The sequence below is a fragment of the Cardiocondyla obscurior genome, linkage group LG18, assembly GCF_019399895.1.
Source record: "Cardiocondyla obscurior isolate alpha-2009 linkage group LG18, Cobs3.1, whole genome shotgun sequence".
In the NCBI taxonomy this organism is placed as follows: Eukaryota; Metazoa; Arthropoda; class Insecta; order Hymenoptera; family Formicidae; genus Cardiocondyla; species Cardiocondyla obscurior.
This window is the reverse complement of record NC_091881.1, coordinates 5,028,263-5,172,441: the sequence shown is the minus strand read 5'-3', so window position 1 is coordinate 5,172,441 and position 144,179 is coordinate 5,028,263. Positions and strand designations below refer to the sequence as shown.

The 144,179-nt window shown below is 42.6% G+C and overlaps 5 protein-coding genes, 1 long non-coding RNA gene and 1 other non-coding gene across 22 annotated transcripts; 4 read left to right on the top strand and 3 right to left on the bottom strand.

Moving 5' to 3' along the window:
- The first annotated feature begins 9,738 nt into the window (after nt 1–9,738).
- Nucleotides 9,739–47,079, top strand: Lov (jim lovell). Of its 6 annotated transcripts, XM_070669279.1 has the most exons (4): nt 9,739–10,415; nt 17,033–17,290; nt 35,260–35,653; nt 36,688–47,079. In XM_070669279.1, exons 3-4 carry the CDS (start codon nt 35,463–35,465, stop codon nt 38,753–38,755), a joined length of 2,259 nt encoding a protein of 752 aa, XP_070525380.1. In that variant the 5' UTR covers nt 9,739–10,415; nt 17,033–17,290; nt 35,260–35,462; the 3' UTR covers nt 38,756–47,079. The 6 variants fall into 6 exon arrangements, with proteins under 6 accessions (XP_070525380.1, XP_070525378.1, XP_070525379.1 ...); XM_070669277.1 differs by lacking the exons at nt 9,739–10,415; nt 17,033–17,290 and adding an exon at nt 26,104–28,453; XM_070669278.1 differs by lacking the exons at nt 9,739–10,415; nt 17,033–17,290 and adding an exon at nt 28,471–30,011.
- Nucleotides 47,080–52,937: 5,858 nt separating this feature from the next.
- On the top strand, nt 52,938–58,939 carry Nord (neuron derived neurotrophic factor nord). Its single transcript, XM_070669152.1, has 7 exons — nt 52,938–53,263; nt 56,038–56,159; nt 56,593–56,887; nt 57,241–57,487; nt 57,751–57,984; nt 58,067–58,222; nt 58,495–58,939. The coding sequence occupies exons 1-7, from the start codon at nt 53,007–53,009 to the stop codon at nt 58,861–58,863; spliced, it is 1,680 nt and encodes a 559-aa protein (XP_070525253.1). The 5' UTR covers nt 52,938–53,006; the 3' UTR covers nt 58,864–58,939.
- Nucleotides 58,940–59,620: 681 nt separating this feature from the next.
- On the bottom strand, nt 59,621–61,978 carry Smyda-5 (SET and MYND domain containing, arthropod-specific, member 5). The gene is made up of 5 exons (XM_070669153.1): nt 61,673–61,978; nt 61,083–61,574; nt 60,546–60,923; nt 60,101–60,436; nt 59,621–60,028 (listed from the first exon to the last, which is right to left on the bottom strand). The coding sequence occupies exons 2-5, from the start codon at nt 61,499–61,501 to the stop codon at nt 59,722–59,724; spliced, it is 1,440 nt and encodes a 479-aa protein (XP_070525254.1). The 5' UTR covers nt 61,502–61,574; nt 61,673–61,978; the 3' UTR covers nt 59,621–59,721.
- A 98-nt stretch (nt 61,979–62,076) lies between these two features.
- LOC139109805 (calpain-D) lies at nt 62,077–72,705 on the bottom strand. Its single transcript, XM_070669138.1, has 11 exons — nt 72,264–72,705; nt 71,537–71,898; nt 70,064–71,427; nt 69,624–69,863; nt 69,135–69,527; nt 68,719–69,020; nt 68,576–68,612; nt 68,169–68,494; nt 67,754–68,096; nt 67,489–67,667; nt 62,077–67,400 (listed from the first exon to the last, which is right to left on the bottom strand). The coding sequence occupies exons 1-11, from the start codon at nt 72,626–72,628 to the stop codon at nt 67,220–67,222; spliced, it is 4,092 nt and encodes a 1,363-aa protein (XP_070525239.1). The 5' UTR covers nt 72,629–72,705; the 3' UTR covers nt 62,077–67,219.
- Nucleotides 72,706–73,926: 1,221 nt separating this feature from the next.
- Trnar-ucu (transfer RNA arginine (anticodon UCU)) lies at nt 73,927–73,999 on the top strand. The gene has a single exon. It is a non-coding gene; the product is annotated as a tRNA-Arg (tRNA).
- An 898-nt stretch (nt 74,000–74,897) lies between these two features.
- Nucleotides 74,898–99,753, bottom strand: LOC139109810 (uncharacterized). Its single transcript, XR_011546897.1, has 3 exons — nt 99,386–99,753; nt 95,780–95,852; nt 74,898–75,076 (listed from the first exon to the last, which is right to left on the bottom strand). It is a non-coding gene; the product is annotated as an uncharacterized lncRNA (long non-coding RNA).
- A 417-nt stretch (nt 99,754–100,170) lies between these two features.
- On the top strand, nt 100,171–124,983 carry Msn (serine/threonine-protein kinase msn). Of its 11 annotated transcripts, none has more exons than XM_070669139.1 (21): nt 100,171–100,890; nt 102,076–102,141; nt 105,684–105,740; nt 107,183–107,227; nt 107,333–107,615; nt 107,764–107,975; nt 108,074–108,302; nt 108,383–108,643; nt 108,717–108,886; nt 109,350–109,370; nt 110,447–110,632; nt 110,881–110,984; nt 111,617–111,708; nt 111,783–111,859; nt 112,729–113,520; nt 117,121–117,264; nt 120,369–120,582; nt 120,738–120,958; nt 121,055–121,372; nt 121,756–122,055; nt 122,606–124,983. In XM_070669139.1, the coding sequence occupies exons 1-21, from the start codon at nt 100,825–100,827 to the stop codon at nt 122,687–122,689; spliced, it is 3,942 nt and encodes a 1,313-aa protein (XP_070525240.1). In that variant the 5' UTR covers nt 100,171–100,824; the 3' UTR covers nt 122,690–124,983. The 11 variants fall into 11 exon arrangements, with proteins under 11 accessions (XP_070525240.1, XP_070525244.1, XP_070525242.1 ...); XM_070669143.1 differs by having other exon boundaries at nt 100,173–100,890; nt 110,495–110,632; XM_070669141.1 differs by having other exon boundaries at nt 100,173–100,890; nt 111,638–111,708.
- The last annotated feature ends 19,196 nt before the right edge of the window (nt 124,984–144,179 follow it).

The following is a 144,179-nucleotide window of genomic DNA, read 5'->3' as shown; positions in this document are numbered from 1 at the left end:
GTCGAAAGATATTAACACCAGAAGGCAGGTGAGAGGGATACTAGGACTGAGCGAGAGATAGAGCGAAACTCGGAGGGTAAAGACCACGTGCTCCGCCACGTGGTGACCGAGCCCCACCCTTCGGTACTCGGCGACCGCTCGCACTCTCTCCCAACCTCCACCTTCCAACCCCCTGTCCCCTCAGACTCACTTTCCACCACCCTCGTTCGGGATGGGGCTCGCACGGCTAAAGCCGCGCCGACGCCAGCTGACCAGCGCAGACCATGGACCATCCTTTACCGACACCAATAAAATCTCGCCGCTATTCACCCGCCACCACCCTCTCCCCCCCTATGCTGCGCCGTTGCATCGTCGCTGCGAGTAGTCGCTCTCGCTCTCTCGTCCTCCCTTTTCCTCTTACCGCCGCTTCCCTACTTTTTGCTTTGTTTTCGTGGCCGCCACGTGGCATAAGCTACCCGACGGACCGGCCGGCCGTCCGGTCACTGCCGGCACGTGACTACTGTCCGAATACGAGGAATCAGCTGACCGACCACCCCGTTCATGCTCCTTTTTCTTCCCTCTTCCCTCCGCTTGTTTTTACGCGCGCCCCAAACGTCGCCGTTCGACTCCTCCGCGCGCTTACGCTCCCCGATTTCTCTTTTTCTATTATTTCACCCTTGGGAAATCGTGCAGCTCCGATACGAGCTCGCGCGTACTCTCTCGTACTCGAGTTCGTAAAAAAAAAAAAAATCCCCCCGTGATTGACGATGATAAAAGATAAAGACGATTTTCTCGATCGAAATCAATCGGGGGCCGTTTTAGAAATGAGAAATCAACGGCCGTGATTAACGATACCGGATCACGGATAATCGGCGAAAAACGCTTCCTAGCTGGCGCAGATGATAAGTGTGCGAGCGTGCAAGTGTGCGGGGATGAGAGGAGTTTTAGTTTCAACGTTAGATCTCGCCGGGACGTTATTATGTGCCGAGAGACTAATTACGAGTTGAGATTTATGGCAACGGGTAACGACGATACACTCGCGTTTAATTATCTAAGCGTAATCTTGGTACTTATACTCAAATCCGGGATGATGCCATCTCAAACGTTCCAACATTCCGTGAACGTATCTTTTGACGCGGAACACGGACGCGTGGCTCCATATGGTAGAGGTTGATACACTTAGCGGAGGGTGAGCGCGAGAGTGCACGCACCTCCGGAGGTTCGCGAGAACTGCGCCGAGAAATTCTGACGCGCTTCAAATGAAAAAGGCACGGGATGCCAATTTAACGGATTAATTAACGGATGGGTGAGTTAATTAAGTACAATTAAGCGCCGAGTAATATTGTCCCAAAATTCATTTCTCATACTGTCACATCGGGCTCCGCGTTGAGGGATGGGTTTCTTCTGCCTCGCGAAAGAGAGAGGTAAGAAGACGTCTCGAAAATTCATATTCAAACTTTCGCCAATCGTGGTTAACGGCAGGATCATTGTGGAAAGTATCTCTACGTATGTATTTCTGTTGTCGCTGTGTAAGATGTGCCACCGTTACGCGAACGGTGCATCTGTATAGTTTGTAGAACGAGAGACGATGCAGAAACGCATCGCGAAGTTTTGACACGAACGTTAAATCTATCTCGCGTATTATATCCAACGTGCCCTCGCGCTTTTATCGATAAATTAATAGATGTTAACGTCGGTGCTTAACTTTACCCAGCGTAACCGTGCAACCGTATCAAGAGTATGTGTACCGCGACCAAGTTATTTTTCGATAAAATTAAAGTCTGTGAATGTACTTGCGATATAAATCTTTTTTTTCTTGTTTCTTTTTTTTTTTTTGAATAATTAAAATATATTTGTGCGTTAATTGAAATGCCATTGTTACGCGGAAAGTTAATTTTCTGCGATGATTCGAGAGAAATAAAAGATATATTTTTCGCAATGATTAAAACTTCGCTAATCAGTCGATCTCTCTTTCGAGCCTTTATCTCAGAGTACGATTTCCCGCCAACCACGTGCTCGTGATCTGCAACGACTTCCCCAAATTCCCGTATCTGAAACCTGACACAGAATCTCCCCGAGCGTGCCGATTCTCTCAGCGGTATTATCCGCCAACGTATTTTCGCAGTCTCTTTCGACGAGCTGAAGGCGTGTATATAAAGCCGCCCCCCTCGTGCGATCTCCTCCGCACGTCGAGGAGACGACAGGAGGCGCGGGGCGGTGGACGCATGGAGTTCACCGGCGGAAGACACATCGCCAAGTTTTAACTCGAGCGTGTGTCGGCCCATCATGCGAATTATAAGTAGAGGAACGACGACGCGGGCGACGACTATACGACGACGAGGACGAGAACGAGGACGGCGGGGAACGAGGATGGTGCACCGGGGTCGGGTGCACCTACAGAAAACACACGTGTATGCCCACAAACATACGTACATACGTTCGCGTGTGGTACTAAGGTCGTCTGCACAGGATGCCTATATGTAGATTGCAGAAGAACCACGCCCTCACCCGTCAGGGGGGTCCTTTCCCCGCTCTTTCGCCTCATCCATCCCCAACCCCTAATGACGCAAGCAAAGCAAAACAAAGAAAGGTTTATATACCGGAGGAGCGCACGCTCTCTCGTTTCTCTTTCTCTTTCCCTTCTTTCCACCCCTTTCTCTTTCTACCGTTCTCTCTTTCTCCTTTTCCTTCCGCGACGGGCCCCCGTCTCTTTCGCGCTATTTCTTTCGTCTTACTCGCACGCACCGACTCGTCCTTACGGTTTCCTTCGCTCGCTCGCGCCCGGCGTCGCCTCTTTATTCCACTTACGCCTTCTCATTGCCTCTGTCTGTCTTTCTATCCTACCTACCTCATCCCCCCCGTTTTTACTCTTTCTCTCTTTCCACGGCGCGGCTCGCTCGCTCGCTCGCTCACATGCGCGCAAATGAAATCGATTAAAATGCTGGGCGCAACTTCTAGGCAGAGCTGCTCTACCCCAACCCCCTGCTTCCCTTTCATCCCCCGCGTCCTCGCCGCCCGTCCTCCGCCTCAACCTCCGCCAAACTCCCACTCCCACGCTGTAAGAAACCGAGAAAACCCTTACGTACGTTCTCGCTACCTACCCACCCCGCGCCCGCACCTCAAATTTCTCAACCCCCGTGTACCATCGTCAGGAGACAGTGTGGGTAGGCTGCAAAGTTCGTACGCGTCAGTGTATATATGTACATATATATACGTATATATGAGTGTACCCAGCGTGCGTATGTATGCGCGTAAAGAGAACTCGTATGCGTGATTACCGCGTCTGCCGCCAGCGTATTACTTACGCACGCCTCGAATGCATTACGGCGGCGTATCGCACACGTTACCTCGCAGGTTACCTATGGCACCGTCATCGAAATAATTAGCCAGCGGCATCGACGCAATGCGGGACATCACCGAGGGTCCCGTGACCGACAGAATTTAATAAAAAAAAAAAAAATTGCACGTATTATTGATCGTTAATGTAATTGGCGCGCGTCTCGCTCGCAGCAGTCACGGAAGATATACAACAATTCAGGATGTCAGTTACGAATAACCGACGTGCGTTTGACTGGCAATTAGGTCACTGATAATAACGCGAGGGGGGGGGGGAATCGCACCCCGCGACAAACGTAATTCTCCTCGATACTGCACCTTCGCGTACGGCACGATAATGATTTATTAACGTCTACGACAGGGTTACCGGTATTTATTTTAACACCGCGAGAAGGAGAGGTCCTGGTCGCTAATATTTATTCTCTCTAGAAAGGGTTGTCAGTAACGTCGTGCAATTTAAATTTACGTTCGATCGCGCATATCTTTCGCACATTCTTATCGCCGCGTTTCGTTTTGTCTGTCTCTCATTTTTTTTTTTCCCTTTTCCAAGTACGCGACGCGCACACATGTAATTTCTCTAATACGGCGGACGTACGACGTGCGACGAGTTCGTCTATTCGGTCGCTGCTACGAGTACGCTCGAGCACCGCTCGCATGTACGACGCTCACGTATACGGGTGTGCACGAGGGGGATGCGTCCGTGTCTTGGTTTACCGAGAGTAAATGAGTACGCGGCAGTCGCAGGATGGTTGGTAAAAACAGTGGCCCTCCTTGCCTACCCTTTCCTTCTGCCTCCGCCGCCCTTTAGCCTCCCTCGCCCCTCTTGGTCCCTCTCTGGTCCTCCAGCTACCCTCTTACACGTCCCCCTCGCGACTCTCAAACCCCCGGCGACTCTCAACCGCCGTGTCCCCCCCTTTACCCCCCTCTTCTTCCGCCTCTTTCTCCCCCGTCTTTCCCCGTGCCCTTCCGCGCGTCGCTTCTTCCCTCGTTTTCCTTACCTTTCCGATATTCCACTCCCGGCAAGCACGCGCGTAGACGTAAGACTCATTCGTCTTAAATCCCGGAGAGAAGCGACGAATTATTACGCGAGCTAAAGCGAGGTCGCGCGAGCGGCAAAACGCGGCAATCCTATCGCGGCGGCGCTTTGTTTGCCGTGCCGTAAAGTGCAGCGGTAAAAATCGTCACCGCGATAGAGGGTAACATAGTCGACTAATTGAATAATTAACGTAATTAAAAGTGTCTTTGTAAAAACGATGCGACGGTAACGTGTTCGAAATAAAAAGAAAGAAATAAAAAAAAAAAAAAAGAAAGAGAAAGGAGAGAAAAAAAAACTTGTTAGTCTTTTCATACGGCGGTACGTATAACTGTTTTTCAACCTGCGCTCTTTGAACGGGACTAGAAATCCTGCATAATTAAGATCTCAGCTCACTTAATGCAGCAGTTTGTGTTAATTCAAGACACGTGTGGAAACGTTTAATTAAAGTTCTTGCATTTTCGCACACGTATATATATGTATATTACTTTGTACACTTCTGTTGAATATTGTACGTGGAATATAATATCGAAGCCTGCAATCGATCCTTTAGAATAATTGATTTTTAATTAACTAAGCTAATGAGATGAAAATCGACGTGTTTAAAATACGGCAACGACACGCGCACGTGTGACGTGACAGTCGATGCGCATTGTCCGCTCATCCATTAGGACTAGTCAAATTAGAGAAACGAAGGGTTACCGGACTGATAACACATGCCAGGCCAGATGTTCGCATATTCATGTAGAAGGATTAGCCGCGATGATAAAAGTCGCTTATCTGCATCTCTACTATGCTAATTAACGCTGATCACGTCACAGCGAACAGAAACATTTTTATTTAAAGCATTCGTTTCTTTATTAGCCTCTGTTTAATTTCGAGTTTTTATAATTGTCGTGATTAAATAAAGAGAAATTGATTAATGATATCTAAACGATATTTAACAATGAAACTTTGTTGTCCGTAACGATTCGCAAACTTTAGCGACGTTTTAAATAATTTTGCATCAATAAAGTTTCGTGACAAAAAATAAAAAGAAAGGAAAAAAAAAAAGATCCAATGCTTTAATCAAATGACGCAAAGCGTTGTTACCTCGTTGTCCTTCTAAACCTGCGCTTATTAATGAATCGTTCGCAAAGCACTGCGCCGGCTTTTAATCAGTCCGCTTTGCACTTGTAGATAAATCTTAATTGTATCTTTCGAGCTGTTTTGCAGCGAGACCTCTCCCTTCGGCTCTCAGTCGCTCGCACGCAAACTCCTTCGAGAGCCGCTGCCGTAAACAATACGTCCATTATAAAGTTCAATGAGGATCATCGGTAGGTCCTCGTGAAAGCCGACAAGTACGAGAATGTGTAAGCGGAGCGTAAAAGTGAAAATGATATTACCCGGCGCGTTATAAAGGATTGCATTACTTGTGATTTACGAAACTAAAAGAAGTGACTTCGAAAGTTAAATCGGTCTTAAGTGTATGTCTGTTGGCAGATAATAACAGCTAAGATGTGTCGACAAAGTCGATCCGCGCTTAGGCTTAGGGACCCCTCGATAGTCAATCTCGAAAAACAACTCTCGGTAACAAAACTCTCTGGTGAATATAAAGTTAGAAGTGACCCTTAAGAAGTGTCCACCTTCTCCTTTTACTCGGCGAGGACTACACTTCGTAAAAACTTTTCGATGAGCATATTCTTAAAAGTAATTTCCTAGCTGTAGCTCGCAGAATGCGCGATAAGTTTCGTATCGGTCGAGAAGGTCGAGCTATGTGTAATCAGCAAACGAGCTGTTTTGAGAATTTTTTTATCTACCGTGGAAATATTGAGATTGAAAATCTCAAATCGTGCTTTAGCGTCGCGGGTACATCGCCGGGGCTTTTAATTCAGCGTATGATGTACGGGAAGCGAGAATGACTATCCTCTTACCCGACCAAGTATAAACACATGAGAAAGCGCGCGCCAGGGTTAAGACGCACACATACAAAGTATTCCGCGGCAGTTCGGTGCCTAAGGAAACGGAGATCGCGTGTGAAGGTGTGAGGGAGAGATAACGGCGGAGTTGCGAAGGGACGAGAGCAAGAGAATTGGAGCACGTGGAAAGAGAGAACGAGCAGGCGAAAGAAAGAGGGAGAGAAAACGAGAAAGAAGGAACTTCACGATAGGGGCGCGGAGGGTGCGAGAAAGCAGAGAGGAGGATGGTGAACGAGGGTGGCACGAGAGTGGATAGGGTAGCTAAGACGACCGTCTCCCAAGTAATTATAAAATGCAATCAATACTTTACATATTTTTCACGCGAGGCGGAGGGTTGCTTTTCCATCCCTTTCTCCTGAATCCCGTACAAGTCTTCCCGCGATCCCTTTTCTTTTCCGATCTTTAAACATTGTCTAATGTGTGCGAGAAAATCACGGCAGCAGAATTTATTAAAGCGAACGAAGCGTCGTTAAGGAAAAAAAAAAAACCACACATTAAGTAATTATTAGCAGTTAGTGCTTGTTATTCAAATAATCATTTTTTTGTTTAAGTAGAACGAACCATGCGCACGCTTTGCGTGCGCTAATTTTTTAAAGGTCCCAATTTGTGTAATTATAATGCGCGTAATTATAATTGAATAATTTATGATCGACGACGTATTATCGGTTTAAGAGACTATTACAGACGATGAGAAAAAAGTCATGCGACTTACCAATCTGCATGAGCTTCAGCGGAGTTGTTGAGTTCTGCCGGTGGCTGTAACATAAAAAATAAAATATTAATTTAGACATGCCAGTTAATAAAACTAACAAAAAAAAAAAAGGTAAAAGTTTTTTTTTTTTTAATAAACATTTTCTAATAAAAGAAAAATTATATTTACCTATAAGTTGCTCCGCCGATGCAAGATGCCCGTCCCGGGCCTGCTCCTCCTCTCAGATGGGACGTGACGAGCCATCCTTCCGCGCACAAGTAACTCGCGAACGCGTCCGGGTGAAGTTACAATCGCGAAAATTACTTAAAAAATTTTTCGACACTCCCGCATTAAAAAGAATCGTAAGAAAACGCCCGGTAACTATCGGCAGCCCCGAACGACCGACGAACCGGCTGCTGTTCGTATAATTTCGAATTGGCGTGCGGCACTATTTTAATCCTGAGCGATGCGACGCAGCGGAGTTTCTCTTGAATCTGTAACAGAAAAGTTTAAAAATTAATTTGTAAATATTACATCTAATTGAATAAAATAATGAAAAAATATTATTAAAAATCTAAAGCATTTTGTACTGAAGAAAAATTTATAATTACCCTGGGGTTGCTCCGCCGGGGCAGGATACCCTTCCTGGGCCTCCTCCTCCTCTCAGGATGTCTGTGGGATGTTGGGTCGGTCCTCCTTCGATGGCAGAGTATTATCTGAAACAGTAAAAAGTGCAATGAATATTCTATTCTGTTCAATATCTTATTGAGCGTGTATTGTGTATAGTACCGCGTGCGTGTTTGGTTCTAGGTGACCGGACGCACATAACAGCGCCAGAACATCTAGTGCACAGCGTCCCCCCTACTCCCCGCGCTCCCTGCGCCTACACTCGTTGGGTCCCGGACCTTCGTAATGCGTATGAGGAACGAGCCGGCTGACTGCCGCTGGCGAGCACCCGTCCCCTTTCCCCGTGCTTCTCAAGGTTGCTCCGCCGACATGAGTTAGACGGGACGTGTCGAATCGTCCTTCCGCGCACGGGACACATGCATTAAATTTTCGATTCCGACGCGAGAAACCTTCTGAATATTTCGGCCGCGACGAAGAAGACGGGCGAGGACTGTGAGTACGCGAGATTATTATCACGGCGCGCGTGTTTGGTTCTAGGTGACCGGACGCACATAACAGCGCCAGAACATCTAGTGCACAGCGTCCCCCCTACTCCCCGCGCTCCCTGCGTCTACACTCGTTGAGTCCCGGATCTTCGTAATGCGTATGAGGAACGAGCCGACTGACTACCGCTGGCGAGCACCCGTCCCCTTTCCCCGTGCTTCTCAAGGTTGCTCCGCCGACATGAGTTAGACGGGACGATGTCGAATCGTCCTTCCGCGCACGGGACACACGCGTTAAATTTTCGATCTCGACACAAGAAACCGTCTGAAAATTTCGGCCGCGACGAAGAAGACGGGCGAGGACTGTGAGTACGCGAGATTATTATCATGGCGGAATAAAGAACGAGATTCACCTTCGTTTGCCCTGTCGAGTGTCGGTGAATAGACAACGACGGTATCTCGTGCGGTTCATAGGACTCTCGGGCGAGGTGAGACACAGGTACACGACGTGAGTCGTGACAGAGCACACGCAGATACCTAGAGATCGTCCTCTCGTACCCTCCAATGCTCCCCATGTGACTGTCATCTCCTAGTGCTCGCCGTGGAATGAATCACATAGGCTCGTCGCGAGCTCGCGATCAGGCGATCCGTGGAGCGCTGTGATTGGTCGGCGCGCTAGGGGCTTCTATCACCTGGAACGAGAGAACCAATCAGCGTCGGTGTTGCGCGGCAACTATAAAATCGATTTACAATTAATTCAGGTGTTACATTAATTTTTTAATTAGGATCATTATTTCCGTGTCGCATCACTCATTTAAGTCTTACGGCAATATAAAGTTGATGTTAACTAATCATTTAAAATAATTCTTTTGGAATCCTAAATGGTCTCTTTAACATTACTAACTCGCCTTGTGCTAAGTGAGAATAAACGTCAGCTATCGATGCTGCCGTGTCTAATTTTTTAAGAAATATACATTTTTACGAAACAGAAAAATATTCAGATTATTAGATTATTAGATTATTTTTGGGGCTGGCTCGCACAGGAGTTTCATACCGGCGACGATCCGGGAACTCGAAAGTGCGATAGATTTCGGAGTCGCAAAGAAACGCTTTATTTTATTTTCCTTTACAAGACACCTCGAGCTCGCCGAACGCATAAAAAAAACGTAAACAGATTTACTCGGCGTTGAGCTCAGCACTTCCGAGAATTCAGTCGAGCCCGAGCACTTCCAAGAACTCCGTGGGAGAAGAACAGCGATCGGACCTATTGCTGTCTCACTTTTTTAAAGCGGTCGTCTCTTTCTAACTTAGTGCCGAAATCTCTAGCGGTCAGTCTAGTTGCGGAGGCATCGCGCGCGGACGTGTCATTAATCGCTCCGCAACTTCGTGCATTTTCGATCGCGCATAGGAAGTTTTCGCACACGGACAAGTGTCGACTTTGTCGACTCGGGTACGGGCAATCATTTTCTGCACACCTGAGGTATCCCGCTCGTCGTTTTGTGCCCCGTTTCGAGCTCGGAAAAAGTGCTTCGGAACGCCAAGGTTATGTAGCAGGTGTCGCAGCGCAGCGCTGCCGTTCGACGAGCGTTACTCCGCGTATTATTCGGGCATTTCCGAGGCGGCTCCCATTAAAATTTGTCTTCGGCAAGCTCCGGCAACCGTCACCGCCAGAGTGCGGGATCTGCACCTCGCGCGTCTTCTTCGTCGCGGCCGAGAACTCTCATCCTGTTTGGAGCAAAGTGACTTTTACGGAACTCGAGGACGATAAAGTGCGCGGAGAACGTTTCTGTGTCGCGGCCGGTCTCATTCGCAGCGCAAGACCTCGGCGTCGTTTATTCCACCGACGAGGATCGACGGGTGAATCAAATTATGTCTTTCGAACCTCACTTTACATCGCAGGCAGTTCCTTATGTCGAGGACGGCACGAGTGAAGACCCGGATGGGAGTAAAGCACCGCCAGGAATATCGAGAGTGCAAACTTATACAACGAATGATCGCCCGTCGCGCTTCTTAATTTTAATCGTAGAAAATCGCCGCGATAATCCACCGTCGTTCTTTCGGTCGTTCGGCTCTCGAGTGATAGTGTTAGTGATTAGTGAGTGATTACAAAAAAAAAAAAAAAAAAAAGCAGAGCAGTGTAATACAGTGTGGACTCGACACTGTCGAGTGATGTGAAGTGCTACGACACGTCAGGATAATCCAGAAAACTGCCCCGGAAGAAAAGAAGGAAGGAAGGAAGGAAGGAAGGAAGGAAGGAAGGACTGAAAGATGGAAAATAACCTACTTCAACCTAACTGAAAGCTACAAATGTAAGTGAACCGGCAACACGCCGTACATTACTCAATTGTAATTATCATAAAGAAATTATAATTTTCCAACAATAATGACGAATTGGAATCTTTTAAAAAGCTGATATAAAAATTAACATATGCACACAAAACTAAATTAATGCATCTCATAAATTTTCCCTTATGTTCTTTTTATTTTTTATCCACAAAAGATTTTCGTTCTTTTATTTATATTCTGTATTTTTTTTATTTTCGCATATTATTCTTTGCGCATCAGACTTGTTTGTAATGTATAGATGTAGTTTAAAATTTTCTTACTGTGCACATGACATTATTAATTAAAAGTTTTGATGATGAAAATATATTCACTTGTATAATATGAGAAGAATTTATAACCGTGGGCGTTCATCCCTTATTGGCCCTTGGGGCTATGAGAACTAACATTGTTAAAATATATAGGGAGAATACGCGGTCTACACGAGATAAATCTATACCGGTCAATAATAATTGCGTATTGCAAAGCGAGCATTAAAGTTCTTGCGCTAATAATTTTTTTTTTTTTTTTTTTTTTAACGCAGACAAATAGAAAAGAATTATTTTAAAAATGATAAATATTTATTTCCACCCAAAAGTATTTAAATTCTATCTAATTGACTCTTGTTAATTATTTGTTAAAATATGCATAATTAAATATATTAATGCGTCCGTAATATTAAATTTTCAAGTCCTCCCGAAATTAGTTCGATTGCACGTGAATTGAATATGTGTGAGAAGGTTCGCTTTTAGGGGATACTTTTGGGTGGATCTGGCACCCAGCCCTATATATGCGCCTCGCGTCGCGACGCCGTTCGTTCTCGCGATAGAAGGGAGAGAGATAGAGAGACAGAGAGAGAGAGAGAGCCGACGGAGAATGAGAAACGTTGAATAAGTTAGAAGCTGAAAAGCGCGGCACTCGATCGCATCGCTAATTACACCTGCACAAATGCATTGCGATACGCAAGAAGAAGGACGAATTCGTGACTGAGAATGCAACGTTCAAAAATGAACGAACAATGAGGAACGGTTGGAGAAAATAATGCAAATCCCGCGGTGCCCGAAACAATAACCCTCGAGTGTCGGTCGAAAACTCTCTTGCAAGTTTCCACCCTTGCCTGACTCGTCCCGCCTTGTGATCGGGAATAGGATCGTGAAGAGGGAGAAAAAAAAAAAAAAAAAACCCGGTGACGCAATCGCTTTTAATCCTTGTTACCGAGTCCGTACATTAATAACGGAATAAGCTGATTGCGACGATTGCGCAACATATGGCACTGCAATGTGATACTTGATAACAACCCGAGTGGAAATATATCTAGCTGATTTGATTTCGCGGCGAGAAATAAAGTTGTCGTTTAAGAAGAAAAAAAATAGAAACGAAGTCTGTCCAGTATCGGTCATCTCGTCACTGTTCAGCGCAAACCGTGTATCTAAATAGATGCCTGAACGTTTTTTTTTTTTTTTTTTCGCCGGGTACTTGTTTACTGTTGTCGAGCTGACCTTACGCAAAGCTAGCTCGACTGCCGAATTCGCCGGACAAACTGGTTCTCGCCGTCCGCACCCCGCGCGTACTCCACCATGCGAAGTTCGAGCGCAAGGTGCCGGCCGATGTAAACACACGCACGTACTCACACCACCGCGCCGGTCGGCGGATCCGACGACCAGCAGATTCGGCAGTCGAGCGTGCGTTGCGTAAGATCAACAAACAACAGTAGACTAGTACGCGGCGAAAAAAGTTTCGATACTTACGTTGGCTTTTCTAGCTCGTTATTAGATCGTGATAATTATTTAGCGCCGAGTACGTTTCGAGTGTAACATTTCTGGCTCGGTGCTGGGCAGTATTGCTAGACAGTCACGAGATGAGCCACGAATTGGCCTAGTTAATTATTAGATAACAGTGGAAATCAATTTCCACTCGGGGACAACGTTAATACGTAATTAATTAGAACAATTAAAACGAGATTTGCTTGATATAAATCGAAGTCAAATAATTAAGGGTTGTATTAAAATTTTAATTTTGAAATTAATTTTAGAATTATTAAAAAGCGGGTTCGGGAAACTCGCGAAATCATATTGTGAGCAAAAACCGCGATATTTTGCAACATTAAAAGCTTAATTGGGAAATTTAATTAACATATAACAATATTTAATTAATAAGAAGTTAAACTGTGGGAAATAGGAGAACGAGGCAGGAATTATGTTTTAAATTAGATGTCAAATTTGATGGAATACATTTTTTTTTTTCTTTTTCCGAGATGTATGCTTTTGAAAAATTTATTTAAAGTATTAATAGAAAAAAAGGACAAGCAACTAAAAGAGAATAATTAAATTAAATTTTTAATTATTAATTGACAGTTTTAAATGTGTATTCAAAACATCCGCGCTTGTATTGTTTCTCTTTAATCATTAATACTCGATCAATGTAAATATTGCAGTGTTCTAGGTTGCATAAAGTGCTCCTAAACTTTTCAGAACTATCACAGCTGCTATCGATATCCCACGGCTGTTCCATCTTCGCGCAGTATTCCTCAATACCACTTACGCTTCAAAACTTTCACCTGAGTTTCAACGATAAGATTATTTATATGATACGATTGATATTGCAACGCAATATAGGCGCGACGTTATTAATTAATTAATTTCTTTTTTTTTTTTTTCGTTATATATTTATTTTATTAAAAATTTTATTCTTCGCAATTGCAGCGTGACGAAAATATAAATGATATTGTTCATCTTCAAATTAATACGTGGCGTGTGAACTTTCTTTTATAATTACGAATCAAATTGAGCTGATATTAATTACAGCGTGTAGCGTATTATTATAGAGGGATTAATTTAATATTAAAGTTGGGACGATAATCTCTAATAGATCGAGCCATCCAGTTACGAGGGTTTCCGCAAAAGAAACTGTCACATGAATCAGACGAGATTGATAACAAACTCTAATCAACGAAACGTGCCGGGGGTACTTTCGACGCGTTCATAGTACGCGCGCCCTACGACGCGAATGTATATACATTCATCCCTCTGATTAATAGTCGAACGTTACTTCTCGCGGATACCTACAGTGCCCCTTTGCCCTCTCACCCCGCTCCCCCGGGCTACTTCCTTGCAACCACCCGCGAAAGTAAGTAGTGAGTGAGCGGCATTCAAGGGTTAGTGACTGTAGGGATGCGGGGATGGAAAATGGGGGTGGAGGTGGGTGGTAGCTCCGACGGCAGGCAGAGAGTAAGAGTAGGAGGACTCGCGCGGCCGGGTGGCGGGTGATGGTGCCGGTGGGTGGCGAAAGGGTGGTAGGGTAGGTACACCGAGGGTACGGCCAGATTTTAACGATTCCTCTGCCACGGAGTCTTAAGAGAAAGAATGGCGGGGATGGGTGAAATGAGAGGGGAATATCGGGGGTAGAGACGAGGATGTTCGGAGGTATGGGTATATGGAGTGTGGGCAGGGGACGGCGCGGAAAGAAGAGAAGGGAGGCAGAGGGTGGTAAAGGAAAAGACGACGCGAGGCGGAGGGTGAGGAGGAGGAGGACGGAGCAGAAGGGGGGAGGGGAAGGGAAAGCCTCGCGGTGGCGGTCGGCAGGCGGGCGAGGGGCAGACGAAGGACGCGAAATGAAGAAATTCTATCTACATTTCCAACCTTTCATGCAGCGTCTTACCCCCTTCGCATCCCTTGGTCTTTCTCTCTCTCGATCCTCGCGCGTTGCAACTTCCTTGTTCTTCGTCTTCTTCTTTTCTCCTTCTTCGCTTCTTCTTCCACAGCCGTGCTTCGTTCCTTCAACCGCCAAGGCCCCTTTCCGCCCTCGCTACCTCTCATCCTCTGACATCCGCCATCCCCCCGACGATCTCCTTCTCTCCGCGCGATGTCCCCTCGATCCGCGCTCTCGCGGGCAACCACCCCGCTGAGACAATACGACCAGCTCGACCCTCTGCCACCCCCTTCGTCTGTCCGTCTTCTTCTTCTCCTTCTTCTTCTTCTTCTTCTCTTCTTCCGCTTCTTCCGTTTCCTTCCCGCAACTCTGTACTACTCCTCTCCCTACGTACCCATTCTCCTTCAAGTCACTCTAACCCCTTGAAAACCGGCATCGCCACCACCCGCCCACCACCATCACCATTGCGACTAACAGAGAGTATACGGTAGGGTTGCTTCGGTGCTTTCATTCTTTCCTTATCATCTACCCTCCCCCTCCCTCCCTCCCTCCCTCCCCCCAACCTTTCCTCCCATTTCCTCTCAACCCTCGGCGCCTCTGTCCCCCTCGCGTACGACTGCGCTCGGCACCACTTCTTTCCCTCTTCTTAAATACAAAAGCGAAAATTTTGCTTATTAGAATATTTCCAGGAGGCGCTCTCCCCCGCGGAGCCTGCTACGCCACCAACTCCACCCCCCAATTCCCACCCGTCTCTTAGTCTTTAGCGAGAGTTCGCGCACTCAAGTGTGACGGCACCGGGGGGCTGTGTCGGTGTTGTTGGATATCTCCTCTCGTTTCTGGCCGCGGCACGGCGGACGACCGGTTGGCGGCCATTACTATGATTGTACGCGCGCATAACTTTAATTATTATTACGCGACGGGACCCCTCTGCCCGAAGCGGCAGTCCGAGCCCGGCCGTATGACAATAAGGCGCACCGCTTCAGGTACTTTGTTCGGCCATGTGTGTAAGTAGATCTCCGAGCGCACATGCAAAGGGGATCCCCGCTAAGGTACACGCGCGCGGCGCATCTCCGTTCCGGCGCACAAAGCCGGATCGAGAATTTTTTCGCGCTCGTTGTCCACCGAGAAACACGTGGATGCCCCTTTTCCTACCACTTCGCCGCGGAGGGAGAATCGTCTCTTTATCCTCGTTCTTCTCGGAAGGCCAATCGGGCAATGCATTACGTAGGGACGACCGGGTTATAATAACAAGTGAGAGGAGCAATTAAAATATGCAATAAATTTTCCTATCGACTTATGTAATAAGTAATGTAATATCGTCGTCCGTGATTAATATTTCACGCCTTGCGTCACCTTTCTCGTGACATGATACAAGATCGCAGCGCGCTTTCTTATTTTTAGTGATAATAACTAGGGACTTCGCGCAACGAGCGCGTCAACATTTCTCTGATAATGACGCTATTCTTCCCCGACTGCCCGCGAGAAGACAACCACGGCAGTCGCATGACTTGCGAAATCTCGATGATGGATGTGACTTGCGAAGCGCATTGCATCCATGCGCAACTATAGCGGCGCAAAAACTTCACACACTAATTTATGGTCGCAGGAAACGCGAGGCGAAAACTCGTTCCTCGCGTTTCTTACCTTCAGTTATCTAACGCCTTCGGAAAACTAAGGAAGATCGTTCGTGATCGCCGACAGGACGCGTCATTTTACTCGCCGGAATTCTCCACGCTATAATATAAAGTAAAGTAATCGCCAAAATAATTCGCGATTAATCCGGAATTACAAATAAACCAGATTTTTTTTTTCCTTTTTTTTTTATAGCTCGTAAAATACGATGTACGTTATTAATCGTCACTTCTGATCGGCTTTCGGAAATTTTCCTGCAAATTTATGCACCGATGCGACGCACACGTGTGCACGCGCACGGACGCGCACATGTGTTTGTGTGGAGATGGTGGCAAAGTGGGAAGTCACTATCTTCGTTAGGATCCTAAAAGGAGTCGGTCGCGATTTCGCTAGGTAACCGAAGAAAAGCGGCATGACGGGGGGTCTCCCTCGCACTCGCGGGAGCGCAGAGCCGACGCTCCTTTCGAGTGGCGCAAAACCCTCGAAATAAAGCTGGGCGCGATGTAAGATACTGAACGACAGGGGTGGCTGCTGCCGTTGAAAGAGAGAGGGCGAGACTGCGACAAACAATGGAAAGGTAGTCTTCGCGGACAATAGCTCGTGTGGAACAAACACATCTTACCCGTTCGCCGTTTCTCACCCTCCACCTCTTCGCTTCCTTCCCCCTTTTCTCCTTCTCTCCTCGTTCGCTGACACGTAGAGCGTTCCACGGGCATCGGGGGAGGAAGGGGGTGCATTCTCCGCTCTCGCAATGCGGATGTCGCGTGCTTGCGTTTTAAGGCCTTAAAAGCTCTAATATTTCTATGCATTATGCGTGCGCGGACGAACAATGCGAACTGAAAATGAACGGCGCAATGACGATCGGCCATCGTTTTTCCGACCAGAATGCGGGAGTGCACTCGCGAGCGGTTCGTGATACGGACAGCATTGTATGGAATATTTCGATAAAAGATTGTTTTTTTTTTCTCTTTCTCTCTCTCTCTTTTTTTTTCTCTCTCTGAATTCGTGACGCACGCGGTTGCCTCGACTTTTCTGATGAGCGCGCTCGTGTCCGTCCACCGTTTTCACGGCCGTCGAGTCCGATAAACTTTTTCCCCTTTTACCGTGATTTTATCGATGTTGTTTTCCGCTTAAATGCCGCCTACTTAAAATAAGATACATGTACTTTTCACGGATTATTTTGAGGTCGTTAAACTTTTACCTGGCGTAGTAATTTATCTTAGGAACATCTTAGAAATACGTACTTCTTGCGTTAAACCGCGTGCATATTTGCGTTGAAAAATTAGCTGTGAATATTTGCGAAAATCTTTACTACTGTTCGCAGCTGCCACAAAAGACAAGAGAGCTCCCGCGAGGGAAGGGAGGAACGTGTTGGAAGAAAAAGGACTTTCGCGCACGTTCTAAGATTCGGAATCTCGTCTTTAACCCCCCCCGCAACTTCCACCCTCTTGGTATCCGATGTAATTCCACCACGTACCTACATAGCCTCGGGTGCCTTCGGCCGGCAGAGGTTGCGAAAGAGACTTGAAGCGCTACGATGGGAGAGAACGTCGCAGTAGGATGAAAGAAAAGGAGAGAAAAGGTACGTGCACGAAGTGGGTTGCGTAGAAAGGGAAAGGGTTACCTCGGTCTTAAGTGTAAAAGATTATCGAGAGGCAGCGCGGCTTTAGTATCGAAGGAACCGTAGACGACGACGACGACGACGACGACGACGACAGCCCGTCACTCTTTCCACGAACAGGAGGATAAGCGTGATGGGTGAGAGGAAGAGAAAAAGAAAGAGAGAGAGAGAAAGAGAGAGAAAGAGGTTGGTGGAGGCTCGTCGGTAAGAGAGTTGGGGGTACGGAGCACGAAATGAGGGTTTCTGAGTTTTTGCCAGACGATCAATAAAAGTCTCTGTGCTCTCCTCTTATACTTGTCGTATAACGAAGTAGGCTGGCTGCCTCTAAGGGGTTTGGGTGCGTGGCCCGGTGCGTGCATTAATTCCACCTCCGCCACCTCCGTCCGTCTTTCTCTCGCGCTCACCCTCACCCCGTCTCGCCCATCGGAAGGGCCAAGCCCGGCTCTTCGCTTCCTCCTGCGCGTCTTCTCCTTCTTTTCCTCGTGCCCTCCATTCTCCTCGGGCTCGTTCGGGTTTCCTCCACAGTGCCCACACTCTGCTTTTTCCTTCCCTTCATCTTCCCGCTTCGACTCATCAACGCTCGGTGCCTATGAGAGCACGCACCCGAATACGAAAAGTCTTCTTACGCTGCGAGGGGTGGCTCGTTTCACAAAAGATATGTTTCACGTTCCTCTTCGAATTCCGATTCGTCATATAATTTATTTCTATTTTCACCGTTTACTTTAGAGAACATATGTAATTATAAATACGCGCGTTCTGTAACTCGTGTAAGATTCATTTAACTTGTTACATTCTTTTATTTTATTATTTGCGCAATTCTGAGTTACTTTCGGCGAACATGAAAGCTGAACAATTTTCAAACAATCTCGTATTTCGTACACGTTACTTTATCATCTTCACGTGTGCGCGTACGTGTAACGTCGGCAAGCGCATCGCGATATCTATAATTATCACGGCGCCGCGACACCGCCGTTGCCGCCAACTTTCTTCTTGACGAGCCGCCCGGTCGAGCACGCAACTTCCGCGACGCCGCTCGTCTCGCTTCCCTCCGTCTTTCCTCACACGTAGTATAATAATGTATTCTAGTTACAGTTCGAGTATAGGTAACGTAGTAATTCAGTTCGCGGGATCGGTCGGCGCGATACCGCTCGCTCGGTATTCGAAGTTGCAAGTAAAAAAAACTTGCTGCGAATAAAATCGGACACGTAAATTCTTCGAGCGTTGGCGGCGCTCGATAATGAAATATTACCCGTGCCTAAGTAACCGTGTAATCAGGACATTCGCCGGTTTTTCCCCCCAAGAGAGACATGATTAAGAGATCGCGCTACGCTGGTTGCAGACCTCACTGCGAGAGTCCTCCGTAAACTGGACACTCGCCAAGGCACACGCTGCGTCGAATAGATACCGAAACGAGGGCCGAAAATCAGGAAGCTCGAGAGCCATTAATTTTGCTCATATAATTTAGTCAGATTACACGGCTAATGCAATTTTTAAAACTCACAAAAGGCGGAGGACAATCTTCACCGTGAAACTGTTATTGAAATTAACATCGTGAGTTTCGGAATTTCTTGTCGACAAATCCCGCCTCGTGAAGATTCATTTCGCAACTATTTCACATTAGTGAACATTTTGAAATCACCTCAATATTATTTAACAAAAATGGAATCATCGCGCGGATAAGAAAATATTACAGCGGCAGGTATAATCAGCAGGTGTGCGTTGCGTCTTTAAAAAAAAATTCAGGCCTCGGGTTTGTTTCGTTAACGTCTGATTCGCGTAAGAGAACGAGTTCAATCTGCAGAAAGTCACTTTCATTTTTCTAATTGATAACGATACCGGGAGGGAAGGAAGGGAGGTCCCGAATGAATCATTTAACCGCCTTAATTATGCACGGAAGAAGATACCAATTCCCGAGCAAAAGCGTTGCAGATGGAAAGTTTGTTCCCCGCAAAAATCCTACGCTGCGTGTGCCGTCAAGAACGGTCGCGAAATTTATGGCAGCCCCCGCGCCGTGCCGGAACTTCGCGCGAGCATAACGCGCCTCGAGATGTTCTCCGCGTAACCTCAACGGATGCCGCGATCCGATCTCGTTTCGCTTCTTCTTCTGCTTTTTCTCGCACCCCGACATCCGTGTCCTCCTCCATCTTCCCCGTCTTCAGCGTGTCCGGGCGCCGACACGCTCTCCGACTTACTATACCGCATCACGCTACCACCCCTCCCGTTCACCCTCCCTTAACCCTCGTTCTCAATCGTGAATTCTATCGCGCATCCGTAAAAGTAAGGACCATAAAACTGCGCGGCTCGTAAGTGCTGGTCGGTCAAATCAACGGCCAGTCTCCATCGATTCTCGATCGGTCTTCGTGGGAGATAAATGGCGCGCGTGTCTCTCGTGTCGCGACAAGATGATTTGTTCGACGATTCGTTCTCGTTCCTCGGCTGCTCGCGGACAATGTTTTTAGATCAACAAGACGTTTGAGTCGCCGGACCAACTTACGCAAAAAAAAAAAAAAAAAAATGCGCCGATATATATTTTATTCTATATATCAAAGGACGATTTCACTTCCAAAGATGACTCGCATAAATTTGGCGTACGAACAAAATGGAATAACTTTTCAGCCGAGCGCAACGAACGCGGCGCGAACACTTGTACGAGTTAACAGCGGGAAGGTCAACAAAATTACGATCCGAGCGATCCACTCTTTCCGGTCCGATCTCTTTTCTCATGCCTCGGACGCTGAGCATCGATCGGGATTTACTGGACCGTCGCGCATTGTCTGCTTTCACAGTGTTCTTAGGATACGCGGTCTTTGAAGCGTGCATCGCGGCATTGTCGCTCTGAAAGAGATTGGCCTACATATATTGTACGCCGACGGACGAAGTCCGTATGCTTCCTTCTTCAAGGACAAGACTTACACGCCTGCAAAAACTCGACCGTGTCCCCACATAAAATATTAAGTCTTCCTGTCATTAATACGCTTCGGTATGTGTCGACGGTTTACGATCGCGTTCTTCGATAATTATTAAATTACCCTGAAATAAACGTCCGTCGAAATCACTTGAAATATAACATGTGACACTAAACGGCACCGTGAAATACATGCCGTTTATATAGATTCCAGCTAATATTGTCAACTATTTCGCCTGGAAGCGCTTATTCCTCACTCTCTGTCCTTCTTTCGGCGCGCCTCTCCGGTCCTGTCGTCAGGAAATTATCAAATTAGATCCCCGCGAAAAAGAGCGAGAGATCCAATTTGCTACCGCGTCTCCGCGCTAAATAAAAGTGGTACCCTAATTCTCGCCATAATTGATACGATCGCTGGCGCGTAAGAAGAACCGTCCTCGTTTGGAGAACACACGTTCGGCCCGTCACGCTGTTCGAACGCGCGGGTTCGCGTCGACTTTCGCTCGGAAGAACGGAGCACCGTCGAAGTCGAGTATGCGGCGCGGCTCGGTGCTGCTCGCACCGATCGGATTATCGATAAGTATTTAAGCGCGGTGGAACGACAGACGGGCGCGGAGACCAGGGTGAGAATTAACGAAAACGTGACTCGGCGTTGACGCGATGCGCCCTGACGCTGCCCCCCGCGACGATTCTGGGTAATTAATTCACAATGGGGCGCCGGCTGGTCCCCGGCCACTTCTTCCCTTTCTTTTATTTCCTCTTTGTCACTCTCTCACCCGCCTTCTCCCTTTCTCTTCTCGCTCTCACATGGCGTACCTAACGCACGAATCTTCCTCACCCTTTCGATAATATCGATCGCGGGGTTTAGTTAACGGTTTTTCTCTCATCGTACGTACACACGCGGTCGCTCGCCACGAAGATCCAATCGATCGAGGATCGATTTCGTGCACGACCGTGCGGCCCTCTCCTTCCGCGGTTTCTTACCTCCGCGCGTACACGAGCGAGCCGCCGATAAACAGCGGATTTAAACGTTATCTAAACGACCGTAACACGTACTAATACGCCGGGCTCTCGCAATCGGAGGCGAGAGCGAGTTTTCATCGTCATCGGTGACCGACGGACAATCGCGGATAAATGGATTGGCGATCGCCGGGACGGAATTCAGGTAAAGATTATTTTATTATTCGAAATCGTTGCGATCACGTATGTGGTATACGGTTGTCCGAAGAGGCGCTTGATTACGCGACGAAAACTCCACTGTTGTAAGACCTTTTCCAGCAATCTTCGCAACTACCATCCATCTCGATTAATTTAAATGCAGGCAACGTTTATAATGTGAAAATGTAATTACGAGACGTTACCTTCGAATTGAATTTTTAATTTAATACGAGAAAAAAAATAAAATAAAATACTATATATGAAACGAAAGTTTCTATTTACGTGCTGGTTTTTTGTAATTAAATATGTATATTTCAAGCCGGCTTGTGTTTATTTTTACGTGTTCGCGATCACGTCACGGCGAATATTTAATTTTTAAATTTAATAAAGCGTAGCGGATAAATTTTTTACATAATTACTCTTATCTAAGTTCTCACGTAATTGAATTTAATGCGTTCAGCTTAACATAGTCAATTGCACACGATATTCAACCAGTGCCTGGCTGTTTAACGTCGTCACAGTGATCACCAGGGGTTGCAGAGCGTTTTAAAAATTAACGTCATTACATAAACAGCGTCCTCACAAATTTATATTTCGAGTCTTTCACTCCGAATCGAGAATTTATTCGTACGCTATGTTCATTCGATACGCCCGAAGGTGAAATCCAAGAATTCTCCCGTGAAAGTCAGGATTTCTCATAATAGCAACGCAAAAAGCCTAATTGTATCATTGAATCTGATATTCTTCGGTTTTTATATCATTTTGTAGTTGATGGAGTGCAACCAATTAACCATCAGATCGAATAGAAAAAAAAGAAAAAAAAAAGAAAAGAAAAAAAGGAAGGAAAACTTAACGGAAGTCAATCAGGGCATAGAGATTAAACGCGGGCGAATTATTTTCGAGAAAACGCGTACTAGATCGTCGGGTACGCTGCTCGCATTTCAATATCGGTCGATATTTTCCGCAGCCGCATGATTATTCGCGTTCACCATCGCCGATCGGCCATAGCTGCTTGATAATGGACGCGCTGGTAACGTCCTTCCGCGAAACCGTCAGTAACAAATAGCGGGCAAACCGTTCGAAAGCGTTCTCCGCGGACCATGATGCACGCGACAAACGTGTAACCGCAAGGGAAGGAAGGCTCGCGGAGAAAGAAAAAAAAAAAAGTTTCGGGAGAGCCAGAGGGAGGAGGAGGGGGGGGAGGGACAGACGAGGAAAGAGGGAACGAACGAGCGGAAATCAAGCGACGAGAAAAAAAAAGAAGAGAGAGTCCGCGACCGAGTGGGAGGGGGAGGGGGGAAGAGGGGGCGAAGTGCAGCGGAGAGAATCGAGAGAGGAAAAGAGGAAGAAGAAGAAGAATTGTCGGGGGGGAGGGACAGAAAAGGGGCAGGAGAAGGAGGAAAAGGTGGAGGATGGTGGAGAACGAGAAGCGAGCGGGCGGAGGTAGCGGGCGTCGCGGCGTTGTCCGCACACGTACCGGCGCTTTCTTAATCATCATCTGTCTATCTCTCGGCATTAGTAGAGAAGAAAGAGGGAAACCACGCGGCGAGCGGTGGCGGGTCTAGTGGGGGCGAGAGGGTACCGAGGAAGAAGCGAGCCGAGGATGGATGGAAAAAGAAGGAGCCGGCCTGCGGAGAAAGAAAGAAAGAGAGGTAGAGGGCCCCCCCCGAAAGAGTCGCAGAGAAGCGAGAGGAAAAGTACGCGAAAAAGAGACAAAGAGAATAGATGGGAGGGAGCGAGCAAGAGCGAGAGCGCGGTGGACAGTGGGGAAAGGGGAGAGTACGCTTCTTACTCCGCCCAGCATCCAAGATGGCGTTGGCAGCGGCTCCCCTCGTCATTAAAATCAATAATTAAAAAATACATCCGTGGGCACCTTCGCTTTTCTAGCGTCTCGTGACGCGCGCCCGCCGCCACCCGCCCTCGCGGATACGCGCGTACGCGCGCGCGCCACCGCGCACGTGTGACGCGGGTACGTCGCGCAGCATGAGAACCTCTGCGGGCCGCTTCCTCCTCGCGGGCGAGGAGAACGAAACGAGAGTGGGGTGCCCGTCGCGCGTGGAGCGCGTTAAGGGTAAGCGGGGGCGACCGGGAAACCAGAGGGAACCACAGGGAAGGGGGTGCACTAGTGGTACCAGGCTCTGCACCGGCGAAACCCTTAAACAGGGACACAAGGACGGGTGGATGGCTACGGGAAGTAGGTACTTCTCTGTGACCACCTTGTACCCCCGACGTCGTCTCACGCGTGCATCCCCCGCCCAACTTCTTCCCTCTGCTTTGTTCGCCCTACCTGCGCGCTGTTCAAAACTTACCGGCAAACTGGATTTTCGGAGTCTTTTAATTACCGCGGTTATTATCGCGCTATGGAATACTAATTAATTCCGGCTGGGCTCGAGTGTGAGGGGGCAACGAGCGCGAACGGACACGAGCCGAAGTTTCCCGCCGCGCGCGAAAAATTATAAGAGATCGGTTTTTCCACCCCGCCTGTAATTCCTCGTCATTAGGGCGTGCGAAGGTGCGCCGTCGGAGTTCCCGAGAAGGAACGCGAGACATTGTCGCCGCGGTCACGATGACTCGAAAAGAAATAGCGATATCGTTTTTTAACGGAAATTAAATCAAAACAATTTCTTAGTTTCAACTAATTGATTTTTAATCTTGTTAATTGGCCGAGGAATTAATGAGACGTTTAGAAACAGCGGAGCTCGATAGAGATCAGTATAAAATTAATGTCTTGGGCGTAGCGTTCATTTTTGCATTCAATATGGCAAGTGATTTCAAAGAATGGATAACACATGCGCTGAAAGTATGTGACATCAATCGATTAATTTAACGAAGAGTCATCAATATAAAAGTATCACGTGTAAAAATTTGTAATGTTAATAGAAAGAAAAAAAAAAAAAAAAAACCCGCGGTAGCAAAAATTTCTTTATACTGCGTTTCGTATTTCAGTTAAAAAGCGCTTTCGCGTCATTATGAACCATCCGGTAAAAGAGAATTTGTTAACAATACGAATCCCGCCTTTGCAATTGTTTGTGTAATAAGCGGCTTACGCGCGGACTCCGGAAGATATTACTGTGTGCGTGTATTTATAATTCTCGCTAATTTTCATCAACTCTTAATGTTCTTACCGGCATTACGTTCGCGCTAGAAAACACAGTGCATTGAAATCGTTACGAAGAAATATCGTTCCGGTGACTTTCTCCCGTGCTAAGTGACGTCATGCATTGTGAGCGATAAAAAGTGGGGATAATGCACAATCGGTTTTGAGGACAACTAAGGAGGTGCCACTTACAGCTGCTTGTACTATAGACAGCCGTGGGATTTGCACACATTCGTAAAACTTTATGCAGTGCTAACAGCGCGAGCGTAATCTATCTAAGTAATCGCCCTTTAAGAGGAATCGCGATATATCTTCGGCATTTACTTTTGTAATCAATATTTTTATTTTAATTTGTCTTTGCTGCCGACTATTAATATACCGAAGATCGAATGGCGAGAAGCGGCGATTTTACTAATTGCAAAAAAAAAAAATAATTATTCAAATAATCCATGGCTCCAGCGCGCGCGAAGCTTTTATAAATAAATCAGGATTAGTTTTCGTCATCTTTTGATAATTATAATAAGAGATCCATTTCGTTTTAACACTGTTGATGGAAAGGGAATTTTTATCTGCGCATCTAATAAGTGATTAATTAAACTGCCATTGCAAATGTCATTTAAGAGTAACGAGTGCTTAATAGATTAAGAGAAATGATCGAAGGGAAAAAAAGGTTAATCGTTTCCATTGTCGGAAGGACGCAAATGCGACACGTACGCGATATAATATTAATTCAGCTAGCAGAATGCGCGCTTCACAGCGCCCGTTTGTATTTTTCGCAAAAGTGATATACCTGTCGAATATTTAATTGCGACCCGGAGGATATTTTCACAAGAAATACTGCAATAAGAATCTTCATTCTGTGCGATTGAAAGTATCGGTAGTATCCCCCTATGATGTTTCCTAACATACTGAAAGACGTTTTTTCTTCCGAACCGATGGACTTCTTGGACTTATACGATTATCAGCATACAAGAGAGGGGTCCCGTGGATATATTGGAACAATCCTTTCTCGATTACCTGCTCACATATCTGAAACCCTTTTCCGCTCTGTTGGGCAGTTAACACCGGGGTCAATCTTGCCGCATTACACACACATGCGACGTCGTAACATAATATTCATATTTACGGCCTAATTCATATAGCAAAATTCAATCCTTGGGCTTTCAACGCTAAACCGACGAATAACTGAGAATAGATCGAGAATTTCTCCTGCCGATGCCAGCAAAAGGAACTTTTAGCATTTAGTTCTTTCTAAAATACAATCTATTCAGAAAAGCTATAATAATTTACGTTCAGGTGAAACAGAAATTTACATTTTACTTTCTAATTTTTGTGTTACTATTAAAATGTAGTAAAAAAAAAAAAAAAAGAGACGTGGAACATAAGCTAAAATGTTATATTTAAATTTATTAATTATTAATTTTCTTATTTATTATTTATTAATTAAATTTATTTAAATTTTAAAATATCTTTTATGGTGAATATAAATGGTTCCGAACAATTTTTATTTTTTATTTTTTTAATTTGATAATGTTCCGTCTAGGAAACAAATCTTTTTCTTTTATTTTCTTTTTTCTTTTTATTTTTACTTTTTTTTTTTCTTAAGAACTCAAAAAAAAAAAAAAAATTACAGCTTAAATCACTTAACTTTTTCTTTTGTCGATTAGCGCCGGTTTTAATCGCGCGTAAGAACTTATAAAAACGGAAGGGCACGAACGCGGGATATAAACGTAGCGCGAATAACCGGATGCGAACGTCCCTAAGATTCGTCTTAGCTTCTCGCTCGCTAAGCAACCTCCACTGTTAGACGAACTTAGTCCGAAAGTTTACCGTAGTCGTTTGCGGCGGTACGTTATCTGTCATGCAACCTTGGAGCAGCAGCTTAACGAGGGACTGATTATAGCCAGTCGTAACTTAAGGGCTCCCTATAACGGTCTCCCGATGCGAGGCACCAGCCTCTCGAGACACGGGGAGCATTATTCGAGGACAATCCGCGTGACACAGGTGTCCATTCAGTTGTACGTGTGTCGTGCCACCCTCGAAGATTTCATACGAAGTAAGAAAGAATCAGCCGAGCGAGGCCTGAACCGTGAACAAGGGTGCGTTCTGTCACGTATCGTTGAAAATTCCATAACGGATACCTGCCAGTGCATAGCTAATTGTTACGTGCGAGGTAAAAATGTGAGGGAGTGGAAAACTATTTTCTTACGACAAAGGAATAGAGTAGGATTGAAGGGATTGCAGAAGAGGGAGAGAAATAGAAAAGGGGGGCAGAAGAAGAGAACGAGAGCTCTTATCTCTTCACGGGTAGATAGAAGAAAGACGAGCGGAGGAAGATAAAAGAAAGACGAGCGGAGGAAGATAAAAGAAAAATAAGGGAGGGAAGGTAAGAGAAAAATGGAGGAAAAGGGAGAAAAATCGTGGGACAAAATAAAAGGAAAGAAAGCGAGAGAAACACATACATATTTTCGCACAGTGCGCTCAACCGGTTGTCCCCCCGCTGGAAAAAAATGCATAGTAGAACGCATAGTAGAACATTGGACAAACCAGAAAGATAAAGAGAGAGAGAGAGAGAGAGAGAGAGAGAGAGAGAAGGGGGGAAAGAAGAGTATGTGTGGGTGAATGAGTGAGAGATCGAGCCAGCGAGCGAAGGAGGGTCCAATGGGCTGGTACCCATCCGACTGGAGGTGGTACAAGGAGGTGGGACTCTTCGTCTCGTTCTCCACTTTCAGTGGAGCAGTCACAACTCGACTGCTTTGAGAGTCGGGTTGTCTGGTCACCGTTCTCATACTTTCCCGCCGCGTGCATAAACGTACGCACACACACGATCGGCACACGACTGCCACCTGCGGAATAACGTGCGCAGAATTCGGGGTGCACGCGTTCTCCAAATCGCGACCTGTGAAAAGTACTTGCTTCTCGCCAGTGAATCCGTTGGCACCACGTGCGAGATGGTGCGCGGCTGCTAGGAGTCCGTTGGATGACGTTGGAAGAAAAAAAAAAAAAACAGAAAAGAAAATGCGTCACCGCGCGATAACTCCGTAGGCGAAACGTCCCGCGGACGGGGTACCGACTGGCAATAAATTCAAGCACGTATGTGTGTTTCTTCGTGGTAATTGTGTCACGTGCGTTTGTGTGTTTTGGCCCCCGATAATTTCATCAGATTGCAATTTTATCGTCAAAGACCCTGCAGAAAATAATAATTGTTAGAAACTAAACAACCGTCACCGGCCGTGCGGGAGCAACCCAACGTCGAAAGACTCCATTTTGTTTCACACCTCAGTATGGCATTGGTGGCCATTCTTGTCATTAAAATCTTTAAAATTACTCTTTAAATCAGTGCTTCATCGTAAAACTATAAAAAAGAACTGCTGCAACTTTAATTGTGGGTGAAGCAATGAAAAACCGACGATATTAAAAAGCCGAAACGTTTTTAACGAATAAAATTAACATAAAGAAACTTGAAAAATGCAAGAACGAATAAAATAATAAACTTTTTACAGTGGTTATTTTAATAATTATTAAAAAAAAGTAAGTCTTAAAAAAAAATGTGTAATTTAATCTTTCTTTTAATTTTGCAAGCGAAACGTAGGAACTGTTTTGTTTAAAATTTGTGAAAATTGTATGGAAACGTTGTAATACTCGCGGAAATAATTATGTCACTGTCGTCGTATAAAAATATTTTATGGAACTCGGACGAAAGCTGGTATCAGCACGAACCCAGTTCGCCACCAATGGCATTGAATCAATCTTGTCGTCGGTCCCTTTATCGTGCATTCCACTGTTTCTTGGCATTTTAAGAGCTTCGTCTTCGGTTTATCTATAATCAGTGATGCAAAGTGTTAATTGGACATATAATCAGCACAAACTGACATGATCTACCTAGAAAGAAATCGCTGAAAGGAAAAATAGCCGGCAGCCTTAACCAACACAAACGGTCTGGGACTAGGATTTTTAGAACGTTCAGGTACTTTTTTTTTGTATAATGCTTTTGAAGCTATTATTCTGACTGAATAAAGTACGTGAGTCGAGGTCTTTTTGCATGTATAATTTGCAAATTATTCGAAGAGTTTTCTAAATGGTCGTGAAATTATTTAATATCGTTGCAATAAAAATTCGACAAAATGTTTGTCCTTTATATTTATTTCATTATCATTTAATATTTTATAGAGAATGTCTGATAAATAATATGCCACTTTTTATAGACGGATAAAACGGATTAATTGAATAGAAAAATTTTTTTAATTTTGTGAATTTCTTAATTGTTAATGAAAAGATTTATTAATAATTATTAACTTTCTTTAATGTCTCGCGATTTGTATATAAATTGTCACATGCAAAAGATTTCGATTCAAGCTAAATAAAGATGTGATACGGTAATTGCAAGTGGTCTGTAGAAATATTAATATATTCGTACATCTATTTAATGCAAACGTTTAAGCAAATGCATATTGAAGTTAAATGCGAACGTATAAAACATTAGAAAAATGATCATAGTCATTATATTTGATTAATATTGATCATATCATTGATCATATCACTCATTTATTAAAACAATATAATTTAGAAATAATCATTTGTGAATTATTTCCAAAAGAATTTAATAGAATAAAAAATAAAAGTATAGAGCGAATATATTAGTTAAATATTTTTATTTCTCCGTATAAGCTATTATTATTCTGCCAAAATCAAGAAACATTTAAATTTTATTTCTAAAAAATTCTGTTTTCGAATTGTTTCCCGAAACACATTGAGCGATATTTTCAAACTTCCAAATGAACCTAACTTCCTTGCGACATCGCGAGAATTAAGTGTTACAATAATATTGAAAAACTTCCGTGTATCCAATCATGGGTATTAATCCGCAAATATCGGTATAAAGGCATATTAAAAAGAGCACGAGTTGAGCAGCGTAGGCTTTGTTAAGATCTTAGCGATTTCGATGGATAATATATCGCAGCGGAAACCGGGAGTGCTGGTTAAAAGCATGAGGGTTGCACATTTTGCATCGGCCGGTTTTTCCCAAGGTAGAATGCGAGGAAAGGGTAGTTTTCGTGGTTCCAACGTTGGTTAGAGCGGCGCGGGACAAACGTCGGGGGGAGGGGAGTAAAAAGAAAGAGACCGAGAGGCAGAGGAACGAAAGACAGAGGGAGAGCAGAGAAGTTCGGTTTGTACGCGCGTGATGGACGGAGTTGTAGGAGGGATATCGGTGGAGGAACCGAGATAGAAGAGTGGGGAAAGGAAGGAGAGTTGGATTCGCACATGAGCATGAGAGCGAGAAAGAGAGGCCGAGCGTGAGGGAAGACAGGTTAACTGGCGAGCGAGGGAGCGAGCGAGCACCCCGCGAAGAAAGAGGCCCGCTAAACTTGGACGAAGAAGCAGGGTGGAGGGAAAGATGGGAGTATGTGTGGAGGCTTAAGAGAGGGGCGGGAATCTTAGGAGGGGCGCCTAACGTCACGGCGCATTCACTCACCGGCCGTCGCCGACGCCGCTCTGTGTGTCGCCCACGCAACCCGCACAACACGGTCAGTTCTCTCTCAACCACCCCCTCGTGCGCTGTGCCGCGCACACACGCGCTTTCCTCCTGCGTAGTGTCTGTCCTTCTCTCTCTCTCTTACCCTGCCGACCACGAGATACGCGTTAACCCCGCACGCGAATCCTTTATCCCCCTCTGTACCCCTCCGCGCGCGCCCGCTGCGGAATGAATTTCCCGGTGGTGTCTCTGAGCGACTTTGTGAAACTTGACAGCCTAGTGTGTTTACCTGCGTGTTTGCTCGGTGGTACACGCCGTGGCAGTTCACGCCGGGCTCTCCTGTAAGTGCTCGCAATTTACGTTTACCGGTTGTTCTGGTGCGGTGTACCCGGAAACGTGTCGCCCACGTGTGCGCGCCGAAAATACTTTTGGGTAAAACTCGCCACGTGAGCCAACGCGGACGCCGGCTCGTGGTTTTCTCGTACGCGCCTTTGTGATCCGCTCGGCCGGTGAATGACAGTGAGAATCAGCTGATCGTTTAAAGTCGCAGTGCTCGCTAGCTTCTCGTATTTCACTTCTATTTGCCCCGCGCTTTCCGCAATTTTGTATTACGCTTAGCGTTGCCGCAGCGTGCTTACATTCGCCGTTGTTATCGTACGCGTGCGGTTCGACATGTGAGAATATGATATTTGTAAATTAGATCTTCGCGAGCTTTATTTTTATCATCTCTTCGCGCGCTACGAAGGTCAGATCTGGATCTTTGCCGAATAAAAAACATTTATTTTTACTTATCACCGCGCACGTCGTTATCGCACGCGATGTTGCACGTGTCCCTTCTCCAACTCCTTGCCTTTAATTAACGAAATGTGTGCGTCGGGAAAAAGAAAATACCCTCTTCCCTTTACCTTGCTTTCAATTTTGCTCTAATGTGCGTGCAAGTGCACAATAGACGGGTTTCATTGTTCTTGGCGATACGGTCTGTCTTCCCGCGCAAAATTCCTGCATCACCGTTGTCAATCGGATTGTCCCTAGACCCTTGTAGCCCCGGCATTTTCAGAGAATGCACGCGTCTTCGACGATGATCTTTGCGGGTATTGTTCGCAGTGAGCAGTGTGCTTGGCAAAACCGATCCGAGAGTGTTGCTGCGGATTGTGACGCGAGTGCCCGATACCTGAACGCAGATTACAGTTAACTGTGCGCTGTCCTTCCGTACGTGCGTTTTTTTTTTTTCTTCTTTCTGACCTCGAGATCGCATTCTCTCCGAGCGATGAGGGAAATCGGCGAATGCGTGCGCTCGATCGTTCCGATCGTGGCCTCACGACGTCGTCTTCGGACGGGACTTTTCGCATTTTCTGTACCCCCTCATTGCCTCGGAGGATTCTAATTTGGAGCCGAGCGGGTCGCATTAACGAAGAGGATTTGTGCCCCACACGCCGGAGAATCGAACTCGTAAGATCCAATCGTGGAGATTTCTAAGAGTTCGATCGGATCAGTCATGCGAGACCGGTGCTAACCCTCAACTAGCGGCATCCATTGTTTGGATTTGTGTGATGCATCCGAGCTCCGTTGCATACCTGGTATTTATGATTGCGAGCCATGAGTCAATTTTAAACGAGCGTTTAAGATGCTATCGGTAAATTGCAAAGTAGCCTACGTAAATTTCCGGCTGTAACGTGTATGAGTTCCGACGAAAAAAGAGGAACAAGATAAAAAAAAAAAAAAGATTAATAATAATAAAAGGAAAAGAACAGGTTGTGCCTCAGCCGTTTTTGTCGCCTTCAATAATTCGTAGACGAACGTAGCCTTTTAGAGTGCTTTTGCACGTTTCGAAAAACCGCATGACAAATATAAAAATAATTAACATTGAGTTTTTAACGTAGATTTTTGTCAAGTTTAACGAAGTTAGCCTGCGATACGTTGAACGGTATTTTTTTATCGGCGATATGTTTCGGTCAGGTAGAAAATTTAAAGAAACATCTCTCTATGTTCGAAACAAAAGAATTCTTGGGGAAGAGTTAAGAACACGTGCAAGGAAAAAAAATTAAAAAATCTGGAGAATTTAAAGTGGATATATAAGTCGATGTTTTTTAGACTAGCTGCATAGTTTTCCCGACGTAGAGCTCGTTACTTCGCCCGTGTTTTGCCAAGTCTATAATAGATAATGATTCGCTGAAGTGCGTTAGTAATATTGGATGTAGCAATTAATTTTCTCACATATGTACTTCCTGGATACCGAAGTTACGACGCTGAGGGTGGGAATCCGATCTTCTCGGCTGGCTGCCGGATCTCGTCGTATTTATGCTCTGAAAATTTCGAAATTTCCGTACGCGCCACTGGCCGTCCCGCGATTCCCGCGAGTAAACGAGTCGCTCGACGTTAATTCCAGTTCTTTTTCGTATAAATCGTCGCTTCATCCGACGAAAAGTTTCGAATGTTATGCGCCGGTATGACTAATAGTTCGCAACGTACGACAACGCGGAACTCCTCGAGACGCGGAAATGAAAAAGGAAAATAAAGCGCGGGCGAACGGCGGAGAGACATGGGAGAGTAACTGGTTGACGTAAATCCGCGCTTTTTCCGAACACGTGCGAGTTTGACAACAAACTTGCGGGGGAGTTTTCGACGCCGTGTCCAGTGGCGTATCGCGGGGCCGAAGTTACCCCTAAAACCAACCACCGCGGCAAGAGAGAAATGTAATCTCTCTTCTCGGCGCGCGGCACGTCTCGTCGGAGCGAAACGATGACTTTTTCAGCACCACTTTCGCCAATTTTCACGCTCGCCGTCGCGAGCTGAAAAACACCCGGCAGGCGTTGAAGAACCATCGCGATTTGGCCCTGCTCCTGGACGCCTAGGATTCGCCGTTCGTTTCCACTACGTTGTTGTTTGTCATTAGTTTTGCTGCGCGCTCGCCGCTTCCAGAGTGGGACCGTGCCGCGATCGTCGCAAGGGTGCCGTCGGCTTGGCAATTAATTATCCGATGGCTGATAGGGATCTTATTAATTGCCCGCTTAGTGCCGACGCCGACAGCGGCAGCAGGTGATTGACAACGCGCGGTGTAAGTGAGACTTCGCCACTCTGCTCGATACCGCGATTCTATTTTCCGAGATTTTCTGAGGCCGCGCGACGCAACCCGGGGATATTCGTTTCACGTAGAAAGCTCTTTCGAACGCAAATTGAGCGGGAGGATTCTCCTATTTCACATGCGGTGCGCTCGCGTTTCCCCTCGCTCTTCTTCCCCCTTTTTTCCTCCCGTGGTTTTATTATTTTTATCGCATTGTTGTATTATCGCCGGCGTAATTGCGACCGGGGATTATTTATCGAGCGCGTATCTGCGGGTGGGTTTTTTTTTTTTCAACCGAATGCAATTTATAACCGATGCTGTCGCATATGTGCGTATGACGTTGAAGAGCTGCACGCTCGTTCCAGGTCACGTGGCGCGCCTACGCGCGTGTGCCGCCTTTTGAATTAATTACGTTTTAATTATAAAATAAACGCGCGGGCGCTACGTCATTCGTTTCAATTCCTGTCGCGCGCAGATAATTAGAGGAGCGTATAGAAAGTCGAGGGTCATCCATTCCGCCAGGATCGCGCACGCTTACTCGTATGTTAAATAGTGTATTCTATTGAAGTAGAAAGAAAGAAAAAGAGAAAGGGGAGAAAGGAGTCAGTGCGCGAGCCAATTAAAAATGAATTTGCAATTTCGTTAAGTACAGCTCACATTATGGTCATCCCGTCGACCTAATTTAAAGTCGTACGTTTACGTGGAATCGCGTTACGGATAAAGGGCATAAAACAAAAGCCCCGGCTCGCATTCTCTCCTGTATCACTGTAACGTACCTCCTCGACAAGTTTACGAATCGCTGCAATTTAACGGATGATTGATAGAGACGGGTTACGCCGGTGGATAGTGTCTTCCGCCAGCTCTCTACGAATCGGACGGACGTATTAGTCAGCTATCAGGCACAACGCACAAATTTACTTGATTAATCCTTCGAGGAGATTCGCTCGCAGCTCGCTCGTTGCCGGTCCTACCCTCGCGTTATTATTCTTTCATTCGAAAATCTCAGGCAGGTGATTTCGATGCGGCTATATATTAACCTATGGATCCACACGTCGCTCCCGCAATGTGCATACTTTCGCGGAAAACTTCGCGCGATGCAATGAATATTAGAGCGTCGCTACGGGAAGGATGCAAATCAACCCTGGCCGTTCTTTTTTTTTTTCTTTTTTTTTTCTTTATAAGCTATTATTTTTTATCATGCGCGAAATTATTTGTGACCCGACGCACGCGGAATCGTTAACGGAGTGACGAAGCTGCTAAATATCTGGGAGGGGATAAATCGCTCGAAGTGCGATTCCATAATTATCGCATATTCGGCCGGATAAATAATTAACGCATGCACCGTCCCGGGAACAGCACGTACATATCTGATCAGCGACGATAATGCCACAGCGTAACACAGCTCGCAATCTTTGCAAAATCGCATTCCCGATACGGCCCGTTAGCTCTTCTTGTCTGAGAGACGAGTGTCTGTCGGATTCTATACGAGACTTCGATTGAAACGATTTTCTGTAACGAATCGCTCCCGACGTTTTGTTCCGTCTTTACATTATATTGTATAATGTTTTTTGCGAGAGAGAGAGAGAGAGAAAAAAATGTCCGTACTTATGGAAATCGAAATAGTTGATTATGATTTGATTTATTTTTCGACTTCGATTTGTTAGGATAACTGTAAAATGTGTGATATAAAAAGTATTAAATAACCTCGTTGGAATAAAATTATGGTTAAATAAATAGCGCGTGCGTTATCATGTTGGCTTCAATGCCAACAATAATTGTAAAACGTATATAACGTTTCCTGCACTCTGAAAAAGAATTACCGTTGAATTAAATAATTAAATTATCGCTAATTCTGCATATCCGTTTTAATTTCTGCCGTGCAGAAGGCACAACTTGATTAGGCGCAAGGCTTAACGCTCGGATGCATTGAACGTTATTTTTTTCCCAGCTCAGAGAAAACTCCATACGCGTTTTACGAATTTCCGTATTTCGAGCATGTTATTAACTTATAATTGGCTGGTTTGATATCGGCGCGAGCCCACATCGTCCGTGGATTCTCCGGAACTTCGAACGTAACGGAAAAGTCGAAGACCGCGAAACTACCTTTCACGATCTTCCGATACCAGCCGCGTTTCCTTTTTCAACCTTTTCTCGCTCTCCTCCCGTTCAATTTTCTTTGTGTGACCGGGCTCCCGTGATCCTAGCTTTAACTGGCTCCCTCTCGCATTTTTGATTTTAGAGAAACGTTAAGATTTGCATCGAGCCGACAAAGGAGGAGGGGGAACAAAGGAAAAATTTCCATTGTGATACGTACGTGGTCACGTGCGTGCATGGAAGAGGTAAACTCACGCAGGATCGTACAGAGGCGCCAGAAAGAAGAAGGCGGGACAAGGTGGCGGCTTCGCTAAGTCACCAGCTTTCGGCGGCAACGGCGAAAGAAAAATGTCGAGCGTCGAGAACAGTCCTAACAGAATGGCTCTGCAATCGCACTATTCTTTACGGTGGCACAATCATCTCGCCCACATACAACGGGCATTCGAGGAGCTGCTGCTCGCGGAGACGCTGGTCGACGTGACCCTGATCTGCGCCGACAACAGCGTCAAGGCACACAAAGTCGTCCTCAGCGCCTGCAGGTAAGTCTTCAAGAATCGTATCTTTCCCTCGCCGAAATTTTTCCCGATACCGAATCTCGCTCGGACCTGTCGTTTCTCACATTTTCAACGCGAGCTGATATTATTTTCTGCAAACAAGCATACGAATATGAGAAGCCATTGATCTATACAGTTAGCGCTTGAAACAATAATTTTCGTGCTCACTGCAATTTTGTAGAATAAACGAGTAAAGTATAAAGAATTGCTTTTATGTTCGTAAATAAAAGAAAAGATATCTTTTTTAACTAAGAAAAGATTTATGATGCCAGTAGTGATATATTATACTTACACTATTGTAAGTAGACTGTTTCATCTCGTTATAAAAAAAAAAAAAATTATATATATATAGAATAAAAAAATACGGTATAAGAAATATTAGTTCGACGGTAAAGATTTAAAGCTTTCTAAACTCTCTGTCGTTGCTTGGGTATCTTGGCAGTAACTTCCTATATTACTTGCCTCTTTAGCGGTTCCTCGCCGCGATTGAAAATGATCAGTTTTATTGAGCGGCGGAAGTGTACAGCGTACCTTAAAGAAGCAACGCGCACCGAAACCGAGAGTGTTTCTTGCGTTCGGCGGGTCTCTCTTATCGAAGAAAAATTTCTTCGTGGTTTACCGGGCGGCTAAGTGCCGTCTACATGGTACCGCAACGCTCTTCTCACTTCGCGCGAGACGTGTGACGTAAAGTTGACAACGAGCGAAAGTCTTGTACCATCTGATTGATTCGCCGTCGCTCGATCGGAGAAGGAGCGCTAATCCTTGCGGTGACTTTTTGCCCCGCGGTTTCTGCCCGTCATTTTGTCTTGCTGATCGAGGACACGCAACGTTTCACGCCGAGACGCGTACAAACGCGGCGAATAGCGCAAAATTTTTCCGAAGCGAAAATGCCATAACATAGTTACCGTAAATAAAAAAAAAAAAAAAAAAAAAAGAAAAGAAAAATTGCACCTCCTTCGAAATGATCCGTAATTAAATGTAGAAAAGAGTCGTATAGAGTCGTCGTTCTTGTGTTACAGTCCTTTTTTCGAAAGGATATTCGCGGAAAATCCATGCAAGCACCCAGTGATCGTGCTGAAGGACTTCTCACATCACGAGTTGTCCACTTTGGTGCACTTCATATATCGCGGCGAAGTGCAAATCGCCCAGGAGGAGTTACCGGGATTGATGAAGGCCGCGGAGTGTCTGCAGGTGCGCGGGCTGTCGTCGTCGGAGCGAAGTTCGGTGTCGACAGAGCTCAGGCCGTCGTTGACGTCAACGCCGACGCGCGATCTTATTCTGGCGGAGCTACCAACGCCGGAAGTCGCGCAGCACGACACGCCCGAAGAGGACGAAAGCGCGCTCGAGAGCACGAGGGAGATGAAACCCATCCTGTTTCAACCAACGAGGGACCATCCGGCCAAGCCGCTCATTGGGCACATGAATTTCGGTATTCGCGAAAGCTGCGGGTCGCCGTCGATGCCACGCCGGAAGCAGGCGCGTCCGCGCCGACGATCCGGCGAGCTGCTGCCGCAAGATCTGAGCAGACGTTCGACACCCCCGGTCAGCTCGAGTCCGTTGACGAGCGTTCTTAATCTCAGCGGTGGTCAGCATCAGACGCAACAACAGCAGCTATTGCTGCAGCAATCACAGTATCATCAACAACAGTCGATTAACAGCGCACAGAACCAACAGCAGCAGCAGCAGCAGCAGCAGCAGCAGCAGGAGGACATGGCGGAGAATTTGTCGATGAAGAAACCGATGTCACCGATCGTCCTGGATCAGCATCACGTTAAAACGGAGGGCAGCGAGGCGACGAGCAGCCCTCGCGGCTCGCCGCTTACGGGAACCAGTCTGTTGCATCACCCGGACGGTCCAGTGCCAGACATCCCGGCGGCCGTGGCGGCGGCCGTGGCGACCGTAGCGTTATCGCTCCCAGCAATGCCGACGTTGTCGCTGTCGCAACCGCATCCTCCTCCCGAGTACCTGACAAGCCTCGGCCAGTTGACGAGCCAGTGGCTGCCCGGACATCCGCAGAGTCAACTGCCTCCGCCGCCGCCGTCGGCGCAAAGTCACCATCCGCGCGAGGACAGTCCGCACGGCTCCAACAGATCTCATCCGTATCAGCAGCAACAGCAGCAGGACCCGGCGCTGCCGCGACGAAGCGCCATGGCGATGTTCACGCCGACGTTAGACGGAGTGACCGCTCTGGGCGGCGGGCTCTTCTCGCACCACGCTGCTACGTATGACAGAAGTAATCTTCTCGCGGACTCGCTTCTCACGGAGAACTTCAAGACGGAGGCGCTGCAAAATCTCTTCGGTACCCCAAGCCTCGGTCCCCCGCCCACGAAGAAGACCAAGAAGCATCGGAGTGATAGTGACGCGCCACGCAGATGGACCGACCACAATACTCGGGCGCTCGCGGTAAACAGGCCCAAGGGCCAGCACAGCGCTCCGCGAGGAGGGCCGCCGAGGTCCTGGACGAACAACGAGCTCACCCTTGCTCTGCAACACGTATGGGAGAAAAAGCTCACGACGTCGCAGGCTAGTCGCATGTTTGGCATTCCGTACAACAGCCTGTTAATGTACGTACGCGGTAAATATGGAAAGAGCCTGAAGCTCGAGCAATTGCGTAGGAACTGTACCGGCGCCAGCACCCCGGAGATAATGAATAACAATAATATCAAGCCCGTTCAGTCCGCGCAAATGAGCCACGGGCTAACCGGAATGCCGCTGCAGCATCCGGGGGACAACGGCGGATATTCACATCGGAGCTTGCTCGGCGGTAACATGCCGCAGCCGCAGAGCTTTTATCCGGCCGATTACGCGGCGTCTTTCCCTCTGCCAGTGAATATGGTGCATATGATACCTCCGAGCGAGCAGAAGGCTTTTGAATCGTCCGCGAATCCAGACGGAGGCGGGGGTGGGTGCGTAGGAAGTGGGGGAGGGGACGGAAGCGGCAGCAGTGGCGGTGGTGGCGATATGACGAACTCGCAGACCAGCGAGACCCCATCTCCCATCGTTGACCATCATCATCACCAGGAGTCGATGCAGCCGCAGCCAACGCAATCGGCGCCCGCGTTGCTACAACAGAATGGTTCCGATTAGGATTAAAAGGAACTGTTTCACTAAAACGGTACGTTCTTGTATGTTGATGTTAAGCGACGATTGACGATTTGTTACCTTTGCCCACCGAGGGCTGGGCGGATGGTCGATTAATCCCTTGGCTGCGAATTCCGGGCATGTACGCACGCGAACGGTCATTACGTTCAAGTCCGTTGATTCGCGAATATGTTGCCGTCGATACGATATCTCTGTTAAATATCTTGAAAACGGCAGGAGATTTAAGATCGATTAAACTTTTTTATTTTTTAATTTTAATCAATACGGTTTAATTAAAAAATTAATATTAATAGTAATTATTAAAATTACTATTAATTAATAAAGTACTATTAATTGATTAAAGTAAAACTAATATTAATAATAAATCGCAGTGAAACGATCGAAATATGTCCATTTATCTCGGCTGCAGCAATACGTCTAGCTAGAATTGAATGATTCTTTTGTGATCTTTGGATATTTTCAGAACGCAGTTTTACATGCCGCAGCCAGCGGATTAATCGCGCGATAGTTAATTAAGCGACTCCCTCCGTGAGACTCCTCATCGCACGGGGCTATATAGATTTACACGCGCGCGACTCAACACAAGACACTATCCTTCACAAGACTGACTTTTACCAACCGACTCGCAGCTCTCCGCAGGGTACACTCTCGATGAACATTCGAGCTTTGCTCAATCCACGCTTAAGCGCCATTAACTGCTCTCCGCTCGTTTCTGTGCTTGCCACTTGGGTTTCGTTGTTGTGCCTTTTCTTCGTCGGTGGTTGGGCCGCGTGTAGCGAGATTTTTACCGCTACCAAGAACAATACTCGTGGGTTCTTTTGTACAGTTTTGATTCCCGGCTGAAAAACTATTTTAAACGTCTATTCGACAGATTTCTTATCTAAAAATCATTCGTTTAACTGAAGGCGAATAACTGGAGGCAAAACTTTCGTTTGTTTAAAATTAAATTTTGATAACAAAATTTCTTACACGTTTCGCCTTCTACGTGCGAACTCGCGCGACGATAGCGCAAATTCGTCGTTTTGTTTTAAAGTTTCTCAGTCATTGGTTTTCTTTTGAAAATTGCGAATTGAAGAACGCCGAATCTTTTCGCGATAATGAAATAGCACTGAAAATATTGCTCGACGTCGCGTGTAGCACTCGACGTTCCTGCAAGAAAATAGTTCCTGCTGCAAAGATCATGTACCAAATACTATTTGCTAACGATTGAACGAAGTACCATGTCTGTTACGATGGACTTACGATCGCCGGGGGAAGTTTGCTAGTCGTCAATGTAATGAACGGCTCGAATGAAAAATGACGATTACGTTTACGATAAGAAATTTGAGAATTAACGATAGTATATCGAGAACCTTGTTTCAAACCGTCTTTGACGTGAGAAAGAGAATAACGAATGGTAAAAAAGATAATAGTTTCAATGTAGAATTATAATGTTATTTATAAGATTTAAGAATAATTTTTATTTTTTTTATTTTTTAATAATTTTCTTTTAATTTGATAAATAAATGTATATAAATTATAATTAAAAATAATGTACATATTTTACACGTTAAATTTAGTTACATATGACTGTAGAATTAATAATTTGAAATTATTTATAAAACGAGCACGAATTGAACGAACATTAGTATAATATAATGTGATAAATTTTTATTCTCAATTTTATTTTTATTTCTGTTTTTGCTTGTAAATTAACTTCGGTTTATGAGTCGATAATTAAAGTTAAATTTTAGTTTAAAAACTATTTTTTATCGAAATTAAAATTCTTTTTAAACTAAAATATAAAACTAATTAAAAAAAAAATAAACTTATGAAAATAGAAATTGTTTCTGAAACTGAAATTTAAGTTGAAGAATTTTTACGCAATTATTAACACGGCTTTTGGACGAAGCTTCTCGATTGGAAACAAATTACGAGTGTTGTCGATGGCACTAAATTAAACGTCATTTTCGTGCGAGCTGTCCGCTTTTACGTCGTTTTTGATAAGACACAGTTCGGCCGAGTTGCGCGACGGACGTGGATAAGGCAATAACAACGACAACTTGCCAAGATTTCCTGTTTGCCAATCCCCCGAGAATCTTACCCGTTGTCAGAATGTTCCAATGTGCATAATTTTTAATTAGGATTAATTCGTTTACTCGGTAGCGACACGTTATGTTTTGTAAATAATATTTTTAATTGTTGACTGTTTTATTCTGCTCGCTTCTTTTCGTTCGAGTCTTTTGCGGTACCGTTTCGAAAAATCCGACAACACCGAGCAGAACAAAAAAAAAAAAAAACCGCGCGATCTGCCGAGACGCGAACGACTATCTCTGGTTTGACTCGTTGCGAATGGATGATTCGACGAGGAATAAGACAAGCACGCGCAATCGCCGATACGGCGGGTATCGGGAACGCGAAATGTTTTTCACGGGAAATCGAGGATCAGCGGTGTAATTCCGGAGAGTTCAATTCTCGATCACGCGAAAGAGATATGAAAAAAAAAAAAAAAAAAAAAAAAAGTAACGCGCGCTGGTGCGGTGCTCGCGGTACTGAAATTCACCGAAGTCATACTGATTCAAATGTCCGACGGCACGTGCGAAGAGAATAAGAAAGAATACGAATGCGGAACATACTTTTAATCGTAGACCACAATTTCACAACAATATTTCGACAACCAGACGGAAGCGCAGGGTAACTAACACATCAGGGATAGCCACAGACAAATCTACGATAGATAAAGAAAATGCTACATATTAAATTGTAAAGGTAATGGTAAATGATTACTTAGGTAATTATTAAAGTTATAATAACGATATGATTATTTCGTTAAAGAAATTAAGATGGCGAATAGGAGTGGGAGTGGAGGTAAAGGGAGAGAAAGAGAGACAAAAAAGTGAATGAATGACAGAAATAAGAATCATATGATAGAGAATCCGTTATGTCACATTCTTTACTACTCCTAGAGAGAAGCACGATAAGATATATTATGAGAAAATAATAATAAAATAACGAATAATAATAATAGCGATTTAAGTAGAGCGTAAAACGGCAGACAGAACGTATAGGTGCGACACGGGGTTTGAAGTGAATATTAGAGAGACCACAGGTTTTCGGACCCCACCCCCCCCCCAAAAAAAAAAACAACCTGTACAATACAAACTGATATTATTATTGATTAATAATACTATATATTATATATATTATATATACAGGGTGTTTTAAAAGAGTTTATAACTGCTCCAGCGGGCTGTACCGTCGGTTCGCGTCTCGTTTGACGCGTAAGCGCGCATATACACAAATATATAAATAATTAGACTAACGAGATGCTCATTAATGATCAAATTACTAAATAAATCACTTTACATCGAGGCATCAATTTGTCATCAATTAAAATGCATTTAATTAAATTGCCTAGAATATTTACGTGCACATATTTCCCGGAAAGGAAAAATTTGCATGAAAGAAAGAAATTAGTTACTATTTTTTTCTTTCTTTTTTTTTTTCCCCGATGCTTAAACTGAAATTATTTTGAGCAAAATACAAGAGCAGAATAATTATAAATATCTTGTTACCAGTGAAATGACTAATTTATCTCGTTTCAATCGAGCATCGTGAAATTACATTCGGACGTTCGAGATGGTACAGCCACACTGAAAATGGTTTTAACAATTTTTTATTCACTCTGTTGACAAGAGAGAGAAAGATGAGGTGAGCGAATGTGAGAAAAAGTGAAAATGAGAGCATCGGAAAGTGGATGTGTAACGGAAAAGTAGCATTATATCTTAACTGTATGCGACAAATCGCGCAGAGTTAAAATACAGTTAACAATGACTGTTCGTATGCATATAGGAATGCGTGCGAGAGCGTATACATAAAATATTATCTATTTGTGATAGGCACCGCATGTGCAGAATTCAGTATTATTTTACAGGCGATTGGAAAAAGAAACGGTCGATTTTCTTTTTCACTTTTTATTTTCTTTTTTCCTTTTATTCTTTTTTTTTTTTTTGTTCGTAGGCACCCCTTTAGCATGTTAAGCATTAAGAGAACTTTCTCCGATCGCGATGTTTATCGTCTCTCGCGAGAGGCGACGCGCAAAGCTTTAAAGGAGGGAGAAGATGAGCGAGTGCCCTAAGAGTGAAAGAGCGCGAGAAAGGGTGAGAAAGGGGGGAGAGATAGAGGTGGAGTGCATGTAAGTGAAATAGAAGACGGGGGGACATGTAGGCACACAAGCACGGAGAAAAAGGAGCATTATCATTGTCGCATAGGGTGTGGATAGAGAGACGCGTATCGATTGGTTACTTTATTAGTGAAAGGATAATACGTGTTAAGTACAAGTACATATTATTAATTGATTTTGAACTGTCGTGTTGTTTTATTTATTGCGGTGTCGCATTATGTCCGACACACACACACACAACTGAGGTGACTGAACAGCGAGTGTAAAATAATTTTTTCTTTTTTTATTTTTACGCAAATTGGATTTTGCTTTCGCTGTTTTTCTAGCAGGCGCAGTTACACTGCTCGACAAAATCGGCGGTCAATATCCGCGGTTGATTTAGGACTTTATTAATTTGTAATTAGCATTTGCAATGTTACATAGATTATTGTTGAAACGTAAAAGCAAATGAAAAAGGCACGTGTGTAAAAAAAAAAGTATATATGTTTAAAAAAAAAAAAATAAGAATAATAAGGGCTTGAGATTATTCATTTTTCATCGAACGCCGTGCCATTATTTTTATTTTTATATTAAAAAGCGAAGCAAATAGTTCGCTCGTAATTAGCATCTTTGACTTGATTTAATGATCGCGTGCTTTTTAAATTCCAGTCTATCTTCCGTCGTACGTTGAATTATAACTTTGCATCGCGTCGCGCGGGATATTTGTGAGTTCAACTTGTTTGTAAAAATTATAATCTTTTTGTATATAAAAAAAAGCTGTTTTGTGAAAGTGTGGTATTTTATATAAAAAGAATAATTAGGTTATTTATAAAGAAGCTACCGAATAGGCACCGATATTGACTGACGAATGAAAAACGTTTTATTTTTCTGGAACTTCGCCCAATGAAGTCACCATTTTAAGTTCCTACAATACAATACGACGATAACTAATACAACTTTCCAATAGCTAAAAAAAAAAAAAAGAACAGGAATAGTATTATCTTACTTATTGCATAAGAGAAAGTGATAAAGAGCGAAGAAAAAAAAAAGGAGATAGAGTGAACGCGAAGGAGAGAATGAGAGAAATTGTAGGAGAGAAAGAAATTTGTGAAAGACGGAAAGAGTGGGAAAAAAAAAAAAAAAAAAAAAGGGGATATGCGCCTCCGCAAAATATTATTTTTAATTTCGTGTAATCTATACAACTGTACATAAGATCAGAGATAAACGCGCTGTCGATTATTTATGCGTAATATATAGGTATACATACTTATATATATACATATTATACATATACGTATATTTATCGATAATTGTGCGTCGCGAGCGTTGTTCTTCGAATAAAATTCTTTGATCGAATGAGCATTGAGAGGCGAGAAACAAAAACACAAACGACGAAATATACGGCGAGCACATTATAAGAACGTGCGGTTTCTGCGTCGCGTAAAAATGCGAGATACGTAACGCCAGATATTCTTACGTAAATGACCATCGTTGCCCGTCAAGTGAGTCGACGATGGTCAAATTGTCACGCGCGAGCTTTATCTGAAAATTTGATTTGATCCAGATAGTCACGAATTTTTCCCGTCGAATACAAAATCGAATGGAAAGTGTATTGTGTTGTGTACGTTATCATTGGAAGATGGCGTTGGAACACCGCTCGCGGGAGGAATCCCTACGGTGCTTTCCGTCGAGAGGAGCTTTACCAACCGGCGGCATGTTCGAACAACTTAAAGTTATCCCGGGTTTACCGCTGATTCGTACGAGAACTTGTTTCCCATTCGTCGCTTTTCGCGGCCGCTTCGTAAACCGGAAAGATCCTTACCTTTCCTGGATGACTGTTTCTTCTTCTCTATCGCGTTCGTCATTTTCCATTCGATGAGTGTCGACGCGAGTTATCGACGTCGCTGACGCAGAAATCGCTCTTTCGAAATCTCATCAAGGACTCCATACTGTATAAAGAAACAGAAAATGAAAAAGAAAAAAAAAAAAATGAAACCGGAAATACGAGAACAGATGAAATAGTTACTTGCATCGGTTGTGCTGTCACGTAGTTCCTAAATCGCCCTAGCCTCGCCCCGAGCGCATGATAAAGTAACATAGGAATGAACGAGTGAATAAATGAACGTGTGAGATTTGCTGTTTCGAAGTACGGTATGCGAACGACACGCCACTCGGTTCTTTCATTTTTATATTACACGCTTATTAACTGTTCGTGATTGTTATAGACTTTTCTATTCTGCTTGAGAAACTTTAAGTCAAACTTTAATTAATCGAACTATCGTAGATATTTTTTAAGTATTGAACAATTCTTTAAGGAAGCGTAGAAAATTCGTAATAAGAAAAAAGAAAAAAAAAAAAAAAAGAACTTTACTACTTGATATTGATTAAAATTGGTAAAATAAGTATTTGTCACTGCACAATTTTATTGCAATTAGTGCCGCAGTTTCGATAATTGTACGTGCAAACGCGTTTAACGTCGTATTTGGCACGTTCGCGGGAATGAAAATGGAAGAACAAAGACTGGTATTCTTACCTCGCTTTTAGGCGCGATTTAAGTAAAAGCGTCTGTCATACGCGAATTAACGTGTCGAGAGGGACGCTTTTAGCTAAAGCCGTCTCCCCGAAAGCGTGGTATAACCGACGTAAAGAGCGACGCGCTTGCACACAACTATATATACCGTTTCTCGTAAGAAGCGGAATATGTAGATACCGGTGGATCGTATTTTACCGTACAACGAAAGAAGGAACGCAAAGTGAGACGAAGAGATCGAGAGTGCGTGAAAGAGAAGGTAAGAGGGAGTGAGTGAAAGAGAGGAAGAAAGAACGATGTATGATACGGGTGTAATGAAAAAGTGGATGCGGAGCGTGTGATAACTATAGTTCGATGTGTGTGACACGACGCGAATGAGAAATTGTAGAGAGAGAAAGAGAGAAAGAAAGAGAGAGAGCAAGATAAGAGAAACGGAAGGAGAGATCTCGATTACAGAAGCAGCACATCGCAGATTATAATATAACGATATATTTATGCTAATTACGATTGTACCATAACGATTATAATACTACTTATTATATTATACAGAGCCGCCGCCACCCAGTATATTTTTTACAGGTTTACATTGTATTACAGTTTATAAAGTTTGATATACAATAAAAGAAAAAAGAAAGAGGAACGATTACCTAAGCGCAGCGCGCGCCCGCGGTGGCAGCCGGCGCGTCCCGTCTATTTATAAGGTGGGAACCGCCGAACGATTAAGACGCCGCGGCGCGCACTGCGTCACGCTATAACTACAATACTTCCGAGTGTTGGAAGATCGATGCCACGAGAGAGAAACACGCGACGATAAATCGCGGCACGTTATCGCGATCGGAGGGGTGGGAGGGGAGGGGACGATATTCGGTCGACGTTATTGCCGGAGTTAAGACTTTACCTTCCGCAGAATACGCGTCAGTTAACGGCCACCGATTTGCAGAAAGCAGGAAATCATACGGTTCAGGAGGGGGGGATCACAGTTCGGGAAAATCGGGGGAAGAAATGAATCTGTTCTTATCAGCTGGCCTTTTTGGCGAACAAGCGGAGTTTCCTGCTTTCGCGAGGAGGAACTTGAAGAATGGCACACGTGGGCCTCGAAAACGAAACGTCAACGGGACACGCGCGCGATTTGGCCTCGAGCTTCCAACATCCGCCCCGATAATGGATAAATGAACGCTACATAACTTGTGATACGTTTACCGCTGGTTACTACAGAGACTTCCTAGCCGAGCCTACAACGGGCCCGGCACCACTAGTTCACTCACGCACACGACTCAACGTTTATATACGGATTTATTATTACAGATTTATTGATTAATATCGAATTATTGCGTATAACGGTAATTAAATTAGGTGAGATGTAACTTAAACGGGGAAAACTTACGATGCAAAGAGAAAAAAAAAAAAAAAAATATACCAGAAGACAGTTACAATGCGAATCAATTATATGGTGTGAATGCGCACACGAGGCTAGGACGAGGCTAGCTACCTAAACCCCACGTTCATTCTTCGGATTACATGTAACATGCGGATCGCATACACGCGCACACATGAACACACATATTCATACGCAGACACACAGACAGATCCAATCGTATTCACTCTAAACCCTAATAAAATCTGTACATACCATTGCAAGAGTCGTCGTACTTCTTTCCATCCCCATTGCTGCGGAAAATGTCATTTGTCAAATTTTATTTGCGCTCTCAACAGCTCGTGGCAATGCTGCTCTTTCCGCCCAGGCGACAATCGGAAAGTGATCAGGTGCCAGGTACACCGGAGGACAGATATGACGTTTTCTGCGGCGACAGCGGCTAGCGCACGTAATTCTAAGCGGCGGAGGCAGGGGATAAGAGAACGGGGAGAAATCAGTCTTCGGCAAACCGGCCGTCACGGTATATACATGCGGTACATGTGAAACTACTCGATGCACGCGACGCTGAAGTCACGTTCGCTAGCTGCCGTCGTCATATCTGTCTTTCGGCGTACTACTTGTCCCGATTTTACGTTACGCAATTTGATGCTGATTAATTGTCGAGATGGTATCGGTCAAGTCGTAACGGGATCGCCCTTAGAGCGTATGCGAAGTGTATAACGGAGGTAACGAAAATCGCCTTCCTGCTCACCTGCCGCCTTCCTTTCCTCCTTCCGTCCCGAGAAACGCAGCCGGTGGGTCGCTAAATGGTCGATACCTACGCATAGCCGCGGGTAACCGGTTGTCACTCAGATTGATGAGCAGTCGAAGCAGTTTCGGAGCAAATTATTGTTATTCTGATTACATAATAAGCTCAGGAACGCGGGCGAGGGGGTGAATGGGGGAGAGAGAAGATGGGGGAGGGGGAGGGGCCAGAAGGAGGATCGACGATGCGATAGAACGAGGTGGTAGCCCTTGGTCGCCCGAGAAGGGACAAGGGAGGGTGTATGAGTTTGAACAAGGACGAGAAGAAGGCACGGACCGCGAGGACAGGAGGAAAGAGAGAAGGCCAGAGAGAACGATGGAGAGAAAGATAGCGAAAAGGGGAGGATGAAAGGAGACGGGGATAGAGTGGAGCGAATTCGAAGGAGTGGAGGCATAATTCCGAGGGGGCTTGGGCCAGGAAGGCCGGTTCCGCGAATTCGCGTAATCGATTCCGTCATGTCGCGGACCACCCGGGCACGGTCCTAATAAATAAGTAATACGTCGGTTGTGAACCAGAAAGATCGGGATTCCGGGAGGAGGGCCGCGCGGGGTACCCCGGTATGCATTGTTTAACGTTGTGTTACGTGCATACGTGCGCGCGATATCTCTTTCTCTTTCGTTCTCGTTCGCTCATCTCGCCCCCGGTGTACCCACACACGTCCACGCACTCCTTCCCCGGGCCCACTTTTGAGTGATGCACCGCCCGAAACGAAACGTGCACTATGCGCCCTTACGGCAATGCCGATCCCATTGAAACGCGCCGGATTATGAAATTATATTATACGTCGTGGGCGCTGCTAAATTTAGAAGCCGGGGAAGGAAGTTTCACGTTACGCATTTATTTACTCGTGAAATAAATCTTAGGTAATTATTAAATTGTTTATATAAGCTGTTGAACGTGCAACGGGATACGTTTTCATTACAGTAGAATGAAGTAGGTTCGTTGATGTTCAAAAGTAATTAATTAAATCAATTTAAATAGCTAATAGCCGTATGATTCAAAATTATCCGGCGATCAGCGGAATTCTAATCGACGAAGGCGAAGACGAAAATTTATCCTGATACAGGAAAACGCGAGGATAACGTTTCGCGGAACAGCGAGCCGGGGGGAGGGAAGCGATGTGACATATCACGCGCGGGTGTACCCGCTTGAAATTTCCACGGTCTTTGCAACACTTTGCTCTCGAACTATTTTGAAGACACCTATAAATACGTGCATGCCGTGCGCAATATACGACAAGTGCTCGCGCGGACGTGGGAGCAAACATGCCGTATCTGGCCCGCCGCTTGAGCAGAATCGGTCGCAACGAGAAAATTATTAACCGCAGCTCATTGCGCGCACACGCATGCAGGCGCCCAAGGCCGTTCTCGCGGGACACGTCTATGCGCGAGGTTTAAATTAAATGTTTAATTACTCGAATAATATGCGCGCGTAGCGCGCCGCCGGGAAGTTTTTAAAACGTCCATTTGAAAACGCTCAGGAAGAAAAGCAAATTTATCGCGCGGGACATCGCGTTTTTATCTCCCCCGTTGCGAAATAAAATCTCTTAACGAATTTACGCGTGACTTTTTCTAGTCCAGAAATTCGCGTCCACGTTTGTTAATACTTATCCAATTATGTTATTTTATTTTATTTTATTTTATTTTTTATCATAAAAAACATTTTCGCACGCCGTTCTTAGCCGGGCAGATGAATTAGACGGATACATTTATTACTAACTGTCTTCTGAAAGCCGTTTCTCTAAAAGACTGACCGACTGACTGTATCTCGAAGCCACAAAAAACACAATAATTATCACGGTGCATAACGCAGACGTTGCTCTTAGCAGCTCAGTGCGCACGGTGATTGACAAAAAAGCGTAAAGCAAGTGTTGCGGGAATATTTATGGTAGAGAGCCGGCAGAAAAGTTCGGAGTTTCTTTTAAAAACATAATTTCTCTGACGCCTGATATTTTTTAAATATAATCTATTCTCGTCGTACGATGTATATTTTAACTCGTGCAAAAGTTAAAGTCTATTTAACCTTTCGTCGCGATCGAGGGAACGTTCCATTGTTTAAATTCTCGTACTCGTACGCTCGCTTGTGCTAGCCGCGCATACAGACTTATTCTAAATAAGATCTAAGATTGTCAGTGCGACACTCGACACCCTTGTACACGTGTAACACTTGGAAGGTGTCGGCGAGTACCTCCGTTAGAGTCAGTATTACGAGGTAGGGAGCACCTAAAGCGGGGTAGGTCTTCACGCTGCTGAGAGCAACGGGGGAGAACCGAGGAGGGAAACGAGCTATTCGAGCAAGTTGGGCTCGATAAACAGGTGGATCATCGAAGCCGGCATTCGAGGCTCTTCCAATCGAGCGATGAAGCGAATAATGCACACAAGCCTTGGACTAAGGGTAATCTTTCGTATAAATTACTTCCAACAAACGCATTTCTAATTCTTAAAATTCTTTTTATATATATATATTTTATTTTATTTACATATTTATTTAAAGGTATTAGTAAAGTACGAAACAGATTAATATATAATTTATATTTTGAAAAGAATTATACGCGAAACTATAATTTTGTATTTTATAATTTTTTTTTTTTAATGAAAAAGAAAAAGAAAAATTATAAGTCATTAAATTCGATTGATTAGTCAATAAACGCTGTGGTTTGGGAAACGCGTACGCGAGACGTTTCAGACGGTGTTAAATTTAGAAGTTTTGCACGACAGCATTAGCCACGGCAATCTTTGTTCTTCGTTTTGCGGTTAGAAGAGTCTCGCATTTCACCGTTTTCTGACCTGCGGATAGCTTTGATTTTCTCTAAGCTAAGTATTGAAAAATCCTTGCTCGTTCTGATTACTGATTACATAAAAGGCGAGTCATTGTCTCGAACTCTATTCTAAAAATTTATTACAGTACGAAGTTTCAGAGAAACTAATTACGACTTTGTAATTTTATAAGCAGTCATTATATGATTATTATGTTAATGTTACATACGCCGTGACACCATATGAGTGCCACCATGGCTCGTAATGTTAATAAATTAGGAGGCAACATTAATATCACGAGAAGGAATTTGTCAAACTTGCGTGCTAGAAGATACTATAATTTGGTATCACGTTCCACTTAACAATAACGTTCGTAAGAACCGTGTTTTTGGTGTAATGCCCGACATTTTTGCTCGTAAACGTATTTTTTATTTGACGCTGAATCGACTAGAGGGCCAGCGTAGGGCCGCACATTCAATGGAAATTTATGCGAGGACTCCGCCTCCTTTTTCTCGCAGAGGCCGAGAGAACTCGGTCGATGGATACGGGCGCCGGCTTCGCAGACTCTATCTGGGCCCTTTACGAGCCTCCAATTGCCTCCCTTTCATCCACGTCGAAAACGGTATACAAAAATCGTAGGTTGCCTGGGCGCATAGAAATCATCACCGGATCACCGTTCTTATAGACTCAAAACCGTTCTGGCCAAATTGCAAAGAAACAGATCGCCGGTTTATTAATAAAATTAGAATAATTTTTACTTTAAAATGTTGCAAATTTACTGAATCAATTAACAGCTGTTCGTTGGTTTCTATATTAATATAATAAATTAAATTAATAAAATATAGATGAAAGCCTCGAAAATAAAAAAGTGGATGAAAATTAAAGAACGTTAAAGATTATAATGAACATTAATAACCACACTGCCGCGGAAGACCACGTTGCAAATTAGCGTCGTATTCTAGATCGGTAATCACATGTTCGCGTAGACAATATCTCGTTAACTCGGGATAACGAGAGCTGTTATTAATTAATCCCGAGCTCTCTACGGGAAACGAAAGGGTATCTCTCGCTATCGTTCCGAAGTCAATGAGCAACGCCGTTTTTGGAAGTAAACCGTTTGGATACGAAACGTTCATCTCGTCGCCGCGCCTTTACGCCGCCGCGGCGAGGCGGCGTCCCGCGGTCCCGGGCCAGAGGCCCCGAGCAGCCGCGGGCTCACAAAAATGACTGCCAAAAAAGGCCGAACTTCATGAAGTCGGACCGTCACTCATCGCGGCGAATTGGCTTCCACGGCGCAACAATGTAGCATGATGTGTGCATAACGATGCCCGGCACGAACACAAACGTACGGCGCGTACGAGGGCGAGGGCTAGCACGTGGTGAACGCCTCGTGTACGTGAATACGCGGTACCAAGCTTGCCACACCGGCACACACCGCGCGACCGCAGGCTCTACCCCGCGGACAGGAGTAAAGGTTTTACCGATGGCGTACGCCTATACGCGCGTAGCATGTAGGCAGAGGTTCCCACACCGCGGGCCATGATTTATTGGCCTGCCACTCGCCAGACCTGCTGTCATCATCGTCCCATGGCTGGTCCATGATACAGCGTGCCGCGCCGTATATAACTTCCCTCTATGCACGATCTCTTCGCGTCATATCGGCTCCTTCTTTCCTCGCGCCCCGTTGATACAGGAAGGCCGTTCGGTGCGCCGCGCTGCGCCTCTCGCCCAGCCTCCCTTCTCTTCTAGGTCCATTCGCCTTGTTTTACCTTAACCAGGCCGATACCCGACGTGGTACGAAACGCCGAAAGATCACCGTCCTTCCCAATCTGGGCGGTGGGTGCAAATTTCGCAAGTTACGATCGCCACCGCGCGTTATAGTCCTGCGATTTACGATCGATCTTATTCCCCGGGAGGAGTATCCGCGGAGATTAAAAGTCACCCGTAAAATGAAATCAAACTGGGAAAGATTTCTCTAGGAGAAGTTACGCTCGCGAAGATTGAAAGACAAAGCGCAGAAAGGAAAGATCAAACCGTGAAGACGGAAGGCAATATTTACTCTCTTAAAGTTTGAAGTAATCGCGTCTAAAGAGAACTCGCGCACTGCAACGATTGCATTTGGGGACGGTTCGGCAAAATAATAATAATTTTAATTCTTGCACGTAATTTAAATTTAATAAAAAAAAAATATATATATATATATAAAATAAAAATTAAAAGCGTGACTAATTTCGTTCACACGAGCAGCAGCAAACGACGCATTGTTTGCGCTACCTAATGAAATTTGGGAACGTATTGGCGATCACTTTGGCCGCCGGAAGGGTGGGCAGACTCGCGTGAGGCCATCAGGTGGAACAAACGGACCAGGGGTAGGGAACGTAAAGGGTTTTCTATCAGAGCACGGGGGACAAACGCGGGAGTCGTCCGATTAGGCACCGAGAGGGGTTACTTCGTTTCGCCAGCCGCCGGCATGGTTTCTTAGACGGCGGCGGCGGCGGAGGTGGTGGCGGTGGCGGTGGCGGCAGTTCGCTCGCTCGTTCGGCACACAGTCGAACTCCTTCGCCACTGAACGACGGACGTCGTCGTCATCGTTCTCCACGAGAGATCGGGTACCACCGCGGGGAACATCATGTCGTGCATCGTGTTCGGCGTCCTGATGATACTCGCGTCGGCCGCGCGCGGGTGCAGCGGCTGCCCGTTTTGCGCCCGGCAGCAGCTGCAGCAATTGCAGCAACGCTCGCAGCCGCAGCAGCTTTACCGGACCATCGGCAGCCCGAGACCGTTCGGCGTCGACCGACCGACCCGCGTCCAGGAGTTCAACCGCACCGGCGTGCTGCATCCCGAGTACCAGATACCGGCGACCATCCGTCCTGGAAACGTGTCTCAGTGAGTATTAAGAGAGAAAAAAATTAAAAAATTGTCACGCTGTTGTCGAGATAATTTTTTATTTTAATTTTGATTTCCCGCGATCTTCTCTGTCTGACAGAGACTTGGATCCACGTATTAATCCCGATACCGCACTAAGTTACATTGGCCGTGGTATCCTCGCTTATCATTTAATTATCCGAAAAGAAACCCCTGGTGAGTCCGGATAATTAAAACAGCTTCGCTCCAGAGGCTTGGAGATGTCTTGTATTTTTTGAAATAGTTGAGTTTTAAAACCGTGAAAAGGAACTGCAGTTTGATATATTAATAAACCATTGTGTAAATGACTCAATATTTTATCGTACATTTTTATGTTATCTCGGGTTTTAATTAAAAATTCATTCCGTCAACATTCTGCCAATCGTTTGAAATTTAACTAAGTATCAAGTTTCTTTTTTTTTTTTTTTAATAAATCTCGACGCGTAAAATTAGCGCACGATCTTATAGCGAGTCGCCCGCATATGCCGCTAGCCAGCGGGAAATATTTAAGCAACTATTTTTGCGTGCGTAAATTGTTTGTTCGATACGCGCAACGACGGCAAACGTTTACACCAACGTCACGCACCCCGTGCCGCGTTTCATCAACCAACAGCGGATGCTCGTGCACGCAATTCGGTGCACATTTTGCGTACGAGTAGGTTCGAAACGTTCAACTCGCATCGGCGGCTCGCAGTCGGTGCTCTCGTTCTTCAATCGTGCCGAATACAGCGAAACGTTACATCGATGAGCGCGGGAAGAACTCTACGGAAGCCGGTTGCGTCATAAAAGTTACCCCGTTGATCGGTGCTTCCACCGATGATAATAAAATATTATTTTTATAAATTTATGTTATTTTTTTCTTTTTTTTTTCTGTAATAAATTCGCGTCTGCTAAACGATCGCGACAGCGTGCTTGGCAGTAACTACTTTAATTGACCAATGAATAAAATGGTCGATAAATGGAAAATTTATTGGAGCGTTACGAAGGGAGTAACTCGTTAGACTCGTTTGATGCGCTTTCATTCGTTTTAATTTATTACGGTTTATAATCTCGTACCGATGCGAGAAGGCACGGCCGCGTATTTGCTTATATCTGAGCGTCTGCTTCAAGTTTCACGGCGATCAGCGAAAACGGAGACTGCGCGCCGCCGACTGTTGCGCGGGCGATGGAGACGGGACGATAAAAATTCGGTCGCCCCCCTCCCCCCATTATTGTCCACGTGCTCCTTTACGCCCTCACAATGTGCACCCGGTGTCTAATGGCCCGATCCGTCGCGACGCCACGCGTCATAAAGTCCTTCTATCGGACGGTTTCCGCGAAACTCCGACTGAAGTCGAAGTACAGAATTACACGCCTTTCTCTCTCCTTCTCTCTTTCGGCTTCCCGGTTTTTGGTTTTGCCGAGAATAGACATTTTCCACGCTCGCTTCCTCCCGTCTTCCTTCGATCTTTGTTTCCAATCGCTAATCCGAAGGCAACGTTCGAGATCGCCGGCGTTTACCCCGAAGTTTCCGAAGTCGTTTTCGTCACTGGCTCATTTTCTTCGCGATGTAAAAACCGGGAACGTTAAGCGCATCGTCCTTTAAACGGTACCAGAGTCCGCTGGTCCTCGCGGCGCGTCCACCGCGGTCGCACCTTCCGCGGGGTCGCGCCTACTCGCGGATCGCGCGCCGGGACGAAGAGGACGAGCGATGCCACGCGCCGTGCAAAAGCACCCTACCAATCTCGGTCGCGACTTTCCACGAAACTCGCGGCGGACTCCGCGACAAAAGAGAGGGAGAGAACAGACCGTCTAACAGAATCAATTCGGTGCTCTCCCCCGTCTTCTTCCTCGCTCTCCTCTCTTTCTCTCTCTCTTCCGTCGTGTTCGGGATGACTTCACGGACGCCGGATTTAGACCGCGGGGGTCGTGGCTGCGCGACCCCAGACGCCGCGACGCCGGCATTGTGCCCCGACGCTAATTTTACAATAGCTGTCTCAGCGCCAGACGCAAACGAGAGGAGCACGTGTGGCGGCTGCAGCGACGGCGGGCGTCTCGACGTTTCTTGCAAACGACGACGACGACGATGACGACGGTGTCGGCGGTGACGCTCGGAAGTTAACGGATAGAGCCGGGCGCGTTGTCGACTTCCACGCAAAACGGAGAAAGAAAAAATAAAAAAGAAAAAAAGAGAAAAAAAAAAGAAAGAGTGCTCTCCGACGGCGCGAGGCAGGGCACGAAGAAGCGCGGGGGTGGATGAACAGCATCGCCGAGGCGTAAAGTTAACCAGTGTGATGTTCGGAAGGAAGAAAGGCACGGAGGGATGAGGAGGGAAACGATTAATTGTATCGAACCGATCGACGCTGTGATCTAAATTTAACAGACGTGGAATTCAGTGGATGCACGTATACGTTGTCCACGCGTGCGTAGCCCGCGTGTGCGTGTTGCGTGACTGCGAGATTGCGGCGAACTACCGGGTAATTATTTCGATTACGATTACAGCATCTGCCGCGCGGCGCGTAATAGATTAACTCTACCGGTTGTGATCGCGAGGCACTTAATTCTTTTGAATTAAGGTTGACGGGCCGATTATGAAGAGAGTTGACTTTGCCGAAACGAGATTACTCTCCGCGCGGATCAACGAAGATATTTAAAAGGATGCCCTTTGGCAATGCAGAAGACCGCGGCGCATCCCGTTGCGCGTTTTCGCTCGTTTGCGTACGTCTGACGTGCCGCGAACATCAATATCAAACTGGATACAGATGAAATTCTTGCAGGTTCTATTACCTGAGTCCACGGGAAGGCCCGCCTCTCACGTTACTCGTTAGCCCGTGCAGCGGCCCGATATCCTGGACGGTCAGTTACGTAGAGCCGCCCGAAAACGATCAAGAAGCTGAAGGTACGAAGCGCGAGAACCACTAAATCTTAACGCATGCAGTAAGACCATACGCTTTTGTCGGATTATCAATGTAAGCGATTTAATTTTTGTCATCTCACACGATCGTTTAATAAAACGCAATTAATTCATTTTTTATCTATTTATTTATATTTAATTATTACATATTTACATAATTTACATAAAAATATTACATAATTACATATTTAATTGTAACGCATAATTATCTAGCGGAGAAAAAGGTTGAAGGTCAACACAACTTGATCTTCAACAATTTCCATCGCGAAAATTGGCAGGGAGGAGGCGCGTCCGTGAATAAGAAACGTGATATACTTGAAAAAATAATATCCAGAATCACCTCGGGTGTGACGAAGGATAATCGGGGTAGTCTCCAGAGTTGTCGGGCTCGCTCGAATGAATTTCCGAATCAATTTAGCGCAAACGCGTTGGCCTGTGAAGACCCTGAAGCCGGGCTCGCCTCTCTTCACGTACAAGGGCGCGGAGGACCAAAACTTCACGATACCAAAGACACGCGCCGGGCTTTACTGGTTCGAGATCAAGTCCATGGAGCCAGCGGGACGGCCGCCCGGCACGGTGCTCCTGTACGCGACTTCCAGTGCTCTGGACCACGTCGCAGGCGTCTACGCAAACGGGAAAGAACATCGGCATCGCACGCTGAGATTTCAACAGCGACGAAGCAAACGACGGCTGACGATATCCTGGGGCAAAAGGTATCGCTGCGTTTATCGCATCTCGTGCTTTACTGTGAAAAAAAAAAAAATTATATTAGAAGATAAACTTGTACCTTTAATTTTTTTTTTTTTTTTTGCAAGCTTAAAGTCGAGCTTTTCTCGAGTACGCAATTGAACGAGACGAGTAACTGGCCCGCAAGGGAAACAAAATTTTTTATTGAAGCGATAATTCGAATTATTAGGAGAGAAATTCTATTTTTAGCGCGGTTGTTATTATTATAGACGCGATATTATGGTAATTCGTGCGATCGTAACGCGAAGCCCGGGTGTTAAGGAGGCGTCTGTGTCGGTTGAAATTACAGTTTCGTGATGGAATGCTTGCTTTTTTCCAGCCACGTGGACCCTCACCTCTCTAGCTACTGCTTAGCTGTTACTTCGGGTACGCAACCGCATCCGTCGACGCTCTGCGCCGCGCAGAACTTTCTGAAAGCTCATCCGCAGTTATCGTCGAAAACCGGCTCTTCCCCGAAGGAGCACCATCATCGGGGCGTTCCAGAAGGCCTCCACTGCGTCCGGCAAACCAAGCTGACTCTTCACAGGATGAGATACGACACTACCTACAACTTTACTCTATACGTGGTTGGTCTTTCATCGCGTCGTTAATCGAAACGATCGCGTGTAAAACTATACGGATCATACGCTCTTAAAAAAAAAAAAAAAACCATGATCGACAAATTTTATTTAGTTTTTGCGCCGCATTTGTCTTCACGTTTATTCTCAAATTGCGGTCTCTAAGGATTATTAATTTTATTCGCGAAGCCGTAGGACTAAAGCCGCGTTGTCGACAGCCTCGCGAATTTGATTGTTGCCGAGCTATCAAAAATGACGTGATGATTCGACAGGTAAACACTCGGAACAACGTTTCGAATCGAGTAGCCACCGATTCCGTCAGATTTAAGAAGACGCCAGAATTGACGCTGCACACCGGTCGCTACACTACGGCGAATCTGCGGAAGACTGACGGCTTCGTAAACTTCCGATATCGTCCACCGGACAACACCTCGACCACCTTTCATATACTTCCTTGCGGCGGAGGCATCGTTAAAGCGAAATTAAGCGGGCAAGGGATACTGCGGGTAAAAATGAGATACATGGAAATTTATTCTGTTAAAAATCAATGCTTTCACAATTGTAAAACGTGTCTCGTATGATCGGCAGGAAAAGGAGGTAGTCGGATACGCTTCATTGCGCGTACCATCCTTACCTTCCGGCAAGACGTACACTCTGCGCATCTCCACCACACCGCAGGAGCTAGTTCGAGTATCCACTATAAAAGTTCTGGCCACGCAGGAGTCGTCCACTATCTATCCGCAAGTACGTCGGACTTTGCCGATTAATATCTCCTTCACGTAACAACCGCGAAATATTCGATTACGCGATGTTCTCTCTTCCTCATGGTAACACGAAAAGATGACGATAAACTCGTTTAGTGGTACCATTATTAATCTTTAAAACCGCAAGGACGTCCGTAAAGTCATCAGCTTTTTATATCGACCATAATGAATCCTGATTGACCGAGACCCTTCCTCCTTCGAAAGGCAAATTAAACGTTGCGTTTTTTTTTTGTTTTTTTTTTTTCCACGTAGATACCGTCCAAGAGCCCGCCGCGGGAGTACCGATCTCTTAGGACGTGCCATGAAGTGACGATAGGCGTGGAACCAGCCGGGGCCGCAAAATATTGCATCCTGGTGAAGGAGCTGCGAAGTTCCTCGTCCTTGGCGAGTGTCACGACCGTGCCGGACCAGTGCGGGCTTCATCGGCGCAGACGGTCCGAATACACGTTTGAAGTCTGCGAAGAGAAGTGGAATCCACCGAAGGACCGGGCGCTACCGTTCACCCTCAGGAGGCTGCAGCCCGGCAAAGCGTATCTTCTGCAAATCACGGCGCAATTAAAAGGCCAATCCTTGTCTTACCCGTTACTGGGTGTTCGCACACGACGTTCCTGCGTTACGTAATCTGCATAATTCCCATTAAGCGAACTGTAAAGCCGACGCGGTGATTATTTGTAGAAGCACCGTTGATGATTTCTACACTCACCTTTTTTTTTTTGTCAAGTAATGTATAAAAAAGAATATCGAGGTTTCGAGGACCGAAGTGGGAAGATCGTTTATCAAAATAATGACGCAAGTTACAGAAATCTTGAAGTAGGTACACGACTGATGTTAATATTTCGTATAAACTTTCAACGTATTCTAAAATTTTGCTTCGGATAAGTGCACACGACGATCTGAATTAGATTTTGCTCTATAAGTGTGTCTTTTTTATCTCGCTATTAAATTAGATTTATTTGTTAATCGATCGTAACCGTAGATCGATGTGAGAACAATAAAGGCGTGCTACCGAATTTCGAAGATTTATGTTCAGTCACAGAGGCACAGTCATCTAGTCTAGATTTTATGAAATATACAATCATACAGGTACACACAGATACACGACATCCGCGGACAAACGTGGAGCGACGATAAGCATACACCAATTTATTATATTTTAATATCTGTAACATGTACGTACGTTTTTTTACATAGTTATAAGTTTTTTATACTTCTTTCTCCTAAGTAAGTAAAATACATTTCTTTTTGCCATTTTTTATGGCCACCTGTAGTTACAAATAGATTACATTTGACATCAGAAAAATAATGAATAATTAAAAATTTAAGTGCACAAACGGAATCAAATAATTATTGTTCCCACGAGCCTGTCGTTTACAGCTTCTTGATTCGTAAATAAAAACCGTGAGAATCCTTCCCTGCTTTAGATATCAAGTTGCATAATGGTAAAATATAATTATCGTTGGGCGTTACGGCGGGCTAGGATCAAAGTTCCACTTCGATGAGTCTGCGGAGCCTTTCACCGGGTGATTTCGGCGGTTCCGCCTTCAGCAGCTCAGCCGCTCGGATGAGATGCTCTCGATTATTCTCACCAGGACACGTAGCGAGCTCTCGCAGGGTAACCGCCGTGTAAAGCGGCAAACGGGCGCCGTACGGATCCAATCGATTTACCGTGTCCAGTACGCGCTTGCACAATTCCGGTTTCCGTGAATCAGCCGCCGACAGCAGCTGCATCAGCGAGTGGCTCACGGAAATGCAATGCTGATGTCCGGGATGCAGCAGCACTGTAAGCCTAATCGAACGGTTCATTAAGTTCTCAAGTAATAAATAAAATAGCGTTGAAAATATGAATGCATGTCTCTACCGTGAAAGAAGATCAGACAAAGTCTCCTCGTTCGCCTGCTTCATGACCTCCGCGACTTCATCCTCTAGTCTGTCCGTCAATTGCGCGATTTCCGCGGACGTCACTGTTCCCGGACACGTGTCGCAGAACCAATCGGTATTCAGATTCAAGGGATCTTTTGGCAGCATGAGACCGTTTTTGCAAGGGCAATTCAGGGTACCTAAGTGCGTGCCTAATTCCGTGGGATCGGCGCAACGTTTGCATCGGCAGGTGAAATATTTCGTGGCAAGTAGGTGCTCTCTTCTGGCTCTCGTGGACCAAAGCGCGTGCGTGTACATGGTGCTTAAATGTTCCCCTCTGGAAATATTAATTACAAAATGAGAATAATAAATCTCTCATAAGAATTAAAAAAAAAAAAAATTAAACGACTTTTTTTAAGGAAAGATAAATGAAACTACGTTCGTACTTTTTGATTGACGTGACGGCGTATACGGTGATCCGCGGTCTGCCTTTCTTGTCGACGCGAAAGCTGTGCCGGGTGTTCGCGATACAGGAATGCTCCAACAGAGACGCATTCTCGTAAATCGCCACCGAGCCTTCCGGCGGTGCGGTCTCCAACGCGTTCACGTCGATCAGGCCACAAATTGTCGGTAGAAAATCCCCGCACTCGGACGCCATCGATAAAAGTGTCCCGAGATGTTGCTTGACGCTCAGCACTTCGTCGTGAGCCTCCGTGCCGGGTCCTCGCAACTCCACGTGGCTTTGCAGTTTCGCCAGAGAAGCCCAACGTCGTGACTTTATTCGCCACAGTATCAACGTACGAATCACCAAAAGCACGTCACATCTACAACGTAATTAAAAATTAAGTAAATGCACTGTCCGCGTTTATTAAAAGTCTTACTTTCTTTCTTTTTCTTTTATTATTTTTATTTTTAAATTAATTCTCGCTGATTTAATCTCGAAATAAATATTTTTATTATTTAATTCGTACCGGCTCTGTTACCTGGGAATAATCCTAGCGCGTGCGAGAAGAGCGCACTCCAGTTGATGCCTCTTCTTGTCGAACAGCCCTTCGCAATCGGACCTGCACGCCGGCCAGCAACATCCGTTGCACCTCGCGTCGTCACATTGTTCGCCGCAGCCGACGCAGACCCGCTGGTTCGCGTGTGTCGAAGGTCCCCAGACCAAAGGCGTCTCCGAGAGGATCGCATCTCCTGGTGCCAAGTCTCTGGTTGCCAGTAAGTGCCGTCCGAGCACGGGATCGTGACTTATCTCCCAACCGCCGCAGCTATACTTGTGACGCGGCCAGTCTCGAGACTGATGCGACTTGTCGCAGTAAAACGCCCGTTTGCAGCTACTGCATTTCAACGTGGCTTTTTCGCCGCACACGGGACACACTCCGCAGTTAAGAACGCTCTCCATGATCAACCAAGTTCCAAAATCGTCAGCGTAATCGAGTTCAACTTAGAGAACCTCTAGCTGGCCATTAAATTATCTGCAAAGAGAAGCGCAAAATGAGAAAGCTGAAAGCACGTCGTAACTTGCTCGACATATTTCTATCGCGAGCTTTTTGTAGTTTCATTTCATACTCACAGCGAATCGGAAGTCGGAAAGTGATATCGGACGGGCAATCAACATATTATATTCGATTAAATTGATTGAATTTTCTTTCGGCGGTATCTAATTAGGTCAGACTATTGCGAGAACATCGTTCACTGCCCGCTAACTTGATCGCACTGAACAAACCGGCATTCGCCACCGCTGCGGCCACGTTTAATTATAGGTCGGTGGGCCGTGCTACTATTTTCGTTAAACGAACGGAATGAGAATTTTTAACTGACGCACGTGGATCACATTCGGTATATACATTTTTTTTTCTTTTTTTTTTAAGCCATTTATAAATCGAGGAAATTAAGTTATCTTACATACATAATTACTTTTAAATGGAAATCGATTGCCTTAACAGAAATTTATACGGAGTTAACGAAGGAACAATGTAGATAATATTTCGATTTATTATTAAACGTGCCTACATGATACAAATCAGGGAACAACACAATCTCGTTATCACTTTATGACGTAGTAAATATGTTTTGTCCTTTGAGTGTACGTGATGAGAGTCTAATAATTATTACACCTTATCTATAGGAAATGGGATTAATTTAACGATGTTCATCAGATTCGGTACACAGACTATCACAAAGTTGATTGCTGGTTCGGGTTCGTACATGGGTGTTTCTAAAATGATCACAGCCGCGAGCTGAACGACATAAAAAGTAACACGTCCGAAAGCATCATTTTCACCTTCACGTACACCGTCATTACGTCCCCGATCCCTTTACGATACCCTCCCTGCAATCGTATCTCTTTGGAAAATGCCGTCCAAAATCCACGATGCGCGATTTAAATTCGTCACGTTGCTTCTTTATTTTTTTTTTTATTTTCCTTTCTTTTTTTTCCCCCCATCCTCGAGATCGATTTTTAATTCCACTGCGAAGATCGATTCACCGGAACTATGAAAATCAATGCTACAGCGCTATTAGCTTGATATTAAAATATATCGGCTTGGGACGTGTCAACCGTGTATCAAAAATTTACATAGGACCGCCCGAAACAAGCTCCCCGACGATCCTAATTTAATCGAAGACATTTCGGTACTTGCGGGACTCGGTCGTTTGAGAATTCTCGACGTCGTTCTTCCTTTCGCTTCCCTTTTCATTATTTTCACCGAATCACAGAGCCACGGAGTCGACCGTTACCAATTCCATCACATCGAGATAAAAAATACGGATACGCAGTTAGCGCCGCGTTAACGCAATTTAGAATGCACCCTGTACGTGTAGCATCATTTAAAGTTACGAGTCGCTCAATGACCATGAGGATGACACCGTTCCTTTCTTTTTTTGTCCGTTTTTTTTTTCTTTCTTTCTCTCTTTCCTTCTTTTTTTTCCTCCCCTGCTCTCATTCTCGCTTTACATCTTATTATACAAATACAACGAGACACCGTGTAATTCTTATATCTTCTTCACATATTAAGAATATATTCCTAGGTACTCTGCGAGGACGTGCGACCGTCCGTAAAGCGATCCGTTGGCTCTCGCGGGGGTGGCGACGCGCGAACAGGCCGTGCTCGAAGCAAACTTAATTAAGTGATAATTGGCAAACGCGAAATTCCGCCAGAGACGGGGATCGTTTCACCTCTCGTTTCTCGGCGAGAATTCGCGCGCCTCCGACGCGCGGCATCACCCAAACGGACATTTACGCCTCGCACGTCACCGTCGTATCTCGATTTCGGTATATCACTCTCTAACTGCGCTATGTATATATTTATATATATATTTATATATATATAAATATATATAAATATTTATATATATTTTTTTTTATTAATTTATTTATATAGAATGCATTACGAGCTCACCGCGCGGCTCATGTGTGTGAGCCACGTGTGACAGAAACACCGAAGCACATGCAAAACAACGCAAATGTAACACAACAGTGCGCGATTTTTCGCTCCCGGCTCTTCACTTTTTTTTATTCATTTCCATCCTCTCTACGATAAATAGAATAAATTATTCCTCTTTATGTACAAATGGTACTTCCCTCTGGGTGTTTGTGCTTACATAGGCCTGCACTCTCGCCGCGCGTTTAGCGTTAAGAATTAATTACCCGAATAGCGAAATTAGAGTTCTACGCCTCGTCTTTCGGAGGTGCTGAGAAATTTCAATGAGCTCTTATTGAAACGTATAATGCAAAAGTCGATGGTATAACCAACTTTTAATGTGCGATTTTAATTAATAAAAAAAAAGAAAAAAGAAGTGAGAGATCAAACGAGAGAAAACGTGGCGCTAAACGTACGACGAGCTACTGTTCTTAATGTACAATTCGTCTTGTTCTCTTTTAGCTTGTGCAAATTTTTCGCGGCGATTGTTTGACAGAACGGCGATGATCGAACTTTGCTTCTTCCATTGTATCAAAATATATCAAAATCGCGAAACTAGAACGACCGACGGCGTTCCCGATTCTCACAAAGTTGCGGAGCAACGGCGGGGTCGTCGTAGTTTCAATGTACGGATGTTGTTTCGCACGACGATGAAAATCTGCGGGATGCGTTGAGATTTTCTCGAGTACATAGCTTACATGAATAAATCGATTTTCTTAAGAAACCCGCCACCAAAAACGAATTCAGGCTACAGTAAAGATATGGTGGAGTGCGCGAATACATTTCGAAAGGATCACCGCGGTGCCTCTCTTACATGTAACATCTCAAGAATACAACATTCGGTTTTCCCGAGCAAACATTTCGGCAAGATCCCGCGGATTTTCCTTCGTCGCCCGAATTTCCATCGATTTACTTTACGAGTGCGTATAGTAAAAATAAAGTATGCCTCCGACGCGCATCCGCTAATAAATTAATGCATTTATTCACTCACCGCTTTGACAAACAGCGCCGAAACACGCGGTTCTACAGCGCTGCAAAACGGGAACGCCCTGTAACGCTTTAAGCCTCAGTGATTATGCAATATGTAAAATAGATCATTTGTGTTTGCTTATTCCGCGGGGAGAAACGCTCTCGCAACGTCACATTGCGACATGCGAATGTACGGTCATCATCGGGAAACGCTCGCCGTCCGTTTACACGGGGTATATCACGCCATCATCGACGTCGTATGGCACTGGTTATCAGCCCGTAGCACTCACGTAAATGCATCTCGTGCTTGGTATAAAAAAAAAAAAAATTCCGAGGCTCTTCGGTCCTGTCTGTGCTCAAGAACGCGATCTCACAATGGGTGTCGTACGCTTCGAGGAGAGAAAGTCTCTCTCACTTTGTCGGCTGCTTTCTCTCACACTCACACTATTGTTCACGTTTAAAAAAAAAATTTCTTTCTTATAGCCGAATTCGCTAAAGCACACAGCTCTGACCGCGTCTTACACTTGTACGAAACTATTATCTTTTCTTGTAAACAAAGGCCACTCAAATGCAAGAATCTACTGCAAGTATACTAAGAATACACATAAAGAATAAATCCCTCGGATGACGTTTGAAGACAAAGATTAGCAAGTCTTGTCTTCTGTATTTGACTGATACAGTTTAAGCCGTCACGAGCCATCACGAGGGAATCGACACTCGATTATTAACGAACAGTTTATTGAATTCTTGTTTAGCGCGTCACTGTAAAGACTGATTATTTGGACGTATTCTCGTCAACGTGCGTCAATATGAAATTTTCAAACGGACATTTTTCCCGAAACTATGCTTTTCATTTAATTCTTAAAACTAGTTACTAACATTTAGGCCTCGCTAAGACAATTCGGCCTGTTGTTCTGAGATCGACGTTGGGGGAATGAATATCTCATTTGCGTTTTATCCCATTGACAGTCGTATGAGTTGAATCGTAATTTGCGATGTAAAAAGTAAAGCAAAAATAAAAAATAATACATGTATTAATGTATGAATGATTAATAATCGTTAAGACATTAACTCGACTAAAATTATACTTGTGACATTCAATTTATAGTTTATATTGAAAAAATATTAAAATAAAAAGTACGCAACTATAGCTCATTCATTTGAACAATTCAAACACATTTGAAGTGCATGGAAATTTTGTACTATTAATTAAATTACTTTTTTTTTCATTATATAATTTCAGTCAGTTAAATAAAAGATCTTAATCGAATTTTTTTCGGTTCGGATCGAAGCATCAATGACTGATCACAGCATCGCATATTGTCGCATCACCACATTCAATGTATATAGAGAGCGCCCGACAATTTTTTTTGATTCGATTTAATTGCATTGCAAATGTTGCGCGTGTCAATCGATCAATGTCTAAAAACATGAAATATGGCAGTTTGACATTAATAAAACGAAAAAATAATATCATGACTTCAATATCGATTGGACAAACGATAAAAAATACTTCGACAATTTCTTTTTGAGATTTAAAAGCGGAATCTATGATGTCTAACCCGCTGACTGCCACGCTTGCGCATGTATTTTGCAATATATTCATTGAAGCAAAAGAATGTAATCAGTGTACTAAAAATATCGACATTTTTCTAATTCTGTCTTCAACTAATAAAGCGATTTTACAGCAACAACAAAAATAGGCTTTATACATACATTGCATAGGATGGCAGTGAACGCGTCGAGAGACTTTAAAAGTTTCAAGAGAGACCTTTGGTTCTTTTTTTTTTTCTTTCTTTCCATAGCTACGCACTACATTCGTTTTAGTACAAGCTCTCCATTTAATTACGAGATAGAAACAACAAAGTCTAAATAAATACTCTATCCTACAGATGATACATATCCTCATGTGAGATTCCAGCCTCCTTTTTTTTCTTTTTACATCGTGCATACATTAAATGGAACTAAGAATCCAAATTCCCTTAAATGCGGGTTTCAAATACGGCCTTACAGCAATATAGGATCGGCATGTAAAGATCAGTTAAATTGGAAATGTCACGATCCGCGTAATCGTACTACACTCTAAGCAATTCCAAAAACAATGTGTACGGTGTTCCACACACATTCTTTTGTTCTTTTAAATGTCTCCTAATTGTTTCATTTTACATTATATTATTAAGTAATCTTTTAGGTTTTGTTACTTCTCTTACGATACTTAAATGTTAAGTTGAGAAAATAATTTTTTTTTGTTTATATAACAAGCAAAATGTTCAACTCGTTTCTTCATAAATATTCAATTTTTCATAAGTCTTCTTTATGGGGCTCAATGGTTCCAGCAAAAACACTTAATTTGCACGTTAGTTTTATATTACTTTTTTCTTTCTATTTTAGGTTAGTCTTTTCTCCCGAAGTGCATGAGATTCACTATTTATTCGAAAGAACGTATTTTTTCACTGGGTTCAGAACCATTGTACGTTAGTTATTTATTATATTACGTCCAATGCTGAGCATGTTGTAACGCTAAGAGCATCCGTGGTATCATCGGCTAGAAAGCACAAAGAATACTCTAATGTTCTTCAGAACGTTTTATAGTACGTTGAATTGTTTCTAGCTTGTTTGAATTTCTGTCCAGTTAATTTCTCGACGTCACGCGTACGGAAATCGTTACTGATTACAGTCGGCAACCTGTTTCTCCAGTAATGGTCTCTGTTCATTTTGCATTCCTTTCTTCACGTTATTAAGCGAGGACTGTGCAAACCTTCTACCTGAGTATCAATTTGAGGACAATGTTGCGTATCAGGCGGTCCCCAATCGTGCAAGTTTCCACTGTTAGCTAATCTGTGCGTAAGTCGATGTGCTATTGAAAAACCTCCACTACCTTCCAATTGCGTGAGAACTATGATGACTTGTCTGTAATTAAAATATTAATATTATGGAATTATAAAAAATATTAATGTAAAAATTAACCGTGTTGAGTCGAAGTTTAATTAAATCTTACCTATGAAGAGGAGGAACACTATCGGCAGTTCTGAGTTGTCCTCTCGTGGACACAACGTTATAGCTTTCATGGCAGTCGCATTTTACGTGAATCCACTTATTTACGTGACGATTTTCAACCATTACCACTAAACCGGCCCATCCTTTAGTTAAATAATAGGCAGTCATGCCTTCTCTGCCCTGTAAGGATTATATATTAATAAAAAATTTATTTTTAATAATTGTTTTTTGTTACGCATTATTCAAAATTAAATATAGCGGCTTACCTCATGCCGTTGTCCTTTAGCTAATGTTAAACTGATGATAGCATCAGCTAAGACAAAAGCAGGTGGTGATATTTGCTCGACGAGAAGTCTCTTTGAGCTGTGAATAGCAAGAACGTATTCTGGATAACTAGAAGTATCTTCCATTCCGGTATGCCAATGATTAAAAGCTAGGCATACGACGATATATAGATCTCTCTCCAACATCTTGTGACAGCCGACAAAACCTCGTACTTGCCGTTTACTGTGTTCCACTAATCTACCGACTTCTGGCGCGGCTGGAGATCTCGTGCGAAAAACTACTACGCATAAGTCTAATTGAGAACGTTGTGATTTTTCTGAATTTCTAAAAAATAAAAAAAAGTTTATTAGTATATAAAATAATATTCGCGTGCAAATCACTTTAATCATTTCTTACCTTTGGCCCTCTTGGAATAGTGTAAATTCCGTTTCGGTGGGTTCTAATACTGTTAAAAGGACGCACGACAAATGTCTGAGAGATGACAATGGAGGGAGAGTGCCGCGCAATCTCACTTCGCTCCATCCTACTCTCGTCTTGCAGATGTCAATGCAATCAAAGTACTTTAGAACGTCGTCAAAAGATATCCAAAAGACTCCATCCGAAGCACCATGCGGCATGAGCATCTCTCGTAATTGCGGAGTCCATATAGGGCTGTCGTCCGACCAATCCCCTTTCCAACTATAATGACCCCAAGGATTGCGTAGTCGTAATAACCGTATTCCCTGTGTAATAATCGCGTGACATATCGTTTTAAGTTAAGTGAAACAAAACGTCAAGCTAGATTTGTACATCTTAACACTTACCTGTACATCACGAACATCGAGGACAGAATATGCATGCCTAGAGAATAAATATTTTAATTAACAAATATTTAAAAAAAAAAAAAAAAAAAAAAAAAAAATTAACTTTAGATATAATATGAAATTATTCACATTTTCCAATTTACCTTGGCCTTAAACCTTTGCGCTGATATTCTTCCTCGTCAACCTTCATATTACCGCCTCCACAGCTAGCACCCATTAAAAACATAGCCTGCCTCGAGGACAAGAGTTGTGCCCATATTAGGTCCCTATCAAGTTCATCTTCGCTTGGCAATGCTGAAGGTTGTAAAGGCACGCTCTCACATGGGGCACCAGTTAACGTTGCTAAACCTTCTATAGCACGGCCAGATACTAAAGCTTCGTAACAGCCATGTATTTTAGCAACTGCTTTTTCAATTAATGGCACCCAAAGCTGTTTTCTTTTTGCCTTTAATATAAAATATACAAAAATAACTATGTGCCAAAGTGATAAGTTAAGTTATTAGATATATGTTTAATATATATTCGATATATGTTCAATATATAGCATATAGATATATACCTGAGAGTATACTAAGTGGCCTCTCTTATCACAGGGTAACAGATCGTCAACGAGCACTGTCGTCCATTTTCCATCTTTACACAATCTAACTTGGTAAGCACCTTCGGGACATGTCTCTTTCATAACCAAAACTCTTCTCACGAGTTCATCACTTTCGGCCAAAACAGCCAGAGCCGACAATAACCAACAATTTCCTAAGACACCTTGCGAGATATCAGAAGGTAGGGGTGTCCTAAAGACAGCCCAAGGCAGTTTAGAATCGACACTTGAGTCCACGTTAATTTGGTGCGGCCTTCTCCACTGGACGACATGATTATCTTTCGTATCCAAGGGATTATAGTACAGGGATTTTGGAGCAGGCGGAAACGAATCATCGACGAATGGCTCGTTTGTCTATAAAATAAGTGAGAAAAATGTGAAATGTCATTAATAATTTAATACTAACTCAAGTACTTATAATAATACAGTTTAAAATAATTATAACTATACCTCTTTGCAATATCGTACAATGCGTTCCCATTTCTCCAGCGCGTCTCTTTCCTCTAACTGTCTAAGATTTTCCATCACTACGCTTTCTTGCCGTTGTATTCTAAGAGTACTAGTGCCTGACTCGAGAAGCCTAGGAATTCCCCTATCTCCAGATACTTGGGACAACGACTTCGAGCTTTGGCACATCTCGCAGATAACAGTTGTACTCTTATTCTCGTACGTGCATAGTTTACATTGCCACTAAACACATAAAAAGAAAAAATGTTAGGCATAAGAATAATTTAATTTTCTTTAATTGATTATACAAATGCTAATATCGAGGTAAAAATATTTAAAAAAAATTAATAAATAATAAAAATGTAGGTAAGAGTGAATAAATTAAAAATTAAATTTGTACCAATAATTCTGAAAATTTTATTTAAAAAAAAAAAAATACTAACTTGAGTATGTGAAGGATCTCTGGTTCTTGAATGTCTTTTATCACCCGCCGACGAACCGTTTCTTCTGACGGAGTTTCTGTGCCTCGGAGTAACTGCTTTGGAATTCGTCGGGGTTGAACAAAGTCTTGGGCTTGGACTTCGCTGGCCAAGGGCCCTATTGTCTTTCGGAACCTCTAAAAAGTCCGCTAATGTTTTACAGGCGTTACAATTTTGCGCGGAAAGTGGATTTCTCAGCGTGCACGATGAGCAGACCCAACTTTCACCTTTTCGTAAAGTGGCATCTTCCAAATGCATAATGCTTTTCAATTTCGAACCGCAACAAGCTTCGCATGTCGTTCTCGACGCGGCATTCAAGAGAGTGCACTTTTTGCATGTCCACAATGGTGACGGTGGATCGATTTGATCGTCTAGATCGGATTCCGCTGTAGCCAGAGTAGCCACCTTCGGTATATATCTGACGCTGTCTCTCGATACGACGATCGGAGATTGTGCGTGCGTTGGATAACTGCTTGTGTCCTTCGTGACAGTTATCAAACTGGGCTGCGTCAACGACGGCGGTGATCTTGACGAACCGCAAATATCGCAGCCGCTGGACCACAGCGGATTATATGCGTAAGAACACTTTCTGCAGGTCCACATACGTTTCAACGGGCTCACATTTGATACCTCGCCTACCGGACTGGTCGCCTCACTGTGCGCCTTCGTTGGCACCAGACCTAACTTACTGCTCTGTTTCTTTGGCAATGGCGGTGGTATATCAGGATCCGAAATCCCGATGTAGGAATATTTTGGTCTCGAGTTAAAGCCAATAGAATGCGGCGGCACCGCGGGCGGTTCTTCGTCGTTCAAACTTCTACGATTAACAGTCTTCTTTTGCGTCACGTTCGCAACCGAATCGGCATCCGAGAAGGATCTTCTGTAAGACAAGGGGCCGGCGGACGATAACGCGCGTGGTACCCAGGCCGGCACGCTGATAACAACGCCGCTGCAAGGCGCGGGACTCCTAGGTGCGTCGCACGCCTCGCACTGCTCCAAACCGGGCGCATTGTCCAGCGTACAATTATCGCAACTCCACAAACCGTCATCTTGGCGCGCTTCTGATACCACCAAGCTCGTAGGTCGTTGTACCATATGTTCCGATAATTTTTGAACGACGGAACCGTTCGATAGCGAACGACTGACTTTAGACTTAACTCGCTCGTACATAGAAGGACTATGTCGTTTTGGAGACCGTTGAGAGTTATCGCTGTTATCAGTATATGGAAGCGTAGTTGAATCCATTGCTCCAATTGACGGCAAAATCCAGTCTTTATGGTGTCCTCTTCCTCTGTCACTGCGGCTTATACTCGTCAACTGTGCCATGCCTAAAAAATATTACAAACAAGAACTTTTAATAATCTCAAACGTTTGACAATTTTCAATGCTTTTGAATTATAATATTGCACGTCATTTAAATTATAATATTGCACTCACTTGTAATATTAATTTTAACATCATTACCAGACCTCCTCTTGTTAGCACCTCCATCTAAGACGTTGGCCAAAGGTCCAGATGTGGTTTTAACACGATTTTCCTTGTGCAAATTAATCTTTTTACTCTTACGTGCGCCAATTTGCTTACCGTCGTTTCGAGCTATCGACGCACTGGCAGCGCATGCCGTGCAAATCGGCGAGCTGCAATTATTGTCCAATAAACATCGAATACAAGTCCACTGTATGACTAAAGAGGGTAAGGACGAAAAACGCTTCAGCGATTTCTTGTCGGATGGATTACCACCCAACGAACCACAATAAGAAATCTTCCTCACGTCGGCTGCGGATAAGTGTCTCTCAAAACTGCAAGTTCATAGCAATACATACCATTAGAATATAAAAATTTATTTAGCATTTAAAAAGAAGCTTAATCAAGGTTTACTCTAAACTATAACACAATATATTAATAATAAGTTATCAATAAAATATTAATTTCTAAAAATCTCTTTTTGAATTTGAGATTTTTTTTTACTAAACGCAATAAAGTAATTTAAAGGTAAACCTTGCTGCGTACAGAGTACTAAAAACTGTTCCACTCGTTTCAAGCAATGTAAATACTTTATGAAATACATATAATATCTTTTGGATTATCTCTGAGGTATGTGCGAAGCAATATGATCATCTTGAAATAATTAGAAAAAAAAGAAAAACAAAGTGACGATTCTCACCCGTGAGAGGCAGTACATTGCGGCTGGTCGACGGATGCGGTCTCCGTCGAGTTACGCGCTAGTCTATCTGTCCTCGGCGGCGGTGTCGGCGGCGTCGATTCCCCAGAGGAGATTTCTCCCCGCGCGGGACACTCTCCGTCCTCGCGCTTCCTCGCCGAGCGTCGCGCGTGATCCTCCGCGTGCGTCGCTTCTCCACCTCCCTGTCGCGGGTTGTCGCTACGCTGGTCCTGTCCGCGCTCGAGGCTGACCCTCTCGTCGCTCCTGAGCCGCGTCAGCCCGCACCTGGCGCATCTCGCGCTCTCCGTCGGATTTATCAGGGCGCACTCCGAGCAATGCCACTGCAGCACCGACGCGATCGAGCCCATTCTCCACGCGTAGTCATGGCTCCCCCGCTGCGCCGCTCTATATCACCACTGGCCGCGACCACGAGCACGACGGCGTCGACGGCGCCGTCAACGGCGTCAACAGCGGCAGCGACGACGGCGACGGCGACGGGCGGCTGCGGCCGCTGCACACGTAGCCGGCAACGGAGCGTCACGGCGGGGGCGGCGACGCTCGTCAGTCCACGTCCACGGCTGAGAAGCGCGCTTCTCTTCTCCTCGTTGCTCACTCCTCCGTCGCCGCACGCTGCACGACGGGAGGGACGACGCCGCGGCGCGACGCGAGGCGACGCGACGTGATGTGACGCGCGACGCGACGCGACGCAACGTGACGTTGACGCAACGCAGGACGACGCGACGACGCGGCGTCGGCGGCCGGCGGTTCCCACGACGGCGATCAGCGGTGATGCCGCGGCACGCGTCCTCCTCGTCGTCGTCGTCGTCGCGAGGATGTCGCCGTCGTCGTCGTCGGTCGCGACAGAAGCCCGCCGTTCTTTGTCATATGTTTCGCGACGGCCATATTTCCCGTCGAATCTCCCACCATAGGGACCTCCATCCCCGTCCCCTCCCGGAGTGACCGATTGTCGCGACCTCACCGAAGCGCCACCAGCTAGCCCGTCGTCTCCTCGAGCATTTAGGTCGCGCAGTGCCAAACTTGTCTTTGGCAAACGTTGGCTCTGCTCGTGGATCAGCTGATCGATGTATGACTGCAATTGTAATCGCGCATCGTTCCTGACGTCATTTTGGCTTATTATTTCTTATCTAATTTAATGATTTAAAATTTAAATGACAAAACAGAACATTATCGATGATAAAAAATGATAACAGATAGCGTTAGAATTTTTATTAATCAGCACATATATTATTTATCATTGGAATACTGCGCGATCATCAAAACATGCATTCCACCTTTTTAAAAATTTTAATTTTAACCTCTTACGTAGTTTTTTAATTTTTATTCGCGAAAGAAGGTAAAATAAACGTCAATTAATTTTATTACATTAATGAAAACGAATGATTTTAACAAATAATCCTGTCGGTCCTACTTGGCCATCTCAACTTTTCTATTAACGCTTTTTAGTCTTTTTTTTTTCAAATGTCCTTGTATGCAAATATTTTCCGATGATTAAATTGCATTCTATGGAAAAAAAGGAAAAAAAAAAAAACAATCGTTCACATGTTCCTGCGAATTTTAATTGCCACGCGGACTAGTGACATCTGTGAAAGAGGAGATGAAAGACGTGCAATTCCTATTGTAGCAACCAAGGCAATGAGCTTACCAAGTCCCTGTGGCGCAGAGGATAGCGCGTTGGACTTCTAATCCAAAGGTCGTGGGTTCGATCCCCACCAGGGATGGCAGGCGAGCGGGATTTAAAAACCGTTTGTAACTTTTTTCTTTTTTTTTCGCACGTACTGTTCACGCGACTGATCGTATTACGAAGCCACTTTTCGCTGAGTGGCGAAAATGGTTTACGAATTTAAAATACACACTCGTGTGTACGCCGAGACAATGGAAAGGAATGCCTCTTTATTAAGAGAACTTATATATACGCGAGCCACAGATACGCGACGAGAGCATTGGCCTCTAGAGCCTGACGACTTTAGCTTATCTATCTGCCGGCGAGCGAACGTCTCTATTCCAAATTCTTATGTTCAAAACAACAAGTTGTTGAAAGAAAAACACGAACGTTCGAGTGTTCCTCGGGTAAACGCGAAAAGTACTCCGTTAGCTTCGGAAATATCGTTTAAAACGAGTCCGCAAATTAATTAATTCTATTATTAATTTTTACTTTCCGTGAAAACGTGCGTGGAGTATAAATCTCGTTAAGTGGTGGAATACAGGGGAAGATGTTATTTAAGGAATTCGGAGACGAAGCCGGACGACCAGATTTTAGCACGCGCATCGTATTTGACCGTCCCACAAATACTCTGCACCTCATTAAGGAATGACACACGAAACTCTCCGTTTTCTGGGTCCGTCCAGATTTGTTCCTCCGAGAACCTCACGGGCATCCCCCTTTCGGTCACCGAGAGAGTGAAAGAGAAAGAGAGAAAAAAGAGAGAAAGAAACGGCACCCCCCGTCAGTTTATTTACGGAAACGCCGCTTCTTTGCCTCTCACTGAGAGAGGCGTCTTACTTTGATTGCACGAGCTTCTAACAGTGTTTTAGTTTTGTTCGATTTCTCGAGGCGAAAATAATTCCGGAGCTAAAGGAGGCTTTTCGAGCGTAAAAAGCAGAGAGAGAAAGAGAGAGAGAGAGAGAGAGAGAGAGAAGTGAATAAGGAGATTAATTCGAAAGGGACATACTTTACTTCTCATTTCTGCAACTGCAAGCTTTTCGCACCTTTAAACGGCAAAACTATTATTTCATTTCTTCCACCGTTCCTTTGTTTCCGACCGAGCGTAGACTTTCAGCAATGTAACGAAGTAAAACTGCAAAAAGAAAAAGATAGATGAAACAAAACGTGTATTAATGTTATACCAAATTTATCGCCGAGACAAAAGAAAAAATACATTAAATAGAAATAGAGACAGAATTTGTTTGTGGCCCGGTAACAATAAAGTGTGATTTGTTGCACAAGAGACTTTCGTTGCGCGTCCACGAAAATTTCTTTTATTATTGATGTCTGAGGTGTACGTGACTCACGCGACACAACGTTATTAAACTAAAAACTTTAAGCAGCACGCTTATCTACGAAAAGTACGTCAAAGATATACCCGAGGTGACGTTTCTATTATTATTGAAGCGAATAGTCCTTGCCAAGTAACGATGACACGTTAGAATTTTCCGCCAACATTTCCACAGTCGTTCGCCAAGCGACGGCGACGTTTAAACTTTCCGTTTTGTCATTACGTTATATTATACCTGCGCCTTTGGCCAGGCGAGGCAGAAACAATCGTAGAGGGGATCGGTTTGAGCACCGATAGTGCGCTCTTGATTTCCTTCATCATCAGCGCGAAAACATTTTTCGGACTTTCGATACGCGCCGCGGTCACGATCGGCCTGGCGCATGTTCCGCTCTTTGGAATCGAGCCAGTGCGATTTACTGCCAGACAGCTAGTCGCCACGTCCGCGGCACCACCTCGTAATCATAGAACGGCCGCATAAATAATTGCGCCGTTCTTCCTCCCTCATTTGCGGCGTGCACGGGCACTTAATTAGCGGCGATTACTGCACGCGCGATGGAGCCGGGACTCGCCGGATCGTTCTTGCCACGGGTATCGAGTATCGTTATGTAAATCGCAATTTGTTGCCCGCGGCGGAAGCGCGTTTTTAATTACAAAGGGCTCGACGCGTAGATCTGAATTTATTCGCTGCGACGCGGCTACGCATTATGCAACACGCTGATATAAAATTATTCACCCGGGTTACGTAAGATCGAAATTTGGCCGGCCGTACGCTTCTCGCGGCACGTCCCGGGTCACTTTAAACGCGGAAGTATATTTAATTTCCATGCGTAAATAGGAATCGCGTAGTTTTAACAATGACACTGAGAATGATTCGAGCGAGACCTCCCTGCTGGTTGGAAAAGTCTTTGAATCTTCGCAATTGACTTCGGTCCACTCTGAATCAATTATCTATTTTAAATAAACGTGTGATGTTAAAACTCGTGAATGGAAAATTTCCTGCGAGACGATATCATGAATGAACGCGTTGCACCTTAAGTGTATTGTTTTCAGATTGCGCGCGTGGAGATTGCGTTAAGCGGCTGTTAATTTTCAAAAAAATAAAAAAAATAAAAAAATTAATGTACAAAGTAATACGCATTTGATATGTTCGATAAGACTTATCTAATCGGTTATGCAGATAATTATTTACGGACGTACATGTGCGCATTATTAGATAACATTACAAATAATCATTGTACAAAATGTAGACCTGAAAGTGCGATAATTATCATCGTAAAATTCTTAACGCGACGCGGTTCTGCGAATAAAGCTCTCCATTAAATTGCCGTCGAGAAAAAGTTTAATGTAGCTCACAAAAAAAAAAAAGGTTATACATCGCATGGAAATGCCACTCCTACCACTCTTACGTCATTTATTTTCTACAGCATCAACCGATGCGTGTCTAATAACAGTCAACTTTATGACGCGGCTTCTTCACGCGTCGAGAGATTTTTCTTCGCTTCACTTTGAACCGAGAGCGGCTCGCGAAGAAAATGACTTAATGCCGCGATTATTTATAAAGAACTTTCTTCCGTGATCGATAACGTAAATACACGCGAGGAAAGCATCCCTTACACGTGTTCTCACATTACGCGCCACATTCACCGAGTAAATTTTTTATATTCGATAAAAGGTACACGTACGACAATTTAGAACATTGAGCGATATTAATTAAGCTTCGCACCGGAGGCTGGGATTTTTTTTTAAAGAGTGCCCTAAACAAGATTGTTCTCGTAAAATTAAATTTAAAAAAAAAATAAAAAAAGATAGATAAATAAAAAAAAAAGCGCAGTAATAAGTCCATGTCTCGCCACGCTTTTACGTCATTCTGTTTTTATGAGCTTTACGAGTCGCCTCGATATCCGCCCGACATCTCCGCGGTCAATATTTGTTGCTATCGCGTCGCGCGATGCAAGCGCAAATGCGTTTTATCGGAGCGGCCGTTTCTCCGCCACGCATGCGAGTGCATGGAATGGACAAAAACACGCGAATTATCCGTTGACGCGACGGGTTATCGGTGCGGCCACCGCAGTTTTCGCGAGGCTATGATTACACGTAAATCGATATCGCGTACCTAGCGGTCAGTGGCATCGGGAATCCGGTTGGCGACAGATACGAAATTCGTGCGCGCCGCGATTATTCGCGACGTGCGAAATCGGAGGAAGATCTCGGACGAACCTTCCTGCTCGTTATTATCCACGTTATTGTCCACGGATTTGTAATTGAAATCTCTCAATCGCGGCACGCACGTAAAAATATCTCGCGCATGTATTTTGAGAACACGCAATTCCTCGCGTAACAATTTCCGTTTTCGGTGCATTGAATATTAAAGCAGCCTCCCGATTCTTCCCTCAGACGCGATGACTTTACGATAAGTAGTGCGAGCCTTATCGCGCGAGCGTAATTATTTGCATAATGATAATGCCGGCTTGCTTTGGCAGTAAATTATACACGTGAATCAGTGCGAGCTCGCTAGCAGTTCTCCAGAAATATTTATGCGGCGTCACGTATAATGCGATTCCTTTTTTATCAGCGAGAACGACGTATTTCCCGTCTATAGCGGAAATATTGCGGCTTAGGAAACTTAGCTCGTGATCTGTTTATTAGAAGAAAAAAAAGAAAGAAAAAAAAAAAAGAGTTTCCTGCAATTTAAATTATCTTTGTTTAATTCAAGGCGACATTTTAAATCATAATTTTACACAAATTGACTCGGTACTTAATTTTATTCGTTATCAAAAGTGCTAGTTTTGTTAATTATTTTATTTTATTGCATCGCGTTATGGATGCAACATCTCGCAATTATCGAGGACAATTTTTTTCGAGATTAATTGTAACAGTTCCCACAGCTGAAGAGATTTCGATCTGTCCTACATAAATTTTTGTAGTATCAATGCACGTGCTTCGTCGTGTGAACTAGCACGTCCCGAATAGTTCTCGACGCATCACATAATCGTTGCTACATAATTTCTGTTAAACACGGTTCGCGTGCTGAAAAAATGAATAAATAAGATATAAATCGTCAAACAACGTATGTTAAGTAACGCTGATTTATCGTCCTAAGTAAATGAAATATGTATGCACATAAATTTTTTTATTATAATTTTAGCATATCTTTAAAAGAAAAAAATTTGTTTTCTTTTTTTTAATCTAAAATTTATATTAGATGTAATTATAAAAATCATGTATCACGTTAAAGCGCTACGTCCGCCCAGACGATATTGAATAAAGAATAAAAATTATATTTCATAGCTTATATACGATGCGGAATATATCTTTTGAATTTGATATTGTCAGTTTTCAAGGAAGCGGCTTAGCGTTTCTCATAACATTTTATGTGCTTATGTAATGCAATATTAAATGCATACGCGTAGACTGCGCAACAACGAAATATTTAGTTTCCTATAAAACGCACGGTTCGAAATTACTGCGCGTTACATGGGTAAGAAGGATATCAATTTTATTCTCAGTCGTCCAACGTGACAAACTATGTTATTTCACGTGCCTGACTCAGTACGAGCTCATCGCAGTCGCATCATATCGCGTGTACTTTGTATTCAGGCGAGGATCAATGCAAATTATGATCAAATCAAGTATGAATCACCTCTCGATGTGCCTCGTCACGTTACGTTAAACGTGCGGGTTGGACCTTTTCTTTTTTTTTTTTTTTATCGCCACGTGCAAATGATAAAGTGTCTGTCTTCCTTTCACCGTGCGCTTTCAACGAATGCGTATTACCCGGCTGTACAACAGGTCAATCAAGTAATCGGGAGGTAGTTTTCCGGAAAGCCACGACATCTCGGGTACCGTTGCACACGTGGTCCACGCGGGGACGGGACGCTGAGAAAACACGCGGGTCCGCGGATCTATGTACTTACCGCGATAACAAACCGGTCGGGCAAACAATGTGCCCTAGCTTCGTTCCAATTAGCGGCACGATTACACCACGTTATTTACCTTGCTCTTCATTAAACGAAGGATCGAATCTGGCGCGCGGTTCCGGCGCGCAAGTTGCAATTCTAATATCGCGGAACATCCAAATAGCGAGCAAGAAGCGTCTGTCAATAATAATTGTCGCAAATAATAATTATAATTGCGTTCTGTTAAAAATGTGTTTTTTTTGTTTTATTCTTACGCTATTTCGTAATATTCCTATGAATTCTCCAAGCTAAGTAATAAACTATCGACATATTAGAAACCTACGTGCGCGCATCGCACGATTAAATATACACACGTGCACGTAGCGCGCGCTACTCGTTTCGAATCACGTGCTTCGAACGTGCTCGAAACATGCGTATGAATTTTACATAACTTTCGAGATATTGGTGAATTTTTATCATATACTTTTGCAAATTTGTTCCGTCAAAAATAACGTGTGGATAATAATAACAATAAGTCCCCCCCAAAAAAATAATAAAAAAAAAGTACAATAACCATGCGGTGAAAGGACAAGGTTCAAAGCTAAACGGAATCATAAGTGCGAAAATATTTGCGTGCCAAGAGTAAATTTCGATTACCTTTTTTTTTATGGTAATGGTACATTCGCGTATCCACGTTAAAATATTCCTCTTACGATTTAAAATCATCGTTTGCGCTTCACGTTATGAAGTCGGGCAATATTGCACTTTATGCATTTGACTTCGCTTATACCAAAAAAATATCTGCAATTGATTTTAATTAATTCCGATTAATCGTTATAATTTAATTGTAATTCGGTCCTACGATGACGCAAGGAGCTCGAATTCGCCGAAGATTAAAGCCGACGAGACCTGTCTTCCTGGACCCGAAAACTGGACTCAAGATCAATATACGCGCCTTGGTTTTCGCGCTGGACCACGTACGCAGCTTCGACCGTAATAGTTGCATCGCGTTTGCCTAAGAACTGGAATAGACGGCACCTGCGGCCGAGCCGTAAAATCCTATTTCGGTGTCGGGGATCCGCGGCATTTCGTGAGCTCATCCTCCGGTTGCGTCGCTCTGCATTTATGCGTCACGGCCGTTCCCTAAACGTTCGGCACGAACGCGAGAAGTAGCGACGTCGAAAGTGCAACAAGATTCACTTTCTAGTAGCGAGCTTATTCGGAGATCTCACGAGCGAAATGCGAACCGGAATCTCGCCCGACGGTGTCACTGTGCTTTTATCATCTCCATTCGTGCTCTCGCACCTCTTTGGAGTCCCCGGATCGTTCTGAGTAACCGAGCCGATCAGGTTGCCGAAATAAAAAATGAAGAAGCACGAGAAAGTTATAAATTAACGTGTCAATTTAAAAAAAAAAAAAAAGAGAAAGAAAAGATTAATTTACAGATTAAAATTCAGAAATTTACAAGAATTAAAGTCGATCGGTTTGGTTCCTGAAAAATGAAGATGTACGACTTCGGTATGCGCTCAAACAATAGTACACGTGTACCTTGCCACATATTGGAGATAATAAAAGCGATAAATATCCGTTTTAGGCACGGCAAGGCTATCCGTCGTGCAGAACTTGCCTTTCGCTCAGGTCATTCCGTTCGCTATTCACGTGAATGCTCCTGTCGTCTGCTCGTTCGAGAGGCAAACGTGCAACGGCAAACGCGTTATATAGTTTCAACAAAGCTGTGTATATTGAAAATATTTCCACTACAATATTAAATTCGTTTCGCACGCGCATACTCTTGGTTGAAATAAACGTTAGCGAGAAAAATGAAATTTCAATGTAAAATACACGTGGAAGGAAATATGATTAAGTTTTCGTCATCATTGCGATCAACGCCACTTAGCGAAAGGCTTCGTCGTCTTTCTCAGACTTTTAAATAATTATATTGTATATTCAAAAAGAAAATGCATGGCACGACGTGCGTTACGAATGCGCAACAAGTCAAGCCGAATGCTTGAATCGAGGTGCGATTCATGATAGTGCCGGGAAAGATGAGCCCAGCTGCATTTGTGTGCTCCCGAATCACGTTGCTCGATACCCGAGCTGGCGGATTACCGGACGGTGATGCAAGGCGTCTCCCTACATTACGGCATACGTGTATATATGCAGATAACCGCTTTGTTAAATCGAGTGGAAAGGGGAACGTAAAGGTCAGCACGGTGTCTCACCTCTCATCATCGGACGCAATTTACTACGACGCGAATGAAATCTCCTAAGGGGAGAAATGACCACGGCGAACGAACCTGTATCTTATAAACGTAACGAGTGGAAGACAATAAGTCCGCCAAGACGTCAGAAAATTCCAGAGCGTAATAAAGAAAAAGAAAAAGAAAAAATCTTATTTCAACCAATTATCGCGCGTATTGCGCTTATCGCACTAGAACTCGAGACTTTCAATGTTAACGCGCGTTATGTCAGACGAAAAATAGTTATCTAAACAATTTGCCTGTATGTGTACAGGACTATCAAGAAGAATTGCTTTGACAACGTTTTGCACGGAATAATGGATGCAGATTGACGTTAATTAAAGGCCTTCTGGTAAATAAAATTTTCTTTTTTTTTTCTCACTTTTCCTTCAGCTCGTCTTTTATTTGATGTCGAGTATTCGTTGATTACTGTATTAAGTTTCCGTCAACGTATCTATTTCTTATTTTTCACATTCGTAGACGCGATAATCTTGTTTTTAACTTTAACGTGATAATCTTATTTCCTTGTAACACAAGTGCAAGTTTGATTTAATTATTTATGACTTTCTACCACGCGTGACTATTTTTTGGTCGTTTAGGTTCGTAAATTTATTAATTTTACGACTAAAATTAACAATGTTAAATACAAGATGTAAAATCAATTTAACGCAAAGTTTTCAAAAATTTTTTTCATGACTACGACGTAGAAGAAGAAAAGACTGATGGTGTCGGTAGCTAAGCAGGTAAGACACCAGTTTACTATTCCAAAGAACCCGAGTTCAAGGCAGATCTCTTATATAAAAAAATGAAAGACGATTTCTTTCCTTCCCTTAGTTACCAGTCTCTAAGTGTTATCCGTGTGTATCTATCTTTCACACACGGACGTCAAATGAGACTAACATAAATGACCAATTTCCGAAAGCCAGTATTCTTCACCTCTCCATGGTACGAGTATTGGTACAATTGGTTACAATATATATTTTAGATCCGTCTTAAAAAATGGAAGAAGAGTTTGCAAGAAGAATTGAATAATTTTGCTCGCGAAGCTAAGATCTATAGTGCGGGAAATAAATCATTGATAAACGTTGCATAAAAAATTTTACGCGAAATGCGAAAGCGGCGATCGCCGGACAAATTGCGTCGTAACAATTTTGTCGTTCGAGTATATCGTTCCCTTAAACGAAACATGTTAGAATAGCCGCCCACGTACTCGGTTAATTCGATAATCGATCGTCGTCGTATGTCACGGTCATTATCGGAGCGATCGTGCAGCTAAAACTTGATTATCAAGGGGCAGGTCTGTTCTAAAGATAGAGGAAAGCGGTAGGGATGCTGTATAAAGATGCAAAAAAGAGCATACGAAGTAGCTTGCATGTTGAGATGTGATATCATGCCTTTCTATAAGTATAGTTCCTTGCGAGATTAAAAGTTTTGTAACAAATTATTTCTCGTTAACATCTAAACACTGAAGAATGTACGGAGACTATCGGATTTTAATCCTAAATCTAATAAATCAATAAATTACTTGAATCGTATAAAAATAATTACATGTAAACTATATATTTTTAAATCCTACATTGATATAGTAATTTAAAATATGTTTAAAAAATTATTTTCTAATTGTTAAATTGTGAAAATAATTCCTACATATCGCGTTTATATATTTTTTTATATGTGACATGCAAATCTTGTAGTCCACGCTAATCATTTTGTTGACTCGATGTAAATGTTCTAATGAATGTCACGTTCGCGTCAATGTACTCGATGCTCATGCAACCATGGAACCTTGCTAAGTTATTTAATGAGTAAATTAAGTACATGTAATAATTTCTTGTTTCTAATAAAAATGAGTCTTTTATTTTACGTATTTTACATATTTCCCATAATAAAATAAATTGCAAATTTATTATTATTTGCTTGAATTAACGTTATTCTCTATACTTCTGTTTTTTTATGTAATAAAAAAAGATTATTTCTTTACCCTTTACTCCGTGAAATTATATTAAATTTTACGATTATTTTATAAAGGTAAGGATCGTTCGCTCTTAAAAATTGTATGTATAATGTAAAAAAAAATGCACATTTGCGGTATGACGATTCTGCCGTATTAACTCGGGCTGTAATCCCGCATAGTAACGCAACACCGGAATCACGTGTGAGATGTGAGCAGTAGACCGTCCGGTGAATGACAGTTTCGTGCATGTGCGTGCGTCAGACTATGCCATCTCGTGCAATGTGCATACGCGAAGCACGCGCAACACGGGACTCATTAGCAACTGGACGTGTTAATAAATTAAGCCGAATAAGGCTAGTCTTTCGCGTTTACGTCACGAGTATTGCGTCACGAGTTGCGACGTTTCCTTGATAAAAGCCTTTGTCTTCTGCGACAAAGGTATAAACCACATAACTATCCAACATCTATTTCATCTCACGTCGCTCGAAACGACGGCATCTCCGTGTCATCGGGAGGGCTACGTCGTGTGTGTGGTTTTTTTTTTTTTTTTTTTTTTTTTTAATTCTTGTGCAATCGGTATTCACAACTTGAACGAAACGAATTTAAGGGACGATTAAATCTAAACGTACGCATAGACGAAATTCGTCAATTCGAGATCTTACGTAACGAGAAATGATTAAATACTTGAATTCCGGCCGGTCGAGATGTTATAAAACGCATTTCCATAGTAACAAAATAGGTGCTATTTGTCTCAATGTCGAACTCATAGCAGAAGAGTTGCGCGTATATACGAGGAGCATTTAGCCAATTAACCCCGCGTGGACTAAATGGACCCCCCTATGAGGAATGCTTATCGATACGCCGCATCGTAAAGCCAAGCGGACGCCGTCATTGAAATTGTACGGGATACAGAGTTTCGGTCAAGCGGCCGCGTGAGACTTACGTTTTCCCCTCGATAGTCAAAGATATTACGTCATTCAGCAAATATTACGCACACCGGACAGTGCCCAAGATATTACGCAGATTATCGTACGTTTAATCGTACGCGAGGCCCCAGCCTTTTAATTTGTCACGGGCAATCAGGACACTTTGTACATTCTGACTGATTAAATTAAGCACTTGTATTAGACACGTGTTCGATAATATCTCGGATATCTTAACGAGTTCCCTGGCTACCAATCTGAGTTTCCACGGCAGCAGTTAATTTTTATATCGTTGAAGTTTCAATCACTATTACGAAACGTAGGTTCATCATGGCGGTTTATTGCATTCGCGAGACAGCGTTGCGAGCTGACTTTCATAATAACGAATCCCATTATGTAAGAAGGGGGAGGGGGAAGGGGGCGAGATTCGCGACAAGCGAGACGATTAATCCGAAGCCACGGTTATGAGAAAACCTCTTGCAATTGTTCGGCTTACAAATATAATTATCTATTTACGAAAGTCAAGACAGGCGTTCGAAAGAGCGGATCAAGCTACGTTTATTATTACAGCATATTCAGAAGAGAGCCGCAGAAATGCGAAACAGTGTGGCCATTAATTTTTCACCGTCCGAGTTAATCCATCGCGTCACATGTAACACTTGTGCTTTTAATTGATTGATTAAACCCGGATCGTTCCGGCTACCACAAGTTCCCCGGCTCACACGTCATTTGCGGTGTCAAATTAATTAATCCTAACGCTCCGATCGCATCCCGTTTAATATCACGTTGACTCACCGCGATACTTTAAAAAGGGGATAATAAAGCTGTTTCTCGCAAAATGGGAGTCACGCGGCATCAATACAGGGAACGGATTACGATGAGAAAGGCCGTCCTAAGATCCGCCAATTGTGAAAATTTCATTTAAACCCAATACGCGTGCAACAACGTCTCAATTACTTGATATAAAAATCATATGCCTGGTATAAGAAAAAACAAAAAAAATATCCTAACTGAGTAAGACATCGATCGTGGTTAAACGTGATTAGATAAAAAATTAAACCCTACGGTTGCGATATTGATGATGATTGAAAAGATAAGAAGCTTTTAACACGACAAATTCGATTATTATCGTCGCAATCACTCAACGATAATATACATTTCGTAGAAATTGCCTTTAGAAATTTTCAGGCTCACGTTTTATCAGCATTCAGAGTTAAGATAATTTTTAATTAATAATTAGATATTAGAAAGAATATCAACGATAAATGTGCATGTTTTTGGAACTGAAACTGAAAGAGAGATATATGTGGCTTTTTATTTATAGTAATTGAGATATTGTTGTTGCAACATCTGTAAAGACAATTATTGCCCGTAAAGGGATTTCTACGTCTTGCTCTAAATTTTAATTACGTATCTTTAAGCGCCAAAACAATAATTGCATAATCAGTGTTATCTTCGTTCAGTCTGCCGATTTATTTGCCCGCTTTCGAAAACAAGTCCAATGTACATCTGCCCTTGCAAAATGTGTATTTTAAACGATACTGCCGCTCATCAGCGTCTTACAAGTTACGCCCGAAAGAAACACGCCTAATTGCTTCTCCTCGTCCTAACTACTCCGATAAATGAAGACGTTACTTCATTGATAATATGAGAATTTTAATTTACAAGTATTCACCTGCTAAATGAAAGAGATGATTAGTAATAAAGGAATTAAATGAATTAAAATGTGCCTATCTTCTTGTTGTTCTTATCGTTAATTTTTGTGTTAAAAAAAAAGAGTGTATTAATTTATCTTTGTTAATATAAAATGACACAGTTGCATTTTATTGCGAAATTAATTTACATTTCGTATCCTTCGTTAGAAGAAAATAGTTTTGTGCTCGTCGTAACGATAATGTGCAGTACGTGTTAGTATACGTGAGCGAATTGGGTCAAATGTCCAGGTTCTTGATCTTTCTTCGACGCGTAAAATCTGAAGAGATCAGTTGGGAATTAATTGAGATGGAGAGCCACGAAACTGTCGTCCCTTGATGGTCTCCTCGGGACCGTTGGCTCGTCGCTATGACGACCTGAAGGGTCTATGCTCTCTCGTGATCTTTTAAGGTCGGCAAAGACGCATACACGGAGCTATTTTAGGCGTTCATTCTAATATTGCTTGTAAATTAATTTGATTTCAGAATTTTGCTGATCCGCAAAATTCGCATTTATTCTTTTCGCATTTAATAACTCATAATATCCGACATAATATTTTGTTCCATACACGGTAAAAAATATCTTTTTCTTTTTTTTTTCTTTCTTTTTCTTTAAGTATTAATTTTCTATCAAAGCTGTCAGATCGATGTCTAAACAAAGTGAAATGTTATATAATTCATCGGTATAATAAGTTAATGATTGGCGGCTGTTATATCGGCGCAGTTATCATCATACATATGTGCGTAAATACGTATGATAATTTTTCGTATCGATACAGTTTCTTCCGCTATGCGCGGCGTTATTTTTCTGTTTGAGGGCCAGATGAAACGTCTATCTGTTACGTTTATACGAGGCTAACAGAATCGTGGAAATGTTCTCGCGATCGCTGTTATTCTTTCTTTAGTTTAGAAAGAGGATTCTGGCGCAAGCCTGGAAACTGGTGCAAAGAAACTCGGTCGTCGTGTTTGGCAAGAGACTGTTAGGCAATGGTTACCATTTTATCTTCGTTTCGAATGAATGGTTTTCATGGACCAGTCTCTCTGACTTGAAGCGCGATTGGTCGATAATTTCAGTCTATACGAAAACAAGTCGAACACGTAAAAGTGCAAGGATAGGATATGCATAAACCGGCGTGTAACTGTGAAATAATCGTTGAATCTGTGCTTCAGAACTTAACTTGGTACATAATTATGATTTTTTGGAGAAGCAAACCGTTAGAGAAGAGAGACTCGTTTGCAACCAAAGTGGAAAGAGGAAGTGGAGAACTTTTTTTTTTCTCTTTTTTTTTAAATATTACGACGGAAATGAAAGAAAAGAGGTCAAATTTTGAAATATAGCAAGAGCGTTGCGCAACGTGCTAGAAGGTTGGAATATCCCAGCGGACTATCCGCCCACTGATCGTCGTGACATCTCGGCATAAGTCTCCTGGAATGGAGTGGACTACTGAATACAACGTTTCGGAGAAAACTCGTTTTTAAATAGTGAGTCATGACTTCGTACCATTTCCATGGTAGTGCCACGGTAAGTCCGATGAAGAAAAAAAAAGAATAAAAAGTACGCTCAACACCGTTCGTGTCACTAAGCACCCAAAAATACATCGCGTACTTTTACGCTGATCTTATTGCATCGTTTGCTCGAAGAGTAACACGTGGCGGTCAGAATACATCACGAAGGGAGCACAAAAAGCTTTCATTAATATCTCGCGACATTCGTAAAAGCTCGTGACATTTTGAAATATTTGTAAAGTACTGTTTTACAAAAGTTACCTTGTTTTATACGTCTATATAAATAATATCGTCCGCTCTCATTGTGCCTTGTTCAACATCAAAGTGAATTAAATTGATCACGTGCGGCTATATATTCAATACCCAAGAGACTTCGCCTCAGAAACAGATAAAGTAGGTAAGAGAAGAAAAAAAGAAAGAAAAAAAAAGGAGATTCGTTGTTCAGCAGTGACGTGAAATGCAACGTCTAGACGTCTAGAGGGGAAAGAGATATTGTTTTTCTTACGAGAAAGGACGCTCCTCGGATAATAACGTATTCGCGGAATATTTGAGTTACTTGATACTTTTGCGAATGGAAATATATTTATATTCGAGATATTTAAGACGGTACGCTATTAAAAAGCCGGGAAAACCTAACGATATGGGTTTAACAACATGTTCTCTTCGTGAGAAAATTATTACTAAATCATATACGCTTTGTATTGACGAATCCGGGTTCTGGTTTGAGAATTTTAAGATAGTGCGCGCGAGTCGCAAGATTGATCGGCCTCTCATGGATTGACCCGGTCTATTGTTTTTCAAACCCCGTTGTTTTCCATTGTCCGATATATGCATGCGTTCTTATCTTATTTTTTTTTTTTCTTTTTTCAGACAAAGTGTCACGGATCCCCGACCTCTCAATTCATGCATACGAAAGCCGTGAGATCACAGCACACCTTTCTATAATATTATCTTAGTATCTCTGACGTGCGAGCAACGGATAAGATCGTTGCTCGCATAGTCAATATGTACGAAGTTTTCCAAACATAGAATGCAGGTAATCGACACGCCGACGTGAGAATATATCTATCTCCTCAATAAAATACAGACTCTGGTTATCTCTTGCATCGAGATACTGTTCATCGCGAATATATTAAATTATTCCGACCACCGATTTTGTCTATCTCAAATAAATAATATTAATTTTAAACTTATATAAGCAATTACCTACACTAAAAAAAAAATTTCTTTTATTGCTCATGAATATTTCGTATCGCGTATCTGCGTTAAAAGTTTCTTCCATTATCGCTTTTAGTCGACGAACCCTTTCATCGCTAATTTGCGTGCGCGAAAGAGCATTAACCACGCTTTTAGTAACAGCTGATAGAAAATAATGAAATTTAAAGAGTACGTGAAGGAAAAGCGAATTCGTGCACAACGGCGTTGCGCAAATGTATCGTTATATCGATTTCTATAAGTAAAAAGTAATTAATATAATATAGAATAATTTTTACATTCTTAAACAAAATTGTTAAGGCTACACGCAGAGAAAATTATTAATTGTCTTTCACTTTATATGAATTTATAGCTGTCTCGTTATGTAAGTTTTCGGAAATAATTTAATCGTGGAGGTATATATTCGTCAGAGACATATCATTTGTCTTTCTACTATAATATGTCTCTGAAGGTGAGGTATGAGCTTAATTATGCTGAGAATTACAGCGAGATTCATTAAACAAGACAAGTATATTTCATTTCATCATGAGAAATTGTTGCATAGTAATGGCTCCCGGAAGTGCGAATTGTCTTCGTCCTCTATAATCAGAAATTTTACGTAACTACTCCGTGCTACGTACTCGTATAAAGTCATTTTCCTAACTATAAACTACGGACTCCGTGTCGCGCAACTCTTCGAAGGTAAGACTGCTAGTGAAACTTTTTCAATTTTAGAAGCCGTTCGATAAATTGATGTACGCCGTGGTGATTTAATTTATCGAATGGCAAATGTTGGAAGCATAAATGGATGGAGCTGTCAATGCGAGCTTTCGTAATATGCAATGTCCCTTCCAGTAAAACTGTATAAAAGATATTTTTATTATTATATCTCGCGCACGTATCTTTTCCTCAACTTGAAATAATCCTTTACGAAAAGAAAAAGAAAAAGAAAAGTATATTTTACTTTTGAGAAAAATAAAAATCTTTCATAATTCCACTCAGGAATTTTTTCTTAGCCTTCACAAACTCATTGTACGTGATATAAAGTCCCATAATTATACAACTTTATCTTCGCACGAAACACTTTTCCAGATAGCTGAGAAATATATTCAGAGATCTCACTTCCTGCTCTTTCTCTGCCACATTAGACTACAAAGTATTAGTGGGTGTCACTTAATATTTAAATTTGAAAGTTTTCGAAATTAGAAAAATAATTTAATATTAAAGTGATTTGAATTATTCATGAACGTTGTCTGAGTGAATCCACGAAAAAGCTTGCAGGATCCTCCATCCAAAATGTGCCAGATCACGAAAATTTATGACCCTGCTATTACGTCGATCGGCCTATTAGTCAACCTACGACGCAGATTTCCTCATACAATAGATTTACGTCTTCGAAGGGTGCAAACGTTATATATTTCGTTGCGATGTGCACGAGATATAATAGCAGGCTCACCTTCCTGAGCCTAAACTAACGCAGATGCGCAGGAACCGTTGGCATCTTGCACAAAGGAAAGGTACTAGCCTTCGGAGATACGCAGAAATGAAATTCAGTAATTGTTTCTGCGATATAATATTTTTAACGATAATAAATCATGTTCGCGTATGCGTGATATGCGACGTGACCGCACGCGACTTCTGCGAACTTACTCAGAACCGAGAAATTAAATATCGATCAGCCGGGACAGTGTAATATTTATATATAACAGACACATTTATATCACGTATCATAGTAATCACGCGATGATTCGACTAGAACAAGCAAAATAGAAACGAAAATAATATTCAATAAATAAAAAATAAAAAATATAATATACCGCGGATAAAAAAAATTAGAAATAAATAATTTAAATATTCTTAATAGAGAGCATGATTTTAAAAAGAAGAATAAAGTTACTTTATAACTGCAAATATTCTAAGACAGTTTAATTGCAAATCTGTGTAATTATCGGGTGCCGTATGTTATATATGCATGTATAAGATGCTTCATAAATATTTATCGACTTAAAAATTTATTTTTGTTGCACGGATCGTGCATGGTTCGCGAATCGTTATTTATAGAAGCGGACTAGAACTCGTAAATAAGTGAAAAACATTTTCATTTATCGTACTTGCGAGTATTCCCTTATCCACCACGATAAGGTACCTCGAGTACTTCAAGACCGAGTAACATCGGGACTGTGATATCTTTTATTTTCCACGCTCGTAAAACCTGCTTAATGCAAGCCGGAAATGTAACGTTACCAAGCCGGTTCTAGAACAGGAATCGCACGGTGTGCACGGTAGCACAATGACCGAAAGGTTTCCTTTTACCTTTCATACGACGGTCACGATCGACTGGATACTGTCGGTTACAGTTCACATATGGCCTTAATAATGCCATTTAAATATTTTAATTCTATGAATTTAATAAAAAATATATATAAATTTTTATTTAAAGAAGAAATAAATTATTTATACTTGAAACAAAAGAAATATAAATATATGGAAAAATGTCTAAAAAGTAAGCTGCGGATTTGCAAAATTATACTAATTTAACAAAACAATTTGAAGACACATTGACTACATTTATTCTCGTAGTATATTTTATATACAGAATCGTAATCTCGTATATGTGTATACAATATATATGCGTATGTATGTGTACGTAAATTGTTTTGTTGCGTGTTTTACGCATATTATCTACCTTGGATCCTAATTAGGGAAGTCTGGCTAAACGGAAGAACAAGGAAGTAGCTCAATGGTCATGCTCTTATAAAAAGTTCAAAAGATTATCTAGAGTAGGCTACGGGTAAATCTAGTAGGAAATTATTAAGGAAATCAAGTATCTTCTATGTAACGCTCGCAATTTCGCAGTCACGCGCTCATCACCGTCCGGCTATTTACAGGGGCCGTGCGCGAAAATTTCACCGGGCTCTTCAAATGGCAATCGAGTCAATCTAGCGAGATTGCGTGGGACGTCGGGTGAAAACGTTGTCGTACCGATGCCGAATAAAAAGGTGTAAGAGAAAACGACGATGATGGGTGGTGATCTCCATACTCGGACTGCCACCTCTGACCTCCTCAGAGGTCCTCGTTGCGGTACACTTAAGTTCGGAGCATTACAAAGAAATCCCTGCGGTTTTGCGGATGGTTCGCTATTCTACTTTAATAAGATATCTGATGCCTATCGCAACGACAGTGTCATCGCCTACGTAATATCACAGACAATCATAGTTATCTCACCACGGCGGGCATTAGTGTGACGACAGAGGCTATATCGATTTTACAAACGGCTTACAAAACAGTTCCGCTAAGACGTCGTCCTTTTTCTTTCTTTCTCTCTTCGCGCTTAAATTCAAAAGTTACATAAGACGCACTTCCATCGCTCTTCAGATCCAAATGAGTTAAGCTCTCTGATTTTAATTGCTCGTGCAATATTAAACCCACGGCTCGTAATGAAAAATGCCGATGTATCAATCGCATTGTTTTAAACAAATAAATTCATCGATGGCCAGGAACATTGATCTCGTATTTGAACATATACATAATTAATACTAGCGTTCTTTTTTTTTTTTTTTTTGCAATTATAATAAATTCGAAAAGAAAGAAAAAAAGTGTTGAAGTATAATTATCGCTGCTTTTTAAAAGAAAGTCGATGATAACAAATGCTGTTTCCGTTCGGAAAAAACGCGCACGGAAAGGAAGCTCGTTAAATATTCAACGAGATCAAGTCTGAGCCTCCTCGATCCGGTTGCGGATAATAATTGGGTGTTCCGAGGCCTCGTCGTCAAGGCGCTCGGAGGAAGCGAAGCGCGAACGAAAGGAAACGATGCCGCTCCCTCCGCGGTCCCTGACACGGGAGACCGGTGTCTCGAGGCTTCGCGCGAAAGGTCGCATCCTGCTGGCCGGCCGGGTGCGGATCGAGAACATGGCGGTTGCCAGGTCGAAGTTAACGGTTGTTCCCCTGCGTGAAAAGGGCAGAGCGACGCCGCGGGGTCGTCGGCGCTGACGACCGTGACAACGACGCGTAGGTAGACCCGCAGATAAAAAAAAAAAGGAAAATTGCCGGTTGTGCTTGATCCTCTTATTCCTCCTCCGTCGTCCTTCTCCCTGTCATCTTTCTCGCTCCTCTTGCCCCTCTTCGTTCTCCTCCGTCTCCTCTTCCTCCACTTCTCTTCGTGGCGTTCCGGCTCCGGTTGGAACGTACGCCGCGATTGGTCACAGCTGGCTGCGATCGATGATGCTGGCTGCTGCTAGGGTTTAATGCCAACATGGCCTCGCGACATGACCGTGTCGCGCGAGTACGGCGACTACCTGATGACAATGACGATCAAAAGCCCGACCGGTCAATCGGGACGTCCTCTCGAACGAATCGGTTCTGGTCTGAACACCTGTCCTCGATCGACTCGACGAGCTGCAGATCTGATCGTTTCGTGCTCCTTCGATATTCTACCGGCTTTCGCGCCGGTTCCGGGCGCACTCGGGCAGTCTGGAAGCGTACGTTTTTGGAGAAAGAGAAGAATATGAGATCACTGGTGCATCTCCGTGCTTGGCAAGTCGGAACTCGCACGCGGTGATGTCTCCCGTCTCTCCCACGAGGTTCCTCGCAGGAAGACACTTGTGGAGACCTCGAGAAGTCCTCCGGGAAAAAAAAAAGACCGGTGGTGACCGATCCACTTTTTTTTTCGGACTCGCTCGGTCTGGCTTTCGGCCGTCCGTCATGCCAATCGGCTGACACGACACACAACTACGATACGGAGGTCCCTTAGATCTCCTCTTCCTCGACGATCGGCAGACTGCTGTGGTGCACCAGCGGGCTGGTCCTAGCGGTGAACGCGAGCATCCAGTAGTCCAGCTCGCTCTTCTTCTCCATGAGGAAAGTCAGGGCGATCGGCAGATCGCCACCCTTCTGCCTCACGAGGAAACCCTCGTCCTCGTAACGCTCGACCGTCGTGTTCCGCAGGTTCAACACACCCAGCGGCTGGCATATCTTCTTCTGCGGGTAGATGACGGCGAAGTGCTCCACGCTGGTGCGATAAACCTTCACCTGCACCCACTGCCGGTGGCCGTTCGGCCCGATCAAGGTCATGTAGCCGCTCATGTTCTCGGTGTTCCAGCAGGAGTCCACGTTCGAGTTCTTCAGGCTCGATTGGTTGTACCGTAGGAAGTTGGTGTGCGATATGTCGGCCGGCATCCTGGTTAACGCGCTACACCTTCGATCGCTTCTTATCTCTGCCGTCCTTTCTCCCTTGCTTCGCGCTTAGCCTTGGCGAGTACCTCGTCGGCGACCGGCGGAAGGTCGACCGCTGAAGTCGCTCCGCTTTCGCGGGAGGTGCACAAACGAGATTTCACGGCGCCGCAGCCTGAGCTCGGTGGAAATGAAAGGGAAGCCCTTTCGCGAGAACGTGCAAGTACTCGAACTCTCGCAACAACGAGCTCTACGAAAACCACCAATTGATCGCGCGCTGAGTACTGTCCGTGGAAACTTTCATCGCCGCTATTTATAGAGGCGCGCGAACGACGGCGCGCGTTTGCGCAGCTACTCGCTCGCCTGCTCCAAGAGGTATCGTTGCCACGCGCGGACCCCCTCTCGAGACGTTCCGTATAATACGCTATATGTCGTAAATCAAAGCCGAGGCAAGTGGCGCCGATCGAAAATGCACTCTCGCAAGCGTTTCCCTACGAATTTCTCGAAAACCGCTTCCGCGAAAAACCCGAAGCCTGCCTTTCCGGAGCGGGAAGCTGCAACGCTCTCGTCCGGTCCATTACTCCGTTTCTTTTTGTGTGTAATTACGTCTTGAATTATTTTTGAGTTTAACGCGAACGCGACTGGACAATTACATAAGTCTCCTGCTGCGTAATTCATAATTTAAAATTAAATGCGCTTGAATATCGAAAAATCTCCATGGATTCTGTGACGCAACTGAGAACAATGTGATAAAAATGAACGAGTTATTAAGAACTCTCGATAATAATGTTGACGTAAAGAAGTCAGTATATGACTGTTCGATATTTCAATTTCTTTTTCATTATTCGATAACTAAGATTTTTTTTTTAACAGGATTGAGAGACTACTCTATATATGTACATATATATTTAAATGTCGGCATATCGCGAGAGAAAGAAAGAAAAGGCTATGCATCGCATTGGCATGCATCGCGAACGCACGGAATGCGTTTTGTACGTAGCTCTCGCTACGTACAATGCCGGACCTTTGCGTCACATCATTGAAACGCAAGTAAAGCAACAATATCGCGTGGCAATAATCATTCATCCATTGTCGATAGAAAGATAAATGTGGCGTCGCAATTTGACACTCGCACTCATACCGTTGTACTTTGTAGAGTGCTATTTTTTTCCTCACCTCGTTTTTTTTTTTTTTTTTTTGTTATAATACAATAGCAAAGTAGATAGACCTTGTTCGTGTCTACTATACATAGCTTGCTGTGAGAACATTCGAATGTAACATTATTGTTCGTTTATGTAGAATATGCAATTAGTAATTTCCCTCCCATTATTATTTCTTATTTTTTTTTTTTTTTTTTTTTTTGCGACACGCAAATTAGTAATGTTATGCCTGTCTTACGGTTAATTAAAAGCGTTTACGTTGCGCTGCTTCTTTTGAAAGAATAAAATGAATGAAAGCGGAAAATGATGACGTATTTATAAGCCAGGGAAAATTATGACGTCATTTGCTTTATAAAAGCCTTTCGAAGCGTTACGTTAACCGATGATAGCAAATTCCTATGTGCACTTTTAGCGCAAAAATGAACGACGCAAACTTAATTGATAGAACACGAAGTACCGTTAAGAGCGAGTCCTGAACTCCTAAAAATAGTTTTTCATTCTACTCTTCCTCCCTCCCCTTCTTTTCTTTCCTTATCACGTAAGCGGATTATAAAGCAAAAATAAAATCAATAGAGGAATAATCTATTTTATGGCACTTTAAATTTAATAAGCTTTATATTAAAATGATACTTTACGCATCATTTAAAATTATTATATTATGTACGATTATTTTAAAATATCAAGAGTTAACAAGACATGTTATATAAAAGGAACATTTTAGATTGAAAATCCTGCGGCGCATTAATTAATATATTATCAATATACTCTTACCTTTACTGAAGGCATTGAAGAAGTTCACTGTTGTACACGTGGATGCACTGGCAACTCGTTTACTTCTGTATTTCTGCAAAAAAAAAAAAAACAACAATTTGTTAAAAATTATTTTATAATAATATTAGATTTTGTTTGTTGCATTTAATTAATAAACCTATTTTTTTCTCGTTTCTTCACTAAATACGCATTAAAAAAGATTCTATATATCGTAAAGAAAAAAGTTTTCTCAAAAGAGAGCACAAACTATCTTAATTATTCAGATAAATATATAAAAATAATACTTTTTGTCATTTTATAAATTATTTGTGCCTCGGGCTCGGATCTTATCTCGGCCATTGATTAATTAATTTGCCAATCTATTACTGTATTATTCAAGCGACAGCCGCAACTTTCTTATATTCTATATAAAGCACCTGTCTACTCGTGAAAATTTCAATTGACAATTAATTAGACCCTTCTGTGTAAAGGTGATAAAGACAATATCGAAGATACCTTCCGATCCGGCATTCAATTAGCGCGACAGGAGAAGCGATAAGATAATCGATCTTCCGCTACGATTAAAACCGGTTAATCGAGCTATCAGGTTCCAGTTTTTCCACCCATCCCGATGGCTATTCTGGGTGATACCAGCTACACCGCGATACCAACGGTTTCTACTCAACAATAAATCGGGCGCGATCGATGAATCTCTAACTGTGTCACGCACTTCGATCATCCCGCGTTGGGTGCGTTATTGAGAAAATTCGTACGTACGAAACGAAGCTGATCGGATTGAGCGCTCGGTTTTGGGATTCGTTCCTCGGAAATTGGGAATGGTATTGGCCGTACGTCGTTCGTATCGAGGTAGACGCGAATCGATAACTCTTTTTCGTCGCTTTACCGCTACTGTCGGGCTGTATATTAATCGTTATACTGGGTCGTTGCACCCGATGCGGTCCTTTCGAGTGCAAGGTTCGCGACGTCGACGCTATTTGTCACCAGTTTCCCTTCGCAGAAGAGTGCTTTTGGCGCACGGCCGAGCTTTTCCCTTAGCTACCGCCCGGTTTTCAGAACGGCACGAATTTTCGGAGCCCGCGCGTGATTCAGCCGAGGACTCGCGTGCGGCCTGGCTGCCAAATGATCTCTCGGCGGACTCATCGGTATTTATTGTCCGTCAGCTGTCCCCGTTCTTACGGATAAACGAATCGTTTCTCCGTAAAACACGTAATCCTTGATCTGGGTGTCCCAGAACTGTCGCCGTTAATTTCAACAACAAACGTTTAATGGAAAATGATAAAAATAATGTTGCTCTAATTTAGTACTACGAATTCAATAATTGAATTATATGTATAGGAAAATTAACACCTGCGCTGAGCATTAAAAATATCTAACGTTAATACAACGATTTTATTCGTGATATTTGGAATAAAATTAAATATTCTGTAAAGATTAATTAAAAAAAAAAAAAAAAAATAAATAAAAGAAAAACTCCCCCGAAAATAAAAGGTACAGATTTACGTGCACGGTTGTCCGTCGGTGTTACGTATGCTTCCAATATTACGACATCGATCGAAATGCTTAGTGCAGCCCGGCTCGCAAATCAAATTGAAGGATCGGAACGCGTTTGTCGCACGTGGTAAAATCAATGAACGCCGCTGCATGCGCGTTGCGAGCTTTGAATCGGCGGACAGACACGCTCACGGCAATTAATGAAAAGCGCGTGACGGCGGCGATCCGTAAACGTGTTATCTCGATGCGAGGCTCGTATTTTACGATCGCGGCTGGCCTTTCGCGGATCGCGCCCGTATTCGTTCGCGCAAGCGACGCTCCACGCACGGAGAGATCGACGCGGGTTGAAAAGAAGATCCTTTTTCGTTACGCGAGCCACGATCGGCGGGAGCGGCTGATGACGCGCGCGCGACAAATGGAACTTCGTATAATCGCCGGACGAGAACGATTCCACGAACGATCTTCCGTGCCTCGGGATCTAAATCTTCCGCTGGGATCAAAGTCAATAACAAATTGTTTGCGCGAAGCCGTGGCCAAGGAAAATTTCGCGTTCCGTGTCAATAGATCCGAAATTCACGTGACGATTGCATCAAATGCCTGCGTCTTTATTCGCCGGCTCGTCGTTGATTGACCACCGTGTGCCCGCTCAATGCTAAACGTGAGCGCACGCATGTGTGCCAAAACATCGCTGGCGGATTTCCTTTACGCGAAATTGCCGCGCTAATGAACAATTATTTGGAACAATGCGGGAGAGAATCGTAATTGCGTTTAGAGTCCATTTCGTCTTTGCACGCAGCGTGCGGCACTACGAGGCCACGTAAGGCCACGTGCGGCGAGACGGCGTATTTCATTATTGCATTGTAATTTGCTCTATCTATCGAAATTACGTTGCAGCACGATGGTACGTGCAAAACGAGAGATGCGACGCGACACACGTGATACACGTGGCTATCACATGAAAATTCTTGATAAACCATGTGACGTTAAGTCGTTACTGTAATATCGCTCGCGTCATTATTATACAAACTTATTTCCATTTTTTGTTTTTTTGCTTTTTTACATTCTTAGGTTTTACATTTTCGCAATTACTTTAACATTTTTGCTTAAAACGTAGACGTCAAAGTTTACGTTTCAATATCGATAGCTGTTAATTTTGTTTGCGACGTATATTGATTTTTTAAAAACTGTCGAAAGTTAATGCGCTGATAACATTGCCTATTAAAAACCTGTAATATTGCTGTTTCGCGTATCGCTCGCGTAATACAGTCGTCCGTTCTTGTTAAAGTTTCGCAACGGAAATGTATTTCACAATGACTTCCGAGTCGTTAAGCTTTCGTGACTCTGGTCGTCGCCCTTTTTTGTATCGCCAAACGTCGCGACGTTTTCTATCGGGGTTAAACGCTTAACCTTTCTAAAAATCGATGGAAAACTTCGCCAGCGAAGCGATAAAAGCTTCCACTCGGACGAAAATTGCGGAAAAGTGCTGCGTGCTACTGCATTATTTTTAGAAACGGTCTGGATCACCTTTAAGTTTCAGCACTCCTAAGCTACGAATGTTACTTTGATATAAATATTAATTACACCTAAATTAAATTTTCAATTAACATATACGCAACAATTTTTGAATGTAAAAATATTCATAGAGTACTTTAAAAAATTGTTATTAAATTTCGCAATGTTGGAATGTGATAAGAATTATCAGTAAAGTATTTGAAATTAATAATCTTATAAAATTATTAAAGTTTTGTACAATTATGCGTCATTACGATTCAGTAACAAATATTATTATAAAATTACGTCTGTTTCTCTCTTTTTTTTTTTTTTTTTCCTACAGTTATCACTCTATGAATATTCAGAAAATGATTTTTCGATAATTCGTCGCATCTGTGATAAATGTTTTTCAACGTTTGGCACATGGAGGCGCCAGTGGACGGATTCCATTTCAAACGTACGCGTTATCAGATTTTACGGTTACATCGTACGTGTTCGCGGGGAAACGGCGCAATAATATTTCTGACAAACTAGCTGTGCCCATAAATTAGAGATTTTTAGCCGATGTAGTAATCGCGTAATCGATTGATATTTCGCTCGCTGCCATGAAATACGTATACGTACCTCAGCCTCAAATCTGACGTTCCGTATTGCAGCAGTAACAGTCCACATCCGTTTAACGAAGATGATTTTATGTATATTACCGGGAATTAATTAATCCGAGGTTAAAGCAAATGTACACTAATTAAATAAGCACTAGGGTATTCGGCGGAGCTGCGAAGACGAGGTATCTCAATAGCGCCATTTTTGAAGCAGTGACGCAAGCATCGTGAAGCATGCCGCAATAATGCGACCGCGCGTCGACCGATGTCGCCACAGTGCGCGTTATTCGTCGAGCTTACCAACCGTTCGCGCGCGTACGAGCGTATGCGAGTGTAGGAGACACACTCTTAATAAGGGCGGCGGCATAGCATATATATATGTATGCAAAGTAACGCAACACGTAGCACGTATTAGTTAGTCGTTCGCACGTACGTCTCGAGTGTATCGCGGTGCCCCATCGCCATTTTGGCTGAAAATCTAGCGATTAACGGAAACGGGGATTAGCGGTGTGCGGTCGCGCGACGAGGACGGAAAGACCGAGGGCACGAGAGAAAGAGAGAGAGAAAGAGACAAGGCGATTCGCGACGGTGCATGGCGATGCACGGCGGAGTCGTTGACGAACGTGAAAGACGACTCGACTTGGCTCGGCGAGCTTCGACTATTCTGATTCGAGACGTTCGAGCTTACCCACATCCGCAATTGCGATATCGGTGAACCAGCATCAGCATCAGCGGCGCTAGGCGCTCTCCGCGCGGTTTTCTCGGGCATAAAAGGCGAGGGAGAGAGAAAGAGAAAGGAAGAGAGCGCGATATATCGAACCTCGGCGCACCCTTCGCGTCGCGTGTGCGAGAAAAAAAGCCGCGGGAGGGAAGGGAGTGCAGAGGGAAGAGAGAGGGAAGCGCGATGGAGGCGCGACGCTGTCCGGTTTGACCGCTAGACGGCCTCCTCCGCTCCGGCGTATCCTCCGCTCTCCTCGGCGGCTTCGGAGCCGCGCCGTGACAGGCTCTGTTTCGGTTCTCAGTGTGTTTCGTGCGCGCCATGTGCCGTACCGCGTCTCCTTGCAGATTGTCATCGTCGCGCGTGCCGCCGCGGTTCGATAAGTCGCTCGCGTACTTGGCCCGCTTCGCGTAGCTCGGTCTCGGCCGGAATCTCCTCGACTATGCGCTGCGCCCGTAAGTGCTCCACGAAGGTACGCGGGTCCCCGTAGTGTCGGTAGTGCGACAAGTGAACTTACTCACCTTTTTCCGCGACTTGTATCATCGCTCGGCTCACGTGCGGCCGAGCCGTGGGAGAAGATACCCGCGAGGGAGAAAAGCAGAAGATCAAGGAGTACCGCGGTCGGAGGAAGAGAGCTGGACGGCGGATTCGCTCGAGCAACGGTGTTCACGGAGTAGTCGGCGAGCTCCAGCGAGCGGGCGACGGGAAGAGAGAGACAACGAGAGCGCGAGCGGCGTATCAAGATGGCGCATAATTTGGCACCGAGCGTCAACTGCTCGCTCGACGACATTGACCTGAACGCTCTGAAGGTAAGCACAGACGAGAGAATCCCTCGCCGCGAGTTCATTTCCCTCCTTTCCCCTCCCACTGATTCGCTGACCGGCCATTTCCCCGAACCCGCCCGCCGCGGGTGAGCCTCGCCGCTGATTAACCTAGCGAGAACCGACGACGAGGAGAAAAGGAGGCTCGACGACGTTCGCCTTGCGATCCTTCTCTCTCCTTCGCCTGTCACCGCCACGAATTCCCGAGACGTCGTCGAGAGGAGCCGCGCACGCATCGTTGACAGTCGGACGTCGCCGACCTTCCTCCCTCCACCCGAACCCCGCCAAAGGTACCGACTTGCAGGCACGCGAGCCTACGTTCTCTGGATTTTTCACGCGAGAGGAACTGCCGCTGGAAACCGCGAGCACGCGTCCAAAACCGATCCGTCGACCGTGTTCCCACTCCGGCAACACGTCCGACGGACGTCACGCGAGATTGAATCTCGCCTTTTTCCTTCTCCCTTTTTTTTTCTTTTTTTTTTGCATCTCCTTCTCCTGTTTCAGCGTCTTAAAAAAAAGATTGAACACGGAAAGGAATCGATTTGGAAAAATACGCGTTGTCGCTAAGGACACGAGCGAAGGAATGAAAAAGGAAAAAAAAAAAAAAGAGAACACGCTCCACTCGGAAAGAGAGAGGACGAACGGTCAGATGTTTACACTGAGAGTCCGTCGTTGCAGCTTACGTGTCAAACACCGAAATGCATTCTCGTCTACGGCTCGCAATTGCGCCGCGCTCTGTTTCCCTGTATTTTTTTCTTTTTTTTTTCTCCCTAACATTGCACGATTTAACGTCACGATCGGCTGTTAAAATGGCTGACCGTGTTTTCCTATCACATTTTCGCCGGCGAAGCAGACACGTCTCGTTCCACGTCAGATTTCTCGCGCGACAAAGAAGTCTTTTATCTGGGAGCACCTTTCGTTTGAGACAGATCAAGTTGTATCATATTATTGAGGAGAGTACGTGGCTCACATGAGAATAAGTTTATCTCCAAGGCTATGCAGCTATCTTTATGTATCTTTTTCTTTTTTTATTTTTTTTTCTTTTTTCTTACTTCTCTGCCAAATAATCGCACGGCCGACACTACAAGGCTTTCCTTTTTTAATCCAGTTTTTTGTACATCTGCAGGGAGACCTTTTTATTCTCGGAAGTTAATCGGTCGCTTATATTTTCAGGAACCCGCTGGAATCTTCGAGCTGATAGAAGTCGTCGGCAATGGAACGTATGGCCAAGTTTACAAAGTGAGTATACTGACGAATTCATATCAATCTCGTTAAAACATCTGCGTGATTTTTCAATATTATTTCTTACGCATTTAATTTTATAACGTGAATTATTGTGATTTTCTATTAAGCCATAACCGTTGCAAATGTTTATCGGTTCGACTAGCTGAGCACGTCAATTATCGATTTCACGGTGGCATGACGACCTTTACTGTGATATTTTAAATTAACGCGTACACGTCAAAACGACGGAAGATAAAGAAAACGTCACCACATGCATCGTTACCGCGAGGAAAAAAAAAATGCCACATAGCTGAAACTTTTGTAATCGAGACTTATTCTCAATTACAGCTGTGAAGTTCGTTGAATTGATTCTCTGACAATATTCTCTAATAATTAAATATGTTCTACTTGTTTTACGACGATGACAACATTGGTGACTAATTTTCAATAATCTTTCAACTTCCTAGTTATCGAACGAGCGCGAAAGAAATGAAAATGTACGACAACCAGAATTGGTATCGAAGATAACGATTATATGTCCGAAAGCGAAGTGAAGTAATGTATTTTTTATCGTTATCGTTTCGGTGGATGGATAACTCTATTGATCTCTTCTTTATTTAGCTAGGTCTCCTGGATTCTTCGGATTGCGTTTTCGGTTTACATTTTAAGATCACCGTACAGAAATAGACAGATCATACTCGCACGAAGTACCAGTTTGATATCATTGATCGTTCAATGCCGAGACTGTGCGCGTTTCGCGCAAAGGGTCTAATTTTCGTATCTTTAGCTTAGTTCGTGCTCTCCGTCAGTATAATCCGTAACTTTTATCTGCCAGAACTTGCGCTGTACATTTACAGCGCAACGTCTGCGTTTCCCGTTTAAGCGCATTATCACAAACCTCATATCAGAGTCCCGCGTTCCGTCTCGCTCCGTCCCGTGGAAATCTAAGCCCGCGCTTGTGTTACACACGTGGGAAACTTTCGTGTTTTAAGGCGATACGCAACCCGGTGTTGCATTCTCGCGATATATCCCCGCGCCTCTTGTCGTTTCACGCCTCTGCGGAGCCGCGAGCTGAAGCCCGAGCGGTTCCTCGCCCTAAGAGAGGCCTCCGACCGAACGTTTCTCTTGTTACTGCGTAAGGAAAGAAAGATAATAATTTCCCCTTTGTATCGACAGACGGACCCGCGGCTGAATTGGTCAGTTCAGAAGCATCGTGAGTCACATGGCAAGAATGCTTGTAGGAAATAAAGAAATCGCCTTTCTCCGTTTAATGCAAGTTGTTCCCGCACTTGTCGGATCGAATGCACCGCATCGCGCCATATGGGAATATTGAGGGAGACTGATGCTGTAAAACGTTCCCTGTCCACGGCAGATGCCATTCCAAATTCGGAATCTCTTATTCTAACCGCTGCCGAGTAATGCAAGAGGGATTACGAAGATGATTACAGACGTTTTTGCGAATTATACACGATGTTGAATGACAGAGAATGCATCATTCTTTCTGCTGAGGTGTGTGGAAAGATAAACGCACGGTGCTCGAGCCGGGCATAGAGAAGGGGGACCTCTTTCCTCACCTGTGACAGAGAAAGAAACGGTGATTCACTTTGGAAAAATTCTCCTTGGCGAGGCCGTCCTTGGGAGAATGTTCCGAGGTAAAAAGCGTGAGAAAGAGAGAGAAAAGAGAGGTCGAGAGTGCTACGACCGGAAGAACGCGAAGATCGCGTAACGTACATCATTAACGTGACTGGAACAAAATAAGTTTGTACTCTAATGAAATTGACAGGCATAATAATAGAAAATCGCAGCTACTAAATTTGAAAGGATTATTTTTAATTATTTAAATTTTAATTAATATTAACTATTATTACAAAAAAAAAATAATAATAAAAATGTAATATGTGGAATAATTTGACTAGCACTGGAACAAAGATCATTGATTTTGCTGGGGTATTTTTATACGCGCAACTACATTTTAATTGGATATTTATATGATTAAGTATTGAAGAGAATGAGCATTGTCTCTTGGCATCTTGTCAACAAGTATTATGGATTCACCCGCGTGAGCTCTCCGCCTCCTCTAGATCGTTAATTAATTTGGATAAACGACGACCGAGAAATAATTTTCATTCCGTCGTAGAGAGACGATAAATGGTAAAAGAGATGTTATCAAAAGCAGAATGGGATTCTCTCACGTGAGCTCTCCCCCCGGAGCATAATTATTAAAATGAAAGTTGTTTTATGTGGCACAATTTAATTTTTGCATTGTCCGCGCCCAGACGATGCGGCTGCACGTTTAACATGCTCGTTCGCGCCTCCGTCGTAACGATCGGCCCACTTACTCGCAATGAATGGATCGCGAGAGAGATTCCTATGTACCCGAGCTGCGCACGGACCGGACGGCCGGAAGACACTCGCACGCACGAATTTCGCGTGCTTTCATCGATGGGAGCACGCATTTCTATCTTGCGTGCTCTCCTCCACCTTGTGTGTGCGTGGCAGCGTGGCACTCGTTCTCTTTAAACGCTTTACTTTCGTGCTACGCGGAGCCGATGGAGGACGAGGGGCAGGCGGGCAGGAAAAGGACGATGACCCGCTGCCGATGACGGCACAGAATCAGCCGGCGTGCACGCGTGTGCGTGAAAACTTGGACGCCACGACGAGCGTGCGCTATCTCGCCGAATCGTATTGTCCAACCAACGTTTATCAGAATCGACGATAAGACCTGTCGTGTTCAAGAGAAATGTGACTCGATCTATCTCCTTTTGTTGCCGCAGTTGCATATCTACTTTGAGAAGAGAGATAGAGAAGAATTGAATCATCCACGTTTCTAATCATAGCGTGAGATTCGAGATTTCCGAATTTGAAATCGCATCGCTTACTTCACAAGGCTTCGGAATATTAAACTTGTTAGTTTATGCAAAAATAACTTCGAACGTATATCTTTTCTTAAGAATTATTGTTCAACGAATCTTAATATTTATGACTTAGTGCCGACTTAATCGACGAGGTAGAATCACTCAACGATCGAAGAAACGGTCCCTCCATATGAGTGACTCGATTGAGCGCTTTTTATAATTCATGCGTCATTTCCGGGCAATCGATTCTAGTCGTTTAATAAAGTGGCTCCAGGTGGGTCTTCGATTTCATTTGCTGACGCAATGATAATTGAAGAAACTTTATTTTCTCTTATCGACAATGCTTTTCAATCTTGATATATCTTGATGACAAAGGAAAAATACCATTTTTTTTCTTCCAACAAAACGCGAGGCGCTTAGTGCCGACATTACAGTAGCTAACATGTATTTACGTCATTACCTTTTAATAATCTGTTTAATATGTCGTCAGTGGAAGTTGAAACAAGGGTTTTAAAGGGTAAACGACGAGAGTGAGTAGCGGGTCGATTTACACGAGGGACGTACATTGTAAAACAATAAATTTAAAGCCGATAATCGAAGGATAGCGTTTGGCAAAATAATAATTCTGTCATCTTTTCAAAGCCTTAGATATTGATGCATTTAATGGAGCGATGTAATGACAACGCGGTTTTCTGTTTACAGGGTCGGCACACCAAGACTGGTCAGCTGGCGGCCATCAAGGTCATGGACGTGACGGAGGCAAGTATTCGGTTGCAGTGGTGATATTGTGGTTTAATTACCTCCTCTCTTTGCTTCAAGTTCAACGATACGTGCACAGTTAGTTTTACCTCGCCACAAATTGTAATGCTCTGGGAAGGGCGAAGGGTTTTTTAAGATAACGCTCTATTTGTACAGATTTGTTTTACATAAAAAGATACTTGTGTCCATCGGGGAAAAAAAAAAAGAAAAAAGATTTCCTTTAGAATGCGAAAAAAAGAATAGACGTAACGCATGCCGACACGTTTCGCAACCGCAGGGGGATAGATAAGTTTTTATCAGCGAGAGAATGCGACGTACAAAGCGATTTTAAATTCATTACCGCGTATCGTCAACGTCGACCAAAGACAAAGACGACTTCTATGAATTCGTAATCAACACTGTTTGACATTACGGTTTCCAGAATCTAGAATGAGTAAAGTAATAAATTCACAAAATAGATAAATATATAATTTAATTTATTAAATGATTGCAAAAGTGTGATTCGACTTTTAATTAACGTTTTTGATTACTGTTACTTCTATTTCTCGGACTAAAAATATATTTAAATTATTGTGAGATAACTACCGAAAGTAAATTATTCGCACGTGTGCGCAATACTGATTTTCCTTTGTATCGTCATCGTTACATTTAGCTCACAAAGAGACGATTTTACAGTTATACAGATATAAATCGTTTCAAAACGATATTTATCTAATGGAATATTTCCGGTAAACAGATTCTTTTCACATTTAATTCTCTATATTTAAAGTAGAAATCGTTGCATTAATATTACCGTTACATTGCATTTTTAACCATATATTTTATGTAAATTAAGTTGGTGAAAGATTTGTCGGAATTCAGTAATATGATTATGATTGCGCCCATTTCTCTATCTCTTTTTCTCTAAGTCTTCGGTTTTTTTTTTCTTTTTTTTTCTCTCTATTTATATTGTTTCTTGCGAATGCCCTCTTTTTCTCTCTTTCTCGCGTAACGCGCGAGTAAAGACTCGATTCTACTTACCTACTTAATGTTTGCTAGTCTTCTTTTCTAAACAAAAAGGAATTTTCACATTTTACTCATAACAAAATGCTCGATCTATGTTTATCTCAACGATTGTATTAATTTTCGCACAATTACCGCATTTATAATTTGAGTTTATCTTCTTAATCATCGCATCAATGCAAATAAAAAAAGGCTAATTAAAACACTACTTTCTGACAATGACCTACTTATTTTTTTTTAAATCTATCTAAAACTTAAGAATTTTATAATATAAAGATACATACCGAACCCTATTTTATTATCACACAATATTACAAATATGTAATATTATTTTACGTGAATAATAATTGTTTTCTTAATTTGAGAAAAATACTATGTCAGAAATTTAAAAAAATATCAAATAAATTATGACTTTTAACAAATTGTTCGTCTAATTGCAGGATGAGGAGGAAGAAATAAAGTTGGAAATAAATGTGCTGAAGCGGGTGAGTAATTAAATTACTTTCTTACTTTTAACAGATATTTTTAAGCGCTGAGTTATTGCAGAGTGTATTAATGCAGATGAATTGTCTTTTTTTTTTCTTCTGTAGTACTCGAATCATAGGAATATAGCTACTTATTACGGTGCCTTCGTAAAGAAGTCATCACCCGGCAAAGACGATCAATTATGGCTGGTTATGGAGTATTGCGGAGCTGGCTCCGTTACGGATCTCGTAAAGTCAACAAAGGGCCAGAGTTTGAAGGAGGAGTGGATAGCTTATATATCACGGGAAATATTGAGGGGACTTAGTTATCTTCATAGCAATAAAGTTATCCATAGGGATATCAAGGGACAAAATGTTTTGCTGACTGACAACGCGGAAGTTAAGCTTGGTAAGTTTGTGTAGACATTAGATTGAAGTAAAACATCTTTTAAATAAATTAGAAATATAGTGGTTTAAAAATAATTTTGAATCTAACGCATATCAATTATATCGACATGTTTCATTTTTATATATTAATTATTTTTTGGTATTTTCAGTGGATTTTGGCGTTAGCGCACAATTGGATAGGACGATAGGTAGAAGAAACACATTCATCGGTACACCTTATTGGATGGCTCCAGAAGTTATTGCATGTGACGAGAACCCAGACGCTACTTACGACAATAGAAGTGACCTTTGGTCGCTCGGAATTACCGCACTAGAAATGGCTGAATCACAACCTCCGCTCTGCGATCTACATCCTATGAGAGTAAGTTTTCCTCTGCAATTTTTACGCTTAATATATATTTTTTAACGTTTCAATACTCTTACGTTTAAACTTAATAATTGTATTATTTTATCGAACAGGCTTTGTTTTTGATTCCTCGTAATCCACCGCCACGACTCAAATCGAAAAAGTGGGCCAAAAAGTTTCACGGATTTATCGAAACAGTTCTTGTGAAGGATTACCATCAAAGACCTTATACGGAACAGCTTCTTAAGCATCCGTTTATACGGGACCAACCTACAGAAAGACAAGTCAGAATACAACTCAAAGATCATATTGATCGCTGTAAAAAGCGTAAACAAGAAAAAGGTATGAAGAGAATAATAAAAAATTTCCTATCCACTTATTTTGTCTATTACATTCTAATATATATGTATTATTCATTACAGAAAGAGACGATTACCGATATAGCGGTAGTGAAAACGAGGAAGACGAACCGGCATTGGCAGGCGAACCATCATCCATAGTTCAAGCACCCGGAGGTGATACATTGCGTCGTAACTTCCAACAAATTCAGGAAGGTAGGACTTTAACGCAAGACGTGCCTCCACAAGCACCCGCTGCTAAAGAAAAGCCAGGAAATAGATCTCAAAGAGAAATACCCGAACCTGGACCACCCGCGAGACCCGCTATACCGCATAGACTTATAGGTAAATTTGATAATTTATAAAGTATTTATATTTTATCAATAATTTTACTACTGATATCGATATCTGTAAATAGTGGTGCCCGATCCGCAACCTCCGTCTCGTCCATTACCTCCGACACCTAGAGATGATCCTCGACAACCGCATAAAGTATCTACGCCGCCTTCAAATCATCAAACACCTGCTGGGGGAGCAGGATCTGGCGGGCAAGCCGTACCTCAGAGGAACAGTGTCTTTAAACCTATGGTGAGTTTTTGCTAAGTCTTACACTTTTCATATCCTTCCAATCTTTTCCGATTGCCCAAACCAAATATTCCTTGTCTTTTTACATTCATTATGCTAATAACAATTATGACAATTATAAATAGACAGAAAAATATAGATGACCAGATCTGTAGTAAGGCGTATACGCTGTCGTTCCCTTTTCTTTGCAGTTCTGCCTTAAACTTTTGTATTTATCGATCCAAGTATCATCTATTTAACGCATAGTGTACTTTGTATATTTTCTCTTTCTCTATATACTTGCAATATATTATACATATACATATATATTTTTATCATGTCCATTGCACGCGTTTTACGTCGCTATTGCGTCATTGACGTACACGCTGATGCGTTCTACTACATATACACGTACGCAGAAGCTCCTAGCACTCGAACTTGGAATGTATTCGGTTTTTGTTTCTTTTCTATGTTCACACCTACGTAGCTGCCGCCGAAGAAGCCAGAGGTAAGATGACACGCACACTTTATTCGTCTCTCGTTCTCTTATAATCATATATATAGCTTTTAATCAAACGCTTGCATAATACAGATGATTTAATAATGGCAATCAGTACCGAAGTAACATTGATTTATTTATACGACAATATGTTTCAGCATTTTAGTAAAATAAATTTTATAAGGAAGATAATATAAAATTATCATAATTTCTATCATAATAAGCGTATTTTTACTGTAAATTTTGCAAAGTAAAAATTAGAAAAATTAAACTTAAATAAATTGTATTAATAGCAAAAGTTGCATGTAACATGTGATAATTGCGAACTATTATAATATTAATATAACTTTTTCTATAATTCTAATTTATTTAAATGTATGTACTGATGCATTGTTAAATTAGTCTGTTTTATAATAACAATTACATGTTTTTTTTATTCCTTTGCTTGAGCACTTGTCTTGATCCATATAAGGTTTTATTTTAATCGTCTAGATAAATTTTCTTGGTACATGTCTGAATCTACATACACAACATGTTTGTTAGTGTTTCGAGATATAACGCCATTAATTATATTATCGCGTTGTTAAAATTAAATAGTTATACATATTACAAAATTAATTTTACGAAAACTAAAACCGTCAATTCAATGTCGTGCCTAATTGCAACTTTTACTAAATTTTATGTGACATATCTCGCCAAATGTTTCATTAAGCGCGCTTGTACGCTTGACTCGGTATAAAGTTTAATTTCTAAATTTGAATTAAAAGCTAGAAGCATAGATTCATTATTTTAAAGATAAAAAGAGTCACGTAAGCATAATTCGTAATGTTTTTCCTTAAGTCATAAATATAAATTTGTTTTCTTGCGATAAAGTCGGCATATCTTACAACCTCATGAAAATTTCATTTAAACGTTAGTAGTTTTGCTTAATTGCACAACATTACGTTCCTCTCAACGTTTCTCCTTGCCTTTCTGCCTTGTATGGCTGTCTTGTTGGCTATCCGATGGTGGCTTCTAGCAAAAGATTCTCAGAGGTCTCGGAACAGTGACTAACGGGGTTGTGCGTGTATGCGTGTGGGTGGTAGGACATGGAGATACTGGCTGCTCAACTCATCGAGCTTGGTGTGTCACAGGGCCCCGAGGCCCCGCCAAGGCCAAACAGGCAACATAAGAGCCCTGCGGTTTCGTCTACCTCGAATTCCGTGCAGCCCGCAGGTGGTAACGATCAGAACAACAAACAGATGCCGCAATCCTCCAGTATACTTGATCAAGTAAGCGATTGGAGCCGCGTGCGATCGCGATTGATATTTCAGCAGCAAAATTTACTTATGCCAGCATACTCCCTGTTCCCTTGTCGTTACATTATCCCTTTTGTTTTCGTCTTATTACGTGAGACACATAAACACCGCCTTGCGTCTAGTTCGAGGTAAAAAAAAAAGAGTACACGTCACGCAATAAAAATAAATGTCACGTGAAATAAGATTTACTCTAATGACGATATATTTTCTTGTCGTTCTAGGCCCTATCGATTGAGAGCGACAGCGACGATGATCTAGAGGATGCTGGAGGGAACAATTTGAGGAACGACGGTACTTTGTTAGCTAGTGATCCACCCAAGCCACTGTAAGTACAGAACTTTACCGTTTTACAAAGTATTTCAACGTTAAGAGTATTCTGTTTAATAATACTAAAATGCTTGGTAAGGTTCCATTATTCGTTTCCATAAAAACATGTGTATTATTAACTGACATTAACGCATATGATAATTTAACAGTACCGATAAAATATATTATAGCTGCACAATTAATTTACGCAATAGGATTTTTTTTTTTACCATTTTACATTTACCAAACTCCGAATGTTATTAAATCAGAATAATCTAAAAGAAAGCAGTTATAATATATTTTATCCTCATCAGTTTTAATACGTGTGAACCATCAAATAATATTTATTAAAAAAATAAATAATATTTGTAATAATATTATTATACAGGGTGTTCGTTTACTATGAGATATCCTGTATATAGAATCATTTTTTAATGCTTTCGCAACAATATTAAATATAGTAAGAATTAGCCGTACTTGTATTAATAATTACTAATGTCATTTCATCTTCCATTATGCCTATCCCACGCTTCGACATTTCGCGTCATGTGGTCGTCTTGGTCGCCTTACCTCGCAACATCGACAACGCATTACGTGCGCTTCATCCACCGTCACGTCGTTCCGCTGCAATCTTTATTTCCACCGCTGCAGTCCCGAATTTTCTCCTTTCAGACCGTCGTCAGACTCGTCATCATCGTCTTTGCATAATGCTCAAAACTCTCATCACGAGGATAAACCGAAAGGTATGAAGACTACTTTTCTATCTCATTATTAATAACGCTATGCGCCGTGATTTAACGTTATGACTAATTTTTAGGAGGAGCACCGAATCGTCCGCTTCCACCAACCCCAGATGAAGAAGAATCGGGAGATCGTACGCTAGTCATGAAACGAGTGAGTACTTCTGTTCCCAAGATTGCAATGCAAGCTGAAATATACATTTGTAGATCTTTTCTTTTCCGTTTACATATATTTCATTTCGGTACGACTTGAAAGTTTCATATATCGTTGGTATGTAACGTAAAAATCTTATGTGATTATGTTTTAGTAGTTCTCGCAAAAATCTATGTGTTTTCTTCCCTATTTTATTTATTTCATCGTTTATAAAAGTTAGTACATGAAAAGTTAAATAATTTATCAACTGGGAAATTTTTGCTGATGTAAAAATAAATTGATAAACGAAAAGGGAAGGAAACGCGAACGATTGTGACGCATATTTATCTTTCTTTTTACATATTTTTTTTTTTTTTTGTAAATATGTACGTATATTAACTGATAATCGGGACTAAATCAGTAATATTGTCCGCTCCCTTCATTGTTTCGCTCCATGTACTCGTCAAGACTGAATTTTGTATATTCCAAGCGAGCACCATGACGCACTGCCTTGTGTCTGTACTTTTGCCGCTGTCGTACGACACACTATGCACATTCATATACGAACGACGATCATATACGTTGCTATAGACTATATTGCTGCGGCACTACAGATTGTCATGCGTCATTTACATTTTCTTTTTCAACTTTTGTTGCAATCTTGTATTTGATGTTGAAATTAATCTCGACATATTAATTATTTCCAATTTAATAATAGCTTTATTACCACCGTAAAGATAGTCATTCCCCATTACATTGTATCATCACACTACATCGCCATATCATTATCGACAATCATCGTTTTCACATTGTTATCGCACGTGTTTCTTTTTCTTGTTTTTTTTTTCTGTCACCGTACCATTACCTTCGCCATCGTACGCACACTCTAGAAAATTAGTCAGATGTCAGACGATCGTGCAGCGGCAAATCGGCGTTCAGAGATAGATGAACAGCTCCTCCTGAAGGAGTGGGATTTTACCCGCTTCTTTCAGGGTTTTAACGAAAAGTTGGATAAAATGAAACAGAAGCATCAACAAGAAGCGGCTGGTCAAGGGAGCAAATCTGGATCGAACGATGACCGCTCTTCTTCGTCCAGCGAAAGAACACTCAAGAGACAGGAGCAGTTAGCCCGAAGGAAACAGGAGCAGCAACATCATCAAAAGCAACAGCAATTGAAACCGATTCACAGGCGACAGGAAAGCGATTCGAAGCTGGGCAATGCGTCGAGCGCCTTTGCGCGTGCTTTTCGTCGCGAGAATTCCGACTTCTTCCCATCTGCAAGACACTCGGCGTATCTGCAGAAGTCATCAGACTCGTCGAGATCTAGTATATTCGCTAGCGGTAATCGACGCGGAAGCGAGATAAGCGTTGCCGGTATTGTGGGTAAGAAAGGCAGTGCCCTCAACTCTGGAGAACCGGTTCTAACTGATTTTTCGTTGTGCCGCGAAGGGCCCCAGAGGCCCAGAAGAGAAAAGACCGAGAGCGAAATCGTTTTCGGTAGTAGACATGAGGCGAGGAGGTACGATTTCGGACGCGATAAAGACGAGAACGCAAGAAGACGCAGTTGTAGACCTTCGGATGCTACGGCATCTGCCCTAATCGACGATGCGGGAACGATTAAGTCCACGGCCAGTACGACGGCCAGTACGACGGCCAGCGAGTACAGCCCCGTTGTCACCCAGGTCAGTTAGTCCCCTAACTCGCAGGCGATTCGCCGGTTCGAGTTACGAGAAATTTTCGCGAGCCCTTCGCGAGTCCTGCCTGTGTGCTTGCCTGAAGGAGACCCTTCTTACTACCTTGTATTACAAGTTTTTTGCCTGATATCTTCCCCGATCCTTTCCCCTGTTCCCGTATCTTCGAAGTGTCCGTCGAGTTATTTCATTTATTCATGTATATTATACCAATTTCTATAATTCATTTGTAAATATTAATCATGAATATCTCGTTAACTAATCAACACGATCACATCCCGTGACACTCGTGGACGCTTCGATTTGTTACACTTCCTTTTGAAACGATCGTGACTAAGTTTTCGACATCCAGCGGCATAACGATCACATAGAAAGCTAGACAGCTACGCTCGACTTTTCATTTTAATTAGGCGCATTTTCTTTCTTTATTATTTACTTTCACGATTTATAAAATAAGTAGCAGCGATACATTATTAATTACTAGCTATATCAGTACTATATTAGCAGTATTAATATCATCCCCGATGTAATTTTGGATTAGATTCTTTTTGTTACTTTCATGCGAAAACGACATGAGATTTCTTAAGCGTTAAAATATCGTTAACACGTCGTAATTTTTTTATTATTAATTTCGCTTTTACTAACATTTTTATTGTCACATTACTCCTATTATGTTTCCTTTTACTACGACTAATATTACTACTGCTACTACTGTTAGTACACTAATCCTAGACTCTATTTGTTACTAAACACATGGGAGATTCTCGCTAGGAGGTGCTGCTGAGATATAATATTTTTATTCACTCTTCCCTTCGCTCTTCAACAGGCTTTATGCAAATGTGTTTGCTGAGTAGCGTTAATGCGCAAGATTTTTTACGGCAATCTATTCGAGTCACAGTGATCGTCACACGTGGCATCTCTGTATGTAAATCACTTCTGATGCTTACTTTGAATTGTGTTACCTGATATGTTACGGTTGTGGGATTTTTTCCGTGAGTACACTCGCTAATAAGGGTACGGCCAACACGAACAAGATGTCGAATTATTAATTGCTACTCGGTAATTGATACTCCTCTGTTTTCCATTTCATCGCTGTGTCCCTGTCCCTGACAAACGTGCCTCGTCCTCTACTATCTGAGTGATGCGTGATGCTAGACTACGTCGGAAAGCGCCAGATGCCTACTTCTACGGCGACGAGAATACGAAATCTAGGACTGAGCTGAAGATTAACCGCATGGAATTTCTTCGGGATACTCGACAATCGTCGTTACCACCGACGCAACGACACGCCGCGGGACTCGGAAATAAAAAAATTTTTTTTTTTTTTACTCGGCTGAAAACTCGTGATAACGAATCACGAAAACATTTCTCCGATTAATGTGTCTCAATGTGATCTCTCGTAACCGGTCTACTCGATGCTTTGATTTCTTGTTAACAAATCTACGGAAAGAGTACGAAAGTGCGATGCTTAAATGAGAACCTCGCCGATAAAATTATTTATTGAGGTAGTTTAATTAGAATTTTGTTTTTTTTCCTTTGAGAAGAATTTTAGTGGCGTCGATGCGTACAGTCAATGAGAGACTTTTAATTAATCTTATATAATCGAGGATCCTTAATTAAAAAATTTTTTTTCCACTAATCTTTCTGTTGAAGTGCGATTTTTACTAACTGAGTTTGTAACTGTAACTAAAATAGTTGTATTAACTGCAAAACCAATTTCTTTGAAATATGATATTAATTTTTCATACTCACATGTCATATGTGAGTTACTAAATATTACTAAACATATTAACATCGCAACAGTAATCTCCACTGTGTTTAAATGTCAGTACATCGGAAATCCTGTTAATCGAACTAAATATTTGTATCTTGGGAAAAGGAAAAAAGTACGAAAGAGAAAAAAAAAGAAAAAAAAAAGATAAATTAGGAGAAAAAAAAGAAAGAACAGTGAAGTAATAATGAACCAGCGATTCGACTTGGGCGTGTAAACATTTTATGTTAATACGATGTCTAATGCATGATCTTGTGTAACAAGAAAATTGAGAAAGCAAGGAAAGAGAATTGAGAAAGAAAGACAACGAGATTACGGAGATTGTGGAATACTAGGAGAAGAGGAAGTCAACGTTAAGGCAAAGATCGATCTCAGAAGTCGAGGAACAGGAAATCTGTAGACGATGAATTGTTCTGTAAACGTCATACAAGTGTGCCTGTTATCACGAGCATCGTCTTGCATGGCGCTTGCGACATATACGAATGTTGTGCCGCTTCGTCTAGATCTGCGCATTTAAAACAGCGACCGTATCTCGTGCCTTCGTGTGTTGCAGTACTTGCTAAGCATGCTTCATTTTGCCTATGTGTTTTTCCGGCATGATGCGTGTAGCGATTTTGTGTCTGTTCCAATCATCGAAATTTCATCGAGGCTAACGTACGTCGAAGATGAAAAAAAAAAAAAAAAGAGAGAGAAAGACTGCTGCGATTCGCGAATCCATTTTTAGATAGCTTTTTGTTAACCGAGAACGCTAAAAAGTGTGATTGTTACTATTAATGTCGCACGGTATCAGAAATGAAAGTGATGATTGCACTCAGTTTAGTAGCTTAATTAGCGTAAGCCTAGTTTACTATGAGAAGAAGCACAGCAACCGAGAACGTTACTCGTTGTTTATCATTAACTTATTGCATTTTTTGTTGTGCTTATTATTATGCAGGTTTTTTTTTATATTAACGATTGTGACTCGTACATTCTGTTTAGAGAGATTGTGCATCTATATTTCTAAATTAGCATTCATAATGATGAAGAGTAAAGTCTTTTGTAAGTCGTCATGAAAGAAATTGTAAAATATTCGGTGAATGACGTTAAATTAGTTAACGCATAACGTTACACTTAATAAGTTTAAGAAACAATTATATAAGATTGACATTATTTAATTGGCAATTTGCATGATTGCGTTTTTTTTTCTTTTTTTTTTACTATACGTATTCCGCACTATACTTGTTGGTCAATAATATCTAAGTTGCTCAACTTGCGTATGAATTCGTGAAAAGAAATCAATAACTCATAATCTTTTTCTAGATGCATCAACAATATAAGTTATTCATGTTATTTTAATATATATTATTTTTCTTTATCTATTCTTTCATAGCTTTCCTTGCATTCTCTCTGCAGACTTCGTTCTCTTTCTGTACTTCCGCTTTTTACTTCTCCTCTGCTTCTTTTCTCGCTTTTCCGTGATATAATCTGCGTATTTTATTGTTCTTTATATATTCGTTGGTTTTTTTTAATTAATTATCAAATCCTAATTCCTGTCTTTCGATATTAACACTTGATGTAATTGTTCTATCTCTCTATCTAATTAATATAATTTGCTCCTTATCTTATGTCTGTACTGTAATATTGAAATCTGAATTCATAAGAATTTATTGATGAAACAAAATAAAAGCTCAGAATTGAGGGAAAAAAAAAGAAAAAGAAAATAGAAAAAAATAAATCGTCAATATAAGAATTCAGATTTCGATTAAGTCTTTCTTCTACTTTCGCTATTTTATCGATTGTTTCGGTTGGCCATTTTTCTAACAAAATTTACTGATTTGCAGAATCGCGAGGGTGACCGTTCGAGAAGCGGAGGCGGAGATTTCCAGAGGTCGGATTCGTCTCCAGGTTCCCGGCCCAGTTCCGTCTTACCAGATCTCCTAACTTCTTCACCGGGTCAACGGCAAGACAAGTCAACTAGCGAGGAGGTCAGATTTATCCGTCCGTCTATGTACCTGTCTACTTCCTGTCTTCTACATCAGTCTTCTATGCGTGCACTCGCATATCCTTCATCTCTCTCGACAAAAATGTTAACGATACTTATAACGCGAATTGCAGAGTGAAAGGAGTAAAATTATTATGTGAAAATTGTACGTAGAATTAATTTGAAGTAATATGTTTGACGAGAGACATGCTCGTGCGAATTTAAAGGTGAATCCAAGCTGGCGAGGATGAATCGCGAGCAAATATTTGCAAACGAACGTTAACGAATGTAGCAATCGCCCTCGATGCACCAACGACGGATAGTATACTTAATGTAAATTTAGGCCATCGTCGTTATCGAGGCAAATTTGTTGCTCCTTGCTCGGCCTGGATTCAATTTTAACGCACGATTGGAGCTGAGCAAGTGCGCGCATGCATCACTCTCCGCAGCTCTATTTTCACTTTCTATGTGAAATACGTTATATACATATATATGTTTCGTCGAAAGGCGTGAGTCTTGTGAGCGACGTACAACATCGTATACTGATCGATCGAGATCTTGAGAATGATTATCATTTCGTTCAGTAGCAAATGAGAATGCTTTCTTTTCTCCGTGTTATATCGGATTATCCGAGGAGTAATGCTTTTTTTGTGATTGGGATCGAAACGTTTCTATACAATGTGTACAAATTATCTTCGATTATTCTAAGCGTACGTCGCAAAATAGGTACGTAGCGCGTATGGTACTGTGTTTACCCGCAAACATGTGATTCAATTTATATTCTTTATACATTGCCAGACTTGGAAACAGACTAGTGGCAACGATAGTAACTACATGGTATGAGTTCGCTCGACTTCTATACTTTCAGATTATGCCAAATCAATTAAACCACGCGAAACTTACACACGTACACATACACATATATACATATATATACACATACATGTTTCAGTTTGAGGGTTTGCACAGGGGGCGGCTTATGCTTTGTGTCAATGTCTTGTTAATTGTCCGTGATAGTCAAAAAGTGCATTTTGTTAACTATATACGTATTGATCTTGTTGTTCCGTTTCTTTAGGTTGCATTCTCTTTTCGTTATGAACTTTAGCAATTGGTAAATAGATTTTGATATTTATTTATTTTTTTATTTTTTTATTATTTTTTTTTATTTTTTCTCTGTTTCCTCTTTATGTGCACAGACAAAATTATTGTGTACGAAAGTCGTGCTAAAAAATTACCTTGCATTTATTGCATTATCGTAAGCAAAAACTGGAAGGAGTACCGAGTTTGTACCTTAGCAGAAATTTTAGTCCTTAGAGGGGACCATTTCAATTTGATTTGAAGTCGTCGTATTTTCTGTACTTTGGTAAAAGAGACTTGAAAGGAAAGAGAGAGAGAGAAAGAGAGAAAGAGAGAGAGAAAGTTACCACTAGTCTAGTAACGGTCCGGAAATATCGCTCTCCAAGTCACGCTCTATCTCTTTACTCGCATTTTCCGTGAAACGTAGGTCGGAAGCGATATCAAAGGAATTTTTTGATTCAACGACTCACGTTGACTACGTAGAATATGCGTAGGTTACATCCAGTTTATTACTGTGAAAAACTGTAGACAGCAGCCTCTGATTCCCTTAAACGTACCTTTGTACTTCTCTTACAGTTTTTACGACACGTGTTTCCTGAACGAATTGCGTACAGTTCTTCTCCGTTTTTCCCTGATTTTACACGCGTTTTTCGAATACCGACCACGTTACGGAATGCAAAGTGTTCCGAGTTACGGATTGTTATATGCAAAAGCGCTCATTACCCATCTCCCATCCACGTGCAAGAAGAGACGTGACAATCGCGAAAATAACGTAGTAGAGTTCAGATCAATTTGTATGTTAAATTGCAAGAAAAAAAAATATATAACTTATATGGTCGCGCTTTACGATACGATCAATAGAATCGTAGGATGTATCACGCAATGTCTCTGTTTCACGTGTGATCTCTATTAAACGTCAATTATACGGTTGTCAGCGTGACTAATTCAGGATTATGTTGTGTGTTGTGGGACACGCGGGAGCTCTAACTCAAAGGGCAGGGCCCTCTGCAATTCCAATCCCAATACTAATTACAATGTAAGTATCTATTCATTTAAAAAAAAAAAAAAAAAAAAAAAAAATTTTTAACTACTGTCCCTTCTCTGCCTCTTCCTTCTCCTCGCTTTCTCGCGCGAGGGGTTGGAACTGAGGGGAACGGGGACATGTGTTACTTTACTCTAAAACGTTGACCTTTTTTCATTATGCACCGCGAGAATGAATGTCAGTTTTGTGTAAACGCGCAGGCCGTTTTTATCTTATCCTCCTTTTTTTATTGGTTTCTGTGGGACAATCTATACTTGACTCCTATAATGTCATCACGGTAAAACAATAATTTTTAACATGGTCACCGTTGCTTTTTGTTCTCACATCTCTCTCTTCCTTCTTCTGTCCTTTCTCTGGGTTTTGTTTCTCACCTGTGAAACGCGCGACAACGCGCGCTGAATAAATCACGTTGTTTCACGACGCGGATGTTTTAATCCTGTACTATTGAGTATCATTTAAGAATAACACGAAAACATATTTAACAATAAGCTAATAGTGGTAATTGTGGATGCCGTTGGAGCAGAGTTTGGCTAGTTACGAATACGCTTGATCCCTACCGAACACATCATTTATCCGATACACATAGACTACATGCGAATGTAAATCCTTTCTAATTTCTCAGCTACCCTGTTAAAAGTAAATGCTTTAATTTGCGATCGAGGTGATATTTGTTTGTTTGTAAGAATGCTATGTAGATAATCGCATTTTTGACCAGGCTGATTTGTTCTCTTAATTTCTTTATATCTTCGCTCAATCCTTTGCATGTTACTTTACTTTACTTTAAAGAGAAAAAAAGGGAAACTTGCGCGTTTTTTTTTTTTTTAGATTTGTATCCTTCTGTTCTGATAGTGTTTGCAATATTACGGTTTACGACAAACAAACTCTCCTAACCCAGCATTTATTTGCGTGCAACGTAGAGTTTTGCCTGACATTTTAATGCATTTTTTTTAGTGGAGTTCTCTTAAACGGCAAAGTCATCTTTGTTGCAGTATCGACAAGCGGTGAAATCACCTCCTCCATTTGCGCTTCAACAGAAACAGCGGTCTTTTCTGACTTTTGGATTCGGAGCTGGCCCAGCCAGGAGAGAATCTCACGTGAACGTTAACGTAACTCCAACCAGCCACGATTTAGCTTCGGACACACCGGAAATACGTAAATATAAGAAACGTTTCAACAGCGAGATTCTCTGTGCTGCATTATGGGGTAAGTGTATAGAATGTCTGATAATTTGTTATACCACAATTATTACATCTGTTATCGAGAGATGTTAAAGATATTAAAAAATATAATCTTTTATCGTGTAATAGTCCCTGAATTTGTACGCTTAAATTTGGATAGTAATCGATATTTTTTTGCAGGTGTAAATCTATTAATTGGAACCGAGAACGGATTGATGTTGTTAGACAGAAGTGGACAGGGTAAGGTTTATCAATTAATCAGTAGAAGACGTTTCCAACAAATGGAAGTTCTCGAAGGCCAAAATATCCTGGTTACAATCAGCGGTAAGAAAAATAGAGTGCGCGTCTATTACCTTTCTTGGCTGAAGAGCAAAATTCTACGGACGGATGGTCACAGTGATGTAAGTTTTCTTTTTGTATATACAAAAAAAAAAAAAAAATTTTTAATGTATATATTCTGTATTTTAATATTGCTTTTTTTTTTTATTTATTTGCAGCAAGTCGAACGACGTAACGGTTGGATCAACGTGGGCGATCTGCAGGGCGCAGTGCATTTCAAAATAGTGAAATACGAAAGAATAAAGTTCCTTGTAATCGCGTTAAAAGATTCCATAGAAATCTACGCTTGGGCGCCAAAGCCGTATCATAAATTCATGGCCTTCAAATCTTTCGGCGAGCTCGCGCACAGACCTTTATTAGTTGATCTTACAGTTGAAGAGGGGACAAGATTAAAAGTTATCTATGGTAGCGCCGACGGATTTCACGCGGTCGATTTGGATTCCGCTACAGTTTACGATATATATCTACCGAAACACGTAAGAGAAATCTGATTCTTATCTAGATTTATTAAATTTTTTAATGTTAAGATTATAAATCAACCGATGAATGATACTAGAATGCATGTACACCGAAGAACAGATACGGCGTTTTCTGCGGTGACAGCGGCTAGCGTACGTAACCCTAGGCGACAGAGACAAGGGATGAGAGAACGGAAGGAAAATCAGTCTTCGGCAATCCGGCCGGCGCGGTATATAATATATGCGGCACATGTGAATCTCGACGTGCACGACGCTAAAGTCGCGTTCGCTAGCTGCCGTCGCCGCAGCAAACGCCATATCTACTTTTCAGTGTACATCTATATTATTTTTAATGCTGTGATATGTAAGTTACATAGTTATTTGTTCTTTTTTATTTGCAGACTCAAGGTCCCATTTGTCCACATTGTATAGTGGCACTGCCAAACAGTAACGGTATGCAATTGCTACTCTGCTACGATAACGAGGGCGTATACGTTAATACTTATGGCAGAGTATCGAAGACGATGGTTCTTCAATGGGGTGAGATGCCAACGAGCGTCGCCTACATTGGTACGGGACAAATTATGGGTTGGGGCAACAAGGCAATTGAGATTAGGAGTGTAGAAAGCGGTCATCTCGACGGTGTTTTCATGCATAAAAAAGCTCAACGGCTCAAGTTCCTTTGTGAACGTAACGATAAGGTATGACTTCAAGTACGCATTTCTATGGTCCTTAATTGGAACGTTTCTCGCCTGAGCCAAGACTCCAAAAACACTCGTGAAATAACAGGAGTGCGATGCACTCTGTGCATAGTAAGCAAGGTATTTGAAGTCGGGGCATCGCTCCCACCGCCAGCGTCATCTTTGATCAATAGCGAGAGGCTCGAGTTGCATCTTACTCGACGGTAATAGAAATGGGAAATGAAATTCTTTCATCGAGGGATATACAATTCGAGTTTTCTGCTGACAATCATGGATGATGCTGGCGGTGCCGGGAGCGGCGCCCTAAATTCGACCACGTTCTTACTCGTCACAAACTCTTGTTACTTCTTGAATGTTTTCGGAACTTAGCCACCGAGAAACCTCAGGATTAACATAAATCTATGATTTTATATACTTTGATTTTTTCAATCACTTATGTAAATGCGAGCTTAAATCATTGTTTTAATCAATCTACATCGCGAGAAAACTAGTAATTAATTTGATTCGATCTAACACGACTTTTTAAAGATAATTATTTTATGCTTTTTAGGTATTCTTCTCGTCGGCAAAGGGCGGTAGTTCGTGCCAGATCTATTTCATGACTCTAAACAAACCAGGCATGGCCAACTGGTGATCCCGAATGAGGCCGAATCTGGCCCCGAGATTGTTATCCTCGCGATTACCCCCGTCACATAATCCTCCGCGCGTATCGGGATATTCAGCATCGGTACGTACTCTCGCTCGCCCTTCACTGCCAGGACATAGCGCCTTGGAAACCAGAAAATGCGTACATCGTACCCAACATCTTTATCAACATCAACAAGTACAGCATTATCAACGTCAACGTCATCTTTACCAATATCCACGTAATCTTTCGTACAATTATAATTATGACTACGAAGAAGATGAAGAATATGACGACAGGTTTCGATGCACCCGATTACCATTGCGAAGCACACCGGGGACATTAACGTTTGTGAACTTACTCGTCAAAAGAGTTCTCTGTTTTCTCACTTGTTCGCCCTGCGGAATGCGCAGTGCAGCCTAACATGTGACCGACACGCAGAGCGATTTCTCTATCCCTTCCAGAAAATAAGAGTGCACGGTGTATTGTTGCACGTTGATAAATCGTATTCAATAATATTTTATGTATCTCTTTTTTTTTTTTAATACAAATTTATCACCTTAATTACTACGATAAGCCTGTACTTGTTTCGCGTTGGCATGTATACGTAAACCTTAATTCTCAAGGAACCTTAAATATTACAAACAAGACAAAGTGTGTTTTACTGTGTCGGAATAGTTAATAATCAAGAGTGTTTTATACGGAAAATGATTTAGAATAACGTAATAGAGTATGAACTTGATTTGTGCTGATCAATCTAAAAATTGTGAGTAGATAGTTGTAAAAGCAGTGTTTACGAATTACTAGTTCGCATTGCCGATCAATCGTGTCGTGCAATTGTTTTCAGAGTAAAGAAACTCGTGCAATATCGATAGATTGGTCTGTACGAAAAAAGATATTAGCCTAAGAGACTTTTTACTTAAAAGAAGGGTATACTTCGTTAATCAAATTAGGACCGACATTTGAAAAAATTAAATTGACACTGTAAGCCGACTTAAATCGGTCAAAAATAATCGTTAGTAATTACTCTCGCTTAATTATAAATTTGTCATGCTATCGTGTCGTACGTAACGATGTTATCTCCATTATTCATAGCGTCAGCCTGTCGTGACACGTTTGCTGTTACTAGAACTTTATTACACATTTTGTTAGAACTGCACCAGACCGTTCACTAAAAAACCAACAAATTTAGATAAGAAAAAAATTCGAAAAATGTATAAGTGTCTCTTTTCTGTCCGTTTTTTTTCCTTTTATTCTTCAATTTCCGACTTTTTATATGACAGTCAACTTGATTATCGAAATATATCCCTAATTTAAGTAAGAAATCTCTTAGAATAGGATTTCTTTATTTTTTTTTTCTTTTTTTTTTGTATGAACCAATCCCTGACATAGGAACGAGCGCGGCAAGAATATTAAGATGTTAAAGACCGATAGTATCCGGCCAGATTCATCATTATTCCATGCGACTGCGAGGACCGGTGTTCGAATGAGAACGAGGCAATTGTGTATTTATGTGTGCGACGTAGTAGCGAGAGTAGTGGATATTGCGATAAGCAATGTTTTCTATGACATTTTCTCTTCGTCAAGCGCGATCAGGCTTACATATCTTTGCTCGTCACGCCTTTCGAAGAGCGCGACTAATGTGATTGATCTTGTCGCCGACGATTAGAGTAGACTTTTTTTTTTTTTAAGCAAAGCGTAACAAACGATGTAATACGACGCGCGTATTGCACGGTGCTCTGGTTAAAAAGATATCGATTCCGATCGTTGACAAGGTCCATCGAATTAGTGACGTACCCCATACGATATACACGGAAAGAGATATTCTACTTGGGTTGATTGGCAATTCCTCGGATACCGTCGTCGCGCGAACGTCTTGCGGGTCGTCGAAGCTCTCAGTTGAAAACTTATAATAATCTCGCTCGTGGCGAAACATTTTTTATACCGTTTAACGAGGAGGCACAGAAAGGGGTGGAGCTCCGCATAGTGCTACGAAAGACTGCTTTTTAAATGGAGGAAGCTTTTTATCGCGTGAGGACAGAGAACGAGTGAGATACATTGAACGAAAGAGGAAAAGGAAGAAAAACAGAGAGGGTGGAAGAGGAAGGAGAAGAGAATGTAAAGAGACGACGAGAAAAAGAAAAAAGAAAAAAAAAAAAAAAAACGAGTGAATGCACAAGCGTGAAAGAGAGAACGAAGAGTGACTTTTTAGCAAATAATGCATTTTCGAACGGTTATTTACGATTGGTAGAAATTTGGATATAATATTATAATAATAGTATTATTAATTACCTTAAACTGAACCCTCAGACTAATTTTGTACGAAAGAACTCCCCCTTTTTCTTTGCGACTTGTTTCTCCTTTATTATTATTATTTTCTTTTTTTTTTTTTAATCTCAACTTTTCCACTTTTTAATCTTAAGTTTCCCGGCATTCGCTACCTTACCCCTTTTCTCTTGCGCATTGTCTCCCAAAGATGGTAGTGAATTTTTTTTTTTACAGCATAGTAATTATTACCGCAATTTATCGAATGTATTATTACGATTACTACTTTTAGATTCTTATGAGTGAAAACGTCACGATCATTAGACGCGATATACTGATTATATGACGCGATTATTATTATTTTTATTACTATTCACACTAAGCTAAGGTCAAATATACGGACATTCGTAATTTCAAATGCATTTTACTCTTTTATCCTATCGCGACACTTCACGTCTTCGGCATGATCGACGATTCGCCTTCCGGGGGGGAGGAGATGCGATCGCAAATTTCGTAGGCCGTTTAATCGGGCGAACCGCTATTGTTAATTCGCGCTTTCGTAATAAACCCGGTTGCTAACGCGATTTCCGTGTTTATTGTGTTGCGCGATGCTTATCGCGACTGCGAACTATCAACTCGAACTCGTCGAGAATTTCGCGCGTTTCCTGGGCACGAACGATCGAATTTCTCTCGGCATTCTCCTGGGAATCGGGATCGGGCTTAATCGCTTGCCGATTTCCGTTTGCTGTTCCTGTTTTCGCAACGTCGGTGCTAGAATCGCCGCCGATGGAAAACAAAATTTCTATACAAACAAAACGTATAATACTTGCTTCTTTATTTTATTCTCAGTTGAATATCACTTTTATCATGAATATTTCACAGTTGCAATTAAAGTACTCAATAGAACGAGATTTCTTCTTTGACTTCTTCAATTCTCATATTTTTCTAGAACGTATCTTAAGAGATTTATATAGATAAAAGAAAAACTAATTTATATTCTTTACGGCGGAAACGAGAATACTATTTTTGTTTTTGCTTAAATGACGTTCCCCGCGTTTATGTAAAATTAATAAAATACAAGAGAAGTAACTTCGTTTTGGAAATAATATTTAGTCAAATTTCGTTCGACAATTAAAAAGTCAATTTGGTTATTATGTAACCAGACGTATTGATCGCTCCTTACGAATAGCAGTTTTACGCGAATTAAGATCGCCGGCATTGATGAATAACAAATCTGTTTTGACATAAAATATCACAGTTTTAATTGTGCCTACGCAAATCGATTTATTTAATAAGTATGCTAATTCTAATAATCTTGAAATACATTACACCCTTCAAATATATATTTAAGTCTGTATAATATAATATTATTAACAATTTTCAAACTTCTTCTTCGTATAGGTAAACGATTTAGTTAATTAAAGGTAATTAACTTTTTTTCAGCCTAAATAATTTTTTTCTGTTTACGTGTTGGTATTTTTAATGAGACTTTCATGATAAGAAGAGAAAAGCTTACGTGCTTTCGATATCGATACGTTTACAGTTCCGGGAGAGCCCTTCCGAGTAGTGCATCGGACTAGTAGCTTTCTCTTGTAATACCTAAAAGCCGATATATTGGTTTTTGTTGTTCTAAGTATTTAGTAATATACTCGTAACGGTCGATATATCACCACGCTTATGGGGCTCCATGGAGCGTTATCTACTAATGAAATTATTAACGTTTAATACTTTAAACCTCGTTCCGCGCTTCGTGCCGCGAGGAGGAGGGCAGGGTCGCGCTCTGCGAAAATTGATTAAGGGCAATGCAGTTGTTCGCTGGTAGGATCGCGGCTTATATTTCGTCGGCGTCGATCGCGGGGCAATCGATAAAAATGATGGGGCCGCAAGTAATTTTCGTGCGAAATGCGAGAAGCGTTTGATCCGCGATCCGGCGCATGCCGGAGCGAGCTGTATTAATGATGGCCAGTAATTAGCGCCGTGCTCAAAGGCCCGAGTCCCCCGGCGCGAGAATCGGAAAGTTTCGTTACCGTGGGTAATGACGCGCGAGAGGACGCGTACACCCCGGAGGAATGTGTTTATTCGACGAAAGTTGCGCGTTAAACGCATTAAAAGTATTTCACCGGGATAGAATCGAGGCGCCGCGGAAAGTTCTCGCCCGCCTGGAGATTTAACCCGATCCGCGCGCGCGGCTTTATCTCATCGCTCCGCGGCTCCGGTTGCCGAGATGGCGGAATATATCCGGTTTTAACTTCGAAAACGTAATGCGATTTTTTTTCTTTTGCCGGCGCGTCCGGTGGACCGGGGGTCGCCGTTAGTTTCCAAGCGGTCGAAGTGATGCCGATTTTAATCCTCTGAGCCCGCCTACCACCCTCGAAGAAAAAAAAAAAAGAAAATGCAAGAAGACGAACTCGAAGGAGGGAAATACATTTTCCAGCGGTCCCGGAAGATTAAAAGAAAAATAGCTTTTTATCCATGAAAAAAAAGAAAGAAAGAAAAAAAAGAAAAAGGGTAAAGAGAGGATCTTTTCGGATAAGTTACTCGAATACCGTTAGTCTTCTCTAACACCAACGATTCTGTTACTTTGGGATCGAAAGAGACGTCTCTTTCGGGCAGAGAGTGATCTCCTCGCTTTAGCAGCGAGAAACTTATGTTTTCGGAATTAATTGTATGCAAGCAAGCCGTTGTGCTGGCGAATCGAGCAGCATCGGTCGTTTCACCCTCTGTTCAGCCTCTCTCTCTCTCTATCTCTCTTTCTCGTCCATTCCTCTTTCTTCGTTTCACTCGTACCCTCGTCCCAGCCGGCTTTTCCCAGTCGCGAGCGATTCGGTTCCCATTACCGTGGAACGTTTGAACGTAAGTTGATTGCTCGGTACGGACTTTTGTATTCTCTAAACTCGGAAGCATTATCGTTAACGAGCAAACGATAGTCGCTGGGAAAGCTCGGCCGATACGAACTACCCCCGCGGCCAGGCGAGGCAAGAGCTTCCGGAAATTCTTGCGCAACTAAACAGCTCCTAATGAGCTTGGCGAGCGGCGCGCGAAGAGGAAATCGACCGGCGCGGCGGATCGGAAAAGTAAGTTAGAGCCGCAGCGATTAATCTAATTCCCGACGCCCTATTTATTATTAATACCGCGGCGGCCGCGTATACTCCCGATATCACCTGTTCGCGCAAATCCTCCCTTTTTTTTTTTTTCCGCCCTCGGCTTTTTGTACATTCCTCCCTCCCTCTGCGACACGCGCAACGCTCCCCTACGCAATTACGGCTGCGTAACAACACCCACGGTTGCGCTTTACGAGCTTTACGCACGTGTTACGAGATCTGCCTCTCCCGGAAAAAATAAATCCCCATATCCGTCTTACCTTCGCCTCTCACCTCGCGGCGTTTTCCTCACGGTGTCTTTCCCGGTCATCCTAAATCCATTCAAGGAACATTACCCCCGATATTTCCCGGAGAAAATGCGCCTGCGGTGCCGCGGCGAGATTCGAAAGCGAGATGTTTCGCGGCAGCTGCCGGGAGCACCCCGCGCGCTCTCTCGCCGCTGCATCAATGTCAACTCGACATATGCACACACGATCATGCACTCTCTTTGACACCGTCGAAAGGGTATACGTGTACGCTTTTCGCGTACAAAAATTCTGTACACACGTAAACTATTGCCCTAAAGATCAGGAAGGGTTAGTCATCGAGCACCCTGCCGTCGATAACAGCCGCGGTGGCTGCAGCCGTCGTCCACGACAAACGACCGGATTTCGCAAAGACGCCCCCTCGTCTCGCACTAAAACGCGAGAAACTGTCCGCGACAAGCATTGGAAAACTTATTCTTCCGCGGTAGCATGCGAGAATGAACTACGCCGTTCGGATCGGACCTGTTTTAGGACGTGATCTCGATCTGGAAAATACTTCGCGTGCCGCGATCTCAAATTTCCAGTTTGCTTCCCACTCCACTTTTCCATTCTGACGCATTTTCAGCGTTAAACAAGTTAGTAATAAATTAAGTTAATAGTGATAGAAAAAAAAAAAAAACGATATTAGAGGTAGTTTACTAAATTGCAAAATACATACAAAATTCGCACCAAAATATCTCTTATTCTGTTCCCGTGCAATTTTAAATATATCCGTTCTTGCTTTATAAAGCTCACAGATTTCAGGATAAAATTCTGTTTAATTTTCATGCCATGTATTTTGATTTATGAAATTGTATTTAATGTATATGTTCCATGTGAAGTTCAGTTTTATCAAATGTTATTGTATACACGAGACATAAAACTACAAACAGAAATCTGTCTAAAGCGGATTTTAATTTTTTTTCCCCCCCAAAAAAAAATATAAATAATAAAATAAATAAAAAAAACTAAAAAATCGCAAAAAAAAGAGAGAAAAAGGACAGATTTAACAACTCCATTAAAATATAAATGAAGGAAGTTGGTTTTGAAATCAAAATAGAAGAAATTTTCGTGTAGCATATATACAAATATATAACATATTAGTAATACATGACGTCTCGATGTGCCTCAAATAAATTGTCAAACTGTTTTACTTTTTCAAGAAAAACGAAAATATCGCATGCTTAATTGCATTAGAGAAATTTAAAAAAATAAGAAGGAAGAGAAAATAACGATTGGATTCCCTATCGGTCGAAAAGAAGACGAGCTGAAAAGAAAGCGGCCGATCGAGATTATTTCTGCGATCAAAGCCACATTCTCGTTTTCAACGAGGTAGATCTTCCCGTTCGCTCCCCTCCGGACGATTAATCTTGGCGGAAAACATTTACGACCCCTTTTCTTCCTCCCTCGCCCGACGCCGCGGTTCACGGAGCTTGCGAAGAGCGCGGGAGGGATCTTAGATCACGACAGCCCCGAAGAATGCGGCCCGAGACATTCATCGAGGGGGCTCGATCTTCCGAATCACGATGGGAAGCGGAATAAAATTATTCGAGAGCGCGGTTTCCCCGAGTTTTCCCGAGTGTTGTTTAATCGAATCGTGGCCGTCTTTACGCATTTTAAGAAGCGCGCCCGCGGTTATTTCGTCGCGTTGTCTCTTAACGGAAGGGTCCTCGGTCCTTAGCGCGGAAATAAAGGAATTTGCACGGGCGATTGATGATTCGCCAAGTCGCGCACGCTGATCGCACACAGCACGAAGGGAGAGAGAAGGGACAGAGGCAGGTGAATTGGTGGTTGGAGCGAGGTGGCGGTGCGCGAGGCAGAGGGCAGAGGACGTCGAAGGCGGAGATGGTGGAGGCAGCAGTCCTGGCGATGGAGAGGGCCTGGAAATTGGAGAGAGAGGAGCGGCATGCCACTCGTTCGCAGGATACTGCCGGCTGCCGGCGTGTGTGCCGGCGGTGGTGAACGCGCCCGGACATCGATACAGCTCCGCCGCCGCCACCGCCGCTGCCGCCGCCGCCGCCGCCGCCGCCACTTTGCCCCTGATCCTCTCTGACCCTCCCCAGCCGTCGCGCGCGCGACCCTCGTGCGAGCCTCGTGCACGGCGCCACACGCACACGACAACACCACCGATGCGCTTTCGTACACCCCCGCGTATAAACCCCTTTCCTCCCTTCTCGCGTATACACCATTAGCCCCAGGAGTAGTACGTGGCTGGCCCTACCCTCCCTCCTCCCCCACGTTATTCGCGCGCCCGACACTTATTGCCACCGTTCCTCCCTGGTACCCGCGACTTACCCTCTCGGGCCCTCCGGCTTCGAGTCACTCGAAATAATCCAGGGAGTCGTCACTCTTAATCACGACCTCGTCACTTTTTCTGTCCTTAAAGTTACAACAAAGGACGTTGTTCCCCGTTGTGACGAGTACCGTGAAGAAGCACGGTGACTTTTATTAGACTCGCGAAGTTACTCGCATTAGACGGTACTCGATATAAATTTTTTCCCAGGGAATATCCCGACGCGCGCGATTCTGTAGAAAAATGAACGGGTTATTTTTTTTTTTCCTTCTTTCTTTTTTTTTTAAATAAATTTCTTCACCTTTTTTCCTCGTGATCGGTCTTTGAACCGATAACTGTGACAGTAACATATTTATGCTTGCTATTTATATGTAGAGCTACGTACTTGTATTTATTGGAACGAAGAAATATATCTAGTTGTATTTTTCTAAAGCGTCATATTTTTTTAAATATTTTTCTTACACACAAGACGTACCAAATTAACGTGACGATACAGCGGGGCTGCTGTAAAACTATCGGCCAAATTAAACTTGCGAGACTGCAGTTCATAATTATTAAATACTAAAAGAAATTATCCTCGCGATATATTACACGATTCGTTTTATAATATATATTTTGTCTCTCTCGTTTATTACCACTAAGGCAAATACACGATCGAAGAAATGGAGTTTAATTCGAAAGGCAACGGCTGTCGGGACAGGTCGACTTTATATTTTGCGATCGCGACGAAATGGCGAAAAATAGCAGGGACTTCCTAACGGTCGACTCGCGAATACCTCGCCAACCAATTCGGTCACGAGAGCTTCGGGATGTAACTCTTATTTTCGTGCTTTTTACGCAGTGAACGAGAAATGTGCTTCAAGTTACAAATTAGCTGGCGTCGGATTAGCTTGATCTATTAGCTGCGATCTTTTTATCACCGAGCAAAGTTCTTACGGCACACGTTCTATGTGCTCAACATTGCACTCTCCTCCTCTCTCCCTCTCTCACGTCCCACCCTCGTTCCATTTCCTTCTCAATCCGCCGCATTACTTGCAGTTGGCCTGCACCTCCCGCGTACCGGCACGGCGAGCTAATGAGCGACTCGAAATTATCGAACGCAGATCGCTGATGATAGCAATTAACATCAGAATTACATTTCAAATCCGGATTATTTTGCTTAGCGGCCGGCCGTTAACGCGCTAACCGCTCGCGTTAACTCATCACGTACCCGATGCCGTCTGTCTTTTTGCGCGCGGCCGCATTAAGGGAAAATTAGCCCTCGACGAGAAGCTAATTGTGAATACCCTCCGTTAATCCCGCCGGGCCGAAATTGTATCGGCGAATCTCGCGCATCGGTGCATCCAGAGAAATGCACGGTCCGCGTACCATTAGTCTTGGGACGATGGAATGCGATCCGCGCCGCCTCATCTCCCGCGAACAGTTTTTAAAAGTCTCGAGAGGAAATTAATCAAGTAACGTAAACCTAATTAAACCCGACCAATATTGACGTTTGTTTTTTTCTCTCAATAGAACGTACACGAGCGCGGCCGTCCAAACGCACGTTTAATATTTATGCGACAGTGATAGATAGTGAGCTAGAAGAGTGTCGTGTTTCCGCGCGCTAATTAAATACTGATGGATGACGCCCGATTAAATTAATATACACAAATGGTTTGTTTTCGGCGGAACAAAAGGGCAGAGGGAGAATTTTCCGACTGAAGAGACAAGTCTGTTGCAATTAACGTTATCGAATCTTTGCTGTTTTGCCCTGTTCTAGTTAGAAAAAAAAATATAAAAAAAAGTTTAAACTTATCGCTTTAAATTTCTTTCACTAGAGAAGTCTAAATGTAGTCGAAACGTACACTTTTGTTTGTTGAGAATTAATTTATGAATTAAATTAATGTGTTTTCCTTCTCATTTGCTGTTTGCTGTGTAATTTAATTTGAAGCTGACATACTTTAATATATTTTTATTTGTTTTCATTGCAAGAAAAATTAAAAAATGTAATATTTTTTTTTCCAACCGCCTTGAGCGTACGTGATTTTCCGGGATTGTACGATCAAAAAATTTAGTTATTACAAATTGAACAATTAATTGCGTTAATGAAGATTATTAAATAGGTATATAAAGTATAAATAGCGCAATAATTTATCCAAAGGAGTACAAATCATTTTAACATTTTAATAAATAATTATTCGAGCCTTTCAATTTTTCTTTATTATTTTACGTTATAAATAGAAGACTAAATTATTTCACTTATATTTTATCATTATATGGAAATGTATTGAACGATTTATGTCACAGAATAATTAAAACTTATTCGAGCTTAAAAATATCGTTAAGTTCAATATAAATGCAATATTTTTTATGCAAACTGTGTGAGCTTCGGACGCGATAGCGATCAAAGTCACTTCCTTTGTTTAATCGTTAATTGAACTTACTCTTATTATTATATTTCACAGAGAGGAGAAAGAGAGAGAAAAAAAGAAACTGTATCCTATTTCACGTAGACCTTTAACTACGAGTGTAAATCCGCACGCAGATAATCTGATTTCTCCGATTAATTAAATAAAATCTGCAAACCGTAATTAAACGTAAGATTGCCCGTCAAATACAATTTCTATATTCGCAGTGATTAAATATTGTATTGAAAGTTAAGAAGAGGAGAAAAATCGCGGATGAAAAATGGATCGGGCGGATTTTTATCAATATAACAATGTACATTGGCGGGCTTCGGGTATATTGATGTACATTTTGTAAATTTCAATGGAGATACGAGGGTTCGAAGATAGCAAAAGCGTATCATAATTCGCTGACCTAACCAAGTGCAAACGGCATAGGGGAAAAAAAAAAACCTTCTCCCTCTCAAACACGCGGCCCGACCGCGTAACTTTTCTCTTTTACTCCCATCCTGAAATGATAGAGTTATTTAAATATTCGTTAATGAGTACCATGTTACTCGAGCAAATTATCATGCAGAATGAAACTCGCGATTAGAATTACGAATTTGCCTGGTAAGCTTTCTGTTTTAACTTCTCAGTTCTATAGGTATGCTGTTTTAAATGTCCGTATTTTTCTTCATCTTCTTCTTCTTTTTTATTATTATTATTTTTTTTCTTTAAAGCGCATATTGAAACATTCTTCTATCACGAAAATATTAGAGGAACGGGAAACCGCGCGCGCGAGCCAAGTACGCTGCCGAAATCGCCGTAGAGTCCCGCGATTGTCATAGGTCGCGTCGCGGCCGACCAGCTGAATCGGACGATGCCCTCGCACCGCGCGCGCGGACGCGCGTACGGCCCGCTGCTCGGTCGTTGACAGAGGCGTGGGAGTAGGGATAAAGTAGGTCATTCGCCTGTCCGCCGACCTATCTCACTGTCGCGTGGCCGGCCACCGTCCGTGCTCCGCGAGTCGGGCATCATGCCCGTAAGAGACGATGCGAGCACCGCGCGCGCGAGCCACGACGCTGCCCGCGCCAAGGGCTTCTGCCCGTCGCTCGCCCACTACGCAGCGATAAACAAACGCACACGGCCTAGTCGCGGAAATATATAACGTAGCTCGTTGTAAAAAAATTATTAAATGTAGAAATAAAAAATTCTTTTCACGTAGGAGGAACAAGAGTAAATAATGCTGCGCGCTCTGCTCGTGTAATAATTTCTTTTTTATTCAAAATGCTTTCGATTAAAAGATGAGACGTGTCTCCGTGCATCTCGTTCAAATTTCTTGCAAAATATTGGGCTTACATGTTTCTCCTCAGCGCCTGCAAAAAGCCGGCACGTCGGAAATTAATTCCTGCATTATAATCAGCTCTAAGTAACGAAGAGCGCGCGAGTCAGGTGTCTCGGATTTATTTTCGTGAAAATAACGCGCATGCCGCGAGTGCTAAAACTCGACATAATAACAATTTTATTGTACAGTAAAACGCGACGCGCGAATGTACCTCACGGGAGATCGGGAGACGACATGCACGAGAACCAAAAAGAAGATGCGAGGGAGACGCGGCAGATGCGGTAGGGATTTATTTTCCCTCGTCCGTATTTTCGCGCGAGATTGAAAACTGAGCCATGCCGATGGTTCGATAACTATATGTTCGGCCTCCTGTTACTTCCGTGTCGAACGTTTCATAATTATTTCGTCGAATCATGCATGAAGCGCGAGAGAGCATCGAAAAAGTAATAATTTTTATTTTTTTTTAGATTTTTTTAATTCAAGTCAATTCAAGTTGAATTAAATGTAGGATTTTTTTTTTAATCACCATTCCACGAAATATTATCATCCCTCAAACGCATTAATGCACTAAAAAAAAATTGTTACGTCTATTTAATACAGCACGACGTGTAACTTGTTAACATAAAAATACTGAATGTGTTTCGGAAGTATTTAATAATCAGTCTCTACATGCTCTTTCTCTTTTATACGTATGTAAGCTTTTACTTTGCTTACCAATATTTTATATTTCTCTTTTATCTTTACTCATTCTTTCTTTTTTTTTTCTTCTTCTTCTTCTTACTTATGCATATTCTTCCGACATTTTTTATTATTCGCTTGCTCTACTTTCTTTACAGTGTACTTCTGTATTCTTACGAGAATAGAATTTCAATAGGGGAAAATGTATTTTAATACTATCGCCACAAGATTTCTAAGTAATGTCACCACGGGAAATCTATCGGCGGCTATAAGGTGTTAATTTCACTCGATTTAGACGCGGTTCTTGTCACGTATGTCACGTATGTTACGTGGGCGTTATTCATATTTACAGATTGTTAAAAGGCTATCGAGCCTATTTTAAATTCTGTTTGCACGGCAGCTTGTTTTTCAATCGCACACAAGAGAAAATTTATTGTAATATTCCGCTCACGGAAAAAAATATATGATACGAGGACGCCGCGCGTGTCCGCGGGAATGTACGTACGCATATACAGTCGGAAATGGCCGCGAGAATGATGCGTGAAAATTATGAAGCATTGAATTTAATTATCCAAATGTTATCTCACGTGGCTGCGCTCAATTCCCGCGTCAAAATAATTTCTTTTACACCGGGAGTACCTTGGAAAATACATTTCAGTTGTGTTAGCTCCTTTTCGAACATCCGCGCGTAATGTAATTGGATTTGTCACAAAACGCGGCTTACGTTTCTCCACGTTTAACAATAATTAAAAAAAAAAATAAATAAATAAAATAAAAAGATAGATGTAAAAAAAAGAATTAATGTGGAATAAATAAAAGAAAGGCGTAGGCGTTGAATAATCCATAAAATTATTTTTTTTTTCAAGCAGCTAAAAAACAGAAGCGCCTTTAAAATTCGCTGGCGAAATAACTTGACGCTTACTTTCGCGTATCCTTTTAGTAATCCGAGAAAACGCGATCATCCTTTAGAATTAATTAGCGGTAATCGATCCGTGCCGATTAATTAACTCTTCCGATTAATCGAGATGTCGGTTATCTGCCGAAGTAAATATATCGCGCAACTTTATTCGTTTGAAGTGAATAAATCGAAGCGATAAGACGGAAATGATAAATTATCGCTTTATAATATTTATATACCTTTAATTAAATCTTTAACGTCTCGCTCGGGCTCGAATTTTGCGTTTACCGCTATGAACTTTTCGTCGTTTTAAACGGATCTTGCTCATGTTTCAATATCGAGTAATAAAGTGCGGAATAATACATAAATTACGCCAACCGAGTTATTTAAGTAAAAGCCACAGGATATTATTATATATTAATAATTAATTTGAGCGATAATAAACGGAATATTTAGCTTGTGTGTGTTTAATGAGGTAATAAAAGTAATTGTGCATATAATACACCTTTGTATATCGAAATCGTCTCAAAAACTGAAAGCGGGGCAAAAGGTATTTCGCGACATACAGAATTAAATAAATTTACGTCTAACTATTACGTGCGCTTGAAAACAATTTCGATTTACCGACATACGAATGTATGAAATCCGGTTGTAAATAACATTTGCAGAAGAGCATGGAGAAGAACATAGAACCGTGATTGATTTCCGCCGCTATTAATTGATATGTTTCCTCGATATGATTTCGCACTAAATTCAGGCGGACCGTTTCCTCGAAATTGAAGTGTGTTCGTTTTACTGATGATTGCAATTCGCATCCGTATCATACAGACGGCAAATTAAATAGTCGAAAACTGCAATTTTCCCCCCCCCCTTTTTTTTAAAATAAGTTTAAGTGGTGTGGTTCAATAATATCTACGGTGCATATTCATATTTCAATTTTGTCTGTGGCGTTCAACAAACGTAATCTTTACATTTGAGTTGATTAATCGTGACATTTTGACATTACGCGCTCGAAAAGAAAAAAGAAAAAAAAAATGCAGGAAAGACATATCGATTACCAATTGCAGGTTATTACGTATCTTACAAGCGCGAATATACGCGGGTTTTATAATACATTAAATATTCGAGCGGAAGTCACCGGCATGCGGTTTTGCTGTTCGTTTCTGCGGTGCAACGCTTCGAAGAACGCGCATATTCATATGTAGCGAGAGCTGTTTCCGTTCCCCGCATTATTATTAAAATACGATCGCGGCAAATATCAGAAATCAGCAAGCCCTACGGGACCGTTGAAGCGGGTGATTATTAATCAGCGCTGAGGATTTGCGCTAATTACGTTTGTGATTTGTCACAGTTCGTTGTTTGAGGTGACACATGTTGTAACATTCATCGATTTATCGAGGAAATCGTACTGATATCTTTATTCTTTTCCCCGTTTACGGCATTTCGATATTTCGTTGAAACGTCGACCTAAGACGGGCGTATGATTAACGTCAGAGGAATGTCGGGCAAACAATTGCCGCGACAATTATTCCTATTACAATGATTAGTAGGTGAGGTATTATAATTACGTTTTCGCGAGTGCTGCTTCGGCAGCGAATAAATCTGAGAAGAGAAGAGAGACCCGAGAGGCGGCGAATCAAGCGGGATGAGACAATTATTGTTCTTTCATTTCATTTGTTGTTTATTGCGAATTTCATTATTCGCAATTATTTTATGCGCGGTTAATCATTATTCTGCGTAATATTAATTATCTCCCGTATTACTATAACTTGCATGCATTTCTGTTTTATAATTTAACATAATTTTTAACGCAACTGACGTACCGCCGCCGCGCATTGCACCGATGAGTAATATTATTTTTCAACTTATTAAAATAATGGATTTGTATGAAATTTATATCAGCAAAATTATATATATATATACGTATATGTATATTGTAATACATAATCACGTGCAACATGTTTTATTATTCTATTTGACTAATATTTTATTTTATAATCTTTTTACGTCAACTAAATTACATGATTTTAGTTTTGTCTTCGTTTACTCGTTTACTCATCTCGCCGGCGAGGAGAAAAGGAAATGAGAATAAAATAAAATAAAAATGCATGTATCAAGCCAACAATAAAGATAAATGTAACATTTGTTGCGTCGGAAATTTGTTACCATGCAACGGCCGAGCTCTAGAAGAGATTAGTACAAATATTTAATTTTAGAATTAATATAGCTTGGAATTAATTAAATGCTTTATATGCGACAAGCGCAAGTAATATCTTTACGGAACACTATCGAAAAAACAACGCTGAGATACATATCATTAATTTTATTTGAATAAGCTTTTATTATTACATTTTTGCGTCAATTAAACTGAATTCAGTTACCGTGTTTGTTTGTTCAGATAATTAGTAAAAGAAATGGAAAGGAAAATGAGAACGAAGTAAGATAAAAGTGTGCCTCACAAAATACTAACATTTTTAAAATATCAAGTTTTTACTTTAAAATTTAAACCAGTATACTCGTCTGAAAAATGGCTTTCCTACTATTTTTACTGTTGGAGAACTATGAGTTGGAGGAAAGTGCCCCTTTTTTAGTTTAATGATATTCTTATATTTTCGCAAATTAACTTTTTTTGTACTATTATTATAATTATTAGTGTAACTATTTGCAAAATTATTTATTACTACAGATAAACCTTTCGAAAAAGCAGTCACGTCACGTTGACAGCTTTTTGATTAAATAGTTTTTCTAAATGCAGAAAACCAATTATGTTCTTAAATTAGAGACGTCCAAGCATCGCGTGACAATTGTAAAAATAAGAATTTTTTACAAAAAAAAAAGAGAGAAAAAAGTTATTAAATTTGAAAAAGACCAGTTACAGTTTTAAGGAGAATTTTCTGCGTTTTTCGGTAAACATAAAAAAGTTGTGGAGAAAATAAAAAATAAAAAATTGTCACGTAATAGAGCATCTTTTTAAGCATGCTTTTGCCGTCAGTTGCATGTTGTTATCATTAATTCTATATTACTCGCGCGTGGTTTTTTTGAATATAATTACTTGCATACGCACGAGATGTTGGGCTAGTTTTATACCCCAACATTATCTCTTATTTTCATTGTCCTTTTTAATGATTCACTACGCCAAATAAAAAATGACAATATTCTATATCTTTTTATATAAAAATTAGTATAAAAGTTCTTCTTTGTTTATAAAATAACTTGGGCAGCGTTTGATCAATAAAAAAAAGTTTTGCTTCACGAGTTTAATACAATTTTAAGGCTGAAATATATATTTTATGCTCTGCGCACATAACAAAGAATTAATAATTTAGAAAGAAAATTAGCATCGCAATTGAAAAAAAAAATTTAATTTCGAGAAAAGCATACTTAAAGTTTTGAGTCGTGTTATTTATTATGTAACCAAGATTGATATTAATTTATTATTAACTTCGCTCGGCAATGTTTGGGAGAATTAATCATTGTTCTGCAACTTGGTTTCGTTTGTAAAACTGTATAACTAATTCAAGTCCGAATATTTATGAGCAGTTTATTTTTTTCTTTAATAATGCATAGTGCACTTTAGAATACCGTTATACGTCTCACATCTTTGTCAAAGGATATATTATTCAAAACGAAAATATTTAATAATGCAAATGTAATAATTGCCTTAACGCGTGATAGATAGTTCAGAGATTAGTTTAGAACTATCGAATTACGATTCAAACAGCTGATACTTACTCGTCGCGGCACGAAGTAAGCCAAACGAGAAAACCGATCTGTATCGCGGAAAAACGGCGACAATTAAATCTCTACATCTTTCCTTTTTAAAATAGAAATCTTGAAAAGATGACTTTCAACTTCCTTTTTTTTTTTTACTTCTTCGGTCTTCTATCTTATATCTTGAAAAGATCTCGAGTGCACTTTAAAGTACTTTAAAGTATCTTCCGCGGTTGTTTGCGCCGATATTATTGGATCGGTCTAGATATGGTTAACCACGACGAACTTAATCTCTCTCTCTCTCTTTCTTTTTCCCTCGTGCCTCTCGCGTCTCTTCTTCGCGGATATTTATCGGATTTATCGGAATGCCTCGTGTCGCGATATCGCGAGTCTGGCGGAGATTTTAATTGCACGTGGAGTATGCAGGACATGCAACGAAATCGGTGACATGGATGGCGATGACGACGAGTCGCATTGCCGCGCCGGTACTATTTTAGCTACTTCTCCGTACTCCGCGACGGAGCGCACTTGATAGACGTATCTGGGGCAGATGTGCATCGAAAAATTCTTCAGATATTTACTCGTCGCCCGTACCCGCGCATGAACTTCACCGTGATGGATTAAGCCTTTCGCACGCTTCCTCCATTCACGCGTCGTTACGCGGTGGCAGCGTGCAATACGCGTCTGTCGGCATTGACGCGATCGGAAGAGATGAATAGAGAACCTCGCGGATAAAGTACGTCGCCGTAACTTCCGGTCTGCTCTCTCGCAATATCATTTTATCCCTCCCTTTCAACGCGGCATTTGTTCGCACGTATACGCAACGCGCGGAAAACACCCTCTGAAGAAAAAAAAAAAAAACCTTACGGTGGCACGGCTCGCTCTAATTAGCCGGCAGATTTTCGGAAACCTCTTTCTCTCATTCTCGCCTTCTCTCGTTCTCTCGCGCCGTCGAATTACGGTCGCGTCACGAAACGCAAGGGAACTCGCTACTTTTTCTTTTCTCGTCAGACTCGCGCCAAAGTCGCTTAGACGTCGACGGAGGAAATTTTCGTTTTCCTCCCTCCGCCGCCTCCGCGCCGCCACCTCGCCCCCTGAGACTTTTTCTCCTCGCGACTGTGATTGGAATTTTCAAGTGGGTTCTTCCGCGATCGAGACGAGAGAATGTCGAAGCGGCACCGGTTGGACCGTGAGGGAAAGGTGGACGGCGAGGGCGGCGAGGGCGCGGGATCTTCGAAATTAATGAAACTGAAATTCGCCGAGAGTTTCCTTTCAACGGAAATCACGGAAATGCCTATCGATCCCGGGAAGACTTTACTCTTTCACGAGGAAGATACGGTCGCGAGGCGGAAAGGGCGAGCACCGGGCGAGGGGCGGAGAGGAGGGGCGGAAAGGGGGCTAACTAGTTGCCGCGGAAATCGATTTTCATCGCCGGGGTGGCATTACCCACCGGAATTCGTAACCCAATATTATTCGACGTCACCATTCGCCCGCAATTGTTACTTAACAACGCGAGCGGCGTCCCCAGCGGAATCGCTCGCGCAAACAGCGCGAAATAAAGCGTCGCGTCGTTACGCACGCGTTTTTTTTTTGTCTCTCCACTCTCCCTCCCCCTTCGTCCACCCCCCGCAAACCGAGACGCGTTTTTAACGATCGATATTGCGAGGATGATTCGTATTGCGCAGGATTTCGATAGCCACGGCGGTTCAGCGATCGCGTCTGACACTTATCACCTGTTTGAAACCTTTCGTCGCGCGTAACGAGTATTCGATTGCTGGATCGCTTCGACGTTGAAAGAAAATATTACGCGAATCTACCGTTTGCAATCTCTAGATAATGGTGCCAGTTTTGCGGGCGGGTACCGGCAATTCGAGACCGTCGCGTCTCGCTGTGTAACAGAAGGAAGGATATTAAATGAGGCTTTTTGCCGGTACGGAATGTTAATACGCCGGTGAAACGTCGAGGTTGTCCCGGGTATTCGCTTAATCCCCCAGCAAATACGCACCGTACTTGCGAGTAAGAAGCGTTTACGAGAGAGACAGAGAGCGCCTTCGTTTCCCTCGCTCTCCTCGAATATCTCGCGCGGGCAAAAAAGCTCGGCCGTCGCTATCCTGCGATGGCTTGCTCACACTGGAAAACACGGCGAGTTAAACGCCAAACGGGAGTTAATTCCAACACGATTGTTCCATACCGCGTTGCCATTTTATTGCCGACACATATTAACGCGTTAGACGCACGCATTAACGCATCCCTTTGTATTACCGAACATACGAGTGCGTTATCTCATTATTTCACCGGTGCATGAGCGAAACGTGCTCCCGCATTCTCCCTTTTGATCTCTCTCTCTCTCTCTCTCGTTTTCTCTCGCTTTCGTCCCGTCTCTTTTCTCCAAATGCCTTTTTTACATCGCACGCCTGTTCGCGGCGCCCTTTTTATCGTCGGTTATCCCATATCTCATCCTTATCGAGAACGACAGATTGCGCGGCGCGTTATATCATCGAGTTATTGCGCTCTCACATACGTAATACGTCTCTCGCGCAATGAAATTCCGAAACTTTTTACACCGTGACGTTTGTTCAAAGCTCCGCTTTTAACACGGTTTGTACTTTATCATTTAATTTCGCTCGTTGAGATTATTCCGCCGCGGGCGTCCTAACTGCGTTTCATCCTCCGCTCGTTGAAACGTCAGAAAAATATTCTCTTTATTCACAATATACGTGTATCTTAGTCGAGGAAGGGGGAGAGGAAGGGCGGGAAGTATAGACGCGATAGCAAAACGCTCAGCGACGATGACACATCTCCGGACGGTCGCCGCTAATTCATTCACGTTCTTCCCGCTTCAATTGGCACGCGGGATAAAAATTTTCATGCGGACTACGTGACCGAATTATTCGAACCGGGTTCGAAGTGGAAATGAATTCGAAACTTTCAGCCTGGATCCCCGCGTAGTAAAGTTTGAACGGAAATCAGCGGTCGAATTGTTTGATCGATTCCCGATGTCCGGAAGATTCGGCTGTCAAGGAAATCGCGCCGGGGAAGATTCGAACAGGGAATGGTAATCGTCGGAAACAGAGGAATAACCAGCTTTCGTTTGAAACATCCAAACAACTTTTGAGATCCCGACCGCGGTTCAAATTCATTCAATCTCGGAAAAGTTCCGCGTTACTTTTTAGCGCGATTCTTTTTTCTTTCTTTTTTTTTTTTTTATTTTTCCCGCCCCAAATTTTTCGTATTTCGGCGCAAGATTCCTCGCAATTATTATGAGAGCGTAGCGACGATCGTCGAGGGGGGTGGGGGATTTGGCAAGTTGCTGTTGCCCCAGTGCAATCAGTGCGAAATTAAGAATATCCGGATCGCGAAATCGCGATCGAAGGGAGATGAGAAGGCGCGCGTGTGTTTCGATTCAGCTGGGGCTTCTACGCGCGTTATTATGTCCGGCATCCATTTCGAGCGATCGCGTTACCAAGTTATTGCCGGCTCTTCAAAGGCGATATTTTTCAACGATCCGGTATATAGCGAGTCCGCCTGGTCGGCTTCTTATTCATGCGGCCGCCCACTTGAAAAACACTGGACGAGGGAGAATTCTACGGCGGAGTCCGCACCGCGGCATTGGATTTTCTCTATACCGCGCGCTTCGACAATCGCCAGACCGAACAGTCGAGCGAGATTGCAGACGAACCGAGTCATAAAAATGCAATTTTCTATTTTCCTTGTTTGTTTTCGTTTACGTCGCGGGAGGAGGAGAATGAGGAAAAAGAAGAACACTCGACTTGATACAGTAATCCGTTCTCAGCGGCAAGACGTCGCCCTTCCGGCTGCTGCGTCGCGTTCGAATCCTTCCTCGATGGCGCGTTTGATAAAGGCATAATTTATCACGGGCGGGAAATATCGCACTCGTTCAGTCACTCGATTGTCTTATCGAGAAAATCCCTTTCCCAGCCGATCGTCAGGCAGCTCCGCCGAGCGATTATCGTGTTTTCCATCCGGAAGTAATCCTGCCGCGGTGTTTTCTTCGCGAGTCGCGCCGCTTCATTTTCTCATTTTTGAGAAGTGTAACGACAGCGAAATCCGCGGCGGAACGCGTTGCGAAACCGTGCGGATAATTTATCAAAAAAAAAAAAAAAGAAAAAGAAAAAGAAAAAAAAAGAAATGCACTTCACTAATCAGTCTCCGTCATTTATTTTGCGCGACAACATCTACGTTATACTTTAATCGCGCCCGGTCATTATTTTAAGGATTAACCACGTTAATTGAATGTTTCACTCGACGAAGTAAAGCGACGTAAAGCGGAGTGAAACTCGAGACGCGGCAGTTCAGACGGAAAAATTCGATTCGCGGAGAGATTAATTTGAGCGTGTCGCTCGATGTACCTAAACCGCGTGTCTCTCTCTCTTTCTCTCTCTCCCGCTCGGTCCGAAAATTAAGTTATCCTCGATGGGGAATCATATTTGTCCGCGCTTATTAATTTAACGATCCTCATAAATCGATCCGGAAGATATGCGGGGGAGAGAGACATCGGGAAATGGTTGAGTAGGCCCAAGTAGTAGCGGCGTGCAGC

Bases quoted from the DNA above. Each gene is read 5' to 3' on its own strand.
- Lov (XM_070669279.1), top strand. From the start codon at position 35,463: ATGTCGAGCGTCGAGAACAGTCCTAACAGAATGGCTCTGCAATCGCAC. The intron at 35,654-36,687 runs GTAAGTCTTCAA...CTTGTGTTACAG, and splicing joins GTCGTCCTCAGCGCCTGCAG to TCCTTTTTTCGAAAGGATAT.
- Nord (XM_070669152.1), top strand. From the start codon at position 53,007: ATGTCGTGCATCGTGTTCGGCGTCCTGATGATACTCGCGTCGGCCGCG. The intron at 53,264-56,037 runs GTGAGTATTAAG...AAATTCTTGCAG, and splicing joins CGTCCTGGAAACGTGTCTCA to GTTCTATTACCTGAGTCCAC. The intron at 56,160-56,592 runs GTACGAAGCGCG...GAATCAATTTAG, and splicing joins AAACGATCAAGAAGCTGAAG to CGCAAACGCGTTGGCCTGTG.
- Smyda-5 (XM_070669153.1), bottom strand. From the start codon at position 61,501: ATGGAGAGCGTTCTTAACTGCGGAGTGTGTCCCGTGTGCGGCGAAAAA. The intron at 60,437-60,545 runs GTACGAACGTAG...TAATATTTCCAG, and splicing joins GCCGTCACGTCAATCAAAAA to AGGGGAACATTTAAGCACCA. The intron at 60,029-60,100 runs GTAGAGACATGC...CCGTTCGATTAG, and splicing joins TTGTCTGATCTTCTTTCACG to GCTTACAGTGCTGCTGCATC.
- LOC139109805 (XM_070669138.1), bottom strand. From the start codon at position 72,628: ATGGGCTCGATCGCGTCGGTGCTGCAGTGGCATTGCTCGGAGTGCGCC. The intron at 69,021-69,134 runs GTATATATCTAT...TTTATATTAAAG, and splicing joins GCCACTTAGTATACTCTCAG to GCAAAAAGAAAACAGCTTTG. The intron at 67,401-67,488 runs GTAAGATTTAAT...TTTTAATTACAG, and splicing joins AGTGTTCCTCCTCTTCATAG to ACAAGTCATCATAGTTCTCA.
- Msn (XM_070669139.1), top strand. From the start codon at position 100,825: ATGGCGCATAATTTGGCACCGAGCGTCAACTGCTCGCTCGACGACATT. The intron at 102,142-105,683 runs GTGAGTATACTG...TTCTGTTTACAG, and splicing joins CGTATGGCCAAGTTTACAAA to GGTCGGCACACCAAGACTGG. The intron at 107,228-107,332 runs GTGAGTAATTAA...TTTCTTCTGTAG, and splicing joins AAATAAATGTGCTGAAGCGG to TACTCGAATCATAGGAATAT.